General features: G+C 48.7%; 4 protein-coding genes across 8 annotated transcripts in view; 2 read left to right on the top strand and 2 right to left on the bottom strand.

The window, feature by feature from the left end:
* Window positions 1–10,186: 10,186 nt before the first annotated feature.
* On the top strand, window positions 10,187–38,519 carry RNF185 (ring finger protein 185). Of its 3 annotated transcripts, none has more exons than XM_082667644.1 (8): window positions 10,187–10,318; window positions 25,212–25,434; window positions 28,217–28,235; window positions 29,945–30,057; window positions 31,488–31,542; window positions 32,402–32,533; window positions 34,064–34,181; window positions 36,102–38,519. In XM_082667644.1, the coding sequence occupies exons 2-8, from the start codon at window positions 25,259–25,261 to the stop codon at window positions 36,197–36,199; spliced, it is 711 nt and encodes a 236-aa protein (XP_082523770.1). In that variant the 5' UTR covers window positions 10,187–10,318; window positions 25,212–25,258; the 3' UTR covers window positions 36,200–38,519. The 3 variants fall into 3 exon arrangements, with proteins under 3 accessions (XP_082523770.1, XP_082523772.1, XP_082523771.1); XM_082667645.1 differs by having other exon boundaries at window positions 10,214–10,314; XM_082667646.1 differs by lacking the exon at window positions 32,402–32,533.
* Window positions 38,520–42,436: 3,917 nt separating this feature from the next.
* LIMK2 (LIM domain kinase 2) lies at window positions 42,437–98,300 on the top strand. Its single transcript, XM_082668103.1, has 16 exons — window positions 42,437–42,560; window positions 54,990–55,089; window positions 82,352–82,487; window positions 83,028–83,137; window positions 83,700–83,888; window positions 85,072–85,177; window positions 85,483–85,679; window positions 86,676–86,862; window positions 87,695–87,781; window positions 88,423–88,554; window positions 88,799–88,855; window positions 90,974–91,039; window positions 91,975–92,149; window positions 92,886–92,941; window positions 94,007–94,164; window positions 96,337–98,300. The coding sequence occupies exons 1-16, from the start codon at window positions 42,545–42,547 to the stop codon at window positions 96,479–96,481; spliced, it is 1,917 nt and encodes a 638-aa protein (XP_082524229.1). The 5' UTR covers window positions 42,437–42,544; the 3' UTR covers window positions 96,482–98,300.
* Window positions 98,301–99,331: 1,031 nt separating this feature from the next.
* On the bottom strand, window positions 99,332–110,274 carry PIK3IP1 (phosphoinositide-3-kinase interacting protein 1). Of its 2 annotated transcripts, XM_082668232.1 has the most exons (6): window positions 109,897–110,274; window positions 108,838–108,954; window positions 108,624–108,743; window positions 107,544–107,744; window positions 107,365–107,443; window positions 99,332–100,943 (listed from the first exon to the last, which is right to left on the bottom strand). In XM_082668232.1, the coding sequence occupies exons 1-6, from the start codon at window positions 109,967–109,969 to the stop codon at window positions 100,739–100,741; spliced, it is 795 nt and encodes a 264-aa protein (XP_082524358.1). In that variant the 5' UTR covers window positions 109,970–110,274; the 3' UTR covers window positions 99,332–100,738. The 2 variants fall into 2 exon arrangements, with proteins under 2 accessions (XP_082524358.1, XP_082524359.1); XM_082668233.1 differs by lacking the exon at window positions 107,544–107,744.
* Window positions 110,275–134,138: 23,864 nt separating this feature from the next.
* The window catches only part of PATZ1 (POZ/BTB and AT hook containing zinc finger 1), an 18,321-nt gene continuing 12,154 nt past the window's right edge, over window positions 134,139–140,305 (bottom strand). The window contains exons 4-5 of one of the 2 annotated variants that reach the window (XM_082667856.1): window positions 137,027–137,164; window positions 134,139–135,598 (exon numbers count right to left, since the gene is read on the bottom strand). In XM_082667856.1, the coding sequence (XP_082523982.1) occupies window positions 135,180–135,598; window positions 137,027–137,164 (557 nt within the window). In that variant the 3' untranslated portion in view covers window positions 134,139–135,179. The remainder of the gene's footprint in view (window positions 135,599–137,026; window positions 137,165–140,305) is intronic. The other variant, XM_082667854.1, reaches the window with a different exon arrangement.

The following is a 140,305-nucleotide window of genomic DNA, read 5'->3' on the forward strand; positions in this document are numbered from 1 at the left end:
CCCAAGTGGTAGAATTGCCTAATAAATTGTAGATGCCCAGTTAAATATGAATTTTAGAAATCAGGGAATCATTTTTAGTGTAAGTATGTGCCCCAAACACTGCAGTTATATTTTTGGTTATCTGACATTCTAATTTAACTGGGTGTCTTGTGTTTTTACCTACTATACCTGGTAACCCTACCCAGCAGTGGGGTGAGGAGAAGCAGGGCAGCAACTCTTCACCCCACTTCACACTGGAGACACAGGGAGGCTCTGCTGATTACCCACCCTTCCATCCCACCCAGGGCTCTTTGGCTGAGGTTGAAACCTGGGTTGTTTGTTGGCTGTAACTCAGAGAACTTAGCTCACATCACCTCCTTCCGTTTTGGGACTGGCCTGGCCCTTGGGGCCTGGGGAGGCCCTGGGAGTCTAACTCACTCAACAGGATGAAGAGGGCAGGTCAAGAGGCCCAGAGGGAGGTCTGACAGAAGAATTTGGCCCCTGGTAGACTAAGTAATAAATCTCCATTTTTCCAGCCAAGAACCCAAGTTTTCAAGCACTGTTTTATTTATTTATTTATTTATCTAAAAATTTTGGCTGTGTTGGGTCTCTGTTGCTGTGTGCTGGCTTTATCTAGCTGCAGTGAGCGGGGGCTGCTCTTTGTTGAGGTGTGCGGGCTTCTCATTGTGGTGGCTTCTCTTGTTGCAGAGCACAGGCTCTAGGCGAACAGGCTTCGGCAGTTATGGCACGCAGGCTCAGTAGTTGTGGCTCGCGGGCTCTAGAGTGCAGGCTCAGTAGTTGTGGCGCATGGGCTCAGTTGCTTTGCAGCATGTGGGATCCTCCTGGACCAGGGCTCAAACCTGTGTGCCCTGCATTGGCAGGCGGGTTCCTAACCACAGCACCACCAGGGAAGCCCTCAAGCACTGTTTTATATGTGAATTTGCCCAAGGACAGCAGCAGAGGGGAGTTAGAGCTAGGACCAGACCTTGAGCTTCTTGACACCCAGGCTCTCCTTGTTGGTCTGGGATGTGGACGAGAGGGCCCAGGGAGGAGCCCTCTCACGCCCAGACCAGAGAGATGGAAGCAGAAAGGCCTGTGGGACAGCAGAGAGGGCCCTCCCAGAAGCCCCCGATTTTGGTCCCTCCACTGCTGTCACCTAGTGGGCATCTAAAGCCAGCGCCTCCTAGGGAAACTCCTCAACAAGGAAGGCTGTCTTTGTGCCTTTCCCGTCCCTTCTGGTACCTGCCTGGTCACACTCACTGTGTGATGCTGAAAAGCCCTTTGCCTCTCTGGCTTTCATTTTCTCTCTTAGAATAAGGATTCTCCAAATGGCAGCAGCCCTAATCTTTCTAAAACACAAGACTGGAATTCCCCAGGCGGGGGGTTGGGGGGTCTCCATTAGTTAGGACTTGGCACTTTCACTGCCCAGGCCAGGGTTCAATCCCTAGTTGGGGAACTAAGATCCCGAAAGGGCGCGACCAAAAAAAAAACCACACACAACCACACACAAGCCTGGCCAGGTCAGTCCCCTGACCCTCTCTGGCCTTCAAGTTGAAGCTTTTCATGACCTGCAGAATCTGGGCCTGGCTGACCTCACCAGATCCCCACTTCTCTGCTCCAGCCACACAGAACTACTTTCATTTCTTCAATCACCAGGCCCTCTTAGGGCCTTTGCACATGCTGTTCCCTTTACCTAAAATACTTCCCTCTTCTTCACCTGGGCTTGTTCCTACTCATCTTTCAAGTGTTGGTTTAATCACCTCCTCCAGGAAGCCCCTCCCTGACTCCCGCAACCCAGGATGGGCTCACAGCAGGGAGGGGGTATGCTGCTGGAGTCTGGGGCACCCAAACACTGCTCAACACCCCACAGCAGCACCCCCATTCAGGACAGGGGACTGGGGGGCAGGCACTGTGGAAACTACGGGCTCAGGGTTCAAATTGACCCCATTTCCTATCCCATTCTGCCATGGTTAGGCAGTGTAAACATCAGCCAATGATTCCACCTCTCCAAATCCCAATTTTATTTTGTTTTATCTTATTTATTTATTGGCCGAGCCGCACCGCACACCACTGGACAGCCAGGTAAGTCTCGAAGAGTTGTATTTTCTTTTTTGGCCATGCCATGCAGCTTGCGGAATCTTAGTTCCCCGAACAGGGATTGAACCCCGGGCTCCCTGCAGTGGAAGCATGGATTCCTAACCACTAGATCATCAGGAAATTCCCTGAGTCCCAATTTTACAGGTGAATAAGTCAGATCTGTCTACGCCAGTGCTGAACAATAAAACTCTAATGCAAGCGATGAATGTAATTTAAAATTTTCTAGCCACAGTTTAAAAAAATAAAAGAAACAGGTGAGCTTAATTTTAATGATACATTTTATGTAATCCATGTGCAAAATATTATTTCAGCATGTAATCAATACTTTTAAATTATTAACGAACTATTTTACATTCTTTGTTCATATTAAGTCTTTGAAATCAGTGTGTATTTTATATTTACAGAGCATCTAAATTTGGATTCCACATTTCAAGTGCTCAGTAGCCACATGAGGCTAGAGGGCTCTGAATTGGACAGCACGGCTCTGTCTTGATCTGTGTGGTGGTTACGCAAGTGTGTTCATACGTAAACATTCTTGCAGGGAAACACTTAAGACTTTTAACCTTTTTTGTATTCAAATTATATCTAGTCTTGAGAAAAAAAAATAATTCCCGGGTTTCTGGCCTGATCGTGGATGGACAAAGGGTGGAGCGATTTTCTGGGGTGTGGGAGCCAAGGTGACAGATGGGGTGCAGGGTGGGGGAAAATGAGAGTCTGAGGATCTTGGTCCCTTTAGGTCTTTGTTACTCCCGGGCCCTGGGAAAGTTTCCAGTCACCCAAGCAGGAGCTGTGCAAACTTCGGCTGCCCCCTGGTGGCCAGGTAGCAGGTGGCAGGCAATTGTTGACCTTGGTGCCTGGGCCTCCTTCCCACACCTGAGAGGGGGTCATGGTGTCACTCAAACTTCTCTCCTAGACCTCACAGTCCTGGCCATGGGCATCCCTTGTATCTAGGATTTCTTGATTAGCAAAAAATAAAAGTCACCATGTTAAATTTGTATTCCAGATAAATGACAAATAATTTTTTGTATAAATATGTACCATTCATTGTTTATGTAAAATTCAGATTTAACTGAGCATCCTGCATTTTATTTGGTCACCCAAGTTCTAGCTCATCCTCCAGGACTTGGAAGCACAAAATACAGTTCTACTTTGCTGTGTGACATTCGTCATATTCCTTCAGTTTCCTCCTCTGTAAAATGGCCGATAATTCTTTCCTCAATGAACTATTAAGAGGACTCACTGAGATGGGAATTTCCTGGCTGTCCAGTGGTTAGGACTCGGCGCTTTCACTGCTGGGGAGCTGGGGTTCGATCCCTGGTCGGGGAACTAAGATCCCACAAGCCATGTGGCACAGCCAAAAAAAAAAACAAAACAAACAAACAAAAAAACAGGACTCACTGATAAAAATGTAAGAGAAAAAGTCTCCTCATAATGCCTGGCACATGGTACACCCTGAGTGAATATTCCTCCCTTCCTTCCTGGGCTCCCAGAGGTGCAGGTCAGAGATGGGCTGCCAGATGAGTACCCCACCTCCCTCCCCACACTGCCCAGGGTTTGGACCATGATTTCTTGGTGCCTTCTTGATTTTCCTCTCCTTCACTAGGAAACCTTCCTTGGTTTCCTAGACTTTTGTCCAAGCCTCATCTGTGTTGGGAATATTACAGAATCCTCTGGGAAGAGCCTAACTCCCAGGAATAGGGTCCTCCTTGCCCAGTTCTCAGAAGATTCCAGAATATAGTCCTGATACCATCTAGTGGCCATGTCCCTAAACAAATAATACCATCCAGACTTGAACCTGAGAAGTCAGGCTGGTTCACTCTGCCCTCGACCCAAGTGAGACGCTGTCCTCGGCCAGCAGGGCTGCCATGTTGCAGAGCCCTAGGCCAGGCCTTGGCAGAAGGCAGAAGAAACAGACCGTGAGCTGTCGTGGGGCAGAAGGATTGATGGCAGGGGTGCAGTGGACTTCAGCCCAACCTTAGAACCCATGCACAGAGAATGAGAGGAGCCTGAGGCTCAAGGTTAGGTGACATGCCTGAAGGTACACAGCAAGGATTTGCACATTTGCTCTGGGTTGGGTAACCAATGAGGCCATGCTTCTAACAGGCCCACCTCCTCCGAGGAACGGTTGGAGTTGAGGAGGACTGGGGGTGCTTCCTCTGGCTTATTCTCCATTCTGTTTGCATACATGGTCTTTCTCTCTGAGTCTCCTGGACCCATGGCAGGAGACTAACCCGAGCCTGGGGTTTGGATGGGGATGGGCCAGGCTCAGGGAACCTTCTTTCCCATGTCAGGTGAGAAGACCAAAGGAAAAAGTGATGCCATCTCCTCACCACCTACCCAAGCTGGGCTGGTTCCTGGGATCCTGGAATCTTCTCTCCCTGCATTGAACAGAGGAAACACTGAGGCCCAGAGAAGGGCAGGGATCTGTGAGCCTTAACAGATCACATAGGTCAGAAGGTCCCCTAGAATCCTTGCCTCTCCTCACCTGGCAGTTACACACCTGTGAGGCCTCAGGTCCTTAATCACACTTTTCTCCTTCACAATAACTTGCCCTTTCCCACTATTCAACCTTCCTGGCCCCCCAAAACCCTTGACACAAGTCCCCACTCCCTCTGAGGCTCTGCAATGGCCTCCTACTTGTCTTGTGCTCCTAATCTCCACCCCTTCCCTCTGCACTCTGGAGAAGATCTGATTGCCTCTGCATGGACCCCCACTCCCCCTTGCCCCTGCCCTTTCTTTCTTTCCAGGCCCATTCCTCCCTCTGTCGCTTCATAGACCCTACTCGCTGGCCCAGGGTGGCAAGGCAGCATTTTAACAGGAGGAGGTTTGTTGTCAGATTCCAAATGAACCTGATTCTTACCAGCTGTGTGGCCTTGGATATGCTGCTTAACTTCTCTGGGCCTCTAGCTCCTCTTGTGTAATAATACTTGTTTCGAAATTTGGGGGTAAGGATTAAACTGCATAAAGCCCTTAGCACTGTGTGTGACACGTTAATAAACATTCAGTAAATATTAGCTGCCATTATTCGTATGCGTGTTACTATTAGTCGGAGGAATAACTGGAGAGGAGGTGAGGGGGCGGGGGAAGGTTAGGGCTATTAACATGAGAACCCTTGGGATGCTCAGAGCAAGCAGAGGAAGACATCAGAACATTTCTATTTATTTTATTCTTCCCAACAGGAATGAATATTTTTTATTTAGCACAGTTTGCTGTAGGCATCAAATACTATTAAATCCATGCTGGGTCCTAGCAGCATAAATGCAAACATCACCAACAGGACTTCTGGGGTCTGTAAGTACCTTAATGTGATAAGCAGAGAAGATATTACTTGATATATTTTTGAAGCTGAAGTGCTTCCAAGTTTGGTAGTTCCAATTCTGTTGTCTTGGGAACATTTTTAATAGCAAGAACATGAAGAAATAAACAGTGCTGGTTCCCTTACGTTAAAGTTTCAGGAACGTTTCCAGAAGAGACCATGAGAATGACCTCATTTCTGACAAAGGAAAAGTTGAACTCTCGCCTTTAGTCTGCCTCCTGAACCCAAGAAAAGAACAAAGGGGAATACAATCAGCACGTTGTCTTAATTGGAGCTGTTGGCTTCAATATCTTTTCATAATGATGGTGCTCTGTGACTTTTCAAAGGAGGTAGCAGCTCAAGCAGGAATTTTATTTTATTTTTATTGTAGTATAGTTGATTTACAATGTTGAGTTAATTTCTGCTGTACAGCAAAGTGATTCATTTATACATATATATTATTTTTCATATTCTTTTCCGTTATACTTTAGAACAAGGTATTGAATACAGTTCCCTGTGCTATATAGTAGGACCTTGTTGTTTATCTGTCCTATATATAATAGTTTGCATCTCAAGCAGGAATTTTTCAAAGTACACTGAGAGCTCTCAGTGCTAAGCCTGTTCCATATCCTCACAACAACCTTCTGAGGTAGGAATAAATCTTTGCATTTCAACAGGTGAGGAAATGGGGGCTTCTGTAGGTGAAACTGATGTCTGAATTCACATAGCTAGTGAGCAAGGGATCTTTGAATGCTCTCCAATCAGAGACCACCAGACGCACACCCGTGGTTGAACAAGTTGAGTTTATTATTTGTTACAGCAAAGTGGGGGATGTGAACTATGAGGAATGATAGGGCATCTCAGTAACAGAGTCTTAGGAAGGACATTTAGGATTTGGGCTTGTGTGTGATAATTTGGGGGTGGGCTTAAGGAAGCAGTGTTTCCAATTAAGAAATGGGCAGAAGACCTAAATAGACATTTCTCCAAAGAAGACATACAGATGGCCAAGTAGCACATGAAAAGATGCTCCACATCGCTAATTATTAGAGAAATGCCAATCAAAACTACAATGAGGTATCACCTCACATCAGTTAGAATGGCCATCATTAAACAGTCTACAAATAATACATGCTGGGGAGGGTGTGCAGAAAAGGGAACCCTCCTACACTGTTGGTGGGAATGTAAGTTGGTGCAGCCACTATGGAAGACAGTTTGGAGGTTCCTCAAAAACCTAAAAATAGAGTTACCATATAATCCAGAAATCCCACTCCTGGGCATATATCTGGAAAAGACAAAAACTCTAATTGAAAAGATATATGCACCTCAGTGTTCATGGCAGCACTATTCACAATAGCCAAGACATGGAAGCAACCTAAATGTCCATCAACAGATGAATGGATAAAGATGTGATATATATATATATACACAATAGAATATTACTCAGACATTAAAAAGAATGAAATATTGCCATTTGCAGAAACATGGATGGACCTAGAGATTATTATATTAAGTGAAGTAAGTCAGGCAGAGAAAGACAAATATTATATGCTATCACTTATACGTGGAATCCAAACAAATAATACAGATCAACTTAATGAAACTGAAAGACTTACAGACAAAGAAAATAAACTTATGGTTACCAAAGGGGAAAGGGGAGGGCGAGGGATAAATTAGGAGTATGGGATTAATAGATACACACCACTATATATAAAATAGATAGGGAATTCCCTGGCAGTCCAGTGGTTAGGACTCCATGCTTTCACTGCCGAGGGCCCGGGTTTGATTCCTGGTTGAGGAACTAAGATCCCACAAGCCTCGCAGTGCAGCCAAAAAAATAAATAAATTCTAAAGATTTTTAAAATAAAATAAAATAAACAAAAAGGATTTACTGTATAGCACATGGAATTATATTCAATACCTTGTAATAACCTATAATGGAAAAGAATCTAAAAATAAATTAATTAATTTTAAAAAAAAGAATCTGAAACTGTACATTTGAAACTAACACAATATGGTAAATCAACTATAGTTAAATAAATAAGGACGCCGGCTTTTATCTGGATCAGATGCTGTCTATGACGGGTACCTTGGTAAATCTTATCTAGAACGAGGGAAGACTAGACTGAGACTAAAGCTGTAATTGGTGAAGCAGCAGCAATCTCTATATGAGCTAGGTTAGGGAAATACTTGGTCATTTTTGTGCTTTGGACAATGCTCTTGCTTTGTCTGGTTCATACATGATTATGGCGAGGTCTTTATGTTGTCCTGATCCATCAGAGTCACAGAGCAGCCTTGTCTGACGTTGATGTTCTGTGTTTTGTTTTTATGCTCAACAGGAGAACACCAAAGCCTTCCTGTAAGTGCCAGGCTAGCTCCTGGGTATCAGGGGCTGCTTTTCTGTTTCTCAGAGACTGGACTCAAATCCAGGTTCATGTGACTAGAAACATCCCTGTGTCCACAGGAATTTGAAGAGAAGTCTGGCAGATGAGGAATTTCATCTATGAGTTTATTTCATCTACTACCTTCACCCCCTACTCAGACCCAACCCCTAAGACAGTCCCTGGGATAATTGCAGGTACTTAATAAATGCTTGTTGAATTCATGAAACAACGAAGATGGGTGTTAAGCACTCCAGAGAACGGGACTTCCCTGGTGGCACAGTGGTTAAGAATCTGCCTGCCAGTGCATGGGACACGGGTTCGATCCCTGGTTGGGGAAGATCTCACATGCTGCGGAGCAATCAAGCCCGTGCACCACAACTACCGAACCTGCACTCTAGAGCCCACGAGCCACAACTACTGAAGCCTGTGCACCTGGATCCCGTGCTCCGCAGCAAGAGAAGCCATTGCATTAAGAAGCCCGTGCACCACAATGAAGGGTAGCCCCCGCTCATCCCAACTAGGGAAAGCCCACGTGCAGCGACAAAGACACAGCCAAAAATAAATTAAAAAAAAAAAGAAGAACTCCAGAGAACAATGTCTGGCTGCAAATTGCAGCTCTTTCACCTATCAGTATGTCATCTGAAAACTGTTAATTAAAGGATAAAATTGCATAAACTTTTAAAAGTTTTCCTTTACCCATTTGTAAAGCAGAGGTAATGATCAAAACCATTTGCAGGGCTGCTGTGAGGATCAAATTAACCATTGTTTGGTGTGTGCTTAGGTACGCTCGGTAAATGTTAGCTATTAATATTTTCAAGCCAAGTAGCCCATTAGTTTTGTGATTGTATGTTTGATATTTCTCCTGCTAGGCATGAAAGCAAAGATCTTGTCTCGTTTCCTACTGCATCACCAGTGCTCAGCACATAAATTAATGTTTGATAGGTAAATAAGTAAATTGGCTAGAACCAAGGCACTCCCCTCATTCTGGGGGTAAATTTTAATTTTTATATCATTGTCCACTGAAATAAAAATGCACAATGTGAGAGCTGTTTCAGTTTTATTTGGGGACTTACTGATGACTATAGCCCAGGGGGAAACAGCCTCTTAGATAGCTTTGAGGAACTGCTCCAAAGAGGTGGGTGAGGTTGGTTTATATGTGATTTTGGAGAATAGGTATGAGCAATCAAGCACACATCTCAGTAGAAGGTTGCTGTGAGTCACGAGGAACACATATCTCAGTTAATGACATTAGTGTCTTTCTAGGTATGAAAATATGCAAGAAATTGGGCTCCTAAAATTTTCTCCTGAAAATATCTAACCATCTGAAGACCTGTTCTGCCAGTTTTCCCAGAACAGAGAGTGCCTCATTCCTGATCTTCGCCCCTGAACTCCTTTCATTGTGTGTTGAAGGTCAGAGACTACCATGGCTAATGACTCAATCCTTGTAGAACCGGGTGTCAAGAGACCTTCTTTAGTTGGCATCTGAAACTTAAAGAAAAGTTGCAAAAATTATGTAAGGAACTTCCATATACCTTTCACCTAGATTCACCACTTGCTTACATTTTGCCTCATTTCCTTAAATCATGCTCTCAATTTTTATACACCTGAATTTTTTTCTGAATCATTTGAAATTAAGTTGGAGACATTGTGCCCTTTTACCCCTAAATACTTCAGTGAATATTTCCTAAGAACAAGGGTGTTCTCTTAACATAACCACAATAGAAATTTTAACATTGATACCCAACCCCTAAACCACGATCCATATCTAAATTTCATCCCTTCCAGGAGGCACATAATCTTTACTTGACCTATAACTGGTGATGTTAACTCTGATCATTTTGATTCACTTGTTCTGCGAGGTTACACTTCTGTGAAATTCCTATTTTCCCTTTGCAATCAATAAGTAATTTATGGGAGACCCTTTACTGTGTAACCATCCTGTTCCTCTAGCTTTACCGTCCATTACTGATTTTCTAACTCCGTCATATCTGCTAGTTGTCATTCTACTAAAAGGAAGAATTTCCCCTTCTCCCCCATTTATTAATCACTTCTTTATTTATATCAGTAAAGAGTCATTGGGTTATAATTTTATTCAGTTATATTCTGTTACTATCATTATGTATTTTGCTCAAATTGCCCAGATTTGGCCAGTGGGATCTCCTTCAAGTTAGCTCCTGTGTCCTATGACATATTCCCATCATTCTGATTCCCATCATCCTTACACTCTGTTCCAACAAAAATGTTCCAAGCACGTCTGGGGCTTTCCATGCCCGGACTTAGGCTTTTTAAAAAGCTGCTAAACGGTCCCTGTGTTTTTCCGCTTCCTGCCAGCAGGCGGAACCTTAGAGCCCAGTATCTGGGGCTGAAGCACAGCGGCGCGGACCAACCTTTTCCGGTTGTGGCCGGAAGTCGCCGGAGAGCGGCGGCTCTGAGTCAGCTGACCAGCGTACGCGTAGGAGGAATCTGAAGTCCGGCCGGCCGGACTGACCCAGCTAAGGGGCTGGCTGGACGGCCGACGGACGGACAGGCTGGGGAGCCCTCGGCGGCGTTAGCTGAGCAGAGGCAGGTACATGAGGGGTTGGGGCGGCAGGTGGGGGCCGTCCAGGTTGAGGGACGCGGGCGGGGACCGGGTTCCGCCTTCCGCAGGCCCACGGGCTGCGACATCTGAGCCCAGCAGCACAGAGACAAGAAGTCCAGCCCTGGCCCGGGCCATTCGCCCCAGAAGGGAGGTCAGGCTTGTATTGTGGTCTTTCGTCCAGTGATTACAGTTTGGGGAAACTGAGGCCCCAAGTAGGGAAAAGGCCCCCACAAGCTCTCCTTTCCAGGCAGAGACTCACTCTAACTCTGACTTCCAGTCGAGGCCGCCTCTCTCATGCGGAGGTGCTTTTAATGAGTTTGCCCCGAGTGGAGAGGCCGAGGCCCGGAAGCGCGCTGAATAGAGTTGGGCTTGGGAGTAAGAGGCCCGACTCTGAGACTTCGTCGCCGACAGCCAGTTGTGCTTCATGGGCCAAATCCTTTCCCTGTGTCGGGCCTCAGTTTCCTCATTTGTGAAACAAGGCAGTGTATCTCTAAATATGGTTCTCACAGCCTCTGCTTTGAAATACCCTACGGTGCATACTTCACAGTGCAGGACTCAAATAAGACTCATTTAGAATCTGGGTCGGAACCAGGGAAACTATATTTTGAACATGCTCCTCGGGGGTCCTCTGCATACCGATGTTTGAAGCCCACTGATCTTAAGTGTTTTCTTGCTGTGAATTCTAGATATGCATTCTTTGCTTTGAGGCAGCTGGAACTCTTTGGGGGGCGAGGGGGGTGGCTGGCGAGAATGTTTAGCCCAGAAAAGAGAGCAATGGAAGGGAAAACAAAACAATCTCATCAAAAACAGAAAAGATTGTTATGGTGAAGAGGGCTTCCACTTCATCTTTGCGGTTGAAAGAGGCAGAAACTAGGATCAATAGGTGGATTCTACAGGAAGACAAAATTTTGATTTAATAGAAGAACTTAATGCTGGCCACAGGTGACCAGCAATGGAATGGATTGCCTCCAGAGTTAGTGAACTCCCTGTCAAAGGAGTTATTAGATGGAGGTCCTTTTCAACTTGAAAGTGTCTAATTCTGAGTAGTTACTTTGAGTCTTTCTGGTGCTGTCTTCTTTTTCTGCCCTCTTTTCTTGACATCTCCATCCCCCCAGCCTACATCTCTAGAAGTGAGGCCAGTGGGTTTGAACTTTTGTCATCTCTTCCTTGTCCTGTGTACCATCCTTCTTTTCAAGGACTTTGGAATGGCCCATCTGATAAGGGCTCCTTAAATGTTTGTTGAATGAATAACTAAGCAGGGTCCCCACCCCATCAGTTTGTAGCTTACTTTCTTAGAATAACTTGGAAATGAATCTGAAGACTTTGATGAGGAGAAGCCAGTGAACTCTTTGGACTCACAGAGCTGAAGAGTATGGGTTGGAAGGAGGCTGTTCAAGCCAGCCTCCCCCAGCTCCAGGACATGAATCCCTCTTTAATCTTCTCTCCAGCAGTTTGTTGTTATAGATGTTGTGTCTACTGAGAGAGTTTTTGCAATCTGTTGGCTAATTTCATCAACATTTAAAACCAATCCTGTGATGGACTTGACTTGCCAGTTCATCCTCACATGTAATCTGCAGATAATGCTTCTAGCATATCTTTAGTTTTCTAATTAAACATCAGAGCTCCTTACTTTGTGATTTACAAAACTCCAAGCAGATCACTTTTTAGAAACCTGTTAGAATGCTTACATTGCCCTATAGAACAGAGGTTCCATATTGACCCAATCCTGCTGGAATGCCAAAAAAAGGTTGGGTTTGAGCCAAGACTTCCTGCCTGTGTTTATCTTCCTCCCTTTTTTGTTTGTGTTTCCTAGGTTGTAAAAAAAGTTGTGAAATGCTTATTCAGATATTATCCAGGCGTTGAGTAAAATGATTGTAATTTAATGGTGTCTTTAAAACTTCTCAATCTGAAATTTTCCTCTTAAAAAAGTACCTAAATCAGCATTTTAGGAAAATCGAACCAAGTAAATAAGGTTTTATTGGAACACAGCCACACCCTTTAATTTACGTACTGTTTTTGGCAACAGAGTTGCCCCAAAGACCATATGGTCTGCAAAGTCTAAGGTATTTAATGTACAGTGCTTTTCAGAAAAAAAATTGCCAACCCCCTGACCTGCTCCATGTACTTTCTTTTTTACTTTTTATTTTGAAATAATTTTAGACTTCCAGAAATAATACACAAACTTCCTGTATACTCTTTACCCAGCTTTCCCTAATGTTAACATTTACATAACCATAATAACATTGTCTAATAAATTTAACGTAAATACAGTACTACTAACTAAGCTATAGGCTTTATTTAAGTTTTGCCATTTGTCCCACTAATGTCCTTTTTCTGTTCCAGGATCCAATCCAGTTTCCCGCATTGCATTTAGTATCAAGTCTCCTTAGTCTCTTAAATCAGACAGTTCCTCAGCCTTTTTTGTCTTTCATGACTAAACTTTTGAAGAGAACTGGCCAATTATTTTGTAGACTGTTGCTCAAATTTATTTTTTTGAGGTAGAATTCACATATCATAAAATTCACCATTTTAAAGTGTGAATGTTCACAAAGTTATGCAACCATCACCACTGTCTTAATTCCAGAACATTTTCATCTTCCGAAGAAGCCCTGTACATGTTAGCAGTTTCTCCCTAGTCTCCCCTCTTCCCATCCCCTGGCAACCACTAATCTGGAATCACATGTATGTGGCCTTTTATGTCTGGCTTCTTTCATTAAGTGTAATGTTTTTGGGGTTCATCCATGTCATAGCATGTGTCAGTACTTCAGTCCTTTGTATGGCTGAGTAATATTCCACTGTAGGGATATACTGTGTTTTGTTTATCCATTTGTCAGTTGATTGACATTTAAGTTGTTTCTGTCTTTTAGTTGTTATGACGTGCTGCTCTGAACATTCATGTACAAATTTTTGTTTGAACATATTTTCAGTTCTCTTAAATGTGTTTACGTAGGAGTGAACTTGCTGGGTCAATGGCAACTCTATTTTTAACTTTTTGCCTGCCGAACTGTTTTCCACAGCAGCTCACCATTTTACATTTTCTTTTAAAAAAAATTTATTTATTTTTGGCTGTGTTGGGTCTTTGTTGCAGAGCACTGGTTCTAGGTACGTGGGCTTCAGTAGTTGTGGCACACAGGCTTAATTGCTCCACGGCATGTGGGATCTTCCTGGACCAGGGATTGAACCCATGTCCCCTGCATTGGCAGGCGGATTCTTAACCACTGTGCCACCAGGGAAGTCCACCATTTTACATTTTCATTAGCAATAAATGAGGATTGCATTTTCTCCACACCCTCTTCAACATTTGTTATTGTCCTTTATTATTATTATTATTTTCCACCGTAGTGGGTGTGAAGTGGCATCTCATTGTAGTTTTATTTGCATTTCCCTAAGGCTAGATGGTGTTGAACAGCTTTTCACGTGCACGTTGGTCATTTCTTCTTTGGAGAAAATGTCTATTCAAATCCTTTGCCCTTTTGTAATTGAGTTACTTGTCATCATGTATAATTTTACATGTAAATATTCAGAGTTTGCAGATCCCCTGAAGCCCCTTGAAGTAATTCATTGAGAGCTGAACTGCAAAATCTGAGGCAGTGCCAGTAACTCCGTGACCTGATGGCAGTTGGATTTGGACATGTTGAAGTGCAGAGTGAGTTGTACGTCTGACCACTCAGAGGTTGGTTCAGCCCCAACCACTGCTGACCATGCAGAGCTGGGGCGGCCATGTCAAGTGAAAGGGGTAGTACAGCATCATCCCGGATGTGATAAGACCACTAGGAGATCCTGTAATTTGGGAGCTACTCTTGTGTTTGTCTGGTCACAGGCAGGGAGTCAAGGAGTCAGTGGTAGTTGGAAATGCTCAGGACTGGTGATGGCCTTGGGCAGCTGCCTGAGGTGGCAAAGCTACCAGTGCACCCACGCTTCTCTTGACCCCAGAGCATTTGGGTCTAACTAGACTATCTTGAAGACACACATAGTCAGACACACACACCCCAGTAATTCTAATTGTGAAAGTTATATGTGCTCATATTAGACATTTTGGAAAATACAGGAACTGCCCTAGAATTTTCTGCAGCAGCTGAATCATTTTACATTCCCACCAAAAGTGCACAAGGGTTCTGATTTTTCCACCTCCTCACCAACACTTGTTTTCTGTTTGTTTGTTTTTTAAATAGTAGCCATCCTAATGGGTATGAGATGGTATCTCATAGTTTTGATTTGCATTTCCCTAATAATTAGTGATGTTGAGCATCTTTTCATGTTGTTGGCCATTCGTATATGTTCTTTGGGGAAATGTGTATTCAAGTCCTTTGCCCGTTTTTGAATTGGATTGTTCATTTTTTTGTTGTTGAGTTTTAGGAGTTCTCTATGTATTCAGGATATTGATCCCTCTGATATATGATTGGCAGATATTTTCTCCCATTCTGTGGGTTGCCTTCTTACTCTGTTCATAGTGTCTTTTTTTTTTGGCTGCGAGGCTTGCAGGATCTCAGTTCCCCAATCAGGGATTGAACCCGGGTCACAGCAGTGAAAGTGCCAAATCCTAACCGCTAGACCACCAGGGAACTCCGCTGGTCTATCTTATAAATGCTCTCTTGATGGTCCTCCTTGGGACCTCCTATTGAAAGGAGAAGTGAGATCACATTGTTTTTGTCAAGTATATGCTGATGTTATTAAAACTCTTAGAAAGTTTTCTCCTTAGTTGGTTAAACCTTGTTGACCTTATTCATTTTCTTGATACTCTACCTTTAGAGTATTTCAGAGGTCTTCAGCTCAGCCGCAAATAAAATTTGAATTAATAAGATTTTATAGAATCTGAATTTAATAAGAATTTACTGACTGTGTGAAAACAAAAGCAAAACTCTCACTTTGAAAATTTCTCTGATGACAAAGGAAGGACAGACACAATTACCCCATTTGCAGGTGAGGACCCTGCCTTAGTTGAGTTGGCAGAGCTGAGCATCAGACTAGGTCCTCTGGCTCCAGTTTTGTCCTCTCACTGTATTATACTCGAAATTTACAGCCCTTAACTAGGATCTGTCCAGTCTGAAGAGCTTCCTTTAATACAGTATTTTATCCAGTTATATTGGTTTGAATTGAAATTGGCAAATTCCCATCATTTATTGACATACATTTATTGAACATGTACTCTGTGTCAGGCACTGTGCATGTGACTCCAGGAGGTGTCTAACTAGAGTGAGCAAGACAGTTCAGTGAATAATTAATCCTCTGTGTGAGTAGCATAATCTCTAATACAGGTTGGTACTAATTTGGGGAAACCTGAACTTTTTCTGGTTGCATATCCCCGATCTTTTTTTTTCATTTGTTTAAGAGTTTTGGACAATACTTAAGAAAAAAATTACTCTGAAACAGTTATGTAACATTTCCAGTTCTGAAAAACATCACTGAAGAATGTCTTGTTCTTTTAGGACACTGATTTTCTACAACTTTAGTTGGCTACATTGACTCATCTTGAGTTGTACGCTTCTAAGCACTCCTGGGCATCAGAGCCATCAGCCCATGCACATTTATGAGGTGTTCTTGAGGTGTCTAGCCCTGTGCTGAGCAAGGCACCTGGAAGCTGGGTCTGGGCTTGAGAAGATAGACACACAGACAGATCACTGAGGTACTTAAGCACATTGGCTTAGGAATTGAAAACTTTGCCTCTGACTGGCTCTGTGACCATGAGCAAGTGACCTAACTACTCTGCGCCTTAATCTAACATCCCAGGGGATGCTGAAGATGGTAAGCAGTGTTTACCTCAAAGGCAGGTTGTAACGATTAAATGAGATGATTCATGTAAAGGGCTGAGCACAGTGTTAGCTGATGTTATTTATAGTGATAATAGATACAACAAGTGCCTCCTGATTTTGACACTTTTGGGGAAAATCTGATTTTGCCCAGATCAAACTGTGTCCTGTTCTGGATTTCCTCATACACAGTTCTGATGTCTCACCTACAATGCCTTCAAGGAGCGATGCTCATTCAGAAAGGGAGGTTGTGACTCATTCATTCAGCAAGTTAACCAAATACCTGCTGATTGCATAGCTCCCTGGGGAGTATAAAGAAGCAGTTACACCTTCATTGTACTCTGTGAGACCTCACAGTGGAGGAGCAATTAACATTTCTTGAACACTTAACTATGTGCCAGGCACTGTGCTAGTCCCTTACTGTTTTACTCTTTAATCCCTACAACTATCTTGTGAGGAAGGTAATTGCCCCATTTTAACAGATGAGTAAAAAAAGTCTTGGAGAGAAAATAATGACTGAAGTCACAGAGTAAGTAGTGGAGCTGAGATTTGAACCCAGAGCCATTATATTCGTCTGTGCCATGATAATTTTTTTTAATTTAGTTAATTAATTAATTTATTTTTGGCTGCATTGGATCTTCATTGCTGCACGCGGCTCTCTCTAGTTGCGGCGAGCAGGGGCTACTCTTCATTGCGGTGCACGTGCTCATTGCAGTGACTTCTGTTGTTGCCGAGCATGGGCTCTAGGCATGCAGCCTTCAGTAGTTGTGGCACGAGGGCTCAGTAGTTGTGGCTTGCGGGCTCTAGAGCACAGACTCAGTAGTTGTGGCACACAGGCTTAGTTGCTCCGCGGCACGTGGGATCTTCCCGGGCCAGGGATCAAACCTGTGTCCCCTCCATTGACCGGGGAATTCTTAACCACTGTGCCACCAGGGAAGTCCCTGTGCCATGATAATTTTTTTTTTAATATTTATTTGTTTGCTTATTTTGGTTGCGCCAGGTCTTAGTTGCGGCAGGCGGGCTCCTTAGTTGCGGCTCCAAGATTCCTCATTTGTGGCTCCCCGGCTCCTTATTTGCGGCACATGGGCTCCTTAGTTGTGGCATGCAAACTCTTAGTTGCGGCACACATGTGGGATCTAGTTCCCTGACCAGGGATCGAACGCAGGGCCCCTGCATTGGAAGCACAGTCTTATCCACTGTGCCACCAGGGAAGTCCCTGTGCCATGATAATTTTTAAGGACAAAAGTCCATAAAAGGTTAAGGAACATTTTAAGACAGTGATACAAGGAATGACAGAAGGCAGCCTCTTGGATGACCCTTGAAAGTTTGTGCTGGGGTAATCCGAATCCTACTTCACCCTTACTTATGAAACCTGGTAAACTTTAAGAAAAATCATTGAAGCTTAAAACAAAAGAAACAAAAACACTTTTGATTTAGAAATAATGGAAAATGGGACTTCCTGGTGGTCCAGTTGTTGAGATTCCGCACTTCCACTGCAAGGGGCTCGGGTTCCATCCCTGGTGAGGAAGTAAGATCCTGTGTGCTGCGTGCTCACGCGCACACACGCACACGCACACGCGCACGCACACACACACACACACACACACACACACACACAAGAAAAAAGAAATAATGGAAGACAATGCGAAGAAGTAGGAACAGCTGAGCCTAGAATTCCCACTCAGATATGTGTTACGTTTGGAAATTGTTATCTCTAGGGCCTAGCATAGTGCATGGAACATAATGGATTTTAATAACTAATTAGCGAGTGAATTAGTGAATTTAAAATATCGTCCCAAACTGCCAAAATTACCCTATGTTTCTCATGCTACTTATGTGTTCTCTTTTGAAAACATACATATAATTGGCAAAGATGGGAGTAACAAGCACTCTTATGTATTTTTCATGGGACTAAAAATTGGCACATCCTTTTTGGAGGGTGTTTGATACAGAATTACAAATACAGATACCCTCTGACCCAGTAGTTCTACTTCTGGAATGTGTCCTAAAGATATAGTCTAGTACCATTGGTCTCCAAGGCAGGGAGCAGGATGACTAGGTTCCAGAGATGGGAGAGAGAGACTTCTCAGTCTATATCCTTTTGTACCTTTTGAATTGAGCCATGTGAATGTGTTACTTATTAAAAATATGACTCAATAAAATGTAAAAATGTGAAAATTTCTGAGAGAATTATTATACTAAGGTTCATCACACCTTAGTGTAGATTTCTTTAATCAGATTGCTTTCCTTTTTGTCCCCTACTGAGATCTGACGATCTGGGACCTTTAACATCGTCCCATATTTTTTCTGAATCTTAATAACATAGTACTTACTATGGAAAAAGTGGAAAGTACAGTTAAGTGTGAAAAAAAGCTTTAAAAATCTGCCCATGATTCCGTTATCCAAAGACCACTACAGTTAATATTTGGGCCCCTTCCAATTTTTTTCTGTATCTTTTAACCTGTTAATATCATACAGTATGTTCAATTTGGTATACAATTTTCTATCCTGCTATTTTCATTTAACATTATTTTATATAATTAAAATTCCCATATAGGCAAAATCCTTACAGAAGCATAATTTTTAGTGGCCTTGTAATCTGTCATGTGAATTTACTAGTTTACTTAGCAGGGGATGGGAACTGGATGGGGAGAGAAAGAGACATTGGAATCATGGAACCATTTGGCCGGTTAGGCGGGTCTGGGTTAGGTGGTGCAGCAGGCAATGTGAGCCCGACAGGCAGGGGCTGAAGGCATGAGGATTTCCAGGCCTTTCTTCCTGCCTCAATTGCAGCCCTTGCTGCCCTACCACCCCCACATGTTCTCTGGGCTCCAGCCACACTGAACTTGGCAAATTGAGTTATCCACTTGTCCTGTGTGATGTGTCTCTGTCCTCCCCAGCAAGCCTTGCCCTCAGGCACTCTGTACACACTACTGTCAGCACGCAGCACACTGGGCTGCCTTGTTGGTTTACTTACCTCTATCCCCCTTAGGCTGAAACCCTTTATATTTGTGTCTTGAATGCCTGGCAAATAGGGTCATTAATAAATCTTCGAAGGTAGGTGTGGGGTTAGTTGTACAGATAGAGAGATTAGAGGATACCAGAGAAAAAGACCAGTGCAGCCCTAAGGAAAAGAGGCCATTTGCTCAGCCTCTTCTGTCCTTCTGGACCTGAAAGGCTGTTCAGGTCCTTGGTCCTATACTTGAGGGCCAGGCCTCTGTGAGATACAGCCTAGGGACGGAAACTCCATTTAGACTCCAAAATTTTAGAGCCTGGGTTCTGTGTGTTCCAAGTTCCAATCAACTTACTCAGATTTCCTCCCACTCTAACCTTCTGTGAGTGTGATGTAGACATTCTCAGAATGCAAGTCCCATCTCTGCCTACTGTGATCAGTGAGCAGTGAAGACAGGCTGGGGCTCGCCACCGTTCTGGCAGAAAGCTTCTGTATGAACACGCATGTGCCCACAGGAACAAGACTTCTGCTGGGTCACCTCTCACATCATGCCAGTTATTTATCATCCAAATTTGTAATCTTCATAATTAGAATCACCATTTCCAGATGCCTCTATACACCCCGGTCCAGGAATTCTTAGAGCTGAAGGGGCAGAGAAGGCAGATTATGCATACCTGCGGTTCTCTAGAACCTGAGAACTGAACACAAGAATACTACAAAGAGATGTCCTCGTGAGATCACGTTCCCTGGTGATTCCTTGAGGAATATGCAAGTCTCATTTTCTCTCCCTTGCTCAGTTCCTGTGAGGTGGGCCAGGCTAGCTCTGGGAAGGTAATAGGAGTGTGGATGCTGGGTCAAGCAACTTCAGCTGCCAGGTTCTGTGTTCCTAAGGGCTCATTAACTATCACAAATCTGCCAATCTGCCTTCGTTCCAGCACCAAATGTGCTGCCTTGGACATCTCAACTTTTTTTTTTTTTTTGCGGTACGCGGGCCTCTCACTGTTGTGGCCTCTCCCGTTGCGGAGCACAGGCTCCGGACGCGCAGGCTCAGTGGCCATGGCTTACGGGCCCAGCCACTCCGCGGCATGTGGGATCTTCCCAGACCGGGGCACGAACCCGTGTCCCCTGCATCGGCAGGTGGACTCTCAACCGCTGCACCACCAGGGAAGCCCTGAACATCTCAACTTTAGGGATGTTTTTCAAAACAAGCTGTGAACTTGTTTTATAAATGATCAGCTTTGTCCCAGATGGACCAGGTGCTGGGTGGTCTGAGATCTCAGCAGACTTGTCCCCCACCCCCCAAGTTTATCTGACCTCTTCATAGTCCCTGTGGGCTATAGTTGGGGGTTGGGTATTCTGAAGGACAAGACCTATGGTTACCGTCCCTCCCAAACTCTGTGCTGTGCTGTATTGCTTTGTGCTTGGTAGAGTCTCCCCTTAAGAGCTGATTTTCCAAAACTCTTCATCAGAGAATCTTCTGGAGTGGAAGGTGGGACACTTATTTAAAAATATAGATTCTTAGGCTGTAGCCAGTTACAGGTCCTATTTAAAACACCGAGGTGGTCTAGGAACCAGATCTCTGGGAGGGTGCCTTGTTTAGGAAAAACAGGCAAGTTTGATGGAGCTCCTTGTTAAGGATTCTTATAATTAGCTCCTATTCTAGACTCCAGGGGTTCAATGTGGTCTTGCTCTTTTTTACCCACTTCACCCCAGTTGGTAGCACCAGGCGTCAATTGTAGTTGGTACTAGAGATCCTTTGGTTTCACGCATAAATGGATGAGTGGTGAGTTTGCTTTGCACTCACTTCAAAGAACACAGAAGTTAAGAGCATTACACTGTGAATTTGAGGGAAAACAAAGACCAGGTATTTAATTTTGTAAAGCTGCATGTTAAAGGGGTAACAGGTAAGAGTGAAAAGAGTGTTGATGTGTTGGAAAGTCTGAATTGGGCACAGAATTACATGTATGATGGCCTGGCCTTGGGTAAGTCCTCTAACATCCCTGGCCTGATGTCCTCTGTAAAATGGAGTGAGGGTCAGAAGTGGTAGTAGGTGTGAATGTGCTTTGAAAACTAGAAAGTGAATTCAGCTCAGGAGTGAAGAATGGTCAGGGTAGGGACAGGGGCACAGAACCAGCCACAAGAAGGCTACTGTGTGGTCAGGTCCAAATCTATAGGCCCTACGGGGAGCAGGAGAGCTTTTAACAGGATGGCAGCTCACATAGGCTCAGGGCCAGCTTCCTTTCTACTCTGTCCAGTTTCTGAGCCGACTAGGGCCCTGTGTTCTCTAGGGCAGTGTCCCAGTCCTACTGGGCCCATGAGGCTGTGTCCACATTTTGTTGTTCTGTAGGTGCTCAGTGGACAGTCCCCAGGGAAGGCTGCTCATTTCTGCCTTGCTGCCCTGGCGTGGTGAGGTTCCTGTGTGTGAGGGAAGGTAGGAGGTGAGGAGAGGAGGCTCCAGTGACAGGGCCCAGGATATGTAAAAGAGAGGTTATATGAGCAGCCGGCCTGGGAGTTGACCAAAACCAGTCACACATGCCTGCACCCACCCACTCAGAAAATATTTGCGTGCCTACCAGGATGAAGCTCTAGAGCTCGGGTAGGGACCACGTGGTCAGTCTGCTAAGAATTAGAATGAGAGTGATATGGTCTGCCTAGAGTTGGGACCTGCAGGCCTGTCCCAGTGCCTGGCCTGATGCATGACTGCTATTCCCTGCAAACTCTGAGTTGACCTATTACTGTCCCCTGGCCATTCCTACCCTGACACCTACCATGACCCTGATTGTCCCCTTAGGCCTGTGTGTAGGAGAATGCACTGTGCAGAGCCTTGTTGGGCCAGTGAGTGGAGAGGGCAGTGAACCAGGGTAAGTGCATGTATGTGCATCTCCCCTGCAGCAGTGGCCCCCTCCTACCTTGGTGGGTCCTCCAGGTCACTGTGTTATCGCATATAGCCACCTTAGCAGCCCTGTAGGAGGTATGACATTCTCATTTTTCAGGTGAGAAAAGATACTCAGGCCATTAAGGGATTTCCCAGAGCTACATGGCTAGTCAGTGGTGGAGCCAGGATTTCAATACAGAACCTTTCAGGATTGGGGAGAACTAGAACATCAGGGAAAAAAAGTTTTTAAATGTACTGTTATTCTTTTGTCTGATTTTAGAATTAATACAGGTAAAAATGTCAGCTTTATAAACAAGGAGGACCTCTGAGCCCCCAGAGATAGTACAGAGATAATCACTATTAATAGTTTGGTATGTTCTTCCACATTTTTTTTTTTTTTTTGTGGTACGCGGGCCTCTCACTGTTGTGGCCTCTCCCATTGCGGAGCACAGGCTCCGGACGTGCGGGCTCAGTGGCCATGGCTCACGGGCCCAGCCGCTCCACGGCATGTGGGATCTTCCTGGACCGGGGCACGAACCCGTGTCCCCTGCATTGGCAGGCGGACTCTCAACCACTGCGCCACCAGGGAAGCCCTTCCACATTTTTAAAGACATTTTCTAATATTTATATTCATTATTGTTGTAACAAATGTAATATTGTACATACATTTTACAGTTTACTTTTTCAAAAATGTTATTGTAAAAGTAATATCTATCTGCTTGTCATAAAACACTGAAACAGGATAGGAATATAAAATTCAAAGTTCCCCAGCCCTCCCAATCCCAAAAATAACTGTTGATAGTTTAGTGTGTGCCTTGTAGACATTTTCTTCGCAAAATATATACTCATTTGTGTACTTTATTCTCACCTAAATAAATTCATACACATACTGTTCTGCAACCTGACCTTTTTAAAAAGTATCTTTTATAATGGAAAATTTTCAAGCACACAAAAATAAACTGATGGAATGAACCTCCATTCATCATCCAGCTCCAACAACTATCAACTTCCTTGTTCTTGTTTCTTTTCTCTTTACTTTCACTTTTCCCCCTGGGGTATTTTAAAGCAGATCCCAAACATCTTATCATTCCTTCATAAATACTTAAGCATACATATATAACAGATGAAAAAATTTTAAATATGCCACTATCATACCCAATAAATCTAACAGTAATTCTTTAATATAAACTAATACCCAGGCTAAATCAGTTTTTGTCATTCATCTCACAAATGTCTTTTCCAGTTGGATTGTGTGAATCTGGTTCCAGTGAGATCCACATACTGCCAGTGGTTGGTATGTCTCAAGTCTCAATTTGTAACTCCACACCCCACCCATGCTGTTTATTTTTTGGAGAATTTTGATTATTTGTCCCATAGAAAGTCCCACATTCTGGATTTGCTGATTGCATCTTCCTGGAGTTGTTTAATACATGGATCTATGCCCATATTTTCTGTAACTGGATAATTTGTTTTAGAGACTTGATTAGAGCTATGTTTTAGGGTGAGGATGCTTTGTTGTTGTTGCTGTATGCTTCCAAATCATGATATCAGGGGACTGTCATTAAGATCCATCAGTGAACCTGACTTATGGTTGTCTTTCCACATCTATACACATAGTCCTTAATTTAAAAAAAAAATTATTATTTTTTAAAAGAAACGTGTCGGGTGCTTGAGCTGGAATGACAAAGAAAGGCCATAATGTGGCCCTCACAAGCAGGCTCCACCCTACGAAGACAAGACCAGATGTATATGGAGAGGATGAAGCACTGGATCATGGGGAAGGTCTTGGAACTGAGGCCAAGAAGGCACAGTGCTGCTGGCAGCCAGCTGCTCTTCTGGGACACTATGTAAAATGATGTAACTGAGTGAAAAAGTGGTGGTGAGCTGGCCTCCTCTCCCTGCTTATGTCACTGAGCTGCTGTCGTGGTGGGGGATGCTCATGAATCTAGAGTTCTGAGTCTGTTGTGTAGAGAGGCTTCTGGGTCTAAAAGGACTGTGGCTTTTTGGTCCTTATCTCCTGGTACTTTGGAAGCTGAAATCAGGGTGGTCTTCTGGTGCTCCATTGGTGAGTCCCAGACTTGTGGTGGGGCTGCCTGCTTTGGAGAGAGCAGGTGAGATGACCTGGTGCAGCCGCAGAGCTGGAAGGGGGCACCTGGAGACCATGGAGTCCAGTGCCTCAGTTTACAGATGAGAAAACTGTGGCCAGAGAGGAGAGAGGAGGTTTCCAAGACCAGCTAGCAAGCTGGAGGCTCAACTGTGACCAGCATCCAAGCCTCCGATTCTCTGACTGGTAGCCACCTAGCATTTCCCATTTGGAATCTCTGAGGTGGTGAGGGTGGCCAGATCAGGCTCTTGATAGATTCTTACTCTGCACCCAGAATTTCTGAGTATCTTTTGGTGGTGTTCTCGTGCTCGTTCTTGTTCAACTCCTGGTGGGTTCTTTGACCTGGAGGTGGTAGTGAACAGTGGTCTGTTTCAGTATTTGGTGACCAGCTTGGTCTGTGGTGGTACAATGGTGGTTTAACTACAAACTGTGTCACGAGTCCCAGCCTCAGCTCCACATTCATCAGTCAGCCGAGAGGTCTCGGGCTGCAGTTTCCTAAGGGATAAAAGCTCTTCCTTCATTATGTTTGTATTTATCTTTCACTTATGGTAGGTACTACTGGTTTTCTGTTTTCAGCAGTGATACAAGCCTCCTCTTAAATGTTGATAGATTTAGACAAAATCAGGTATGTAGTATTCTAACCTGGCAGAAGGGGAAATGCAAAAGATTGCAGTATGGAAGACGTTGGACCAGATGACCTTTCTGGTCCTTCCTAGCTTCCTGGGAAGCTTTCATGGTTACAGGGTTTTCTTTGTATTCTGGCGTGCACTGGTCACGACTTTCTGGCCTGAGCAGACTCGATCGCCAACATAGAGGCTGTCCAAAGTTAGAAGACAGCCTGTGAACTTTCATTCTGATTGAGCATGTATTTATTTATCACCTGGGCAGTTATCCTGGGAGAATGGAAAGACAGTGAGACAGGGTCCTAGTTCCTGTGGAGAGCTGTTCCGTGGAGGCTGCTCTCTATTTGTGCGGTTCGTTATTTGTGTGGTCTATTCTGGGCCATGTTCATGGGAAGTTTCTGAGTCGTTTCTCTCTGGGCAGTGCCCCACGACTGTCATCCTCTGCGGCCTCTGGGAAGTCTACTCAGGGGTTCAGTCATAGTCTGAACTTCCAGATCTGAGAGAATATGGGGGTATTGGCATGGAGACTGGGGGGAGTGGCCTGCAGAAATGGGCAGTCATGGGCTCTCTGCCTTTCAGGATTTCCCTGGGGAGAATCTTCACTCAGAGCTTGCTGACAGCCAAGGATGGCAAGCAAAGGGCCCTCGGCCTCTGCATCTCCTGAGAACTCTAGTGCAGGGGGGCCCAGCGGCAGCAGCAATGGCGCTGGTGAGAGCGGAGGGCAGGACAGCACCTTCGAGTGCAACATCTGCCTGGACACAGCCAAGGACGCCGTCATCAGCCTGTGTGGCCACCTCTTCTGGTCAGTACCCCTTCCACTGCCCCAGAGGACACATGCCATGTTTAGAAAGCTTGTGGCCCTGGACAGCTTTGGAGCAGGTTTTCCACCCATTTGGGGTCCTGATACACTCAGGTACAAAGGCAGGAGACCTGGGTTCTCATCCCAGCTCTGCTGCTGATAAGCTGAGTGAACTTGGGCAGATCCTGTCCCCACCTTGGGCTCCCTATCCCCATTTCTAAAGTGACAATACTCACCATTTAGTGAGCACTACTCCATGCCACTTGCTGCGCTGAGCCAAGAGGCAGTTACAGCACGATGGTTCTGAGCAAGGACTTGGCTCCAGACTGCCTTGCTCTGAATCCTGACTCTGCCACTTCCCCCCTGGATAACCTTGGGCAAGGTGCTTCCACACATAGTGCTTCATTTTTTAGGGTTGTTTGGGAGCATTAAATGACTCAGGATATGTAAGAGACTTAGAAGAGCACGTAGCACATAGTAAATGTTACATGAGCTATGATCCTAATATTTGTTACCATATTTTATATATATCAAAATGAAGGGGCTGAGTCAGTGTCCATTCCACCCTTGATGGTTACAGAAGCCCCTTCTGGCTCTGAAAACCTGGGTGAATGTTGAGATTTTTTTTTTTTCCCTCTTGATTTTGAGTTGGACCTTGAAGGGCAAATTGGGGTAACTAGAGGGATGAGAATGCCAGCTAGGTGAGGTGAAGAGTGTGTGCCACCCCAAGGCAGGCAATTTCTAGGGACAGGCAAATGTGCTGCTGGGTTCATCTGAGACCTGAAGCTGCTGTATCCCTCTAACAGCACTCTGGATGGGTATTATGGGCTGGGGAGTATTAGGAAACAAGATTGTTAAAGGAGGATTGGGCCAGATTATCAAACCCAGATTCAACTGAGTAGAACATGGAGCTATTGAATATTTTTGAGCAGGGAAGCGGTGTGAAGAAAGGGTCATTTAAATAATATCTCAGGGAGTTTAAATTGGCAACAGTGAAAAAGATAAATTTATTGGTGAATGAGTAGAATGGGGCAGAGGTGTTTTTTTTTTTCTGGAGGCTCTTGCCCTAATTTTGAAGTTTTGTGCAAAAACTGTTGTCATCAGGACTTCCCTGGTGGTCCAGTGGTTAAGACTCTGTGCTTCCATTGTAGGGGGCACGGGTTTGATCCCTGATCGGCGAAGTTCCACGTGCCGCGAGGTGCAGCCAAAAATAAAAATAAACAAAAACTGTTGTCATCAGCCCTCTCCTAGAAATTGGAAATACTCTAGTTTTGTGATTGAGGTATCATAAAACCAGGATTTGAAAGAATGAAGAATTCAGTCAGGGTACCATTGGAAAGAACACAGGTTCTAAAATGAAAGAGATGCTTCCAATCTGAGTGGTTTGTCCCTAAGCAAATCTACTTTCCTCTCTGAACCCCAGTTTCCTTATCTGTGAAACAGAGATAATTGCAGTTGCTCAAAGGTTAGTGTGATGACCATTATGTGACATTGACAAATGAAAAGCTATTTAGCCACAGCTCAGCACAGCACACAGTCATTGTTTAATGAATGGGAGTAACTGCCATCATTGTTATAATCCGGAACTTTTCCCAGAGGAAAAGCACCCCCACTTCTCCCCCATAGCTTTTGAGGGAAGTTGCCACTGGAGAGCTGCTGTGATTTGGAGTGACCTCTGCTCAGTTTAGAATGGAATTGCAAGGTTAATGTTGGCGGCAGGTGTCTGTTATGTCCAAGGAGATTGTGTGTCTGGATTGTGAGGCTAAACTGTGGTTCAGTAATTGGGAAAGGAATTATCCTCTGAGTCCAAATTTTACTCAGGTTGAGAAGATACATTATGTGAGCGTCAGAAGCCATGTCTACATTTTCCACTGTCCTGGCATTTGGTAGGCGTGCAGTAGATATTTGTTAGTTGAATGGATGAATGTAGAGAGAAAGAAAAAATTTAAATCTGGAGTTAGAGTAACTTTTCCTTCAATTCTGTAGATGTCATTTTTTGCACCCAGTGCTGGGTGATAGAGGGACAGTAAAATGGAAGTCAGAAGACTTCTGTTTTAGTCCTGGTGCTGCAGGCAAGTCGTTTGATGTTTCTGAGTTTTGTTTCCTCATTTGCAAAATGCGAAACTGAGCAGCAATCTCTGTAGTGTAAGTCACTAAGCTGGAGGTAGCCCTTTCTGCCAAGCAGCTTCCCCATCTTTCTATTACCTAAAGATGTTTTTACGGTAGACTTGAACTTTTAAGCTGCTTCCTGCCAGCAGAGGTCTCAGGGCTGAGGACAGCCTGAAGATTTTGTAAAACTGGATCTAGATCCACACCTTCCCCGTGAGCCTGAGGAGGCTGTGAACCCACTGAGGTTGAGTCTAAAATAGTGCGTGTGTGCATGTGCATGAGTATGCCCCTGTGAATTTATCTGCACAGAGGATCCTTAACTTTTATTGGATTCCTTGAGAGGCCATAACCCCTCAAAGGTCAAGTTGTAGAGAAGCTGGGTCTGGGATGGTCTGGGACCTGGGGGTCTTCACAAGTAGTGGGATCCTGGAGGTGGAGACTGGTGTCTTGTCTCCATTGCTTCATTTTTCCTGTGATTTTAGCTCAGTCTTTTCTAATTTCTGATAACAGTGATCCCCACAGACCCTCAGTGGGGTTGCAGTGCTCCACAGTTCAATCCTGTTTTCCCATTTTTCTCCTCCTACCTTACCCAGTGTTTCTGTTAATGAAATAATTTTTCTTCCTTTTCCCCTTTCTCTTTCTCCTTGATGACTGGTTGCCTTGGGGACTCTGGCAGTTGGCCATGTTTACATCAGGTAAGATGCATTTCATTTTACTTTGTCTTTCATCAGCTGTGGTTGCACAGGACACCCCTAGTCTCAGGAGACTACTGTCAGAAGCTGCGATCTTCCCTGCTTGTGGACTCATTTGCTTGCTTTCCCCCCAACCCTCTTTATACACCTGCCCACTGATAGGCAGTTGATGAAACAAGAGGTCAGTGTTGTACCCAGGAGGGATGCTCCTGACTCTGCTGTTGATGGCCTTTGTGGCCTTGGCAAGCTACACCTCTCTGGGTCTCACTTCCTCATTTGTAAATTGGGTTGGATGTGATCGTATGTTAGGTTTTTATTGTTGAGACTGTGCCTCTATAAAAAGCACCTCCCATCATATCAACAATCCCCCCTACCCTTATAGGTCTTGAAAATGTTAGGAAGGGGGAAACTTTTTTGGTCTCAACAGAGAGCTTTTATGAGAGGGAAAAAGTCTGTTTTTCCAGCTTTTTATTATTATGAAAACTAGTTAGTAAGTTTTCTCCAAGACCTAGGCGCCTGCTTGGTGGGACAGAGCTGAGTCTGGCACTGACAATTGGCTGTTAATAATCACTGCCAGCTGTCTCCATGGTTGTTGTCATTGGAGCCCCACACTTGTAGGTGGCTTGGAAATGTGGAGGGGAGGAGAAAAGTTCCAGGCTGCTAAAGCCTCAGAATCTTGATGGGAGAAAGAAGCAGGGAAAGTGAGAGGGGTTTCCACTACATTTCAGGGCGGTGCATTCTGACCCCAGTGGAACCTCTAGAACATGTCTGTTCTAAATCTGTAAAGAGCACATAATACTTAAGTTTTCAAGCTTTTGACAGTAAGATAAAGGAAATAGGATATAAAAATCATTAAATGCTGCCTTCTCCTTGGCCCTGAAGTCCTAGATTCACATATGATAAACTACATATCACTGGGTCTAAAGAGATAATTTATGCTCTCAGATAAATGTTGAATGTGTGTGTGTGTATAAAATATTTATTTAATGTCTACAAGGACACTAAGGTAATATGTTTTTATCATTTTAATTTTGTTTTTAAGAAAGTTAAAATGATTTTAATACAACCAGTGAAAGGGCCTGAAAAACCCAAAGCAGGACTGTTGTTTTTAATTTTGAAAGAAATAGTTGAATGCAAAAATCATTGAAAGTACATAAAAACCACTAAACAAATTTAGATAATAAGAAAAATCTATCCTTTAGCACATAGTAAATCACCAGAAAATGGTCAGCTTATTTCCAGATGGCTGATGTCTAAGACACGTAGTTGTTGAGGAAATACTGTAAAAATGAGAAACACAGAAAGAAAAATCTGACTGCCAGGGTCATACAATTGATCCGTCAGGGAAGATGGAGATTTAAAGTTTGTTCTACCTGCAGCCTGACCTGTGACTGGATCTGTCAGACCTCTTGACACAGCTGCAGGCCTGCAGTTCTTTCCTGCTGTATTGCTGGCAAGCCCCTGAGAGAACGAAGCATTAAGAAGCCTGTTTAATTTAATGACGGCATCTAAAGGCAATTTTGATTTCACCACTAGTAAATATTTATTGAGTGCCAGGAGCAAGAATCAGAGAGTTGGGTTCCTTGAGGTGTTCACTGCTGGTGCTGGTGTTTGCAGTTTGAGGGCGCTGGTCCCTGTAGTTCTCCTACTGGCTCTGACTGACCACCCTGATGGGCTTGTGCCATTCACATGGTTTTCTCTCCTGCTTGCAGTGGTTGGAGACGAGACCTAACAGACAGGTGTGTCCAGTTTGCAAAGCTGGCATCAGCCGCGACAAGGTGATTCCCCTCTATGGCAGGGGCAGCACTGGGCAGCAGGACCCCAGGTGAGGCCATGGGGCCCCTCTCACACACACTCCTCCCCTTGGACACGAATTCACTTCTATTCAGCACCTCCTCACCCCACCCTTTAGTTAGTGTTTACAGACCCTCCGTTTCAAGGCACTTGGCATCCAGATGGGAGTCAGCCAGGAGGGGAGGGCAACCAGGTTGCCATTTGCGGGACTGTGATACAGATGTGCTGTGAGCATCTGCCAATGGGCAGGCACTATGCTAGGCAGCGCACAAGACACCACCATTGCAAGTATGCAGAGTGCTGTGAAGGAGCCTGGGAAGCAGGGTGTCCAGCAGGAGAGTCTGCAGGGTGGGAGGTGGGAGGTGGGTGCTGTAGCAGTGATGTCTAAAGTCTGGGGGGAGGAAATGGGGGTCTGGGAGGCTTTGTGGAGTTTGAGATTTCTGGAAATGGAGGCATTCTGTTGAGAACCTTCATGGTGTGGTGCTAGAGTGTGCACATAACACACCCACGCACACTTTTCCCAAACTCCCAACAGTGTCTCTTACCTTCTTCCACCCCACTCCAGCATACCCTGTACCCAGACATATTGGACTTCTCTTAAAGGGACTTATTTATGCTTTCACCTTCATGAGCCTTTGTATTTGTTGTCCATTTGCCTCTTCTGCCCTCTCCAGTCCTGCTCAACCCCCTTCTCCTCCTCTAACTTCTGCCGTCTTTTATGAGCAACCCTAAAGTTACCTCCTCCTTAAAGTGGCCTTTCTTCCCCACATTAGTTGCTTTCACCCATGCCCCCACTCCATTTAGTTGACACCTCTTTTAAAGAAGTCCCTTCCACGCTGTAGTGTGATTGGTTGTAGCCCCCTTTAAACCACGAGCACCTCAAGAGTAGGATCTATCTTCAGTCTTGGTAGCATCCTGCCTAGCGCCTGATGGATAACAAGCCCTCAGTCCAGTATTTGTGGGATGAGTGATGGAAGGGGCTAGGACCCAGAGGTCCTAGAGAGAAAGAATAGTGTAAAGTACTTGCTCAAGAGTAGTGGGAGGTAAAGCTGAAGGTAATGGGGCAGAGCAGAGAGACCCTGAATCTCAGCCCTCTCTGCTGACAGGCTGTCTTCTGTTTGAATTTGGATTTGGGGTTTTTGACATCCGTGACCCAGGTCCAGGAAGGTGCCTGGCTGACAGTTGTAACCAATCTGGGTATGGCTCTCTGTGAGAAGAATAAGCTGAGTGCAGTCTGATGAGCATCTTGTAACAAATGGATTTTCTCCCTAGTTTTCTACACACTAGGGAAAAGCAATTGCATGTAGAACAGAGTTAGTATTTGGTTTAATTTGGCATAAGTTCATGTGCCGGGCATGAAAGGGGGCCATGGCCCTGACCCTGTTGGTGAAGAGCTCCCCCACTCAGGGAACAGGTCAAAGCATTTTGTAATAGACTTATTTTACACCGTTTCTGTTTCAGAGAGAAGACTCCTCCCCGTCCTCAAGGACAGAGGCCAGAACCGGAGAACAGAGGGGTGAGGAAGATTCTAGGAGAAGGCTTCTAGAACTGAGCCCATGGCTTTAGAAGTTTCCCTCTCGGCCCTACATTTTTTCTCCTTGATTATAAAAGTAAAGGAAAATTTGCAAAATACAGAAAGGAAAAGAGGGGAGAAAATAACTTATAATCACACCATCCAGAGATAACCAATGGAAACACATTGGTCTATTTTCTTTTCTATTTTTCTATGATTATCTATACACACACAAATTTTATAGATCTATTTGTGTGTGTGTGTTTTATAGATAGATGTTTGTGTATACATATATTTTTATTTTTACAATATTTGGCTCCTGTTTTGTAACTCTCTTTTAAGATTTTATTCTTTCTATATTTAGTGCCCTCTGTGTGCTGGGCCTCATTCTAAGCGCTGGTAATATATCAGTGAACATAGTTAAAGATCCCTGCCCTTATGGAGTTCACAGGCAGACCTTGGAGATGCTTCAGGTTTAGTTCCAGACCGCCACAATAAAGCGAATATCACAGTAAAGCAAGTCACACAATTTTTTTGGTTTCTGAGTGCATATAAAAATTATGTTTACGCTATAGTCTTATTAAATTAGCAATAAATAGCATTATGTCTAAAAAAAAGTGCATACTTTAATTAAAAAATACTTTATTGAGGACTTCCCTAGTGGTCCAATGGACAAGACTATGTACTTCCCAGGCTCTGGTTCCCAGTGGAGCATTAGCTCCTAACCCAGGAATCCGAGGCCCCAGAAAGCCAGAGGCCCTGACTGTGAAGACTGCACATCAGATGTACACGCCAGTGCACATCTCTGGCGTTTACAAGCACCCACAGCCACCGGTGATGTTTTTTGCCTACTCTGCCCCAGGAACATAAACCTACCAAATGTGAGGACTTGTGGGATTGTACAGGTGTTGCTGGAAGGGAGGCCGGAGGGCCAGTCCTCGGATTTGCACTGAATGAAGTGGTGGTTCCTGATGAAACAGTTGCACCTTCCTGGGTAAGGCAGCCTTGATCTCAGGAGCCCTCAGACTCAACCAGGCTAGCTCTTAGTTGGAGGCTTTTCTGCACTGAGGAGATGGAAACCAGTTTTCCTTCCCTGTAGGTCTGCCCTCTTAATAGCTGTTAGGCTTTATAGGTAGTGCTGCCCGTCAAGAAGTTTGGAGCTGGGTGCCAGGCTATGCTCAGTAGGGATAGGGAGCAGCCACTTGCATGATTTGCAAGAGACTCACAAATGAAGGCCTATCAGCTCTTCGTGGAGAGCAGTTAGCCCAATAATTTTTCTTTTCTTTAATTATTTTTTAATCAGTTGTTCTAAGGATCTACCCAGGGATGCAGAGGAGAAGAGGAATTTTTTTAAGATGTTCACAGTAATTAAGAGCATGGGTTTTCAGACCATACTGATCTAGTTCCAGATCTAAACTCTACCCCTTACCAGCTGTGTGACCTTGGTCAAGTTATTTCACCTCTCTGAGCCTTGGTTTGGTCATCTGTAAATGTGGGTGATCCTAATGTAAGAATTAAATGCGATTTGAGTGTACTAGTGCTTAGCACAGTGCCCAGCACAGAGTTGGCACTTAGAAAATAGGAGTTAACCTATTTACAATATTATGATTCCTTCCGAATCTTTTCATGTGAAAGATGATGCAGTGTAGAACATATTGGGCTGGCCAAAAAGTTCGTTTCCACCATCTTATGGGAAAATCTGAATGAACTTTTTGGCCAACCCAACATTATAGGGAAAAAAGGCTGAGGATGATACCAAACTGCTGACAGTGGTCATTGGAGGGAGGGGTTATGAGGTGGAGGGTGAACAAGGAGACCTCTGATTTTCTGTGTTATTTATTCCTGTAATGTGTTAATTTCTCATAGCAAGCATATATTACTTTTGTAATCAGGAAAGAAAGTGTTTTGAATTTTTAAAATTCTCTGTAACAATATTAAAAGAAAAATCTTAGGGAAAATACTTATCCATGTCTTTTCCACCTACATACATATTGTCACATACTTGTGACCATGGTGTTCAAACAATTTTGTCTGAAAGCTTGGTCATAAGAGTTTTTCTGTGTTGCTGCATAGTCAGCGTAATGTATCGAAATTTTGATCATGACCTCCATTGTTGGCCAATTAAAGTTCCACTTTTTTTGCTCTTATAGATAATGTGTAGCTTGTTCTATGTTCCCTTGTAATTGGGTATAAGAGTTGTTGACACTTTGGCTGTTATAAAGCATGTAGAAAGTTTTATTGGCTAGTGTGGGACTCTGGGAAGGAACCTGGAGCTCTGAGAACACTTACTTGCATCAGCAGAGAGTTTTACTTTGGGTCAGAGCCAGTCCTTTCTGGCATTCATAGCTCCTTAGCTGGGACCCCTGGATGACTAGGAGGGCGGAGGAGCCGCCAGGGTTCCTCTGCCTTGAGATCTAGATGGGAGGAAAAGCGGGTGGGGAAGAAATGCGGGTGCCACACCTAAGGTGACGTGTGACAGGTGAGGAGAAACCTGCCTGTTCTGAATTGCATTTCTTCTACACAGGGATTTCAAGGGTTTGGATTTGGAGATGGTGGCTTCCAGATGTCTTTTGGAATTGGGGCATTTCCCTTTGGCATATTTGCCACAGCATTTAACATAAACGATGGGCGGCCTCCTCCAGGTAAGACCCTATTCTCTTGGTGATTTTGCTTGAAGACTCCTAGGAATTCAGCAATATGTAGGATAATCAGCCTTTTCAAAATGTGCTAAACTCTTTTCCGATTACTGGTAGTCATGGTAATGATATTGCACACTTACCAAGTATTAGGCACAAGCAGGTTCAGAGTGCTTTCCATTATAAACCTGAGATCCCCACGATGAGTCTGTGGGATAGATGTGCAGTTAACTCCATTTTACAATTCAGAAAATGCTTAGTAATGTTTTCCAAGATATAACCCATGCCCATAAAATGAAAAAGTATATACTCTACCCAGCTGAGTAAAAGCCTAGTCCTGGGCATATACCCCTGACTTTGACCATTGCGGGTGGGGAGGGGCCAGGTGACTGCAAGGAGTCTGGGCCTCCCTATTTTCTGGCATCTCTGGCCAGCTTCCCTCAGGACACACGTAGGGCTGGTCCTAAGCCCCAGCCCTTTGGGAACCATGCCTAGGTCTGCCACCTGCTTCTACCTTTCTCCCTCCAGCCAGCTTGAGAGTGCTGGCTGCAGTTGGTGTAGGGCAGGGCAGTGAGGTAGGTGGCCTGGGCTCTATCGCAATCTGACGCCCAGGCCCAGATCCTGACCATGGAGCTGCAGAGCTGCTGAAGGCGGTTGAGCTCTGCTTGCACTCAATGGGGCCTCGTGTGCTGGGCACAGTGTGAGGTACAGAAGGGACCAGTGCGTGGCTCCTGGCCAGGAGCTTAGGCTCTAGGGACAGTAACCTCTCCTGAGCCATCCATTTGTCCCCTGCCCCCGGACCCAGGTGCTTGGCACATAGCAGACAATCGGTAAGTCTTTGTTGACTGCCGGCCTGCTTGATTCCATCAGCGCGCCTAACTGGGGCGTAATATAGCACCAAGCGATCTTGGGACTGCCCTTCCTTACCTCATCTGCCTCAAAAGTTTCTCCTCTGTTCGCATGCTGTTTTATCAGAGGAAAGAGACCCCAAAGGGCCAGGCGTGCTCTGCTCTGAAGGAGGGACAGGGCCCCGTGGAAGGAGCATGCACCTGCCTGCTAGTTTATTTCCATCCATCCTGGTCCAGGGCTCACCCGGGTTCCCCAGGTAAAGAGAGTTCACAGCCAGGCTGTGAACTCTCTTTATCCCCTTGGCACACTCAGACAGTTTTCCCTTGTTGTGTGTGTTTGGTACAGTTTGCCCATCTGGGATGTAGTTTCTCTTAACTCTCCTTGCCCCACAGTCAGGACAAGGAGCTCTATGGAGTAGCTTTTCTCAAAGCAGAGAGGAGTGGAGACCCAGATTCTCAGCCCACTTCTGCCCCTAGTTTGCTATGGATTGAGGGAGACAGGTCGTTTTTGCCTCTCTGGGCTCTAGTTCTCGTGTCTGGAAAAGGAAGGCACCTCACGCGGGGCTCCCTGAGACCCCTCTTGACTCATCAGTGCCAGAATCTAGAAACTCCATGACTCGAGAGGCAGTGTGTGGAGAGGCTGAGAGCACAACTGTGGGCTCTCCGCCAGCTCATGAACCTTGAGATCTTAGGCAGGTCACCTCATACCTGTGCTTCAGTTTCTTTTTACACAGAATGGGATAATAATGCCCAACAGGCAATAATGTGTATACACAACAGCACACACAAGATGCTTAACAAATAGTAGCTTTTATTTTTCCCTCCAAGACTTTCCTGGTTTATTTGCACCTGGAGACAAAACCCTCTTAGGACGAATTGGAGACTTTGTCCTCATTGTTAAATTTTTATAATTTGAATTTTGTTTTGCCTAATATTATTTGGGGTTTGGAAATATTTTTAGTGTGCAGGATTCTGTTGTAAAGAGATGAAGGTTGATGCTCTCAACTTCTGACTCCAGTGGGCAGGGTGTGCAGCTGCAGCATTCTCACAGCCTCCCTCCTCCCTCCTGTCCCTCCAGCTGTCCCCGGAACGCCCCAGTACGTGGACGAGCAGTTCCTGTCACGCCTGTTCCTGTTTGTGGCCCTGGTGATCATGTTCTGGCTATTGATTGCCTAATGCTGGGCTCCCGGCCTACATCCATGCAGGGCCTCTGGACTGGTGACATGCCACCCCCACTCTTGATGTTTGGCTTCCTGGCTAATCCTGACCTCTGGAATCAGTGGGGTCAGTGACACATCAAGGAGTTTTGCTTCTCCATCAGAGCTTTGGGACTCAAGACCAGTTGTTGAGGACCCTGGAGTGAGGCCACTGCTGTAAACACCTCAGGCCTTGGCATTGAGTCATCTCTTATGGGTTACACCGTGAAATCCTGTCCCAGCCAGCTCAGCAGGTCCTGACTCTGCACAGGAAAGAGGCAGGAGAAGAGGAATTGTCAGTACAATTTCACCTGAATTTAATATTAAAAAAACAAAGGGACGAACCAAATATGGAAACTTTTTTACATCTCTTTAAATACCCCTTGGTAAGTGGCCTCTGAAGTCAGTGGGACTCCTCGTATAGAGAGGTTCCCCTTCCAGATCACAGTGCTATTCTGTCCTATTTCCTCTTCAGCAGAGATGCAAGAAATTGCTGTCCTATTAAGATCATAATTGCCGCAGCTGGAGCTGGAGTCAATTCATGAATTCACCAGGGACCCAAAGATCTGTTGCCTCTGGGCTGTGCTCAATGTCTTTGGCTCCAGAGTGGCTTGAATGACCTCCTGGTTTCCTGGCGTAGATTATCCCCAGAGACATGTGGTTTCCCATCAGTTTTCCCCCAAAACTATGCACATCTGCCTCCCTGCCAGAGGGTACCCATTCTAGATTACTGTTGAAGCCAGGACGGACTGCATGTTAGGAAAGACCTGCAGTTGGGACCCAGGTGGGATTCGGAGCTCAGATGCAGGAACGACTGAACAAGCAGCCTTGTCCCTAAGGCCGCAGAAGCTCCAGGTGCATCCTTTCCCAGACCCCACAAAGGAAACTGGGAGCCTTGTTGAGTCACCCCAGCTGCATGTTGAAGACCAGACCTCAGAAGCCAAATTGTCCTTAAAGAAGAGGCAGGGAAAGGGGAGACCCAGCATGTGACTCTGATTTTGGTATGGTTTGAAGACCTCTTGTGTGTGTGCTAAAACCAGAGAAGCACGCTACTCCAGAGCAGGCAACCCCTGGTGGTTTGTAAAGCCGGGCGCAGAGCCCAGGGAGCCTCAGCACAAAGATAGGATGTGGTCTGCCTGTGGAAGTCTTCCCCTGGAAACTTTCAGGGAAGTCATTCTTCCCAAGCCCTTGATTTGTTTTTCAACTTCACAAGCTGCTTCTTCCGAATTTGACTGAGGGAGTGTGTTGCCAGCAGGAGAACAGTTCACCTGGTGGAATGGTTCTCGCTCTGCCAGTCTGGCATCTTCCTAGAAATCCAGGCTCTTCCAGGAGACCCTTAGGGTAGGGGGAGATGGACTTACTCTGAGGGCCTCTCTCTCACTTCACCAGTCCACACTGCTCCTGAGTTTACCCGCAGCAATAGCCAACAAGTGGTTGAAAGCTCCACCTAGTGTTTGTTCTAGATATGGTTCTGCATAGCGTGTGGAAACCAAGACCTTGAGGAAGATGAGGGAAGCCCTTCTCCTCTCTCCATTGCACCCCCCGCTTCCCCTCTTACCTTTCAGTGCCAGAGTTCAGTGTTTAAACAGACAAAATACAAGTATTGAATAGGTGGTTCATTTGCCGAATCCATTTGGTAGGAATAAGCCACCTGCTTTACGGTGTGCCTGATGGATTTTAAAGATTCTCTGGGCACCCACTCAAAAGTGCTCATTTTATCACCTGGAAATCCCAGGTCTGATGGGCCTTGGTTTCTCAGTGCAATGGCCCCACCTAGTGATGGGAGAGAGGACTTCAGTCAGATGGATCGAACAGAAATGGGTTTCCAGAAGAAAGGTTAAAAAAAGAAGGGTTGTAGGTAGGAAGACAAATAACTTTGACCCTTTAACGAAGAGGAGTGAGCCCAGGAGAGCTCCACCAGCAAAGGCATCCCAGGAACCTGTTAGCAAAGCCAGGTTGGCCATGTGCCCTTTGATTTTGAACCTTGCAGGTCCCCACTCATGCTCTGCCAGGAGCTGGGGCAGGAGAGCCGACTTGGGACTGCTGGCCCAGCCCCGACAGGGAGGCCCCTTCCCAATGCCCCCGCAGGCTCACCACCTCACCCCTCTGCTGAGGCATTTTTCCTTTCTTTGTGTGTGTTTTCTATGTTCTTGGCCCCCAACCCCTCCTGCCACCTTTGTGGATTAGGACCAGGTCCCAACCACAGTCAGAAAATAATACTGTGTACACCTTGACCAGTCACTAATTTTCACAGTTGTAAAAGTGATTTGATTTAGAATTAAACAAATGGTTTTACATAACTGTGAGCTGTGGACTTACTGTGTCAGGGGAGTGGGGGGGAATGGGTTGAGGACTGGTCTGGCCTCCGCGAAGATTGAGGATGAAAGTCTTCAAACACCCATGGATAATTAGAAATGAGAAGCATAGGCTGGAGGCCTGGCTTCATACACAGCCCCACGCAAGGTGTGACCTGTCTGACAGGCAGACCCAGTCCTTATAAGTGTATGGAATTCTGAAGGTTGTGGGCTGCCACCCTGGAGCTTAGCTTGTGGCCAAAAAGAGCCTTGAGGAGAAGCAGGTTGTTCCGTGTCAGCATCTCTCCCCACGTTCTTTGACAAGGCAAGCTGGCCTCCAGCCAAGCCCTCTACCTGTAATGGGGCGTGCTGCTCCATAAGGTTCCGTGAGGTTCTCAGCAGAATGTGAGATGGAAGATGGTGATATTACAAACCTGGCCCAGCCTTGGGCTCCCCAGCACATCAGAGCTACAGGTCATCCGTCTGAAAGGAGTTCTTTTCTCCCTCTTAAACTTTGACCTAACAGTTATCAAATTGAATAGTGCCAAGACATAGTAGGAAATGCAAAGGTAAGGGAACTCCAGGAATTCATAAGCCCAGTAAGAAAAGGAAACAAGACACAGAAGTAGAACAGGACAATAAGGCCTCCATGTACCAGTTGTTCAACCCCAATAGCCATCAACTCAGGTCCAGTCTTGTTTCATCCCCACCCTGACACTGTTCCTTTCCCGTACCTGCACTGTTTTGAAGCAAATTCTAGTCATATCTCACCTATGAAGTATTTCAATATGCATCTCAAGGATTTTTAAAAATATAACCAAGATACTCTTTTATGTACCTTTAAAAATTGATGGTAATTTCTTAATATCATGTATCCAATCATTGTTCAAATTTTCCTAGTTGTCTCATAACTCTTGTACAGTTTGAGTTGAGATCCAGATTAGATCCATACGTTGCTATTGGATGTCTCTTAAGTCTGTTACATCTGTAGGATCCTCTTCTGTCTCTTTTCTTTCCCTTGCAGTTAGTTTGTCCTGTTCAGTTTCCTACAACTTCACTTTTGCTATTTGCATCACTGTGGTATTAACAAACTCTTCTCACTCTTATATTTCCTGTAAATTGGTTGTTAAATCTACAGGCTTGGCCAGATTCAGGCTTGATTTTTTTTTTTTTTTTTTTTTTTTTTTTTGGTAAGACTATGTCATGAGTGGTAGTGTATACTTCTTGTTGCATCATATCAGGAGACACAATGTCTGGTAGTCCCTCTTTGTGATGTTAGCAGCCCTTACTGATCATTGTTGAGAACAGCACTGTCCAATAGAATTTTCTGCAGTAGTGGAGATGTTCTCTGGCTGCACTGTGCAACACAGTAACCACTAGCCACATGGGGCTATCAGGCACCTGAAATGTGGCTAGAGTACTGAAGAACTGAATTTTTTATTTTATCTCATTTTAATTTAAATAACCACGTATGGCTAGTGGCTACCATATTGGACTGTGCAGATTTAGGTTAGTTCACAGGGGTTGCAAAATGATATAATTGAAAATAACAATGTGTTAAGCGTTTAGAAACAAGACTGCACTTCTAGCAGAATGGGACAACAAAATTACAGAGAACATGGGGAGCAGTGGGGTTGTGGGGGACAGCTGGTGGTTGTAGGAATGGCAGAATGTTACAAGGGCAGAAGGTATTCAGGAAAAAGCAGAGTCCTGGAGCGAAGGGAGTAGGGAGAGAAGGCTGTAGGGTGAGATGTGGTTAGTTCTTGAGGGCCAGGTTTGGCTGTTATTTTGTAGGCAATAGGGAGCTATTCGTTTTTGAGCACAGAGGTGACAGAAACATAATTTTGGAAGATTAATCAGTCCATTTTAGGTAGGATGATTCAGGGAGAGGAGAAATTAGAGGTCCAAGACTGGCTTGGTCTGAGGCACATGGAAGTGACACTGGGAGTATCTGGCCGTGGACCAGTAGACCAGTTCCCTCAGGATGGCAGAGCCAGACCTTAAGGTATTTGTCAGGGCCCAGGTCCTCATTTCTGTAGGCCCAGAGAGTTGATTGTGAGTCAGTCAGCAGGATTTGGCCTCAAGGACTGACCGAGCCATGGTCAGGTAATCAAACTGCAGACAGGTGACCTGGTACTAGAAACCCAGGAGGCTTTCTCCCTGCGCAGGCCTTTTCTGCCCTCCAGAACTCCCTTTGAGTTCACAAGCGATTTTGGAATGTTCTTTGTATCCATGTTGAAAAGGTATCTCTGGGTTTTATCATTTCTATAGACTGCTGTTCTCTTCCTTTACATTTCAACTTTTCATTTCTCAAAGTTACCTGAACTTCCCTGGGAGCAACTTGGGGGGAGTTGTTTATCCTCCCACTCCCTGCTGGTGAAGACCATGAGGCTGGAGGTGGGAAAGAAGTGTAGTGAGAGTGAGGAGGGAGAAGAGACAGACCTGGGTGCCTTGCTGTGGGGCAGAGGGAGAGGGAAGACTCCCAGGGGCCTTGGTTCCAAGGCTGCCAGTGTCTGGGAAAATACAGTGTAACCTCTTTCCATGTGCAGGGCAAATAAAAGCCTCACCCCTTTTTGCTAGCCACTCTCCTTGTCAGGAGAGTCCCCTGGATCACCATCACTTTAATTCAATACACAGTTTTGTCTTTACTATAATCAGAGCAGAGATAGCCTCAGAAAGTAAAGCCGACTGCTGAAGAGGGTTCCCAGGAATGAACAGAAGTGAGGCACATCGCCCACACTGCCCCTCAGCACTTTCTTCACACTCAGGACTTCAGGGGCCACCTGCCACACCCAGAGGAGAAAAATCTGACCTGCATCTGGTTTGGAGTACACGGTCAGAGCAGGAAGGAAGAGGATTGTGCTCACCTTTGTGTACTTGAGTGCTGGGTTGAACTTCGTCCTTGGTGGGAGTGTTGTGATCCATTTCCTTGGGCCCCATCCCTGTCCCTTCCTGGTCATTTGTACACTTTTCTCATGACCTATATCTGATCTAAGGAAATAACAGTTGCCAAAGACCCAGCACAAGAGAATCAGATGGGAGGGACCTCAGGGACCGGCTGATGTGGCCGAACCTTAGTCACACAGAAGACCCAAAGCCCCTCCCAAACCAAGTGAGGGGAAGTGGTTCTCTCAAGGCCCCTCAGCCACCTAGCGGCTGCGAGAAACCAGTCTGCTGTCCTAAATCCTGGTCCAGGGCTCTTCTCTACAAAGAAGAGTCCGAAGGGCAAATCCAGACCACTGGTACATTTCCTTTGACCTACATGGCATTTTTAGAATTTGAATGTTACCAACATTTTTAAAAGAGGGAAATTTCACCTAAATACCTGGATTTTTGGCTTATCTTGAAAAATTGGAAGATCTGGTGTTCGGGGTTCATTTATATACCTACTTGGCCTGCTAAGGATCTGCCACTGAGTGTCAGCTTGCTTATAGTGGCACAGACAAGTGGCTTCTCTGAGCTGGAAGCTTCTAAGAAAAGCCCACCCTCAACCCCCCCGCCCAAAGCTATTTGTGGGTAAACCTGGTTTCTCCATATTCATATTCTTGATTCCAGACACTACTGGAAAGAGCTTTCGACTGGGGATTAAGAGCCAGCGTTCCCATCCCAGCTCATCTCCTAATAAGCTGAGCCATTTTGAGGTTCGAACTTGTCCCCTCTGGTCCTCAGCTGTCCCCATCGGTAAAATGGGCAGAGGGTCCCCTGTGTTGAGATCTCCAGCCTGCGCAGAATCACCCTCACCAGTTCGGGCACCCACAGAGGGCGCAGAGTCTAGCGGGCACCAGGGCCGCCGCAGAGCCCGAACCAGGGGGCGGGGCTAGGCCCAGGGGCGGGGCCTGGCGTCGGCTGGGCGGGGCGTAGGCGGGCGGGCCCCCGTGCCAGGTGCGGTTTGGTCCTCCCCGGGCGCCGTAGGCGGCGCATCTCGCTCGCGCCCCGGGCAGAGGTCCTCGCGCGTCTGAGGCGGCGGCAGGAGCTGAGCGGAGACGGCGCTGTAGCGGCCTCCTCTTCCCCATTTCCGCGCTTCTGGGACCATGGCCGAGCAGGCGGGTAAGGAAGGGCTGCGCCGTCCTGTCCCGGCCCCGGGGCGCCTGAGGGGAGCTGGCGGCCTCTCGGGGGTTTCGGGCTGAGTGGACCCTCGTGGGTACCGGCTCCTTAGAGAGAGAATTTGGGGAGTGAGCACAGCGCTCCCCGAAGACTCGGAGGTTGTGGGGAGCGGGGATAGAGGGCTCGCGGGGAGGTGGGGCAGGCGGGGTTGGCGGCTTCCCGCGAGTCGAGGTCCTTGGGAGGAAGGGATGTTGGGGGGGCACCTTTTTTTGTGGACCTGGAGACTGCAGGTCCTCAAATTAAAACTCTAAGGAAGCTGAGGGGACCGGTTTCCGTTGGAGTCACAGTTTGGGGGAATATGGGGAGTACGGCATCCTCAGAGTTTGGGTAGGTTCTGAGGGTATGGAGAGTTACCCCGTGTTCTGGATTTTCTGTGGAAAATTGAGGAGAGTATGAGTTTCCCACGGGATCCAAGCCTTCTGGAGGGTATCTTGGTGCCTGCGGTCTCCTGGGTCTTGGGGTTCTTTGCAGGAAGTAGGGCATTGTGGACTCCCTTGGGGTTTAGGACACGACTGGGGGTAGGGAGAGATTGGAGCTTCTTCCTGAGGCAGGTAGGGCCCCTGGGGCTCTGGGCCCTCCCATGGCCCCTCTGAGACCAGAAAGGAATGTGGCCAAACACCTCCTGGAAGGAAGAGTGTCTAAGGGTGAAGGGTAGCTTCAGGGTTAGGTTGGCTGGGCCTGTGGTCCCCTCCCTCCCAGTCATTTCACACCACCCTGCAGCTTCCTGCCCTCCTTGCCTGTCCCCCAGTACCAGGAACTTTCTGTTTCCCAGAAAGTTGTGGGAAACACCCACCTGTGTGGGTGGCCCAGCCTCTGGGTCGACCAGGGTCAGCGTCCAGAAGCTTTCTAGAGCTGGCAGGAGGGAATAGTGGAGGGGGGAGGCTGTCCTGGATATCTGCCCCCGCTTCCTGGCTTTCAGCCTGTGGACAGTCACTTCCTCCATCCTGAATAAAAGAACCAGGCCACCAGTGGGTCACTTCCTCACCATGGGAGCATGGGATTTTCTCCTCATTCTTAATAATAGGCTTTTAGAGAAAAAGGGCTAGGGGTAGACATTCTCCGTCCCTTCCTATTTTATTTTTTTTTAGTTTCCAGAATTCTTTGTCTCAAATGATTTCTAATGATTTTTTCTAACCTTTGAGTAACGTAGGTTCCCTGTCTTGAACCTTGATTCTCAGAAACTTGCGAAAGATCTTAGAGTGCAATAGTGTTTATTAGATCTTTCTCTGAGTGAACCAAAAAGCTGTCTAGAGGCATCAGTGCCTCTAGATGCATTCGTTTGTACATTCTTCCATAAGAATATTTGTTGGATACTTCTGGGCCACACGCTAAGCCAAGCGCTGAGGAGTATAATGATGAGCAAAACGACACAGTTCTTGGCCTTTGTGGTGCTTACAGCCCTAGCGATGTACAGTAAATAATTGAGGTGACAATTGAGATAAATGCCATAATAACTGAGATAAGCAGTTGAGATATGTGCCATAAGATTGCACCAGGGGCAAGGGAAGTGGATAGGGAACACATTCCTTTATGAAGCAAGTTTATGCTGAGCCCTGAGGATAAGTAGAAGCTAGTCCAGCTAAGAAAGGGTGAAGAACTTTTCAGGCAGAGGGAACATAAAAAAGCCCTGAGGCAGAAAGGCATGTGGTGCCTTTGAAGACTGAGAGAAGGCCAGTACAGCTTTTTTATGGATGAGGAGACTAAGGTTCAGAAATTACTTGTTCAAGGTTCCATAGCCAAAAAAATAGCAGTGGTCAGAGTTCATATTTTCTAGCTTCAAATTTGGTGCATCATCCTCTCTGAATCACAAACACTAGAATGAGGTTGCCCGTGGAGTCAGAGAAGGAAGCGGGACTTAAACTTTTACTTGTTCTTGAACACAGTCAGAGCTGTGTTCCGAGACAACTCAGATTCCTGTGTAACAGAAGAATCAACAGAGAAATCAAATATTTGCTGAGTACCGGTGATGTCTAAGGCACTGGGCTGGGCCAAGTGTTACCTGTTATAAATTTTAACAGATGCTAGAGATAATGTAACTCTCCTCGTTTTACATGTTAAGAAACTGAGGACTAGGGAGAAAAATGGATTTGTCTAGGGTTACTCAACTAGCGGTAGAGCCAGGTCTAACCTAGAACTTGTTCAGTGCTCTTTCCAATATTTCAGGGTCCTTGAGGCATACAGGGTCTGGCACACAGTATTTGTGGAAATGAATAATATGTGGTTTGTGCCTTTGAGAAATTCACTATTTAGAGTAATTGAGGAAAAAATGAACAAATCAAGGCAAGCTATTATAAGGCCTATAGGTGATAACATAAGGGAATTTCAAAGATGAGGGAGAACTTTATTCATACATTTATCCCACAAGTATATATTGAGTTCCTGCTGTGTGCCAAGCACTTCTAGGCCCTGGGGGATACAACAGGGAGCAAAATAGATCAAATCCCTTCCCTCGTGGAGTGTATGTTCTGGTGGCGAGAGACAGACAATAAGTAAATACATGAATATCATATGTCAGGGATAAATGCTCTGAAGAGAGATGAAGTATGATAAGGGCATAGGTGCAGTGGGAGGTCAGGGGAACCTCTCTTCGATGACATCTGAGCAGAGAAATGAAGCAAGGGAGTGAGCCATTTGCATATCTGGGGGTAGAACATTCTGGACAAGGAATAAAAGAGAATGAGCAAAGACCCTGAGCCAGGAATGTGCTTGGCATGTTTGAAGAACAGCAGGGTGTCCAGGGTGGCTACCAGATTTGGTCAGGGAATGCTTGACAGAGGTAAGATTTGAGAGATCTCAGGTAGGTTAAAAAAAAGGGCAGGGGGGTTTAAGGGGTAAGGAATAAAACTGTAGGAGTAGGATTGCAAAGGCAGGTGAGTTTCAGGATCTTCACAAGGGGTGGTGAATTAATATGTGTGGTGGAGGCAAAGATTGGGAGGTGTGGGAAGTGGAAGATAAGGCTGAGAGGGTGAGTGAAGCCAGACTGCAGAGGGTTTAATGCCAGGCTTGTAGACTTTTCTGATCTGCAGCAGAGACCATACGTTTAGAGGCAGGGAGAGTCATGATGTGGGCATTTTGTGTTTATGCTATCAATCTGGCTTTGGTGGGCAGGATGAATTGGACAAGGGTAAGGAAGAGCACCAGTCTGGAGGTGGGTACATACAATGGACCCTGAGCTGAGGTTGTTACTGATAGGAATGGAGAAGGAGGCACTGACCAGAGGAAAATGCCTCATGTCATGGGCAGGGTTGGGTGACTTGAATGGCTCTGGATATGGGATGGAGGGAGCAAGGTAGGGTCCAAGAAGACCACAAGGTTTTAGAGCTGAATAGAAACGCATCATGTTCAAGAGGCAGTATTAGGCTTTCCACATTCCTGGTGGGTTGTCTGCCTCTTCTGGAGACTATGCTGATTTCCAGCCCAGGGCTGGCCTCTGATCAGTGCAACCTGGGGTTGGGGGCTTGGGCTCAGGCCTACTAGGGAGGGGTGGAGCCCACCCCCAGGTATCATTTCGGCATTTCAGTGAGAGGGTGTGGAGCTGTAGCAGTCTCTTACAAGTCTATATTCTTTCCCACTCTTGACGTTTCCTTATACAGTAGCAAGAATTAGATTCTTACCTATTAATTCACATCCAACAGTAGCTAAAACACGAAACCATTGCTTGGTTCTATCAAAGTACACCTTGAGCGTCCATCCTGGGATTCTATTTTGTCAGATCTCTCTACTTGTAATTTATTTTTCCAGTAAAGAAAGTCTAAAATGTAGTTGAAGACAGACTTTGGAGTAAGCAGACCTGTGGTCTAATCCCAGCTCTAACACTTGTTAGTTGAGCAGTTCAGTTTCCTTTTCATTAAAATGGGAACAATAATAGTCCTTCGATACTAGTCCTTATTTCATGGAATCTTTATATTCAATTAGTTCATGCTTGCCTAGTGCTTAGGACACTGCCTGGCATATAATAAGGACTCAAAGAATTTTTTTCCCTGCCATTGACAATGGGTTGAGAACTGCCATCTGAGAATGTATGAATTGGTTAACCAGTTCTCTGATAAAGAGATTCTTTGTAGGCCTTCCCCTAGATAAGAAAATGCCTACTCATTCACAGCTAAGTAAACTTATGGTTGGAAGTGAGAACCTGAGTGCCTGAAAGCCGAAAGTGGCAAGAACCATCTGTCTTGTTTGTTTCTCTACCAAGTGTCTTATTACTCCACCAAGCTTGCCTTGCCCCCAGTACCTGGTTTGTCCCTCTCTGACATGTGTTATTTTTTTACATATCCTTGCCCCTCATACCCATGAGCACTCGCTAAGGGCCCCATAAGTTTGTGGCCTAGTCTCTGTCTTGCACATGGACACATAGAAGACATTTGCTGAATTTGTTTTGAAAACATTCCCATCAGATTTTAGAGGCTAATGTATTTAATAGCTCAGCGTTTTCCCCAGCCAGTCCCCTAGATATACATGAAAGAAAGAAGAAAAGGTACTCACAATTCAGTTGCCAACTAAGTGCCAGGCACTGTGGGAGGTATTTTCAGGTAATATTATGTTATTTCTCTTAATCCTCTTGGTAATGCTGTAAGGTGAGTGATATTCTCTTTTTAAAGATTAAGAGACAAGGGGGTGAAATAGGTAAAGGGGATTAAGAGGTACAAACCTCCAGTTATAAATAAGCCACAGGGATATAATATACAGCATAAGGAATAAGGTCAATAATATTGTAATAACTTTGTATGGGGACAGGTGGTTACTAGACTTTTTGTGGTGATCATTTTATAATGTATGCAAACATCAAATCACTATGCAGTACACCTGAAACTAACATAATGTATGTCAACTATATTTCAGTTATTAAAAATTACTGATAGGAGCTGGGGGAGAAAGTTATTTGTTTACTTTCTTAAAAAAAATAAAGATTAATAGTCAGGCTCAGGGCTTCCCTGGTGGCGCAGTGGTTGACAGTCTGCCTGCTGATGCAAAAAAAAAAAAAAAGTCAGGCTCAGAGAGGTTAAATAATTTGCACAAGGACACAGAGCCAGGTTTCAAACCCAGATCTAACTCCGGTTCTTCTGCTTGACCCTTACAAATTTTTCCTAATAAACTAAGGAGAGGCAGAAGAGAATAACAGCAAGAATAAAACCTCTGAGATGTCTGTGTCTGTGCCTTGACCTGAAAAATGAGAGGCCCCTGTTTTAGTGTCACAGACTCTCAGAGTTAGGAGTAATTTGATCCCTCCTTTTTTTTTTTTTTTTTTTTTTTTTTGCGGTACGTAGGCCTCTCACTGTTGTGGCCTCTCCCATTGCGGAGCACAGGCTCCAGACGCGCAGGCTCAGTGGCCATGGCTCACGGGCCCAGGCGCTCTGCGGCATGTGGGATCTTCCCAGACCGGGGAACGAACCCGTGTCCCCTGCATCATCAGGCGGACTCTCAACCACTGCGCCACCAGGGAAGCCCATGATCCCTCCTTTTATGAAGGAAGAATCTAAGGTCCAGAGAAGTCCAGGAGCGCCTTTAAAAATCATCTAATCTTTCTTCCTTAGACACTCCTTTGGTAATATTTGATAAGCTAGTGAGGAGGAAAACTCTTTGGGTTACAGGGGAGAATATCTAGAGGAATGTTAATCATTACTGTTAATCTTGTTGGTAGTCACTTCATTCAAATGTGATCTCTTCTCTCTTGGTTGTTCCATACCAGTTGCTGCCCTGCCCCTCTGCTTCCTGCTTTATCCTGGAACAAGTTGGATTTATATACCTGACCTGCCAGCTCCCAGGGGGCACAACAGTTACCGTACTTGTTTTGTGCTGCACTGAATTGGCTGGGTTTTGTTCCAGGTTCTCATAGTCTAGTGGAACATGAGAAGCACCAACGATTTTTTTTCTCAAGTGAAAGGATAGGATCTGTGCATGTTGGTTCAGGCCAGGCTTTATGGTCTCACAAGCTCTCAGTGCTTGGGGATTTCTCACCACTTTGAAGTTGAAAAGGACTAGTTTGCAGAAACCAAGTTCTTAGACCAAGATTAAGGTGAATGTTAGTGTCTTGTGGGAAACTCACTGGCCCTGAGCTGGGGTACCAGGCTGAGCCCTTCCATGGAATAACTGAGCCCTTCCAAGTCTCAACTTGTCTGAGGCTGCTTAGGATCATAAAAATGCAACAGGTCTGGTAGTCTCAGAACTTGGGTTTGAGCCCCTTCTGGACCAGCTTTCTGATGGTTAGACAACTCAATTCTTCTCCAAGCCCATTTTTCTTTCAGAAAAATGAAAGGCTTAGGTTTGAGTAGATGATTTTTAAAGGCCCTTCCAGCCTTACCATCCTGCTACCCTAGTGCCTACCCCAGTAGTCACAGATTGTTTGAGGCTCATGTCACCAATTATTAAGTTGGGAGAGAGAAGGGTATAGAAGCTGAGTATATTTTATACCAGCATTCAAAAGATCCTGAAGGTGAGAAATGTTGTAATGGCCATTGGTTACAATTCTCACCTTGTTTGCATCGCACACTTAGCACTTCCTAAAAGCAACAAATCCCAGTAATAACCATGAAGGCATGGTTTTCTGATTATTAAACACCTGACAAGGGCTCCGTATTGTTTGAAGCTGCTGGGGACATTTACTTAGTCAAGCTCCCTTTCTGGACTCTGACAATCAGTAGCCACTGTTGATAAGTCTGCAAATAGGAGAGGTAAACACAGTCGAGGGAGAGGTGAACAGCCTGGTACAATGAGGTATTTTCCTAGAGGAAGACATTCCCAGCCGGACTGGACCCTAGATTGGTCTTCCACTAGGCCTCACAGAATCTCCAAGACTTTGTATTATTACATTTCTCTTACATTTCCTAGAATGAAGGTTGTAAGAGAGTTAGGATCATTGACTTTTAGGGCTGTGTAAGGGAGCTGAAGAGGCCAAGAGTATTTTTGAAGAAAGTCTGGGTTTGGGAGGCTGAAGGCTCTGCGTGAATAGCGTCCCTCGGGTACAGTGTGACAGACTGAGGCATGTACGTCTACATGTGACTTTTCCTGGAGGTAGTCACGGGGGAGCCAGGACACATTCCAGGTGAATCATTGCTGCTGACCATTGGAGCTTATCTTTGGAAATTACCTTTATAGCTGAGAGTTGGGTCCAGTTTTTCAGTTGGATTTGCCACACAAAGGAGTGTCAGTTCTGCACCACACTTCATGCTAGGCCCTGGAGATTTGAAGATGATCAAGATGCAGTCTTTGCCCCTTAGAGCTGGGGGCGGTGGTGCAGAGAGGAAGGGACTAAAGGAGACAGAAACATAATGAACTGTAGTTATAGAACAAATGATATAAAACAGGTAATACACCAAGTGAAACAAACACTTCCTGCCTTTGGGGGACCATCAAGGAAGGATGGAAGTCTGATTAAGGGAGGAAAAGGTGGGTAAATAAAGTATCCTAAACACACAGAGTAGCTATAGGTGTGAATGTTAGGATACAAGACCATGCATTTGTGTGGCAGGAATAAAAGATAAATCAAGATGTGACTAGAGCATTCGTTTGTACAAGAGGTTGAAAGATAAAGGTTCTTTGGGGCCACCTTGTGGAGGGCCATCCCTTCTTTCTTTTTTTTTTTTTTGCGGTACGCGGGCCTCTCACTGCTGTGGCCTCTCCCGTTGCGGAGCGCAGGCTCCGGACGCGCAGGCTCAGCGGCCATGGCTCACGGGCCCAGCCGCTCCGCGGCATGTGGGATCTTCCCGGACCGGGGAACGAACCCATGTCCCCTGCATCGGCAGGCGGACTCTCAACCACTGCGCCACCAGGGAAGCCCCTATCCCTTCTTTCAATAAATGTTTCTTGAGGGACTGTAGTAGGCCAGGGACTGGTCTTAGTTCCCTAGTCCTTAGGAGCTAACAAGAGCCAGCTTTAGTGATGAGTGAGGAGTTTGTGTTCCTGCCTCAGGACCTTTACACAGATCTCCCCGCCATCCCAGTCTCCAGTGTTACCCTTTCCTCCTCCTTTTGCCTGGTTAATTTCTATTCATCCTTTAGAGCTCAGCTTGGAAATTACTTCCTTAAGGAATATGTTCTTGTTTGCCCTACCCAGCCCCATTTGCTTAGTTATGAACTTGATATCTTCTTCCTACCACTTGCCCCAATTATAATGAAAATAATTATGTTATTGTTTAATATCTGCTGTATGTTTAATCTCTCTCTTGTTTGCTGCTCTTTCCCGAGCATGGTGTTAGACACATAGTTGGCATGCAGTAAATACTTGCTAAAAGAATGACTGAAGCGTGTCCATTGAATTTAGCAATAAGCGGTCACTGTTGACCTTGGTGAGACAGTTTCAGAGAAATGGTGGGGGTGGAAGTCAAACTGCAGTGGATTGGGCAGTAAATAGGAAGTGAAGAAATGAAGGCAGTGATGTGTAGACAACTTTTTTTTTTTTAATTGAAGTATAGTTGATATACAATGTATCAGTTTCTGGTATACAACAAAGTGATTCAGTTATATATGTATATATTCTTCATATTCTTTTCCATTGTGTTTTATTACAGGATATTGAATATAGTTCCCCACGCTGTACAGTAGCTCCTGTTGTTTATCTGTTTTATATATAGTAGTGTGTATCTGTTAATCCCAAACTCCTAATTTATCCCTCCCTGCCTTTTCTCCTTTGGTAGCCATAAGTTTGTTTTTTATTAGACAACTTTTTTTTTTTTTTTTTTTTGCTGCGCCGCATGTCTTGCAGGGTCTTAGTCCCCTGACCAGGGATTGAACCCGCGCCCTTGCAGTAAAAGTGCAGAGTCCTTACCACTGGACCGCCAGGGAATTCCCTGTTAGACAACTTTTTAATATGTGTGGCTGTGACATGGGGAAGCAAGGGTGGTAGCTAGAGGAGAAAGTGAGGTCCAGGTTTTTTTTTTTTTTTAATGGGAAAGACTTGAATTTATTTAAATGACAGTTGGAAGGAGCCAGTGGAGAAGGGAGTGGTGGTGGAGACTGTCTTCTGAGAGGTGGGATGGGGTGGAGTCAACAGTTGAGTTCTGTAGACATTGGGGAGTCTGGGTGAGCCAGCTAAGACTGTGCAGCACACCAGGAAAAGAAGCCAAACACCTGAACTCGGGCAGTGCTGAAGGACAGAGAAGGATTGGAGGGACATTTCAAAGGCGGAACCAGGTGGCTATGAGAGGAGGGAGTAGAGGGTCTTGATTTTTGTGCCCCTAGTGCCTAGCACAGAGCACATGTTACGTAAGTGTTGAATGGTGTTGAGTTTCTCAAGACCGGAGGGGGACTTCTCTGGTGGCGCAGTGGTTAAGAATCCACCTGCCAATGCAGGGGACATGGGTTTGAGCCCTGGTCTGGGAAGATCCCACATGCTGCGGAGCAGCTAAGCCCGTGTGCCACAACTACTGAGCCTGTGCTCTAGGGCCCGCAGGCCACAACTACTGAGCCCACGTGCCACAGCTACTGGCACACAGGCACCCAGAGCCTGCGCTCTGCAACAAGAGAAGCCACTCCAATGAGAAGCCCACACACCGCAACGAAGAGTAGCCCCTCACTCGCCGCAACTAGCGAAAGCCTTTGCGCATCAACAGAGACCCAACGCAGCCAAAAATAAATAAATAAAATAAATAAATTTATATTAAAAAAAAAAAGACTGGAGGGCAGGGCAGGCTCTGGAGGGTGTGGCCATAACAAGTTATCTCGAATATCTTCACAGTGGAAAGTCCTGATTCTTTTTGAATTTTGGAAACAACCAGAGGTCACTCAGAGCCAAGATGTTGAATTGTTGAGTAAGTGGGTGGTCGGGTCAGAGACTATTCCTTGCTGGTTAAAAAGTAAAAGCAAGAAACAAGGTGTGGCTTAAAATAATGAGATTTGCTGGTGGCAGCCTGAAAGCCCTTTCATGTAAGAGTTCCCAAACTCTGGTACTTCCAGAATTTGGAAGATTCATTTGGATATCTGTGTTCATTAAAAACCCTCTCACTAAAGGGAACCCTCTTGCACTGTTGGTGGGAATGTAAATTGATACAGCCACTATGGAAAACAGTATGGAGTTTCCTTTAAAAAACTAAAAACAGAACTACCATATGACCCAGCAATCCTACTACTGGGCATATACCCTGAGAAAACCATAATTCAGAAAGAGACACGTGCCACCACAGTGTTGACTGCAGTACTATTTACAACAGCCAGGACATGAAAGCAACCTAAGTGTCCATCGACAGGTGAATGGATAAAGAAGATGTGGCACATATATACAGTGGAATATTAGCCATAAAAAGAAACGAAATTGAGTTATTTGTAGTGAGGGAGATGGACCTAGAGTCTGTCATACATAGTGAAGTAAGTCAGAAAGAGAAAAACAAATACCGCACACTAACACACATATATGGAATCTAAAAAAATGGTTCTGATGAACCTAGGGGCAGGACAGGAATAAAGATGCAGACATAGAGAATGGACTTGAGGACACGGGGAGGGTAAGCTGGGATGAAGTGAGAGAGTAACATTCACATATATACACTACCAAATGTAAAATAGATAGCTAGTGAGAAGTAGCTGCATAGCACAGGGAGATCAGCTCGGTGCTTTGTGACCACCTAGAGGGGTGGGATAGGGAGAGTGGGAGGGAGGCGCAAGAGGGAGGGGATATGGGGATATATGTATATGTGTAGCTGATTCACTTTGTTATACAGCAGAAACTAACACAACATTGTAAAGCAATTATACTCCAATAAATATGTAAAAATAATAATAATATTAAAAAAAAACCTCACTAATTCAGTGTCTCACCCATAAACCAGTTTGAATGAGTGTCTCAGACTTTTCTGCCTTGGAGTTTGTGAGGTTGATGGTGCACTGTCCAACCACTACCACCCAAAACCACAAAGGCCCCTCCCTCTTGAGAGTCTAGGAAGTTTAGATCCAGGAGGTGATACATGTATGGGAGAGGAGCAGGTGGGTCGGGCTTTAAAGCCTTCTGCCAGCTCATTTAACTCTCCTCTGGGCTATGAGGACAGCTGTCTGTGCCCTGGCTGCCCCAGAATGCCGCCAAGCAATCCTGAAGTGCCCGAAGCCGTGCATTGTCTATTCATGGCCCCTGTGCCTGTAAAACAGGGTCCGGTGACTGTCACTGTGCCTGTGGCAGTCTGGAGTTACCCAGAGAGAACAAAGCCACACACACGGGGCGCACAAGGGAGTCTTGTAACAACCTTGTCCCGCTTTCTAGGGCTGAGTCAGGTACCACAACTTGATCTCAGCTGCCCTTTTATTTCAACAAGTTAACATCTGAGCCACACCAGGAGTATTGTGCTCTGTCCCTTTTGGAGGGATGTGGACTGACTCTGTGCTACTGCCCATGCTAATCTCTCAGCCTACACAGCTCTTCCCCATACTTTTTCAGCCTGTAGTAAATCTTGCCCATCTTTCAAGGCTCAGCTTCCCCTGCAAAGACTATCCTGGCTCCCCTGAGTGGAATGGGCAGGAACTAGAAAGAGCACAGGCTTTAGAATGGGGCAGACCTGAGTTGGGATGCTAACTCTGCCGCTTGGCCTTTCACCCCCGGCCCCAAGCTTCAGTTCTCTTATCCGTTAAATGAATATAATAATACCTGTCTCACAGGATTGTTTTGAGAATTAAATGAGATTGGGTCTGTGAAAGCATCTAGCACAGTTCTTGGCATATAGGAGGGATTAAATGTTTGTTCTTTCCCTTCTACCCTTGTAATTTCTTTCTCTGAACTAAGATAGCACTTTGCTTCTACCCCTGAAATAACATCTTAATGAAAGAGTACAATATGGAAGAATGTTTCTTTTCCAGTGGATTTCCTCTTTGAGGAGCAGGGGTAATTTATCCAACAGTCTCCAATGTAGAGCTTGGACCCATGGGTCCAACAAGAGGACCCATGATGTTGGTTGAATGAATGATGGAACCATTGGGGTGACGGAAAATCTGCACAACCAGGGCTGTTGAAGAGTAGGGAAAGGCAGCAACACGTGTAACCTAGAGAGGAGAAATTTCTGGGTGCTTGCTGGGGACCATTGTAGGAAAGGCTGACCCGAAAATAAAGAGACTTTGTTCATTTCATCTACTCAGAACTATAAGCATGGGCTGAAGGAAAGGAGAAGGCAGGTTTTGTTTCAGTAGAAAAAGGAACAACCAGAACCGTTTTTTTAAAAGTCTCATTTTTAAAAATGAGGCTACTTTTGAGGCCAGGAATTCCCTGTGGTGGGGAGATGAACAACTGGATGAGCGCTCCCCAGGGATCTTGTGGAGGAGGGAACTGTGCATCCAGCAGAGCATCGCCCAGCCCTTTCAGGACTCATGAGAGTCCGTTAACTTGGTCGTCTTCTACATGGTAGGAATCCCATCCCTGCACCCCTGCTTCTTTGGCCTCTGAGCCCCTTGGTTTTGTGTGCAGGTGAAGATGCCTGGAGGTGTCGGGGCTGTGGAGACCATGTCGCTCTGAACCAGAGGCTGTACAGGACTGTCAGCGAAGCCTGGCACAGCTCCTGCTTCCGGTAAGTGGGTCCACACCCCTGTCTTTGCCAGTGCGCTGCAGGCCAGGCACTATTTCATCTTCTGGAAAATACAAAACAAGCTTCCTACTAGAGAGTTTCCATTTTGGGGGAGCTCAGGGAGCAAAGGGATATGCCCAGGAAGGGCATGTGAGCAAACACCAGGTGAAAGTGGAAGAGCCACACATGGGCCGGGTGCAGCTAGAGGTGGGGGGTTTGGGATGGGAGGAGACCTTTCCGGGGTGTCCCAGCACCCTCACTTTATAGGTGAGGAGACCAAGCCCGAGAAAGAGCGACTTTCCCACGCCTGCTCTGCTGATTACACGGTTGCCTCAAGGGTTGTTTGTAGTGCAGCTGGCAGAGCCAGCTCTTCTTAACCACGGGATGCCTCCCTAGTTTCCTGCTTTTTGTTATTAACTTTATTATAGCTCTTAGATTATTGTTCGGAGGCAGCTCGGTTTCTTGAAAATAACAGACTTTAATGTCAGATTTGTTCCTCTTCTCTGAGACTCTGTTTCCTCATCAGGAAAATAAAGGTGTTAATCATCTCTGTCACAGACTTGTTGAAATTGAATGAAGTCATATATGCCAAGGGTCCAGCTCATGGTAGGCACCCACTGAATGGTTGGAATCCTTGAGAGTGGGAGCTTGTCTTTGTATTCTCCAGAGCATAACACAGCGCCTGACCTGCGGTCATTCCTCGTTGGAGGCTGGGTGGGCATTTGTGGTCCCCCGTGGTCTGAAGTGGCAGGGCTGTGCTGAGATCTGAGAATGAGACAGACCATAGCCGGGCACCATGTGCTGTAAACTCCAGCTCCCGAACACAGCTCATGTTGCAAAGCATCCCCTGTGCTGATATCAAGAAATTTAATTGACCTTTAAGCACTTGTCTCCACCCAGGGAATTACGTGGGGGGTTGGCCTGGAGAGCTCTGGCCTCTGGAAGAGTTGGAACATTTTTCTGCCCTTTCAGCTCTAACTCAGAGCTCTCCAGTCTTCTCTGTGGATCTGATTGCTTTGGTTACTCCTCCTTGGTTACCCTCAGGGAATTTGATTCCACTTTTACTTTGCCTTTTAGTAAGATAGGAGCAGAGTATCATAGCTCCAGGGGCCTCTGGCTAGTCTTTTCATTTTACAACTGAGGCAAACGAGCATCATCAGAACCCAAAGAGTTCCCAGACTGAGACTCTCCTTGGCCTCCAACCCATACGGTCTTATTTGTTCCTGCCGTTTTCCTATTTGTATGAATATCTTCTAACCAAAATAAGCAGGAATGGGTAGAACAAGCTAATCTTTGGGATTTCTGGATTCTCCTATAACTAGAAGAACCACCTACTATATGATATAACTCCTTCATATTACAGATGCAAGGCCTGAAACCAAAAAGTCAAAAAGTTAGGCCATGGATGAAAAGAGCTGGCCCTAGAACTGAAGATGCTAGCTTGTTAGAGTGCACTGTGTGTGTGTGTGTGTGTGTGTATAAAAGAGACAGACACACAAATACATGCTCATAAAGAAGTAAGACACGTTATCCTGGTGGGAAAGAGTTCAGGCTATGGAAGAGACTGGTTTCAAATCCTGGCTTTGCAGTTTATTAACTGACCGTAGGTGACTTCCCTGAACTTCAGGTACCTCATCTGTAAAATCGGGATAAGAATAGTACTCATCCCACAAGGTTGTTCAGGAGGATTAAATGTGATAACCTATGTAAAGTCCCTAGCATAGCATCTGACACATAGAAAACCTTTAATAATCAGCAGTTGTCACTTTGTTATATTGTGAATGTGTGTCTATATATACCTGCATGCATATGTGTATTTCTCTTAACACACTCATTGGTCATCTGATGTGGAGCCTTGGGGATTAAGGTTAACTTTGAACCACCCTGGCACAGTTAAGTCAAAGATCATGCCTGTGGGGGAAGCAGAGCATCTCGGTTCAGTCTCTTATTTGCAGCTTTGCCTCAAGGATGGAGTCTTTCTGATCCAGCTCTACTGAAAGGATGCATCTCCTGACTCCTGAGCTTTCCCACGAAAACTGGATGGCATGGAGCCCTCAGATGGAGCCTGGTGATTTGCCCTGGGGAGGTTGGCTGCTTTGGAGCCAATTCGATTTTTTCCCAAATTGGAGGAATATCTTCAGGGCTGGGAAGTATTGTACTTGTCTGGCCACAGAAGCGACCTGGGTTATGAGGAGCCTGAGGCATTAGCCTGAATAGTCTTTTAAGGTCTCTTCTACCTCAGCTTATCTGTGATTCTCTGATGAATTCACAGTGTCTGGGTGCAGGCCTGCTAGAAGCAAGGACCCTCCTTCCGTGCTACCCAAAGTAATTCATTCTTCCTGACTCCATTCCAGCCTCACTCTTACCCAGCTGGGCTCCAGTTACAATAAAGGAAATGACTTTTCTTCTACCCTTCCCCCATACCTTTGTTTTCCTAGTCACAGGGTGGGGCTGGATATTGAATGGAGAAATTGCTGGGGTTTGGTTCAAACTCCTCCCCTCGGGGCTTCCCTGGTGGCGCGGTGGTTACGAGTCCGCCTGCTGATGCAGGGGACATGGGTTCGTGCCCCGGTCTGGGAAGATCCCACATGCCGCGGAGTGACTGGGCCCGTGAGCCATGGCCGCTGAGCCTGCGCGTCCGGAGCCTGTGCTCCACAATGGGAGAGGCCACAACAGTGAGAGGCCCGCGTACCACAAAAAAACAAAACAAAACAAAAAAAACTCCTCCCCTTGCCTTCTCCTTACACTAGCCCATCCCCTGTCTGCAGCCACATACATAATCTTGCCTCTTGCCTCCGCCAGATTCTCAGGTGCCCAGACAATAGGAAACCACTTACGGCTGGGACCTGGGGCTGTACTTTGGAGGCCAGTTAACGTACTTCCTGGAAGTCCGTAATTGTGCTGCTGCAGTTGGGGCGCCCAGCCAGGATCTCTCTGATCTCTGGATGCTTGGCTGACCAGCCCTCCCGTTTCCTCTCCTCAGCCTTCGCAGCGGGCCTGTTTGGACTCCGTACCTCTGACCTTCCTTCTTGAGCAGTGCCATTGGTTCTAGAGCTGGGGACATTCTCTCTGAAGCTCTCAGGAACTGGCTCCCTCTCTCTGGGGGAGGCCAGGAAAGCAGCCGGACTGCACATTGTTTGTAGTTGAGGTTAAAATGAGAAGCTATGAATGGTGACCTGGTCTCTTGGCATGTTGGCAAACCAGGGAAACTTGAGTTTTCTGACGATTGTCCTTGATTGTCCTTTCCCCCTAGTCAGAGGTGTTTGGCCAAGGAGGAGAGATTGTGGGAGGAGGGAAAAACTGCCTCTTTATGGCCCCTACCTGGAACTCTGTTGTTTGACCCGATTCCTGACAGCATTATCACAGGGGAAACTCCACCATTCTTAAGGCTCCTGGGAACTTTCAGGGTCTCCTTTCTCAGGATCGCGAACAGCTTTCTCTTTGGAGAAGTGTTGCCTAATGGCGATGCTCTGGAAAAGAGATGATGCAGATAGAAAGCTGTTGTCACTTCATCAAGCTACAGACCATTTCCTCTAAATTTGTGACTCCAGGAAAGACCGGTGAAGAAATCACACACGTAGCGACCGAGACTGTGGTATAATGGGCTGGCTGACGACAGTGTTTTCTGCAGTGCTGAAAGCTGTGCTCATTTTCTCACCCACACCCCCATCCAAACAAGCGCAGTAGAATGATAGTTACAGTAACAGGTACCATTTATTGAGTGCTTACTCTGCACCAGACACTGTCCTAAGTGTATGTCACGTACATTATCTCATTTAATTCCTACAACAACCTAATGTGGTACTGGTCTTACTTATTTTACAAATATAGGGAAATGGAGGTTACTTGCTACAGTCACAGAGCTAGTAACTGGCATAGTTGGGATTTGAACCCAGGCATCCTGACTCCTTGCTTACCAGAGTCTTTGCATTCCTGACTAGGGCAGTCATTTACCCTCCCTGAGGCTCAGTTTCCTCTTCTGTGCCTTCAGGGTGAAAAGAAATCACCCTCCACACACTGGTGGTGTCAGATAGCACTGAAGGACATTGGTTCAAAGGCTTCATGAACTCTAGTGTCAGTAAAAGTGCTGTTAAATTTCTCCTGGGTCTCTGGCTCCTGGCGTGGGAGTCAGTGGGGCAACCCTGCCCTCTGCTGTTGTACTGTTGGTGTTGCTGTCCTGTTTATTGACCCAAAAGCCTTTGATTCTAGTTTGTCTAGTTTATCTCTAAGGAAACAGCCAGCCAGCAGGTCATTAAGGCTGGCTGCTGGATAGATGCCTGGGGCCTGGGGCTTGCCCCGCAGGGAAGGGGAAGGACAAACACCTGGGCCTTCTTCTGCCCCAACAAGGGACTCCAGCATGAACAGAGTGGGACTTCTAATATGTAGCAGCAGCTTGTGACCTTCAATGTGCCTTAATCCTGCTCTGTTCTTTGGAAAAACAAAAATAAGACCCCGTGGAAGCCCCACATTGGCTGTCCAGGGCAGAGACGGAGGGGGTGGGGGTGGGGCCAGGGATGGACGACTGATAATTTACTAAGCATTGTATTGGGAGTTTCACTTAGATTATCTGATTCAACCCTCATGGTAACCCTACAACTCCATTTTATACAGGAAGGCCCAGAAAGGTAGAGTAACTTGCCCAGGGTCACACAGAGCTGACACTCGAAGTTAGGTCTCTCTGGCTCCAAAGAAGGGTCTTCTTTCCACTGTGACTCCCACGAAAGAATATTAGACCTGGAGTCAGAAGACCTGGATTTGAGCCTTAGCTGAGCCAGGCCAGCTGTGTAACTGTGGGCAAGTTCCTTAGCTGTGATGAGTCTCAGTTTCCTATCTCTAAGATGTGGTGAAAGTAACCCACCTCATGAAGTCGTTGTGAGGATCACGGAGGTAACACATCAGAGAGCACCCGGAAAACATTAGGATGGGGTGATGTAAAGGGTCAGCAGCAGCACGTAGCAACACTGTGCTCCTGAGCCGTTCTCATTTCATTTTGAGCATCATCTACTGTATTAAAGCACCCAGTTAGCTGCTGTCAGGGACACAGATTGGACCTACTGGTCATATCTCCCAGTTGGTTCCCTCAGACAGCTGAAAAACAGGCCAAAACTTGGAGCGTTCCTAATAATGGGCTGTAGTCTGGCTTCCATTCTGTCTCTCCCTTGGAACATTCCCTTGGGGGTGTCCCAGAGGATAGACTCAGCGGTCCGTCCACTGGCCACTCTTCAGTCCTCATCTTGTATGGCCTCCCGAGCTGCCCTGGAGGTAGTCACGTGAATCAGAGTTTGCAGTCAGGCTGCTTGAGTTTCCATCCCAGCTCCTCATGAGTCACCGCCTTAACCTTTCTTTGCCACAGTTTCCTCATCTATAAAAGAGTGAAATGGTTCCCACCTCAAAAGGTTGTTGTGCAGACTAAATTTGAACATGTATTCAAAGCCCTCAGCAGAGTGCCTGGCTGTAATTAAGACTTAATATATGTTAGCGTTTATTATTAGTGTCTCGGTCACTCTTGAAACGTTTCCTTCCCTTGGTTTCCCTGACATTCCATGCCCCCTTTGTTTCCTTCCACTTCTCTGGTCATTCCAGTTTGCTTACCCCCCTCTATCCAGCTCTGAAACATTGCCGTTCCTCCAGGTGGGCTCACTGTTCCCTCCCTGGGCAGTCTTACCCACCCCCATGGCTCCTGTCCTCCACATGCTGATGACCACATACTCCACATACTGATGGAATCGGTGTGCAGTCCAGACCTCTCCACTGAGTTCTAGACTAGTATCCTGCTGTTAACTTCACATGTCCATTCGGAGGTCTTGCAGGCATCGCAGACCCAGATGGGCCTTCAGTCTTCCCCCCAGAACTGGCTCCTTTTCCATCGTAACCTGTCCTGTTGAATGGCACCACCATCCACCCACTGCCCAAGCCAGAACCCAGGTGTCCTTCATGATACCTCTTCTTTCTCATCCTTATATCCAAGCCTGTCAGTTTTATCTCCAGATTATACTTTGAATGCGTTCACGTCTTTCCATTTCTCCTATCACCACCGTGTTCCAGTTTACCATCATCCCTCACCTGATGACCACAGTAGCCTTCTAACTGTCCATGGTCACTCTGGACCCCCAATACATTCTCCACAGAGCCACCAGAGTGAGTGATCTTTAAAAAGAAAAAAAATCTGGGCTTCCCTGGTGGCGCAGTGGTTGAGAGTCTGCCTGCCGATGCAGGGGACACGGGTTCGTGCCCCGGTCCGGGAAGATCCCACATGCCACGGAGCGGCTGGGCCCGTGAGCCATGGCCACTGAACCTGCGCGTCCGGAGCCTGTGCTCTGCAATGGGAGAGGCCACAACAGTGAGAGGCCCACGTGCCGCAAAAAAAAAGAAAAAGAAAAAATCTGACCACGTCACACTCTGTCATCTCTCTGTCCTCATACACTTCAACGACTCTCCAGCATTCTTGGATAAAGGCCAAAGTCCTTTCTGTGGCCTGTAGAGTTCCCCATGGTCTGGCCTCACCCCATAGCCTCCCGTTTCCTCTACTTCAGCCTTGCTGCTCTTCACAGGTCCAAAACTCGCCCTTCTTCCTTTTGACAAGGCCTTTGATCCTGCTGCCTCTGCCTGGAATGCTCTCTCACCCTCTTTTCGCCTAGTTAACACCTGCTCATCCTTCAGGTCTTTACCTGGATGAGGAACGGATGTCTCAGGGAAACAGTTACAGAATAGGTTGTGGCCCCTGTTTTATGCTTTCATAGACCTTCCCTTGAAGCTTTTTTTGTGGGTTTAATCTCACATTTATTCATTTGCTCATCTCCTTAGTGACATCCTGAGGTCTCTAATATGCTAGCATAACTTGGTCAGGGACCACAGGGTTTTTTGCCCTTTATGTGTCACCACTGAGCACATGTTGGCATGTTAGGGATATTTGTTGAATGAACTGCCTGGGGTGGCCAAGTGATGTGATGAAAGTGAGGCCTTTCCCTGCCCTTCCCCTTCCCCACATACTTCCCTTAGCAGCCACCGTGGCTGCAGTTACTGTAAATGGCAGGGAGGAACTGGTTCCAGACATTGGGTTATTTGGGACAATTGCCTACAAGTGTCGAGTGAAAAGTGAATGATTTGTCTTCTGCCCCCAAAGGAGCCAAAGAGGCTGACCCAGGAGTCCTCCTGTCCAGCAGCAGGTCTTGAGCTGTACTCTGTAGGTACAGTCCAGACAAGAGCAAGCCCTGGAGAGAGAAAGAGAAATGTTCAACTATGGCCCAAACTAGTTATGAACTGTCCTGAAATCTGACAAATCCCAATTCTAATCGCAAGTTTTTTAATGTATTTGTTTTTCAAATTTTTAGAAATCTTTGAAGGATGGCATTAGCTAAAGATGCCCATTGAGTATAAAGTGGGGAAAAAAAGTATCTTTTACTTGTGGGTGATTTATGGCAGGGAGGGGGTGGATGGTTTGGCGATTCCCCAAGAACTTGGAAATGAAGTTTGTCCTCTGGGAGTTAAACTAGTTGGATCTGTGTGTAACAAGAGCAGTATTGTGTGGTAGTTAAGAAAGACTCTAGAACCAGATTGCTTGGGTTAGAATCCTGGTCCTGCCATTTATTAGCTGTGCACCTTTGGCAAGTTACTTACCCTTTCTGTGCTTTGCTTCCTCATCTATGAAATGGAGAAAGTAGCCTAGTGCCTGCCTCATCATGTTATTGTGAGGGGTGAGTGAGTGAAGCCATGCGTGGCCCTGGTGGGACCAGGGCTTGCAGAGTGAGTGCCCATGACTGGTAGCCATTTGTTAGTAGCTCCCAGGGAGCCCAGTGTCTGCCAGGGCTGAATAGTACGTGAATTGGTGATTGTTACATATCTAAAGAAGTAATGATTTTTTTTCAATTAAAAATTAGTTTAAAAACCAGTAGAATAATGAGTGGCCAACAGTGAAACAGTAAGTGAAAAGTCCGGCAAAACTAGAAGTATGCAAAACTAGAAGTATGTCCACATAGAGATACTGAATCTGGGTTTAGTCACCAGAGGGTGTTCTTTGTTGTAGGCGGGGCTGGTTTGGCTAGCTCATGGCTGCCAGAACGAAATTTCTCTCCATGGCTCCTCATTTCCCTGTATTTTAAGTCCATGCTCACAGTGCAGCCTTCTGATGCCTAACTCGGCTTCCTGGGATTCTTGATGACAGGAAGGATCAGGGAGCAGCACCTGTACAGGGGATGTGGTGTTCTGATTTCAAGGGCCAATTCATAAATGGACAGAGGTCAATAAATGGTTAGGATAGACACATCCTAGAATGTCTGCACCTCTCTGGATACTATGAAGTCCTGTTCCTGGACCTAAAAGGTCAAAAATGAGGCCTGAATTAGGGTCCTGGATTCACCAAGGTGACCCTAGCCTTGAAGAGGTCTCTGGGTGTTCAGCCAGTCAGCGTTTCTCCAACCACAGCCCTTCAGCATTGACCTACTGGTGTAGAATGTTTTGCTCACCTAACTCCTTCCTCTTACAGAGGAAGAAATGGAAGCCCAGAGATGTTTAATGGCTTGCCTTAGATCACACAGCAAGTTTGTTGTCAGCCAGGTTAGATTTTCAGGTCTTCTCTGCCAGACATTTCCCGGAGATTTGTCAAGGTATCCAAAGCACTCTTTCCCTGTGCAGTCAGGGGAAGAATGTGTAAACACAGCATTTGACACTGAATGTTAAACATTCAGTTTTCTAATATTAGTGTTACAGAGCAACAGTGGATAATTATCTACAAAGGGGTTGTGACCCTGTTCTTTTACAGCTCATGCAGGCAAATCTCAGGTGTTAAAAGGACCACCTCAGTGGAGACGTGGCCTGAGGATGAAGCCGTGGTCTGCTGTTAGAGAACACTGGTTGGCCAGCAGGCTTCAGTGGATGTACACACAGCCAGCTGTGGACTTGAGACAAATGCCTGTTCAGGGAGAGGAACTGGCAGCTAAGGACCAGCGCTCTCTTTGGTGTTTCAGGCTTTGTGTTTTCTTCATTGGGAGCCTCTGCTTGCTTAAATACCTCTGATAACTCCTCACCACCTGTGGGTGACCTGACTCTTGGTGGTCTGCCGTGCCCTCTTCCCCCATCCCAGCCTCCCCTCTGCTCGCTCTTCACATGCGCCCTGTGCTGCGGCGGATGGACCTTCCCCTGTTCCGCCTCAGTGCTTTTGCACATGTTGTTCCTTCAGGTGGAATGCCTCTTGTCTGCCTGGCGATCAGCCTGTTAGACTCAGCCGATGCAGCCAGTCCTCTGTGGAGGAGCCTCCCCGAATGCACCCACACTCCTCCCCACCAATCAGAGGAGCCCTTTTCTCTGTCTTTGTTACTCTCCTTGTATAACCTCAGTCGTGGCCCTGTCAGTATCTGTTTACACGTCTAACATCAGTCTCGGAGTATGAAATTCTCTGAGTCCGGAGCCACATCCAGTTCATCTTTGTTTCCCAGAGCTCGGCAGAGTGCCAAGAACGCAGCGGGCACTCAGTGCTTGTTGGGCGAATCATGTTTTTATCGAACAACCATCTTTCTCTTTTGACACTTGGATAAAGCCCTTCCAGTGCACGTCATCCCCATATCTTTGTTCTGCAGTATTCTCCCAGGCAAGAGCTCTTCTTCTGAAATGGGGGCATAGAATAAGATCTCTGTCTATAAATGTCATTCTGGAGCTAAAACCAGCAATGCTGCAGCCTTGAAGGATGGCATGCCTTCTGCACTGCCCAGCCCACTGTGCTAATTTGCCTTGTAGTTTTCGCGCAAGGGCTAGAATCCCTCCTCACTTGGGCAGTGCTGGAAGAGTGCTAACAAGCTCTCTGTCTCCACACTCCTCCCTATTACCAGGAAAAACCTCCCAGTACCTCAAGCCAGGTTTCAGGTTTGAATTAGGGTGGTTTTCTCTTACGTGTCAGTCACCTTCTGGTCCTGCCTCGCTGAGGCGGCCCAGTGGTGATCCTGGTTAGAACAGGGGGTGCCCCACTCCACTCCCATCAGTAGCACTGACTCTTGCAGCAGCACCGGCTGTTTTTGTTTTTGTCAGCCCTTGCGTTTTGTTTTGTTAACTTGTTTCAGTTCCAAAGGCTGCCTTTTCATGAGAAGACCCTATATTCTGGAGTCACCTTTTCCCACTGTACCTTGAGCAACACTGCGGTGTCAGTGAGGAAAAGACAGAGGCATGGGCTTCCCTGGTGGCGCAGTGGTTGAGAGTCCACCTGCTGATGCAAGGGGACACAGGTTCGTGCCCCGGTCCGGGAAGATCCCACATGCCGCGGAGCGGCTAGGCCCGTGAGCCATGGCCACTGAGCCTGCATGTCCAGAGCCTGTGCTCTGCAACGGGAGAGGCCACAGCAGTGAGAGGCCCGCGTACCGCAAAAAAAAAAAAAAAAGACAGAGGCAGCTACTGTGTGTTACACATGAGTAAGAACAGCGCCAGGAGGGTGGAAGTCCCCAGCAAGCCAAGGCTGTACAGAATGTCAACCACCAAACATTTCTGTACTTAAGCTGCATCCAGAACAAGAAGATGAACAAGCTGCCTTGCAGTCATTTCCTCATTTGTAACAAGGGGTTGCTAGTGATTTGTGCTGCCTGCTTCTCGGGGTTCGTGTGAGAGTAGAGTGGAATCAAGTGGAAGAGCACACAGGAAAGAGGAAAGCGGTGGTTTCAGCTTTCAGTCTGCATCAGAAACACCGGGACTTCTATAAAATGCAATACTTGGGCTCGCTCTCAGCAATTATTATTATATCAGCCTGGGTTAGGTCCAGGAAACATCACTTTCAACAAGCTGCCCAGGGGTGTCCGATGCTGCAGTTCTTTCGACCAAACTTAAAAACACCACTGTAAATCAAATAGCAAGTATAAAATAGTTATTTGAGGCAACTTTAGTGTCTTGGACCTGGAATCCAAAGTCTTGGGTTAAATCCCAACTCTGCCAATTCCTAGACCTGTAACCTTGAATGACCTTCTATTAGGACTTCAGTTCTTCATACATAACAAGGAGATGACATCCCAACCTCACAGGGTTATGAGAATTAAATGAAAGTGTATGAGAACAAGCCCACCCCAGTGTGGGGCTCATGGAGCTCGGTCAGTGTTTTACAGAAAGGGAGCCAAGTGTCCACGACTTCTGGAACGTGGTGTCGTGTTAACAAACACAGGGCAAAAGACAGTCCTTGGCATCCAGCTTAATCAGGTATCCTGGAAATCTGGAGAGAACCTTAGAGATATAGTCCAGTCCCTTGAAACTCGGAAGGGAGTATAGAAAGCCCAAGGTGTATGAGGGTACCCAGCCACATGAAATGTGTTTAGATTTTCAGACTGGAAAAATTATTTCCTAATATTTTGAAGGAAGAAAAAGCGGGGATACCTTATTGGCACAGCAACAGTTAGTTACTTTTGAAAAACCGTGGAGATCGGGTAGTACCCCAAGTATAGTTTGTTCCATACCTGCCGTGTACCAGGCGTTGGGGATCTAATAGTGAAATAAGAATGGAGGTCGCTAACTGGCCCAGTTTTCAAAAAGGAGGAAAAAAGGAGATCCTGGAAAAAGTGAACTTAGAATTCTTCTGACTTGACTCCTTCACAGAATTCTGAATGGGATTTTGTGGACAAATTCTGGTGGAATTCTGTGGAATTTTGCAGATGATGGAATAGGTAGACAGTGAGCATTTAGGAAGGGGGCTGATCACGAGGATTCAGCAGTGGTGGATCAGTCATGACTTGTTAGACCTGACTTCATGTTTTCACTGGGTTGTTGGTCACAAGACCCTCTTGATTCCCACAAGGCAGTTGCTTTCATGATATCCTGACAATAAGAATGTGGGCAGAAAATCTAGAGAAATCAGATGGAGGAGTTCAGCATACCCAGCACTTCGGGGCCCTGGGTAGGTGTTGGAGAGGCTGGATTCCTGAATGCCTCATTAGGGTTCCTGTTGAGGAAGGGGCATGGGATTGGAGGTCAGCAAACCAGGCTTTTAATCTCAGTCCTGCACTTCCCCGCAGTAACCTTGGATGGATTACCTAACATCCCTCGGCTTCCCTTGCCCTGTCTGTGCTGTATGTACTCCTTTTGAGGTTATTGCAGGGACTAACCTGGATGATGAGCATAAAAGCCCTTTGTAAATTGAAAACGCATTGTAAACCTTAGTTATCACCACTCTAGAAGTTGCTCGTAATGGGGGTCCTGAATCATTTACTAGGCATCTGCAAATGTCAGGGGTGGGCCTCATGTATTCGATCTGGAGGTAAACAGGTACGGGCTCCGAGCCCCTCCTGTATGTGACATGCTTGGGGATGTGTCAAGGAAACCCTTTCCAGAGGACACTGAGTGCTCTTTTGGAGGTGGGCCTGGAAAAAGGAGGAGACAGAGACTTCCCTGGTGGCGCAGTGGTTAAGAATCGCCTGCCAATACAGGGACACGAGTTTGAGCCCTGGTCCGGGAAGATCCCACATGCCGCGGGGCAACTAAGCCTATGTGCCACAACTACTGAGCCTGTGCTCTAGAGCCCGCGAGCCATAACTGCTGAGCCCATGCTCTGCAACAAGAGAAGCTACCGCAATGAGAAGCCCGCACACCACAACAAAGAGTAGCCCCCACTCACCGCAACTAGAGAAAGCCTGCGTTCAGCAACGAAGACCCAACGCAGCCAAAAATAAATTAATTAATTTTTAAAAAAAGGAGGAGACAGTCACCAGCTGGAGGTGGAAGAGGCTACAGGAGCTAAGGGAGCAAAGGCTTGAGACTGCCCAGGGAGAGCCTACGTGGCCAGGTCAGGAAGTAGAGTGGGGCAGGAGGTGGCCAGAGTGGTGACCCCAGGAGGGAAGCTGGAGAGACAGCCCTGGGGGTCCTGAGTGCAGGGCACCCAAGCAGCCTTTGCCTCTGGACAGGAGCACTAGGAAAAACACGTGAGAAGGTGTTTACTCTAAACCATGGGACTTTTGTGTTTTTTGGCTGCGCTGGGTCTTTGTTGTGGCACGTGGGTTTCTTTTCATTGCGGTGAGCTGGCTTCTCTAGTTGCGGTTCACGGGCTTCTGTAGGTGTGGCGCACGGGCTCCAGAGTTCACGGGCTCAGTAGTTGCGGTGCACAGGCTTAGTTGCCCCACAGCATGTGGGATCTTAGTTCCCTGACCAGGGATCGAACCCGTATCCCCTGCATTGGAAGGTGGATTCTTTTTGTTTGCTTTTTTTTTTCCCCTCTTCGTTGCTGTGCGCGGGCTTTCTCTAGTTGCGGTGAGCAGGGACTACTCTTCGTTGCGATGCACGGGCTTCTTATTGTTGTGGCTTCTCTTGTTGCAGAGCACAGGCTCTAGGCATGCAGGCTTCGTAGTTATGGCAAGTGGGCTCAGTAGTTGTGGCTTGCGGGCTCTAGAGCTCAGGCTCAGTAGTTGTGGCGCATGGGCTTAGTTGCTCCGCGGCATGTAGAATCTTCCTGGGCCAGGGCTCGAACGTGTGTCCCTTGCATTGGCAGGCAGGTTCTTAACCACTGCACCAGAGAAGCCCGGAAGGTGGATTCTTAATCACTGGACCACCAGGGAGGTCCCAGGACTTCTGTTTGTTTTTGTCCTTTATCGTTTTAAAAAGCAGCACTTAAGTGTAAGAAAAAATGTAAGCAGTATTAAAAGGTAGAAAATGAATGCTGTTTCCTCCGTGCTGCTTGTCTCACTACCCTGAAGAGAAACCAACAGCCACATGGTAGAGTCCGCCAGGTGGTCTCTAAGGATTACGCGCATAGACTTTTGAAATGGTGGGATCATACTGCACACTCTCTCTGATGCCTGGATTTTTCACGTAACCCTTTACCCAGGACAGTTTCTGTTTCAGGACCCTAGGATCTACCTCATTATTATTATTTTTTAAAATATTAATTAATTTATTTTTTGGCTGCATTGGGTCTTTGTTGCTGAATGAGGGCTTTCTCTAGTTGTGGTGAGCGGGGGCTACTCGTTGTTGCAGTGTGCGGGCTTCTCATTGCAGTGACTTCTGTTGTTGCGGAGCACAGGCTCTAGGAGTGGGCTTCAGTAGTTGTGGCACATGGGCTCGGTAGTTGTGGCTCATGAGCTCTAGAGCGCAGGCTCAGTAGTTGTGACACATGGGCTTAGTTGCTCCACAGCCTGTGGGGTCTTCCCAGACCAAGGCTTGAACCCGTATCCCCTGCATTGGCAGGCGGATTCTTAACCACTGCACCATGAGGGAGGCCCCTACCTCATTATTCTTAACATCTGCTTAGTATTCTGTCACGTGGAAGTGAGATTGCATGTAGCCCATCCCTGCTGATGGGCACATGGATTATTCCTCATCTTTCAGCATGAAACCATGCTGGACACAGGTCTTGGCACGTTTGTAGGAATATTTCTCTGGGCAAAATTTCTAGCAGTAGACTTGCTGGGACCCTCATCTGACTGCTGCTTTAGTATGGAAAGTGAACTGGAATTGAGGGGGAGCAGAGGCAAGAAAAACAGCAGATGAGGATGACGCCGCTCCCCTTCCAAGGTCTCCGAGCTCCCATCCCTGGATGGAGTCCTCCCGGCCAGTAGAGGGCCCCACACGGACACAGTTCCTTGGGCTTCAGGTTATCTGACCAGAGCTGCCTTCTGAGAAGAGGTTGGGGTGATTCATTCATTCACCACTGCTCCCTAGAGCACTCACTTGCGGCCACTGGCCCTGAAGGCTGTCCTTGCCAGCTTCGCAGCCGCCTTGAAGCCCAGTGTCTCAGCTGGTTCCGAGGAGTCAGTTTGCTGGGCTCTCCTCCAGGTTTCCAACTTGTGAAATGTGCAGGAGATTAGTACCTCCCCTGCCATCTTATCCCGTCCGTCACTGCCAGTCCAAGGATCCCTGCAGTTGCCTCTGGCAGCCGCAGCCTCTGAATCCTGTGCCAGCTGCTCTGGTACCTAGAAGAGCAGCTTTCCACCCAGAACCAGTATCCAGGGGAAGGGGGTGGAAGTACAGCCTCCATTGTGACCTCCCGCCTCCCAGTTCTGGGGGGGTTGGAGGCCTTTGAAGTTGGCCCTGAGAAGCCACATGCTTGGGTCTCATCAGCCAGCGGCTTCTCACGTCTGGTGGTTTCGCGTCCTTCATTGTTCCTCCTGCAGTCTGGATTTATAGGGGTCTAGTGGACTCCACCTTGGAGGGGCCTCCGCTTCAGGTCAGCACTGGGGGAGGCAGCCACACCTCTTCCAGGGGGAGGCAGTTTTATGGCATTGAGAGGTCCTTACACTAGTTCCCCACACACCCACCCACCCACTGAGTCCTTTGTGAGGGGAGTAGGGGGGATGGAGAGCGCCTGCAGCCTCCTGCTCGCATTCCTAGACACCGACTCACTGCACCCGCCGCCGCTGGAACAGCAGAGCTGTGTGAAATGTCAAGAGGAGTTATGCTCATGGGCTCCCTGGCCCCGTCTCTTTGTGGCTTGCATTTTCTTCCATCCGCACTCTGTTCATCAGATGGAAATCAGAGGGTGCAATTAGAAGATAATTTGCTAGTTCCAGACTTAATTTGGGGCCCCCTTCTTGCCTGATCGAATTACAGGGGAACATAATAGATTTTTGGTGAGAAATAGTTGGCTCTGTCACTGGAAGAAAGAGAGCTCCCAGCTCTCATCTGGGCCGGCCTTTCGGTATACTGTGTGTTGTTCCCCCCACCCTTCCACTCTGCCCCACCTCCTCTGTGGCTCTTGTGTGGCCCCCAGGCAAGGATCCTGATCCCCTCAGGGCCAGCTCAAGAGGCTTAAACTCAACTTGAGACCCAAGGAAAACAAGGAGCCCTCTGCAACCTCATAGGGCTGAAAAACATTGAAGCTGGCAGCTATTTAGAGACCTCACCAAGGCTGAGACAGGGGCAGCAACTTGCTGAAGCCCACATAGCTAGCCCATAGTGGTAGTAACAATAGTCTTAATGATATTAGCAGCTAACATTTATCAACCCTTAATGTGTTCCAGACTCTGTGCCAAGGGCTTATGTGCAGTGCCTTGTCGTACTCAAACCCAGACAGTCTGGCTGCGGGCCCAGGCTGGGCTCCAATATAGCAATGGTAGAGCTCAAGTTCGACAGCCTGGGTTCAAATCCTGGCTTCACCTCTCACGTGTACAACTGGGTGCCCTCAGGCAAGGGATTTAAACTCTCTGTACCTCTGTTCCTTCCTCTGTAAAAAGGGGGCGATCACAGGACTGCCAGCTGGTGTGGGTTAAAATTCACTTATGCTTGTAAGTGCTGCATGTAGGGCTTGGGACAGGGTAAGTGAGGGTGAGACCTCGTCCAGTGCTCACTGCCTGCTGGCTGCCTCTGGGGCTGGAGTGTGGGGTCTGTGTGGCAGGAGATGGACGTGGCTGAGTTCTGCAATAATGCCAAAGGCTGGTCTTCATGATTAGAGGCTGGAAACGGTGTGGTTGAGTGTGCTGCCTGTGGAGCAGTGGTCAGCAGACTAGCCCACCGCCTGTTTTTGTATGGCCTGTGATTTTTACATTTTTAAGTGGTTGAGGGGGGAAAGCAAAAGAATACTTTGTGGCACATGAAAGTAACATGAAATTCAAATTTCAGTGTCCATAAATAAAGTTTTATTGGAACAGAGCCACATCCGTTTGTTTACATTTTATATATGGCCACTTTCGTGCTGCAGTGACAGAGTCTGTATTCATGTAGGCCTGCAAAGCCTAAAATGTTTGCTGTCTGGCCCTTTACAGAAAAAGTGTCCCAACCCCGGCTCTTACTGGATTTGAAACCCAGCTCCCCCACTTACCAGCTGTTTGTCTTCAGGCTAGTGACACAACCATTCAAAACCTCAGTTCCATCATCTGTTAAGTGGGGGTGATAACATCTACCCTGTAGATTGGCCATTTAAGTATGATAGATAACAGATGCAGAGCACTTAACACAGGGCCTGGAACGTCCTAAGTGCTCGATAAATGCCAGCTTATAACAGGGTGCAAACACCCTCTCTTATCACACTCGTTATCCCTGTGCCCAGTCAGTAGAGGAATGGGAAAAGCCTCCCTTGACACACAGCCACCACCTTCGCCACAGGCTTTCCTGTCATAGTGACAGGGTGACTTCAGTGGAGAGGAGTGTGTGCCTGGTGGGAAGGAGCTGGTGTCGCTCCCTCAAGTCCAGCAATGAGTTCTGGACGTGCCTACGTCTTCTGCGGGCTCTCCCAGTGGTGGGCCCTCGTTTGGTCAGTCCTGCAGCTGGGGCTCTTCAGGCAGGCCCCACTCCAGATACCTGGCCAATCATCCCCACAGACACCATGGGCCTTGTCCTCCATCGTGCCCTGTTTTTCAGTTTGAGAAGCCTGGTTACCATGGTCACCGTGGAAGAAGCACCACTGCCTGCTGAGGCCGATGGCTGGCATTCTAGGAATGAATGAATGAAAGAAAGAAAGAAAGAGAGAGGGGACAGGTGACCTGGGATACAGGCTCTGTGCTCCTCTTACTTGGAGGAGGGCTTTGAAAGAGATCTTTCCCCTTGAAGAGGCAGAATGAAGCTCAGGGCTGAGACCTTCAGCTCTAGAGTCACATGAGTCTGCATTTAAATCCCAGCCCTGCCACTGACTAGTTTTTTGGCCTCGGGTAAGTTACCTAATCTCTCTGTACCTCACTTTCTTTGTGTATACCATGGAGATAACTCCCATGTCAGAGAAATAAGACAGTGTCATACAGGTGCTTGCCACACGGAGAAACAGCAGGCGTCAGTTAACACCCTGGGCCTTGTTTCCTCATCCACAGTGCAGCTCTGCCCAGAAGTGGAGTGGCAGTCTCCAGGCCAGGCAGAGGGAAGGAATGAATGGGGACCCTAGTGCCAGCACCAAGTAGATGCCAGCCCAGAGCAGACAGCCCAGAGGGCAGCTCTCTGGACCTGGGTCTCTGGACCAACCTCTCCTGCCAGAGGGCCCCCCCCCCCCCCCGCTTTAGGGGGTGGGTGTGGCTTGGCCTGGAGCTGGTCTTCTGTGTTTTTCTTCACCTCCGAGCAGAGTTACCGTCCTTTGGGCGGCTCTTCAGGTTGGGGACACTTGGGGCAGATGTGCTCACCCCCTCTCCTGCCCTGCCCTTCCCCGAGCTCAGGGACGGACACCCAGCCATTCCTGGTTATTGTCTGCGGCGCCAGCCTGCAGCCTCCCTCCCGCTCAGCTCCACCCCTTGCCTGCAAGGTCTGTTTCCTAATAGCTGCTCCAACCACACACCTCGTTCCGCGCGGAGCCCCTCCCCTTCCTCCCTCCTTCCCCCGGCAGGGGTGGGGCTGGAGAAGAAGGCTAACTTGACAGCAGCGCCTCTTTCCTGGCTAGTCACCGGCCCCTGCCCAAGAATCCTTGTGTGCGTGTAGCCTCCGCAGAGAGGTGCTTCTCCCGAGTCCTGAGGGGCCATCCAGCCTCCAAGAACTGGGGGGCAGCATCCCAGCCATGAGCCCCTGCGGGTCTCTGCTGGGGGGCAAGGGGCCCAGAGCGCTCACACCTCTCCAGCCCCTCCAGAGGGAGAGGTGAGCCGGGCAGCCAGCCCACAGCCAGCGGTGCCGGAGCCCCGGGCCTGTCATGGTGGCCGTCTGCCGGCTAGAGGCCCTCCCAGACGGGTTTGCAGCTGAGCTTGTGTATCTGATGTGGGAAGAAGATGGGGAGTTACTTGTCCGTCCAGGCTTACTTCACCTCCAGAGACCCCTTCCGGTGAGTTGGGCTCCGAGTCCTCTTCCCATCTCCTCTTTGGGCCCCTTGTCCTGAGGGGAGGGCAGATGCCTCCCTGAATCTGCTTCTCAGATTTCACTTGTCCTTTGACCGTGTGTCAGGCAGAAGCCAGTGGAAGCTGCTTCCAAGCAGAACCAGGCTGGCGAAGGCTTCCCCCATGTGCTGGGAATGGGAGGTGAGGGATGGGCCCAGAAGGCAGCTCCTGGGGAGCTCAGCCTCTCCTTCCTTCCCAGACACACCTGGAAGAGCCTCTGAAAGGTGCCGCCGACCCGGCCTGCTCTTGGTGTTACTGCTTCCAGGGGAAGAGCACAGCTAGGGTGCTGTTCTTCCAGCTCTCACACGTCTCACCTGCCTGCAGGCTGTGCCGCCTGCCCAGGAATTTGTCCCAACAAGCAGGATGGGCAGGTTTTGCCAAACAGCATGGAAGCTGGCGAGGCCTGGGTGTGGGCAGCCCGGTCCACGGTAGGCACTCTCATTATACACGTTTGTTCTCTTAATGGCAGGCACCTTTGCCTCTGGCCTTTAAGGGCTCCTGTGCTCCCTATGAGTACAGTTGCTGGGGAAAGGCCTGGGCAAGTGAGACTGGGGCAGCTGGCTTTGGAGTATCCTGAGCTGTGGGGCTGGCCCTCGTGCCTGCCAGGTCCCCAGGCCTGAGCTTCTGTGGGGCTTTTCAAAGGGAGATGTGGAAACTTCCTCTCTACCTCTGACCTGCCTTTCTCTGCTCTCTGCCCCACCCCCCCTCCAACAGAAACTCCCCAGGGGGGTTCTGGCCCTCTGGGTCCCTCCTGAATGGAGCCATTCCTGGCTGGGGTGGGGCTTGTTTTCATTCTTTGGGAGCAGCCTGTTGTTCCAAGGTCTGCCTCCCCCTCACCCATGGTCCTGGTCGTCTGGCTTCCCCAACCCAGCCCCTTGCCCCTAACTCGCTGCTGGGATACATAGTCAGGTGGCTGTGCCCTGGGCAGAAAAGCAGAACACCATGCGGTTTCTGGGAATTACTAGACCCTGGTAGAGTGGTGGGAAACCCCTGGATTTGAGGGAGGGAGGAGGGAACTGGTCCTCAGGGCTAACTCTTCCAGGCATCCTGCTATGTACTTTATCCTTTGATCTCTCAACAGCCTCAAGACGTTTTGTATCCCCATTTTACAGATGTGGCAACTGGTTTCAACATAGTTAACTTGTGGGGTCTCTCTGGCCCGCCTCATCTGTCTTCCTGAGTTTCTTCTCTCATCCTCAGGAGGCTGCACCTCCCCCTGCATGTATCCCCCACAGGATCGTTCTCAGGTTTGCTTTCCTCTTGAAGCAGAGAGATTCGAGCAGAAAAAGGGTACCCATAGTGTGCCTGGCATATGAAGGGATGGCAGAGATTCTCCTCTGCAGAGCCAGTGGGAATTGATCTTGAGTTGTACCATGTGGAATCAAGATGCCAAGTGTTTGAAGTAGCCACTGGGTTAAGCCAGGGCCTCATTAATCCCTCTTACTCTTAATCCTGGATAGGCAGCTTGGGGGAGGGGTCGTTCCCTTAGAAGCAGGAACATGTGCCCCTTTTAATCTCCAGGGACAAGACACAACTTCTGAGGAGCTAGAGCAGATAATGAACTCTCATCCTGGACCTCTGAGGGCCAGGCCACTGAAACCACCCAGGTCTGCCTGTCCTTTATCTTTTTCTGCCCCAGCCCCTCTGGGCAACCTGACAGCCCTCCCCCCAACTCTGTTTGGCCAGCTGGAGGGGGGCGGGAATGACTGACTGACTGGCCATAGACCCTCTCCGCTGCCCCCTCCCCCAAATGGGAGGCCACATTCCTGAAGCCACTTCTGAAGAGCTAGCCACACATGGGGCTGTGTGCCCCACAGGAGGGACCACCCAGACCCTCCACTCTCCCAGGTAGCAGTCTCATCAGTCACCACTGTCCCTGCCTGGTCAGAAAGATGCTTCTGCCATCAGCCCTCTCCTTTACTACAGGATGTCCTCATGGCAGCCCTCTGACGCTTCCCTGGGCCTCAGTTTCCTCCTCTGCAGAGCATAGGGACTGGACTTCCTGGGCTCCTGAACATGACCCTTACGAGATTCATGGAACAAATTAAGTCCTTGACCCTAGGCCTTGAACACACAGGAGTTCTGGGGCTCTGGTTGCAAGGAGAGTGACGCAACCAAATTCCACGGGGACATGATCTGGCGTGACAGTGCGTAGGGGAGGGAAGAGGGAGCTGGGGATGAAAGATGTGATTTCTGTACCCCCGGCACCCTTGCCTGGCAGGTCGCACTCAGCAGAGGGCACTGTCTTCCGCTGCCGGTGCCACCAGCTTGGGGGGTGAGATGCAGTTACAAGTGTCCTCCCAAGTAAGAAAACACCTCAAATTGGAATTTACAAAAGAGGTAAATTAGGGAGTGACTTTTGTCTGACATCTTTAAAGGATTTTTCTTTTTATAGCTTTTCTGTTTAATGCCCAACATTGATCTAATGGGTTTGGTTTACACATTGTCTCTTAAAGAAAACAAGTTCATCTTTGTATTCTAAAGCAACCCATGTTTAAAGGGAGAAACTGTTCTTAACCCAGCCCAGCTTAGCAGTAACATTTGGCAACCACCTTGGGACTCTTTTTCTCCTCATCTGAAAAATGAAGGACTTGATGAGGTGAATAGTTCCCAACTCCGCAACCTATGTACCTCCTCAGAGACACACAAGCTCTTTTCCATTTTTTCCAAATACCGGAGGCTCTACTCTTAACTGCAGCATGACGGCACAAATTGCTTGAAACTATTACAGCCTTCCTGGCTTTTGGTTGGAACTGAATCAGTGCACTCTGGCAGCACTTATTTCTTGCTGATCAGAGGCTCATTATGTGTTTGGTTAATTTTTTCAAACAGGATATCAACATATCCATAATAATTACAGCTTAATTGACAGCCTGTTTCAGTCTACAGGGTCTGCAGGAAGGAGGAGTAATAAAGGGGTCTGTGGTGGTAGAACACTGGGCTCTGATGGACTGGAGTCTATAGGCCCCTGTTCTCTCTGCAGCCCGTGGGCCTGGGGGAGGCGTAGCATCCCCAGTGGTGACTCTCAGGCAGGGGCAGAGACCTGCCCGCTCTCCCGTCCACCCCGGTCACAGCTCAGAGGTAGGGGCTGGAAGAAGCTTCTTCCCAACAGTTTCCTGCTCATTCAGAGGCTAAGGATGAGCATCCAACCAGGCCCTCAACCAGGACATGGGAGGGCTTGTTCTTTAACCTATGTAAATCCACTGTAATTGTGGCTGTGTTCTGCTTTTACCACATAAGGTTGAAATTTTACCTGTAAACATTTGGTCTGGAGAATTTGCATGTGACTGAGGGCCAGGCCTCTGTCTTATCGCACTTGGCTTCTCCCAGCATCTTGCCTATTTGGTCTTGCACACCCTAGATGCACAGTAACTATTTCCTAATTGGTAGGAATTGATTATAATCAATTGATTTCTAATGGGCTAGATGAATAATTCATTTGGGAACCGTCTCTATTTCCAGAAATCTATTTGGTTCTGGGCCAAGAAACAGGTCCGTATTGCTTGGGCATGGCAGGGCAAGGGGTCTGTCTCCTTTTGCCCTTGGTGTTCTCAAATTAAAGACGGAGGTGGGGAAGTGAACGCTTCATGGGCACCAGCTGTGGGCCAGGCTCGTGCTAGGCATTTGTACGTGATTTAATTCTCATCATCACCGGTGTGCAAATGAGGACACTGAGGCTCAAGAGTCATGAAGTAACTGGCTTTATGTGACACAGATAGTAAATGGCAAAGAAGGAATATGGACCCAGATCTTGAAAAAAGTTATTTGTGAGACTCTAAGTATTATTTTTTTTAACTGGTGTGTTCCCTGCTGACTCAAAAGGCCTCAGCTTGGATCTGAGCTGCCCACTGAACTGACCATCAGGGTTTGGTCCACTTTGTACCCACCCAGGCTCTCCGTAGTGCTCGGGAAAAGTTCTGGAGGTCAAGGCGTGTGGGCGGGAGGGTTTCAGCTCCGCTCACTGACCGGGAGAGTGTGGTGGCTGATGCCTCCACCCCAGGTCTGGACTCCACCATCAACCCCACCACCTCTGAGATGGATGCCCTCTGGCCTGCAGCCAGGACAGATGTTAACTTTCACTTGAAACTTTAAAAAATTGAAAGCTGGGAAAAAGCCTTGGCTTTGGGGAGAGCATATTGTGGCCATAGGCCCTGAGAACCTGAGGTGGGATTCTTTTGAGTAGGACCTTACTTTCCCAGAGTGTGTTTTGGATTCTTTTCTTAAAAGGCAGAGTCTCCTGGGGACCAGCCTGCTGTGGACTCAGCGGAGGAGGAGAGTCGCTGTGCCATTTAACTGTTGGGTCCTTGGGCTTAAGGAGGAGTGTCAGCAAGTGTTAACACTAGAAGGAACGCGAGCTCTCAGGGCTTCAGCCTCTGTGTTTTCAAAGATGCAAACCCCGACGCCCAGCTTAGTGGACGTGCTGCATCGTCAGGTGCAAGTGCACATTGGTTCAGATCCCAGCTCCGTCATGTGTGTACTGGGCAACTTCGCAGAAGTGACTTGACCCTGCTTTTCAGTTTCCTAGTCTGTGAAACAGGGATAATCCTATCACCTTGCAGGGTGTGGTCAGGGTTAGAGATCATGTAAGGCACCTCATAATAGCACCCAGAGTATGGTTAGCATTCCTGTAACAGGTCACCATAGCTGCTGTTAATGTCTAAGCTAGGACTCTAAGTCTACCCTGGCAACTTCTCCGGTGGCCTGGAACCACTTGTGTTGTGTGACAAAGCAGCTTGGGGACCCACAACCAGTCCTCCTATCAGCTGTTCACCTTCCTGTTCTTCAGAGACACCTGTGGTGACTGACTTTGGCCATGCAGCTGGCTGTGCCCGTCAAAGGCATTCCTTGACACAGATGTATGCATCGGTGGTGTTGCTCTCTGGCCAGGTGTTCTTCCCAGGAGGCTGGCGTGGCTGTCTCCTGCGTGCCTGCACTCGCTTCTCTCCCTGCCTCCTCTCCTGGGCCTGGCCAGGGCTACTTGCAGCAAACAAAAGCAGGATATTGGCAATGGAGAGAAGGACGTGTCTGGTGCTCCTGTGCCCCGCGGCACACATACCATTGCGAGGGTGTGACAGGGCCCAGGCCTGCAGTTGGGTGCAAATTTGTCTGCACCAGCTTTTCTCCCCTGCAGACAGGAGAGGGGTAGGGCCTGGTGACCGTGAGCCCTGGAACTCTTGTGCTCCCACCTGGACTGCGGGTTCTTGCCACTCCCACCGTTTTCACTTTGGAAACATTTGCTAAGGGCTTACTCTGCCAGCCCTTTGCAAGGTGCTGAGTCTACCAGGAGTAAGTGGGACACTGTTCCTATCCAGTGAAGGAGGAAAGCAGATACCCAGAAACTTTACATCAGCAGGTGGCAGCAGGAAGGAAGCCCCTGCTTCTGGTGCTGGCCCTGTGCTAGGCACCTCACAGCCGTCCAGAACCTAGTTTAATCCTCACTGTTACCCCGAAAGTAGGTGGTGATGTTGCCATTTCACAAATGAGTTAAAGCAGCTGGCCCTAGGCCACTTAGGGGGAAAGTGGTGCTGAGACTTGAACCTTCAATCATCTAGGGAAAAGTCTAATCCCCTCATTTTACAGGTGGGGAAACTGAGCCCAGAGAGGGAAAGGGGCTTTTCCAAGGGCATGTAGTCTCTCCTCCCAATTCAGAGCTCATCCAATGTGCCCTTTTTTTTTTTTTTTGGCTGTGTTGGGTCTCCGTTGCTGCGCGTCAGCTTTCTCTAGTTGTGGCGAGTGGGGGGCTACTTGTCGATGCAGTGCGCAGGCTTCAGTAGTTGCGGCATGCAGGCTCTAGAGCGCAGGCTCAGTAGTTGTGGCGCACGGGCTTAGTTGCTCCGTGGCATGTGGGATCTTTCCAGGCCAGGGATCAAACCCATGTCCCCGGCATTGGCAGGCGGATTCTTAACCACTCCGCCACCAGGGAAGTCCCCCAGCATGCCTTTTACATTGAGAGGAGTTGGAGCTGCAAGCCCAGAACAGGGTCTTCTCCTCTACCTCCTGTAATTTGTGGTCCTCACTGAGCCATTCTGGGCACTTCATATCCTTACTATTCACACCAGACCCAGCTCTCAGGACCCTGAAGTTCAGCATCCAAAGGACAAGTAGGAAATGCTGAAGGTGGGAATGGCTGGTGGCAGAAGCCCCCATCGTGGCCTCTCACCCTGCACTGTTAATCAAGTTTTGATTAGAATTTCTCTTCCCCAACTCATTATAAAGCTCTTGGAAAGCGGAGTAGGAAACCTTGTATATCTATCTTTTCTATCTACAGTGCTTGCCAATTTACTCCCAAGTTACTGTAATACACTTGCCTTGCCCTTCATAGTTTGCAAAAGGCTTTCCTCTTGCGTTAACTTATTTAGTCTTCATAGTGGGTCTTTGTAATAGATGCTGTGAGTCACATTTTGTCAATGAGGAAAAGCTACTGAGAGAAGTTGTCCAAAAGCCACCCAGCTGATGGCAGTAAGGGGCTGATAACGTGAGCTTCCATTATCATCACCATCTTTAACAGCAGTGAACACTTACTGAGTTCCTACTGCACTAGACCTTTTATAGAAACTGTGTATACTTTATTTTTTTTATTTTTTAATTTTATTTTTGGCCCTACCATGCAGCTTGCGGGATCCTAGTTCCCCACCGGGGATTGAACCCGTGCCCCCTGCAGTGGAAGCATGGAACCCCAACCACTGAACTGCCAGGGAAGTCCCAAACTGTCTACACTTTAATACAGATTATTTTATTTTCGCAGCAGTCTATTTTACAGATAAGGAAGCTGGGTCAGAGAAGTGAAGTCACTTGCCCAAGATGACATAACTAGTAAGCAGCAGGGTTAGGATTCAAACCAAGAGGCAGCTCCACCCTGCCTCTCAGAAAGCAAGGAAAGCCAGTGTGGGTGGTGTGAGGCCTCCATGACAAGAACAGAGAGTCTGTTAACTAGGGAGAAAGAGGTGGGGTGGGCTTGTCAGGCCGAGGGGCTCTTAGCACTGGGCGCCAGGATCAGACGTGAGGACGAGCATGTCTGTACAGACATGGCCCGAGAACACCCCCCCGGCCTGACCAAAGGTGGAACGTCACGGTGACTGGAGCAGAAAGGAGGCCTGGGGCTAACATGCATGTATTACACAGCGCCGATGGGGTTTTGGTTTTATCCCCCCAATATTTTATTTTGAAAATTTTCAAATATATAGAAAAGTTGAAAGAATAGTTCAAAGAACACTCATGTGTCCATCACCTAGACTCATCATTTGCTAACTTTTTTTTTTTTTTTTTTTTTTTTGCGGTACACGGGCCTCTCACTGTAGTGGCCTCTCCCGTTGCGGAGCATAGGCTCCGGACGCGCAGGCTCAGCGGCCATGGCTCACGGGCCCAGCTGCTCCGCGGCATGTGGGATCCTCCCGGACCGGGGCACGAACCCGTGTCCCCTGCATCGGCAGGCGGACTCTCAACCACTGCGCCACCAGGGAAGCCCCATCATTTGCTAACTTTAAGCCACTTTATTTGTCTGTACACACACACAATGTTTTATTTATTTATTTTTTACTTAACTATTTAAAAGTCAGTTGAAGTTTCCCCTTAATTATTACTTTACTATTTTTTCTTCTACAGATTTTTCTATATAGCCAAAGTATCATCACATCTACGAAAATTGACAGTAATTTTACAATATAATCTAATGTATAGTCCAAATTCAGATTTCCTCAGTTGTTCCAAAAATGTCACTCTCGTCTGTTTTCTTTTTCAGTCCAGATTCAAATACAAGGTTTAGGTATTGCATTTGGTTTCTGTGTCTCTAGGCTTTTTTAATCCCTGGGCCTTAACTTTTTGGAAGAGTAAAGAGCAGTTGTCTTATAGAATGACCTCCCCTTTCTGGATTTGCCTGACTGTTTCTTTATGCTTAACATAATTTTCTCAAGCATGCTACACCATAAAGTGTTATATATAGGATGGATAAACAACAGGTTCCTACTGCATAGCACAGGGAACTATATTCAATATCCTGTGACAAACCATCATGGAAAAGAATATTTTTTTAAAAAATGTCTATATGTGTATAACTGAGTCACTTTGCTATACTGCAGAGATTGGCACAACATTGTAAATCAATTATACGTCAATTTAAAAAAATTTTTTAATTAAAAAAAGAATGCTACATCAGTGATGCTGTTGGTAATGGGTGGGTTTTTGGGCTTCTTTGATTTGTCGAGATAGCTGTCTAGACCAGAGGTTCTTAACAGGGTCCGTGAGTAGGCTTCAACCCTTGATACACATGTACCCCATACCTAAATTCTATGCACATTTTCCTCCTATGCGCATTTTGCCAGGAGAGGCTTCTTGGCTCTATCAGATTCTCCAAGGGCTTCAAGACCCAGAAAGATTGAGGTCCCCCAGCGGAGGCAGGTCATACAGAGCTGGTTTCTGGGGTCCTGTTCACTCAGACTGGCTTCCGTTGGGAAGATAGCAGCAAACTGTAACATTCCCTTGTCCTGGCTCTGGATCAAAGAGGTCCCTCCATTTTGTTCTTACACCTGGGAGCCAGGGGCGGCCCGTGTAGCCTAGTTCCAAGGATCCGGGAGAGTTTCTGTTCTCATCTTACCTTTCAGATGTTCTGAATGCCAGGATTCCCTCACCAACTGGTACTACGAGAAGGATGGGAAGCTATACTGCCACAAGGACTACTGGGGGAAGTTTGGGGAGTTCTGCCATGGATGCTCTCTGCTGATGACGGGACCTGTCATGGTGCGTGAATCCCTCCATCTCTGCCCCTCTTGGTCATCAGAGTCCATTGTCAGTACCTCCAGTTCCCCGTGGCCATTCATCTTCTGGTCTTCCCATCAGCCAAGGCCTCTCCCTTTATTTATTCACTCATTTAACAGATTTTTTTTTAGTACCCATTAAGTGCCAGGTAAGGTCCTTCCCTCAAAGACTTAACAGTCCAGTGTTGGGGTGGGTGGGTAGGCAGGCAGGGAGGAGACACAGTATGATGGGATGAGGGCCTTAAAGGAGAATATGAGCCTTTCTAGTGGGGATGATTACTTCTGGGAACCTGTTCTCATGGCTGAGACCGGAAGAGTTTTTTGCAGTCTCCGAAATGACAGGGAGGCACCCATCTGACCCTTTCTCTGGAAGCGCGAGGGAGGGGAGTGCCAAGGTAGATTATGACTGGGGTCTGTAGATCCTTGATGGGAGGTCCCTCGCCCATCCCTACCTTCACTCCAGCAGCAGTGACAACTCACTTCCTCCCCATGTCTGTCTACCCTTTTCCCCACCTGCTAACAGGTGGCCGGGGAGTTCAAGTACCACCCAGAGTGCTTTGCCTGTATGAGCTGCAAGGTGATCATTGAGGATGGGGATGCGTACGCCCTGGTGCAGCACGCCACCCTCTACTGGTAAGATGATGGCCCCGTGTCCATCCTTCCCTACAAGAGTGGCCAAGAGAGAGGGACAAGTGGCACTGTGAGTTAGGCAGAAAGTTTACAGGGGTATCAGCATGCTGGATTCCTATCACAGCAATGCTCTTAACCAGGTCTGAAAGCTGTGAGCAAGATGATTAACGTCTCTGCCCTCTGTCCTTACCTACTGGGAGAATAACCACACTGCCCTGCAAGCCTCCCAGAGGAAGAGAGTGCCTGGGAGGGCGCTCTCGGAGAAGGATCCCAGAACATTAAAGGCAAAGACCCCTTAGAACTCACTCAGTCCAACTGCCTCTGTCGATAAAAGAAGTCAGGCTGAGGCCCAGTGCTTAATTTGAGTCAGAGGCAGAGTGAAGAGAACCCAGGCCGTCTCTCCCCCAGTCCCAGCCCACCCCAGAGAACCCAGGCTGCTTATTCTTGTCAGCTGGAATCGGGCAAGGGCAGTGAACATGGGGCTATGGATATTGTTACTTGAAGCCACGTGGGGGCTTCCAGGTGGGGCTGCGGGTTCTCAGCCCCCTTTCTGCTCCTCCCGCAGTGGGAAGTGCCACAACGAGGTGGTGCTGGCACCCATGTTTGAGAGGCTCTCCACAGAGTCTGTCCAGGACCAGCTGCCCTATTCCGTCACACACATCTCCATGCCGGCCACCACCGAGGGCAGGCGGGGCTTCTCCGTGTCCGTGGAGAGTGCCTGCTCCAGCTACGCCACCACCGTGCAAGTAAAAGAGTGAGTGTCTGGGGCAGGGGTTCTTGAGCAGAGCCCACAGATGGGCCTTGAGGGGATCGGAACCCCAGAGTCATAGCAGAGCTCCCTACATCTTCATCTCGTCTCTTCCTCCTGGGCTCACTGTACTGTCACCGTGCCTGGGCCTTGGCACATACTGTTCTCCCTGCCTAGGTTCCTCCCCACCAGATACTTAACGGCAGAATTGCTCACCTTTCACGTGTCAAGTTTCAGATCATGTTTGCTCTTTGAAATTATCTGCCTTGGTTATGTTTGTTTATCATGTGTCCTCCTCACGAGTTCCTTCTGGAACTTAGTCTTGTTCAACGCTGCATGTCCAGGGCCTGGAACAGTGCCTGGCACATAGTGGGTGTGCATGGATTATTGTTTCGTTGGTTGAGTGAGTGAATGGAGGAAGGAGGAGAAAGAGGTTAAGACTCCATCCTAGGTCCAGGCCAGCGACCAGATGGGGGAAGAGTCTGTCTGCCTAATAACAGTAATGAGGCACTGTGTCTGCCAACCCTGCAGATGGTGACTGTGCACTTACTGTGTGCTGGGCACTGGGTGCTCACAGCAGAGGGGGGAGGTCCTGGGGTTGGGGGAGTGAGGTGAAGTCTGCTCTAAGCCTAGAACTGTGTTCAGGGCTGAGGTGGGAGTCTGTGGCTGTGTCTGGTGTAGATTGAGTGGTTGGGACTAGCCAGAGGGGGTCTGTTAAGTCATGGAGGGCCTGGATTATGGAGACTCAGCAGGTCTATTGAGGGATTTAAGCAACTAGGTGACACAACCAGGTGAGCATTTTAGAAGGATGGCTGCCGTGGAAGTGGGACGGGAGAGGAGCAGGCCTAGAGGTGCAGAGACCAGTTAGGAGGCTGGTGCAAGATCCAGGCAGGGGATGTTGGTCACTATGGTGATGGAGGATTCTTCAGGATGGTGAGGGTTGGAGGGCAGTGAGGGAACCCCACATGGGGAGGGTGCCATCCAAGTTTCTGGCTTAGGCCTCTGGGTGAGTGGGGGTGCTCTTTACTGAGACGGGGCACCCTGTGAAAGGTGTGGCCTTTCGCTGTGAGTGGCCTGGGCCTTGGGGGCCAGTAGGGGCCTGGGGCCTGGTGAGCCATCCCTGCACAAGAGAAATTGGTCAGACACTTTAAAGATGCCTTCACCCCATCTCAACTCTTGTCTGGCCCAGGGTCAACCGGATGCACATCAGTCCCAACAACCGCAATGCCATCCACCCTGGGGACCGCATCCTGGAGATCAATGGGACCCCCGTCCGCACACTCCGAGTGGAAGAGGTACAGTGTGTCCTGTGGGAGTGGGACACGGAACAGACCCTCCGGGAGACCAGGCCATGGCCTTTACCTTTTCCTACCCCCAGTCTATCTCTTTGTCTTGCCAGTGAGCCTGTGACCACTAGTGACCTCCTGTGTCAGCCTGGCATGTTACCAGGGCAGCAGGGATGGCCTGCCAGACTGTCAGAGGGCACTGTGTGGCTAGTGGCAGCTGGAGGCCACACTGGGCTTGGGTCATCTGGGCTGACAGTGGGTGGCCTGCAGTGGGACAGCCTGTGGAGCCAGCCTTACACTGCTCTTGGCCACAGGTAGAAGATGCAATTAGCCAGACGAGCCAGACGCTTCAGCTCTTGATTGAACATGACCCCGTCTCCCAGCGCCTGGACCAGCTGCGGCTGGATGCACGGCTCTCTCCCCACATGCAGAATGCGAGGCACTCGGACACCCTCATCCCCCTGGACACCAAGGAGAATCTGGAAGGGACACTGAGGAGACGCTCCCTGAGGTGCCACTTCCCGCCCCGGCTCTGCGCTGTCCCATGCCGGCCCTCAGACGAGGTGGAGCCGGCTCTCAGAGGCCAGCAGAGTTAGGAAGGGAACCAGCTGGCCAGGGACGGGCTATGAGGATTGTGCTGACCCAGTTCCCCCGCCTCAGGGATCACAGTTCATAGCCGGGACCCAGCTGTCTGCCAGGTTTCCCTAGAAACCAGAGGGTCAGGCTCTGTCCACTGAACTGAGCTGGACAGGAGGCAGCAGTGCTGGACCCCAAAGGATAGCATGGCCTGTGGGGGAAGCGTGGGGCTCAGAGGCTGGAGAAGGGGCACAGATAGGGTTAATAAGTGTAAAGACGTTGAAAACTAGAAAGCAAAAGGTGAATTAAAGTTGTTTTAGGTTTTCAAGAAGGGACAGGGAACCCTGGCGGTCCAGTGATTAGGACTCCGAGCTTTCACTGCTGAGGGCCCGGGTTCAATCCCTGGTTGGTGAACTAAGATCCCACAAGCTGCGAGGCGTGGCCAAAAAAAAAATGTCATAAACATAGTGGCTTTATTGCTCTAAAAATCATACACACTTATTATTTTAAAATTCGGGAAATGCAAACGGGTACTACAAAGATGTGCAAAATATCCGAAATCCCGTTTGCTTGTTTGGGGTGGTACTAGGCTGTCGCTCTAAGCCAGTCAGGGCTTAAATCAGGCAGGCATGGAAGGCGGTGGACTTCCATCAACAGTGCTGTCAGCTAGTAGAGTCTAATCCATCATTCCAGGTGAGAGATACTTAGGATTCCCACTTTGAATGTGATTTTACCATGCTTAAATGGGCTGCAGATGTCTGCAGCCCCTAGATGACACATCTGTCTGATGTTAGAGTCCCCTCCCGCATCACAGCACCCTAACTACAGACATTGGAACGGACAGGACGGACCTGAGGTTCCTGCCTCTAGGCTTTCCTGGCGGGTCTCTGAGGACTGCCCTGTCCCTACCCTCATCCTTCCTCATCCTCAGGCGCAGTAACAGCATCTCCAAGTCCCCTGGCCCCAGCTCCCCAAAGGAGCCCCTCTTGCTCAGCCGTGACATCAGCCGCTCAGAATCCCTCCGCTGTTCCAGCAGCTACTCGCAGCAGATCTTCCGGCCATGTGACCTGATCCACGGGGAGGTCCTGGGAAAGGGCTTCTTTGGGCAGGCCATCAAGGTGAGCACTGGTGGCAGCTGTGCCACCTCTCTGCCCCCTAGCCCTCTCACCTTCTTTTGGGGATTTCTTATCACATGGCCTCCCTGATGCCCTGCAGGATACCAGACCTCACTCCTGGCTGGAGGTGATGGTGTGAGGGCCGCACCCCTTCCCTCCCAGGCCACCGAAGGGCAGCATTGCTGCTGAAGTGAGCTTGGTGGACCTGGAGCCCCGGGTGGGGACGAGCTCTCCCGTGGCCCTCCTGCCTCCAGTCAGTGGGTGTCTTTATGTGCCCAGAGGCCTCGGTGCTGGGAGTGGCTCCTGCCTCCCTGCTGAACAGTCTCGGGGACTAACCTCTCTTTCTCTCCTCCTCCTCTGCTGAGAGCTGGGAGGGGGGGGTCAGGTAAGCCATGTGTCTCAGCCTTCGGGGCATTGGGGCTGGAGAGCTCACTCCCAACCCACCCAGCTCCCTGGTGCATGTCTGTGGCACTGACCCTCCTGCCCCTAGACTCCTTTTCCCCCAGGGGACATGCTTCTGTGTCAGGTGACCAGAGACCCTGCTTGGCTTGGCAGCAGCCCCACCCCCCCCCCACCCCGCCGCCTCCTCCCACATGTCCCTTTTCTGGATTCTTGCTTCTCCTTTGTGCATGCCCAGCTCTCCAGGGAGGAGGGTGTGCTCCCCTCTTAGTCCCCCGGGGCCCATGCTGTGTGTTCTACACATGAGCTCTGTCAGTTTTATCCGGTTACTTCAGTGTGTCCTCCAGGGGATGGGATGGCCAGTTACATCGATTTTCACACAGTTCCCCAGAACCACCTCTGGTCTCTGCACCAGTAACAGTCACCCTCCTTTTAGGTGACACACAAAGCCACTGGCAAAGTGATGGTCATGAAGGAGTTGATTCGGTGTGACGAGGAGACACAGAAGACTTTTCTGACTGAGGTAAGAAGGGGAGTGTGGGGGTTAGGAGTTTGATGTCAGTGTTGGAAGACGGAAGTTGTTACTAAATAATGATTTCAATCCCGGCTTTTGGCACCAAAAAAAAAAAAAAGATTTCAAGAGGAAACTTAGTTTGGAATCACTTTCTTAAGGCAGAAAAAATCATTTAGAGGAACGTCCCTGCCCCCTCTAAATTACAGCATAATTATTTGTGCAACAAACACTAAAGACAGCATGAGCTGGGTACCACGAGATGTGGTTCAGAGGAGCTCGTGGAGTGTGGGGTGATGGACATGAACACAGACCAGTTCACTGCAGCTCGATGCTGTGACCCCACCTGAACGCCGTGCCCGGGGAGCCTGGCACCTTGAATGTTGACACGGTTCTCCCACCTCTCTCCATTGCTCCACTGGGTGCTGCCCTCCAGGCCTTGGGTCCTCCTACTCCAGTTCCCCCGATGCAGCTCCTAGAAAGGCAGGCTCCCAGGGGTGAGGCCTGGGAGACCATCCCCATCCACCTGGGGCCTTCTTCCACAGCACATGAGATAGGAGGTGGGAGATGCAGGTCACATTTGTCAAGCTGACTCCCTGGAGGGAAGGGGTGAGAAAGAAACCACCCGCCCTCCTTGGCCTCCCCTCCTTCAGGTGAAGGTGATGCGCAGCCTGGACCATCCCAACGTGCTCAAGTTCATCGGCGTGCTGTACAAGGACAAGAAGCTGAACCTGCTGACAGAGTACATCGAGGGGGGCACGCTGAAGGACTTTCTGCGCAGCGTGGTGAGCGTGCCACCCCCAAAGTTCCCAAGAGCCTTGGTGGGTTGTCTGTGGGACACCTCTGTCACCACTACTCTGGAACCATGATGGCCAGAGAGGCCCACTGCTTTGCCTACAAAGGGCCGTGCTGGGCGGGACTGGGCACAGGCAGGGAGGGTTTGCTGGCAGATCATGTTGACCCACGGGGCCCGGACCACAAGTGGGACAGGGCCCAGAAGCCTCTGATGGGCATTCCTCCATCCTGTAGGACCCGTTCCCCTGGCAGCAGAAGGTCAGCTTTGCCAAAGGCATCGCCTCTGGAATGGTGAGTCCTGCCAACAGCCCTGCCAGCGGAGCAGGGGTATTGGGAGTGGGGGGTCAGGAGAGGTGCAGGGATGGCGGGCAGGCACTGAAAGGCAGAGACCCTGTCCTGGGCAGCCTGCATGGACTGGGTCCTTCAGCACCTGTTTATCAAGCTTCTCTCTGTGCCAGTGAAAATTGCCCACCGCTGGCTGTTCTCAACTTACAACTCTACTCTCAAAGAATTCCCAGTCTTCAAGAGCAAACAGGGTATGGGCAAGGCGAACTGGAGAAGCAAACTAGCACGAGGCAGCCTGGCCCTGCTGTCACAGGGGCATCCAGGTGCTGAGGGCCCTTAGAGAGAGCAGAGAACCTCACTGCCTAGGAAATCAGAGAATTGGGAATTGTGTTCTAGTTGAGCCCTGAAGGATGGGTCAGAATTGCATGAAAGTTCCTCTTGGCAGAGAGGCCCCAAGGTTGGGGTGATAAGAGCAGCAAAGAGCTGGGAGGAGAGAGGAGGAAATAGTCTGTTTCACTGGGAAAGAATGGTGCCAGTCACAGCGACAGGGACAGTGACAACTGCCGAGTGCTTTCTCCAAGCCGGGCACTGAGCTGAGGGACTAGCACCTCTCATGACAGCCCTGGTTCCAGATGAGAAGCTGAGCTACACAGGGACGGAGCTAGGAGCTTGGGTCAGTTGGTCTGACCCCCAAGCCCGAGATTTTAATGCCTGCTGTTCTATGTGGGGTCCATGAAGACAGTATTAGACAGGGGGGACATTAAAATCCCTGCGTTTAAGCTAAGGAGTCCAGACTTTATTTAGGAAGCCAAAAAGACACACATATAAGATTTTTAAGCAAGAACATTTCGTGACCAGAGCTGTGCTGTTTTGAAGGTGACTCTGGTGTGGTCAGTAGGTTGGCGGGGAGTTGGGAGAACTCAGGGCAGGGAGACCTGGGTTGGGAGTCATGAAACCTTTCAGGTTTCTGAATTACAGTGGGGCTGTGGGACCAGGAGACTGGGAGGCAGGGTGGAGTCAGAATGGAGACTGGTTGGTAGTGAGGGAGCAGGGGTGGGGGGAGGTGGGCCCGGGGTGCCTTGAGGTGCCTAGAAGAACAGTGGTGTCATCTACCAGACTGCCGGGGGCGGGGGGTGGGGGGGAGTGATGGTCGGGAAACGGGTTTGGGAAGAGCTAGGATAGGATAGGCATCTGCTGAGGCTGATGTGCTGGTGGTTCGTGGGGGTCAGCAGTGAAGAGAAGGTGGCTTTGAGAGGCGCTGACATTGAGGAGGCCGGAAGGAAAAGGCAGGCGTCTCGAGGGCAGGTGTCTCGGGAGAGGCATGGGCAGCCTCGGAGGAGGGGTGGCAGGCAGGTCAGGAAGAGCTCCCTGGGCATGTGAGCAGCTCCAGGAGCCCAGCGGCCGGAAGCAGTGCTGTGGGGGCTGCAGGGGGCTGGGGGGTGGCTCCTTCCCCTCTTGCTGGGGAAGGGAAGGGAAAGGAAGTGGCTCCAGGATGACAAGAGCCAGAGGCGGAGGCCTGGAGGGGGGAAATAGCAAGTAGAGACCAGTTTGGAAACATTTGGGTAGGAAGAGGGAGAGGTCAAAGTGAGAGCACCGAATCCTCACCACTAGACCACAGGGAGTGGGGAGGGTGCTGAGTCTCAGGGGAGGGGGATGTTGGGAGCACAGAGCCAGCTGGACCAGGAGGAGGCCACTTGCCCTTTCACAGCAGGAAGGATCCAGAGTGGCTGAAGCCAGAGACTGGGGTGAGGGTGAGGGTGTGAAGGGGCAGGAGCAATGTACCCAGGTGGGGCATCTAAGTAAAGTGGGTAGAGGGGATGGAGGCTTGCAAGGGCCAGGGCCCAGTGGAGTCGGAGACTTGAGGAGACAGCATCCACTGGGTTGGGTCAGTGAACAGAGGATGGGCAGGAAATGGCGTCAGGAAGAGGGGAAGCCCCGGCGGCCTTTGGCTTTCTGTTGTCGGTGGGACAAGGGAGTGACAGCAGGAGGGCTCTGGAGTCCGGGTTGGTTCCGAAGCTGGGTGGGGATGACCTGGGAGAAGAGCAGGTTCTGTGGCCCCCAGTTTCAGAGTCACCATCTGGTTGATTAACTGCCCATTGGCCTCAGCTCATACTTCTGTTCCAGGCCTATTTGCATTCGATGTGTATCATCCACCGGGATCTGAACTCGCACAACTGCCTCATCAAGCTGGTATGTCCCACCACTCTGGGCCTCCCCAGGGCGGTCCTCCTGGCCTCCTTGTCACCAGGGAGACTGTCCCCTATTGCTTTAGACCAGAGGTATCACCTAGGGCTCCTGTCTTGCCCTTCCTGCTGCCTCCAGTGCCCTCCTCTGTCTTCCAGGGGCTTCCTAACACATGCCGACGAATCCCACCTCCTCCCAGTAGCAGCTTTGAAATCCTTTGGTTAAAAGGGACTTGAGAAGTTCCTTAACTGTACATAGAGCCCTGTCGCTTTTCCTGGTTTTGCCCTGTGATGGTGAAAGCAACTCACTGAGGACCCAGTTTTACAGCCTTGGCACCTGAAGCCTCAGCCCGAGGCCACAGAGCTAGTAAATTCACAGTGACTGGTTTGGGGCCAGCCTCCGTCCTCGTTGCTGGTCAGCTTTGGCTGTTACAATGTTACTACTCCTGTTGACTTCCAGTGTGGCTTCCTGGGTGTCCACTTACTGGCCCTGGCTGTGCCCTCTGGACTTACACCAAACAGTCTTAATCCCTTTTCCACATGACTGCCTTGTAGCTGTTTGAAGAGCTTATCTCCCCTACGTCCCCCCACTGAATGCCTCCACCTTGTCTTTTTCTGTCTTATCCTGGTTCTAGCCACGGCCTTAAATCTTTCTGGGAACAAGGCAGGATGAGAAAAACACAAAACAAAAGAAATCCTCTGTCCTGCCTCTGAGTTCCACTCTCCGGGTCCCAGAGCCTTACCCCTCCAGGCTCCAGCGCCTCTGCTGAGAACACCCCCAGGCCTGGGGAACCTGCTCTGTGCAGAGAGCAGACAGTGAAAAAACAAACGCCGAGCCCCATTCGCTAAGACAGCCCTTTGCTACACTCCTTTTCTCCCCTTCCCAGTGGCTGCTTTTGGAAATGTCCCCACCAGGTGCTAACCTGGCCCTTGTCCTCCCAGGACAAGACCGTGGTGGTGGCAGACTTTGGGCTGTCACGGCTCATAGTCGAGGAGAGGAAGAAGCCCCCAGTGGAGAAGGCCACCACCAAGAAGCGTACCTTGCGCAAGAGTGACCGCAAGAAACGCTACACGGTGGTGGGAAACCCCTACTGGATGGCCCCTGAGATGCTGAATGGTGAGTCCTGACGCCCCAGAGGGGAGGTGGGGCCGCATCTCTCAGCAGAGCCCTGGGGGCTTCAGGGGAGGCCTGTGAAGTGTAAGGCCAGGTACCCAGAGCTGAGGGCTAGATGGTTTTTATCCCCTGCCAGGCTGGACCTCATAAACCCCTCCCTCCCTGAGCTCAGTCCTGCGAGCTGGCCAGTGCCCCATTCTGGGCCCACGCTGCGGTCTGACTGTGGCTTTTGAGCACCAAGGGTAGCTGAGAGCTCAGGCTGTTCATTGCCTTTTCTTCTCTCTCCGTGCTGAGAACTGAAGTGTGGCGCCCCCTTGTGGATAATGCTCTAACCAGCCAGAGATGCTCATTGGATTCTTGAACCACACAGGGCTGTGAGGCCTCAGAAATGGTCCGATACACCCTTTCTGGAGTCTGCAGCCCAGAGAGGTTTAGGAATCTTCCCAGGAACGCACAGCAGGCAGTGTCAGGGTCCATATGAACCCTGGTCCAATTCTCTTTCACTATCCCATGCAGTTTCATCCTGGGCAGTGTTGTTTCACAAGATTTCTCCAAGACAGCCCACCCAGGACTGAGGAAAGGTGATTTTCAGATGGTGTCTATCCAGGGCAACCTTTGGGGCATCCCCACAGAACCTATTCTAACCCTGTTTCTTGGCTGTGGCCTGACCTGGCTCTAGACTCAGTGCAGAGCAGAGAAGGGACTAAACCTAATAGCCTGCTCTCCTGTGTTCCCCAAGGAAAGAGCTACGATGAGACCGTGGATGTCTTCTCTTTTGGGATTGTCCTCTGTGAGGTGAGCTCCTGCATGGAGGCTGGGACTGAGGCAGCAGGCCCAGCAGCTCGGCCCCCTAGTCAGAACTGGGGCTCCTCCTCCTCCTAAGATGAGTAGCTTGCCATAAAATCAACACCAGTGGAGGGTTGTGTAGTTTATCACAGATCTGTTGACACCTTCGAGTCTCATTGGTGCCATGAGAAGGATTGGGCCGGGCTTATTCAGGTGAGGAAGCTGAGGCTCAGAAAGGGGCAGTGGCTTGCTCTTGGTCACATGGCCAGTAAGGGGGTGGGCGGGACACGAAACTTCACCAGGAAGGGCAGGAGGTTGTCCTTCTAGCTCTTGGGCCAGATGTAGCCTTTCCCTCTGTGCCACCTTCCCCAGGCACTCGTGCTGCCCCCACCCTCAGCCCAACAAGGAGCAGCAGACACTCCAGGAAGCGCTGGCCCGTGTGGCACAGCGCTAGGCTCTGTGGGGTACAGAGTGAGTCACGGAAAGAGTCCTGCCCTCAGGAGCTTAGCTCAGTCTGTCTTGAAGCACTGAGTCGAGTACATACATTCAAAGGCTTCTGTGCTTCCCACGGAGTGAGATGTGGTAGAGGAGACAAGAGGGATGGTTGGAATAATGAAGGAAGGTTTTTAAAAATATTGTTCTCTAACAGAGATCACTTGAGCACCTACTGCGTACAAAGCACTGGTCTGGCGCCAAAGGGTTTCAGACTTGAATCAGACCCAGCGCCAACCTTCTCAGGGCCTAAACTCTGTCAGGGGACACAGACAGAAGGGTACAGAGCAGGGCAGGGTCGGGTGGGTGGAAGCTGCCCCTCCAGAGGCCAGTTGGGAATATTGTGCTTCTGCTGCAGTGAGGCCTCTTCCAAACCCTCCTCAGTAACCACGCTCTCAGTCGAGAGACAAGTCTGGATTAGCAAGATTTGGAGAAACGGGGGAGGTGGAGCCCTCCAAGCACGGGTTTTACCTCCCTCTTCTGACCATCCTTCCTGTCCTGTCCACACACCAGCATGGCCCACCCCTGCCATGCAACTGCACATCAGCAGCCCATTCCTGACCACTGTCTTCCCACCTGCAGATTATTGGGCAGGTGTATGCAGATCCTGATTGCCTGCCCCGAACACTGGACTTCGGCCTCAATGTGAAGCTCTTCTGGGAGAAGTTTGTCCCCACGGACTGCCCCCCAGCCTTCTTCCCCCTGGCCGCCATCTGCTGTAGACTGGAGCCCGAGAGCAGGTTGGTATCCGCTCCTGTCTGCCAACCCGCATGGTCCTGGGATGCTCGCCCCTGCCTTCAGCCATCCCCAAGCCCTTCCCAGGAACTGGGGTGGCAAAAGCCTTGAGTTCGAGGATGGCTGTCAACCACCAAAGCCACCTGACAACCCTGACATGCCAGTCGAGGGGACGGGAGACGAGGGTATCGTAGTAAGTGACCTGGATGTAACCCAGAGACAGCTGTTAAAAGAAACTTTAACAGCAGGAAATTCACCCAAAGCTACACCATGCTAACAGCATAAGTGTCTCCACGTTTCCATATTCCCAACGTCCATGTCCAAATACATATGTTTTGTACATTTATAATGTCAAATAGAGAAAAGCTTTACATTTTGCTCTGCATTTTGTCACTACCCAGTATTCCAGATTATCATTTTTGTTGACTATGGAATTCACTAGGAGACTGTATGAACACATAATATACATAATGTAGATGTTCAGGTTTTTCCAGTTTCTCCTTACAATAGGTGTTACTACTGTGAGCATCTTTATGCGTTTAGCCATTTTCTTCCTTTAAAGAAATCTTTTAAAATTACCTTTATTCTTCTCAGGTTATAGCTTTCATTATTACCAAAGTTATTGAGTCTTTTTAAGTTTGTGCATTAGAAAACTAGAACCTTTGTGCTTCTGCTATCAAAAATTATGTTTCTTTTAAAAAACAAATTCAAACATTACCAAAATATATAGGACAGGAAGTATACGTTTTCTATAATCTCCTGAGCAGTGTGCCCCTCAGCACTCCCCACTCCCCAGCTCCATCCCCCCCAAGATAACCAGTTGGCACATAACCTTTATTTTTATTTTTTTATTTTTTTAAATAGTTACATTGATTTTGTTTTTTTATTTTTATTATTATTTTTTAATGTTGAGCCTTCTTTTAATTTATTTATTTTTATTTTTGACTGTGTTGGGTCTTCGTTTCTGTGCAAGGGCTTTCTCTAGTTGTGGCAAGCGGGGGCCACTCTTCATCGCAGTGCACGGGCCTCTCACTGTCGTGGCCTCTCTTGTTGTGGAGCACAGGCTCCAGACGCGCAGGCTCAGTAGTTGTGGCTTACGGGCCCAGTTGCTCTGTGGCATGTGGGATCTTCCCAGATCAGGGCTCGAACCCATGTCCCCTGCATCGGCAGGCGGACTCTCAACTGCTGTGCCACCAGGGAGGCCCCCAACCTTTATTTTTAAATGATTTCCGAAGATCCACTTTAGACTTGGGATTTGCTGGTGGGAGGCTCTGAATCTTGTTCCTTCATGGACCAAAGGACCAAAATCCTTCAGTCACACCAGAACAAGAGCATGAGGAGAAAATGTTAAGCCACACAATATTCGTTTGCTAATATCCCTTCTCAGTCATTGTAAATGTCTGTTTAATTCAGACAATATTACTGAGTGCCAGACGCTGCGTTCGTAAGCTCTGGGATGCTGCAGTGAACAAAACCAAGGGGCCTGCCCTCCGGGGACTCACATTCTAACAAGGGGAAGTGATAAACAATAGATATGACAAACTGTGTTGCATATGAGGAAGTGACAGATGCTATGGAAAAAGGGGTCAAGCCGAGGAAAGGATTGTTTAGGGTGCAAGTTATACAGAGTAGGCCTTGCCAAGAAGGTGACAAGATATCTAAGCAGAATCAAGGAGGAGGTGGGAGAGTAAGCCTGAGGTGTCCGGTTCCAGGGCAGCTGAGCTGTCTCCAGGGCACTAGGAGCCAGGCGTTTGCTTTACTCCTTGGGAAGGGCTACCAGAGTCTATGAAATGCCCCTCCCGGGGCAGATCCATTGATGTGGAAACAGTCTGAGAACTGGAAAGGATCTTTAAAAGGGTACTTAGTCCAGTCCCACCTGTGATGGTTGCATTTTCTCCAAGACATGGGATGGGCTTTTTTTTCTCCTGGACTTGCTTTTTTTGAGCTGCCAGACCAGCCTTCTCCCAGTGTTATTATCTCTCATCTTTACAGCAACATCCTACACAGTTACATGACCACTGTTTCCCACAGAGGTACACCAAGGTTAAGGGGCTTGCCCAAGGTCAGACACCCAGGAAGCAGTGGAGCCGCAGGCCTGGGTGCCTTCTGTGCCACCCTTTCTCTCCCCCCGCCACCACCCCCGTATCTCACCTGTCTCCAACTCCTTTTCTTTCTAGACCAGCATTCTCCAAATTGGAGGACTCCTTTGAGGCCCTCTCCCTGTACCTTGGGGACCTGGGCATCCCACTGCCTGCAGAGCTGGAGGAGCTGGACCACACAGTGACCGTGCAATATGGCCTGACCCGGGACTCGCCCCCCTAGCCCCGGCCCAGCCCCCTGCGGGGGGGCGTTCCACAGCCAGCACTGCCCCCTCTGCGCCCCATCCCTGCTGTGGGCAGGGCCTTCCGCGCTTCCTGTGGATTGGCAGCTTGTTTAGAAGCAGAACCAGCCATCCCTACTACCTCCCCAGGAGGCGAGCGGGTGCAGCACCAGGGAAGCCACCTCCACAGGTTCTGGGGCCTGGTTACTGTCTGTAAATCCAACACTCGCCTGAAAGCTGTGAAGAAGAAAACAAACTAACAAACAAAAAAAAAGCCTGGTCCCCGTGCCAGGAGGAATCTGTTACTCATGACCACTCGGGAACTCCCTGGCAGTGGATTCCGGGAGGCTCTTGCTTACACTAATCATTGTGACCTGGACCTGCTGGGCAGGATCCCAGGTGCACCTGCCTGTGGGCTCTGAAGCCTCTGATCCAGCTGGTGCAGAAGGACTTCTCATGAGAGCGTGGCGGAGTGAGCGGCCATCCAAGGATGTGAAGTGACAGTGGTGCTACCCCCTTCCACGCCACATCCTGCCCTCCCTTGGGCAGGGTCAAGGGAGTAGGTTTTGAAGGGTCCCTTAGTCGGTTTGTAGTGTGTCCGGCCAGGAGTCAGGGGAAGGGCTGGTTTCTGTTCATCTCCCGGGCCCAGGGGCCACATCAGCTCGAGGGGGAGCTTCCCCCCGTGTTCTCAAACTGAGCGGCTGGAGACTGGCTGGGAACTTCCTTTCTGCCTCCCACAAGCAGTCAGCCGCAAGTGCAGGAAGAGGCTGGGGCTGGAAGGAAAGAGGCCCTGCCTGCTAGAAAGCTCTAGTATCCTGGCTGCTGTCACTCACACCCTGGTAGGCACCTCAGGAGCCTGGGATTTTGCTAGGTGGGTTCTGGAGGACAGTGTGGCTGGTCGCAGGCCCAGTGTATGGGGCGGGGTGCTGGGAATCTCAGCAGTCTCCCAGCCTTGTCCTCGTGGCAGCCGATGCTCACCCCTCACTGTGCCTGATCCAGGCAGCAGCTTGGGTGGCAAGATGTGGTGGCAGAGTCCCAGAGCGGAGGTGCTGCGGGGGACATCTCCCCGAGCCGGGCTTTCTGGCTTCTACCTCCCATGTTGGCTGGCCCAGCTCATGAGCTCCTGGCCCCAGTCTCCTGAGCCACAGCTCACAGCTGTGGGTGCTGAAAAGCCCAGGGGACACCCTCTACCCTGGCTTCCAGAGCTGGGGTGGGGGTCTTGAATACAAGTAGATTTGCCTCCCCATAAGTGGGACCTTGCACCATATTTAACAGATTAGGAGTGGGTTTGGGATCTTACTGCAATGGTGGTTATATTGGGGGGGGAGGAGGTGGGTGGGAGTGATGCAGGAGAACGGTTGCTGTTCAGACTATCTTGTTATATCTGTGGGGTGTTATGTGAAACGCTGTACATAGACCTGATGAGTTGTGGGACTAGATGTCACCTCTGGCCAGAGTTTCCTTGCTGTCTAGACCATACTTAAGTGTGGAGTGTGCAGGTTTGCTGTAGGGTTGAGCCCTGGGCTCCCGGCAGCGGGAAGGCCAGCATTGTGTGGCTGGTGGTGCCTCAGTGGTCCCCACAAGTGTGGGGGAGTGGGCCCAAGCGGGGCCATTGAGCAGACCAAATAAATTAAGCAGTTAACATAACCGACCATGCTGAGAGTGAGAGAGTGACTTGCAGCCTGGTTCAGGGAGATGCACGTGGAGGGTGTGCTGGCCACTTTGACCCCTCGGCAGGGACTTCTCGTGCCCCCCACCTCTGATTCCCCTCCTTACACAGACACCAGCCTGCTCCAGAGAACATGCACGACCCACCTAAGGCAGCCCCGGCCTTGTAGCAGGTCTGACTCCCACCTCCTGCCTGAGTCATCCCTTCAGGGCCATACGCTGCCGCCCTCTGACATGCGTGCGCTCCCATAGCCAGGCTATCCTGGAGTCCTCTGCAGGGCTGGGTGCCACCTTCATTAAAGGAAGAAATGCATGCAAGTCACCCCCACCCCTGGTGTTTCCCTGCAAGTATTCAGGGGGAGACCTGTTTCTTGCTTCTGCACATGGGGTCTGTCGTGGAGGGTGACGGCTGGGCAAGATGTTGCGATCTGGCTTTGTAGGATCCCGGGCACACTAGGCATCCACATACCCAAAGGTGATTTCTCCAAAAGCTGGAGTCCAACTGAAGGGCAGGATCTGCTTCCTGGAAAAACTGATGCTCTAGGGTGCCCCTTGCTTCTAGAAGTATAGAGCAGTGTCTGAGTATGGGTAGAGGTCACCCTAAGTGTTCCTAGAGGCTGAGAACCTACTGCTAAGTCCCTGCTAAAAAACCCAACGAACTCCCATTGGTAGCTTCTTCTGGAGCCCTAGGAGCCACCCCCGCAGGGACCTTCCACAGCCCAGAGCTGCTCCTGGGAGCCTGGAGACTCTTCCCCCATCTGCACACCTATCCCTCCTTCGGCTGCTACAGCACCACCACCCACCACCCCGTCTCCAGCCCCTGCCAGGGGCTGCCTGGATGTTCGTTTTAACTATCTCCACCTCGGAAAGAATGCTGACGGGAAGAGGATTTGCAGTGACCAGCCTCCTTTGGGATGCCACATACCATCTTCCCTGCAACTTCGACCTGAAAAGCTCCTGATTGCGACGCCCAAACACGGAGGCTGCAGTTCCCAACCATCCAGCTGCTGCTGCCTCCTAGGTGCAGGGCCTGAGTGAAGGACAGAGAGCCAGAGCTTGCCATGCAGGTGTTGACAAGGTAACCAAAAACTTCCCAACTTTTGGGAGGAGGGTCCTGATACCCCACAAAAACTTGGCAATATGGAGTCGTCCTTTTTTTTTAATTTATATAAGTCGAATGCAGAGCAATTTCCTGCACTTTATAGGCAGGTGTCAGAATGAGGTATATAAAACATGTACACAGAGAAATGCTTTTATAGAAAAGTAGAAACCAGTAATGTTCTCTTCTGCATCTCTACCAACAAGGGACCCCCTGAGGCCTAGGTCCCCTCAGCAAATCACTTCCAGAACAGCCTGCCGGAGAGACGGGGCCCCACTAACCCCTCTCCATGTGAGGCAGTGGCAGGGCTTTGGGAAGGAAGCTCTGTGGACGGAAAGCAGTGCTAAGGCCTCCGAGCGTGATATCAGGGCCTCAGGGCTGGCCGTGCTGGTAGCTTCTTCTGTGACCCTGAATGTCAGTTTCCACTTCTGGCCCCTCTGTCCAAAAGGCTTCGGGCACCCTAAGGTCCCTCAATGGTTCTATGATTATTTTACAAGTTAGGGGTCGTGGCCCTTGCCCTATTGACCCCACAGGAAGGCGCTGGCCTGGAGGCTACAGAGCCACCTGCAGATTTGGGCCGAGGCAGGTGCCAAGTCCTGAAGCCCCCTCCATCACCCTGCCTCCGAGTGGGTTTCCAGGTTAACCTCTCAGAAGCAGTTCACAAGGCCTCACCCACAGTGTCATTCCCGTAGGTTAGCTGGCTGCTGTCTCACCCCTGAAGAATGAAAGGTCACTATCTACCCCGAAGAGAGACCGTCTGGGACACCCCAGGTCCACTCGGGTCCTGTGGCCTGAGGCAGCTGCAGATACTTCTTTACCCTCTTCCTAAGTGGAATGTTCAGTGCGCTTCTTCCCTTCCTTTACTTTCAAAACAGGAAGAGTCCCTGGGCCCAGCCCACGGTTGTCAAGGCACATCACTGCCAGCAGCCCCCCCGCCTAGATCCCGTTCTCAACCCACAGTTCTGACTTTCGTACAGACTTATTTCCATTTCTCAGAGGTCTGCAGGGAATTGCATCCCAAATATTTAAAAAACTAAATATCTTTTTTAAATACTGCCTCTCAACCTACATGACCTGAACTGTGAATAACAGTGTGCACCACTCAAGCCCAAGGAGAACACATGGGGAGGCAGAGGCTGAGGCCATCTTGGACAATAAAGCACAGAGGAGCTGGGGGAGCTCCTTGTCCATCCCTGGTTCAGTTCCGGGGCACTGGAAGGCCCTGTTGGCAGCACTGCTGTGGGGACTGCCGCTGCCTCCATCCACGGGCAAAATCCTGCTCCATGGGATGGAGAAACAGCATTGGTAGGACCCCACCCAGCCTCACCCTCAGCCCACAGTACCACCTGCTTGTCTTAGGATTCACCAAAAACAAACCAAAAAAATAAGTGGGGGTTTTTAGCCACAACAAAAAGTGTAGATCCTCCCAGCTGTAGGTGGGTAGGCGGTCCTGCACCACTGTCTGCATGGGCTCCTGCCCATCATGGGGGGCTCAGGCGCCTGGAGTGCCCGCCTGGCCCATGAGGGGGGCACTGCCCTCCTGAAGGTCAACTGGAGTCTGGCTGGCGTGGACCACAATGGTCTTCTCATCCACGATCTCACAGTTGGGGTTGGTGAAGGCAGACAAGGGCAGGGTGATTCGTTGCATCTCCCTCTCACACACCTTCCGCTCATGCTGCTCTTTCAGGTCCTTGCCCCTGGCAGGAGAAGAGGGAAGCGTTCAGGCTCTGCCTCCTGCATGGCTCTGCTCCTAAGGTGGCATCTTGAGGCCCAGCAGGGGCAGGGGCTGGCCATGGTCACAGCCAGTCAGTGGCTCATGGCCTAGATTTCTGTTCTGCCAGACTGCCTTAACTCAGCAAGGAGCCCCTAAACCTCATCTGCATGAACCTCACACAGCTGCAGTGGGGCTCAATGAAGATACTGTGTAGGAAAGAGACTCTTACAGCAAGGTGGAGTTTTGCTTTTTCAGCCCAAGGTGCCACAAGACCCAGAGAATTTTCAGCCCTCACCTATAAAATTGTCCAGAAAACTGACCTGACCATCCTGTTCTGAGACATCTTATCCAAAATTTCCAGAAGCTGTGAGCCCTGGCTAGAAACAGGGACCATGCAGGGGCCAAAAAGGACTCTGAGGGCTGCTCAGGTCAATGGGAGACAATGACCATGGGACCCTGAGTTTTCACACGCCTTCCAATTCTCATGGTGCTCAATGACCCAATCAGGCCCTGATATTGCCCCATTTCACGCACATGAAGTGCCCGCTCCATGCTAAGAGCTTTATGAGCGTTATCTCACTTCATTCGGAACCCTAACAATTGGGTCTTATCATTCATTTTATAGATGAGGAAATAAGTCCAGAGAAACTGAACTCTCCAAATGACATGGTGGGCTCAAACCCAAGTCTGTCAGACTCAGGCTGATGCTCAACAGAAGTTCTGACCCGATCAGGGTCACCCCCAAAGAAACAGTGAGGCAGAGACTCACACACCCAGTCTTCCAGCTGCACATGTTCTGCCCACCCCACGGGACCAGGCCACCCCCACTGCAAGCCAAAGGGCTTGGTGTGTGCCTAGCGCACTGCACACCAGAACCAGCCCCCAGCACGCAGGTCAGCATCGTCTGACACAGCAACTAGATACGTGGGCTCAGCTGTCAGAGGAAATCTTTCCGGAAGGAGCCCACCCCAAAGAGGCCTTGAAACAAGTAGCCAATGGATGGCAGCAACACAGGCCTGCTTCAGACTCCCTGGGGAGACGGCCAAGATCAGATGGATTACACAGCCATCACCATGTGAGGTGCGATGACAAAAGTGTCCAGAGACTGGAGAGTAACACTGAGAAAACAGCAGGGGCTGGACGGGGAAAAGCTGGCACAGGTACCTCACAACTGTCTTTAAATAAACCAGTTGTCTGTACTTGGAGCAGCCCAGCCTTGGCTGTGTGACACTTGGCCTCGGGGAGCCTTGGTTTCTTCATCTGTGAAATGGGGATAATATCTGCCTCCAAATAAGATAATGGATGGGAAAGCATTTCAAAAACAGTGGAACTGCTGTAAAACTCATAGGAGGCTGTTATGATTTGCCCTGAAAACGACTTGACTCACCAAGCAACGTTATCTTAATCTGGGTTCCCAAGGGAACTCTCCTACTGACCAGCCAAGGTGAGTATTATTTGTGTGACCTCAGCCACTCCCCTTCTCTTGGGGCCTTCATTTCATCGTCTGTAAAACAGGGAGTTGGACTTGTTAACCTACACGGACCCTAACATTCTGTGAGATCCCACACATGACATGTGCCCTGACTCCCTATTTCTCACTGTAAGGTCACAGAAGGCAAACCTGTTAGCTCATCTCCCTGACTCACCCTGGGTGGCCAAGTTTCTGAATGTGTAAGCCTGCAGCTCCTACCCATCCTCATCAGGCTCTGTACTGGACACCACCAACCCCCGCAGCAGAGGACCTCCCAGAGCACCCAGAGGGGCCATGGAGGGCCATGAGGACAGGGCTGTCTGGACCAAGTGCATTCCCACTCACAGCCTGAGATTCACTTTGCCCCTGGGCACTGCCCATTGGTTACAGCTGCTGCCGCATCGAAGAGAACACCTACCTCTGTAATAAAACAAAATGCTAGATTCTTCAAGTCCGCCCATGTAGGGAGAAACTTGGAAGGTCTCGGTTTAATTTTATTAAGGGAGCCCCCAAGCCAGCAGAAGACCAAAAGGCCATTTACAAAAGAAGGAGAGTATCTGCCAAGAGTCTTAGGCCAGGCCTGAATTTCAAAATCTAAGGGGCTGGAGGAAGAGGGAAAGCAGGAACTCATGCTTCCTGAGGACCCACTAAGGTGCCAGGAAATGGCCTTCCCATCATCCAGCATGAGAAGAGCTACCTATGCACCTACTGGATGCCACACACTTTATACATGTACCATCTTTGTTCACCTTCCACCCAACTTTGCAAGACTGCAAATATCACCCACATTTTATAGAAGAAAGTGAGGCTTTGGAGTCTGACTCCAAAGCCCTGCTTTCCTCAGCTACCTCCTTTATCAAGCATCCAGCTGTGGTCAGCCAAGCCGTTGATAATGGTCAGGCTGCATCATACACAAGTCTTTAGGGCAGGGGTGAGGTCCCCAACCCCCAGGCCGTGGACTGGTATCGGTCTGTGGCCTGTTAGGAACTGGGCCACGCAGCAGGAGGTGAGCGGCGGGCAAATGAGCCGAAGCTTCATCTGCCGCTCCCCATCGCTCGCATTACCGCCTGAACCATGGCCCCCCCCTCCACCCCCGTCCGTGGAAAAACTGTCTTCCATGAAACCGGTCCCTGGTGCCAAAAAGGTTGGGTACTGCTGCTTTAGGGGGGAAAAATCAATTTGGATTAATGGGGCAGAGCCGGGCTGGAAGAGCAGCCAAGGGTAATGAAGGAAGCAGGTGCTGGGACTCATCTGGATGACAGTCTCTTCCATTTAGAAGCCTCAAGACACACCCAACCCCACGTGCCTCCTGTTAATGGTGCCTGTGAGTCCTGGAGGTGCGGTGGCTGCCCCCAGCCCCTTCTGAGGTCTGAGGGAGGCCAGCAGGACTGCTGCACTGACCACCAGGCGGCTCAGCCCCTTCTCACCACCTTTTAGGGGTAGGGGGGGCAGCCAGGCTGTTGTCTGGCAGCCAAGAAAGAACAAAAGACTTATTCACTGACTCAGCTCCTCTCTTAAGCAGGCAGAGTGGTGTTGACTTACAGTTTTTCCCTTGCCTTTGTATCAGAAAATAAATACTCCCTCCAGAGCCAGAGCACAGACGCTGCAGGGGCAGTGGCAGGGGCAGGGAGCTGCAGACTGGCCACCTGAACCTCGTGGCCCAGACAACCAGGACAAAGACCCGCCAGGCTGAGCCCTCACGGCCCCCACTTGCTGCCCTGCCTCCCTTGAGAGGAAGCCTGGTACTGCCTGCTCCTCCCGGCCAGGGGAAAGCTCTCTCCCTGGCCTTTGTGGGGAGGGGGATAGGGGGGCTCATGGCTTGCAGTAATTCTATCCTGACTGCTCTGGGGCCAGGACCGGGAGCTGGGCTGGCCAGAGAGAGCATGTGTGGACGGAGCTGCTGCCTGTGTCTGACATCCTCTTTGGGGGGTTGATTGGAGGCACCCGAGACCTCCTTCAGGTAACACGGGTTCCTTCAAATTATTATGTAACTCTGAGCCACTGCTCCCTTCTCAGTCAGAAGCAGTGCTGTGCCACACTGCTGCTCAGGACAAGTTTCTCAAGGCAGCTAAGGTTAGGAACACCAACTGTCTGCCCAAACTACACTAATTTCATCCTCACAACAAACCTATGTGGCATCTATTAGGATCTCTGTTTCAGAGATGGGAAGGCAGATGCACAGAGGTTTAATCATTTATTCAAGCAAATGGTGGATTTGGGATTTGAACTCAGTACTGCCTGCAGCCACCACCAGGTAATATCGTCTTTTTTTAGGCAACGTTAGAGCTGGGAGTATCATCACTAATCTCCTGCCCCTATTTTACATATGAGGAGATCAGAGAAGGTAAATGACTTGTCCACTGTCACACCCAGAACTGGGTGTTCCAGAACTAGATCCTGGTTCTTTTAACTTTTAAACCCAGCTATTTTATTTTGAAAGTTCCAATTTTTCCTACTGTCCTATGCAATCCAATGCAAACTGGCATGAAGTTCCTGGGCCTCGCTGGACTTTTGGGAGATACTGGCAATCCTTAGACACACCTTATTGGCTGTGTAGCTTGGACACAGCACTTAACTTCCCTGGCTCTCAGCTTCTCACTGTAAAACGGTGTAAAAGTGGTCCTTCTAGTGTGGTCCTGAGGCTTGGGCGTGATCATCAGGGAAGGGCATTCAGTGGGGCCTCGCTTATTAAGAAAGCATGCAATAAATGCTGGCAGCTAGTGGTTATTTAACCTGATTGGTGTTCTACTGTTTACACGTAATACTTAATGGTAATCTGGGGTGGGTATGTGTGTGTGGAGTGGGGATACAGCCCCACTGAACAGACAAGAAACAAGAAACGGAGGTGCAGGGAAGCAGCAGGACCTGCGCTCAACAGCGCTTTCCAGAACACTGTTTTCTGACTCTGGGGAGAGATAGGGGCTGAGAGCTTGCCTCCAGCCCACATGCGGTTTCCTGTTGTACAGTCTGTGCTCAGAGCACTTTTGACGAGGGAAGGGGTGGTCCGATGGTTAGTGACAGGGAGTCTGATGACTTGGTGCCTCGCCCTGAGTTTACAGGAAAATAAACACAAGGCCTTGGGGCAATCCTGTGACAGCCTGAAGGAACAAATCTAGAAGAAAAAGGCTTGGCTTCCTCATTGGGCCTAAGAACTGAGCTTGCAATTAAGGACGTTTAGCAGTCAGTTCACGCACCTGGAGGCCTGGACACTGTCACAGGATTGGAGGAGAGCCAACTGCTATCCAGTGGCTGAAGAAGGAGGAAATATTTCAACAGCTAGACTCAGCCAACACAGTTTGGGTCTGACTACGAACTATAACCAGGGTCTCCCCATCATTTCCTCTGACTCTGTGAAATGACAAGCAGGTGCCTCTGGACCTGCCACGTCAACCATCCCACTGAGGGCAGCAACCTTGCACTAGGAGTCAGGAGACACTCTCAGGTCAATACTTCCCCTCTCTGAACTGTGCTTCCTGAATCACAGACGATCAGAGAAGCATTGGGGCCCAGAGAGTGCTAGTGCAGTACCCACATTTTACAGAAAAGAAAAATAGCTATGGTTTACTGACCACTTACTATGTGCCAGGCAGTCGCATCCTCAGCTACAGCAGTGCCCTGGAGTAGCAAACAGAAGCAACTTGCCCAAAGTCACACAGATCGCTAGTTAGTGGCAGGGCTAAGACTTAACTCCACCAAATGCTAGGTGTGTGACCTCAAGCAAGGTACATATCCTCTCTTGTCTCAGTTTCCTAATCTGTAAACTGGGGATAATAACAGCATTTACCTCATAAGGGGTGATTGCGAAGATTGAGTTAAAGTGTGCGTATCATTTGAAGCAGTGCCTGGCCTCTGGTAAATGTTCGCTACTGCTGCTATTGTTGTTATTATTCTTACCCAACACTTCCCCTTTTCCATCTGTAAAATGAGGAGGCTGACTACATTGCCCTAAGGACACCTCAGTTTATTTAATGCTGGGTGACCCACTGGGGCTGTGGGCTCAGACATGGTCTTCACCCCTGGAAAATGCAGGCCACCACATCACTTCCCTTATAGGAAGGCTTCCCAGACCATAGAAAAGAAACATCACACATACTCTGGACTAGAAGTCAAATCCCCTGATTTTGCCCAAGATTTTGCAAATAATTTTCCCAGAGTTAGCTAGTGCTGTAAAAACGGGCATAACTCTGGCTTATCATCATGCATCTGTCACTGGCTTTGAGACCCTTTTCCACATGGCATCTCAGAGGACCTCTCAAAATAAGCATTCCTCCTTCTGCCGTCCCAACCACAGGTCATGTCCCTGAGTTTCCCAGGTAGCCTCTCTGGCTTTCTCATATGTGGTGTAGAGTAGCTAACAGACTCCCTATCCTCTTACTCACTTCCTTCCTCCTGTCCTAAAGGAGATCCCACTGCTTATGGCTCAGGACATTCAAGCCCCAACTGCAAAAGCAGTGGCTGGGAACTTTTTCTAGTACCAGAATTTTATAACTCACAGAAAGAATTCAATCTCAGGGTCCCTGCAATGAAATCCCAGCCTGATTTCTGCAGGGCCACTCACTTCCACACGAGGCATGCTGGATTAGACATCAGGGAATGTGGTGTCAAAAGAGCTGGGTTTGAATCCAGCCACTCCCAGGCAGTATAACCTTGAGCAAGCTTACTTCACCTTTCTGATGAAGGCTTCCTCACTTGTAAAATGGGGAACAAGAACCCCTACCTCAGGAGGCTTTGGGGTGAGGAGTAAAGGCACCAAAGGAAAGGGTTTGTCCAAGGTCACCTGGTAAAGACTAGAACCAAGTCTCTACATCTTGAGCTGGTTTTCCTCTTCCAACACCTCACTTCCTTTATGGGTAAGAATGCCACAAAGGAGTCTGCTTTGACTTTGTGGACCTTCCTCTCCTCTCTCAGAGAGCCCAGAAGAGAAGCTACTGACCTCTTGTAGGTGTAACCGAGGACGATGCCAGCTCCAATGCCAATGATGATCACCATCATGGTAACGCCCAGCACGTAGCCTGCCAAGGACAGGACACAAGGTATACCATTATCTCCACCCCAGATAATCAGCAAACATTTCTCAATAAATCCCACAAGGACAGGGGTGGGCAGTCATACCCAGGGTTCCCAGGTCCTTTTTCTCCTTGGAGTTCACCCGCACCCGCTGGCTGATCCCAATCACTGGCTGCACGGCAGCGGCCTCGCTCTGGGCAGGCAGGGTGTTGGCAGGAGCAAACACCTGCACCTCATCTCCTCCTGGCACTTCAGACACCTCCTCGGTTTCTGTTGTAGAGGTTGGCAGGCCCTGGAAAGTGGTCTCTGGAGGTGAAGTGGGAAACAGCTCTCATCAGAAAGTGCCTTGAGTCTGGGGGGAGACGAGGGGGCCCACCTTAGAACGCACTTATTTCAAGACCTAGGGGCAAGACCAGGCCTAAGGGCTGCACCATAGCTGGGACGAGGCCAAGGTGAGGGGAAGGCTATGAGAAAGGGCCTCTCCTGCCTCCCACGTCTTCATATGCTCAAATCCTTGCCATCTTCCAAGGTCCAGCTCAGCTGCCACCTCCTCCAGGGGTCCCCCCCTATGCCAGGAAACAATCGATGACTCCTCTGAGCAGCTCAGGTTTGTTGAGCCCAAGCTTTATGCCAATCCCTATGTTATATGTTTACATATCCCATTTAATCCTAGAGAATCGTCTTGCTGCGCCGGGAGCCACAAGTATGCACTATGGAGTCTAAGAAACTTGGATTCAAACCTGGACCCTGTCACTGCCTTTGGTAAATCGCTGAACTTCTCTTTGAGGCTCAGATCCCCCAAACTGGTTCTTGGGGATGGCGGGGGTGCTGTGAGCTGAGTGCCTAGCACACAGCAGACGCTCCACAAGAGGTCCGTAAACGCCCAAGGTCTCACTAAGGGCGTGGACCCGGGACGCGCGACTCTGCGGCTCCCCAGGCGAAGCATGGGGCAGGGAGCTCGGCCGAGGGGCCGGGCCTCGCGGCCCACGGTTGTTTACTAGGCGCTCGCGGAGGATGAGCTCATTCCAGGCGGCGGCGCTGGCCAATGGGCTTCGGGCCCCGCGGCCTGGAGACAGCCCTGGCCAATCGGACGGCGCGGGGCGGGGCGGGGCCGGCCGGCGTCGCGCGGCCGCACGTGCGCTGACGGCTCTCTGGCCCCTTGGGCGCGGGGTCCCGAGCGGGTACCTGGGCAGCGCAGGTCCTTGCAAGGCCGCTTCTCGGGAGACCCGGTCTCGCCGCTGACGTAGCACCAGGGCCCACGTGGGTCCTGGTCCGGGTTCCGGCAGTAGCTATGGTTGCCGGCGCCTGGGAGGGGAAAGAAGGCGCCATGGGCCGGGGCCGGGACGCAGCCGCCGCCCGCCCGCCCGCCCGAGGCCCGCCTCGCGGGACAGGCACTCACCCGACTCGGGGGCAGATACCGGGCCGCTCTGCGCGTCCAGCCAGTTGAGACAGAGGAGGCCCGGTGCGGGAGACGGCTGGTCAGCCCGGTACAGGTGGCCGTTGTCCCAGAAGCAGCCTGTGAGGAAGAGGAGTCCCCCGGACAGGACACTGAGTGGCGGGCAGGGGAGCCCGGGCCCACCCCAGCTGGGAGACGCTGCCCTCACGTGGAAAACCCCGTCTGCCTCGCAGGGTTGTGAGGCCGGAAAGAGAAGGGAGGGAGAGCGCGTGAAGAGCCCCCAGCCGGTGCCCGGTGCCCGGCCCCCAACGCTTAGTATTAGCTTTTTTTCTTTTCTTTCTCTTTCGTAAGCCGCAAAGCACCGCACAACCCAAGGGGTTGTCGCTCTGGAACTTGTGGCCAGTTTGCAGGAGGGTGCTGGGGAGCCCTGGGTTCAGGTCTCTCTCTGGAGACGATGGGAGTTTTCGGTCGGTGGGCAGCCGGACCCGAAATCCATCCCTGTGTTGTCATTCCATGTTACATAAACTCTTGTGTTCCCTTCTCTGCGGATGTGGCCACACTTCCACAGGCAACACTCCCTCCCAAGAGAATTCTACAAAAGCCTTGATTCAGTCACGGAAAAGAGAGCCTCAGACAGAGGGAACCAGCCTCATCGCTGCCTGGATGTGACTCCAAACTCCCACTCGCCTCAGCAGGAGAGCCGCAGGAAGGGGCTGAGGGAGGAGGGCCTGCGCTCTGGTGACACTGTGCAAAGCCCCTGAAAAGAACAGTACTTAGGAGTAGGGGAGATGAACCCCCAAGTTCCATCCACTCATGAGCCACAGGCAAGGAAAAGGAAAGAGAAAGTGGCTACTTGCCTTTGTTCTTAATGGCAAAGATGGAGCTGCAAGCTCCTGGCAGGGAAAGGAGAAAGGGGAAAAAAAAAAAAAAAGGCTTTCATGGGACAACAGGAACCTGCTAAAAGCTTCGTTTCCTGTCATCTTCCTTCCTGCTTGGGAAATAGGGAGCTCTACCCTTTCTGCTTCATTAAGTTACTGCAGAAAGGAAAGACAGTAATCTCACCTCCAGATCCATAGGCTTTTGCCAGGAGCATGTTGCTGACGACGAGGATTGTTTGCAGCCAGGCCAACAGCATCCTCACCTCCTTCGTCCTGCAGGTGACTGACCAACCAGGGTCCAACCGGGGTCCCCTTGGCGGCGGCTCTGCCTCCCGTTCCCAGCCTTGCAGTCAGACCTGCCCTTGTTATGCTCTTCTGGTAAACAGCCTCTCTTTAGAACTGGGAGCTTCCCAGCCAGCTTGCTGCAGCGAGGTGGTTTTTGTTTTTTTTTTTTTTTTCCTCTCGGCTGAAAGGCGCCCCCTGGGTCCTAAGCCTCCTATGCCAGGCTCATCACTCTACCCTGAGTCAGGAGAGGAACTCAGCCAAGCGAAGAGAGGCAGAAAAGTTCAGGTTGTGCTTAGCAGTGGTTCAGCTTGAGACCTGCACTGTCTGCATCCCCGGGGCCTTTCATCTCTTCTGTTTCCATTTGTGTGAGTACAGAAAGAATAATTTTGTCAAGAGGCATCACTGGGGGTGGGGGTGGGGGCAGGGAGTTTAGAATCACAGTGACTAAGGCAGAACCACTTAGGGAGAACATGCTAGCTACACAACCAGGAGGAACTTGAGACCGTGGATGGGGCACAAATCAGAGCATCCAGGTGGAAGCAGCTCTTTATACCCATTCTTGAAAAAGGGCCTTTGTAGTTTATACGTGTTTATAAACACTGACTCTTTTTTTTTTTAAACAGTGTAACTTTGCCAGGGTCAGATCAGTCACATACCTTTGCTTATATTTGGGGTTTGGGGTGTCATATATAGTAGGAATAAGTAGGAATACAGAAGGGGTCTCTTTAGTTGGAAACACATGTCTTGCAGACACATTGAGATATCTGCTCAGCTATATTTAATAGTCTGGCCTTTCTACCAGCCCTGAGTTCCTATAGAGGAAGTAAAATGTTTGCCTTCCCCCCCCCCCCGCCACCCCCACCCTGTGGGAATTCCATCTGCAGCCGTTTATATCCATCATTAAACCTCACCACATCCATAGGACTGAGACCTTCTGGAGTTAGGCAACACAGCTCTCTTCCTGTTTGGCTGACAGCTCCAGTTCCCAGGCAGCCTCAGTAAACTAAGAGATAGAGCGGAGTGATTTGCCAAGATTACCTTGTGACTCAGGCAAATCTCAAAATAGAAATGGGATACTGTTTGGATCTGAGGGCTTGCATCTTGCAGGCAGTAATTTAGGGAGGAGGGAAAAGAAGAAAACTTTACTACATAAATGTCAAAAGTTTTCTCAAGGAAGAAAGCTAATGTCAAACCAACTAATCTGAAGTGAATTTGGATTCACTACACTCAGATTTCAGACATGGAAAGGACAGAAAGATACATTTAGTTTACTCTTTGGAGACGTTTGCTGACAATGTTTGATTCCTTCCATCCATTAAATAAGACATGTTGCTTTGTTTTTGCAATCACTCTCCTAACTCCCCACACAAGCTTGTGATCCTCTGACTCCTGACTTGGTGTCCACTGGGAATCACACCATATGGAGTCTGTAAATTTACTCTCACACCCACACATATATACACAGATATGCCAAAATTTTATAACTTAATAATTCTAACATAATATTCAGGTGTCTTTTTAATGCTTTTATTAATTTTACAAAAATTTTAAGAACCTCCTACAACTACATGCTAGATATAGTTCTTTTTTTTTCTTTTAATTTATTTTATTTATTTATTTTTGGCTGCATTGGGTCTTCGTTGCTGCGTGTGGGCTTTCTCTAGTTGTGGCGAGTGGGGGCTACTCTGTTGTGGTATGCGGCCTTCTCATTGTGGTGGCTTCTCGTTGCGGAGCACGGGCCCTAGGCGCACGGGCTTCAGTAGTTGTAGCATTCAGTCTTAGTAGTTGTGGCTCGCAGGCTCTAGAGCGCAGGCTCAGTAGTTGTGGCGCATGGGCTTAGTTGCTCCGCAGCATGTGGGATCTTCCCGGACCAGGACTCGAACCCATGTCCCCTGCACTGGCAAGCGGATTCTTAACCACTGCACCACCAGGGAAGCCCTAGATATAGTTCTGGATACTGAGATACTGAGAATATATCTGCGAACAAAATATTTTGAAATCTCTGCCTTCATGAAGCTTACATTCTAGTTGAGAAAGACAGATGACAAATCTATAAAATGTCAAGCGGTCTTAAGTGTTATGAAAAAAAGTGAAACAGGGTAAGAGGGAGAGAATAACAGGGTGGTATTTCACTTGCTAAAGAAAGCTTACACTATTTTCAGGGAACCAGTAGGATATTTCTACAAGGAAAAGACTGAAGGGGAAGGTTCTTTGCACAGTTTTCCTTGCAGGTCCTGAATACTCTTACACCACTGCAAGAGATCTATGATACATATTTTGTTTCATTACATAAAATACATTGGCTTGAGAAAATGAGAATACAGTTCTAATTTCAGAGAAGCAGGGGGTTCTTTTGGATCCCTCAGCACCTAATCTGTTGCCTTTGTATGCAGTGAGTGCTCAATTATTGTCTGATGAAATGCTCCTCTTTAGACTTTGAACGGCTACTTCTGCTGGATTGTAATACTCTTCCTTCTGATTACAATAGAGACAGGCTGTACTCAGACCAGCACTTGTACCGTTTTCAGTTTATCTACTGTGCCTATGTAGGGGTGCCAGGACTTCCTCCTCAGAAGCCCAAAGCTTCTTTACCTGTTGCTGTTATCATCTAATTTTTCTGTTTAAAAAACTGCTATCTTCCCTAACTTACACACTTTGATATAACAGCAAAACCATATTTTGTGCCGTGTGTCTTTTGAGGAACAGCACTGCCTGGAAGAGATATAAGACAGGCCAGAGGAGATTTTTATCAGCCTAGTCATCTCTGCTTTTTCTCCCTTATAACTAAGACATTTATCAGGATGATTTGATTTTTTTCGAGAATGACGGACTTGTTGCTCAATCCTTCAAAGGCATATTCTGTTATAACCGGTTCAGTACCTTCCTTCCTCAAGGAAATCAGATCAAGTTCAGAGATGTGCCTGTCATCATCATTGGTGATGTTTTGGTCTTTTCCTTAGAATACAAATTTGAACTTTGCTTCATGTGTTAGTGCAATATGTCCATATTTTTTGGCCTATAGTTATTCTAAACTTCCGATTTCTTCTGAAAATATTACTACAATAATAATGTGATACAGCACTACCCAAATAGTCACTTTGGATTGTTTATATCCTGAAGACAACGTTGTGAAATATAATCATATTTTACTATTTCAGAGATGTTTAACTGTTGGTTTCATATTAAATCAGTGCTTAATCCAGAGAGACAAAGCTGTACAGTTAATTCAGGAAAGAGCCTCCAGAGCATTTCCCAAGAAAGCTGGACAGTTCATTTTGAACGTAGAAGAGCTCTAAGGAAGCCATAACGCTGTCAAAAGGCTTAAGAATCCTTTTGTCAGCAAAAGGGCCAAGGTGTTGGTAAAAAATTCTTCGTGGTAAGGTCTAATGAGTTGACTCCCGATATTCTCTCCATATTATGTGCTGTGGAAGTGGCCACTGAGATTTTGCTGAGAGATATTTGGGTGTACAATTGCAAACTGAGCAGGAGATGGTTTTATGAAGTTTGTTAAGGAAATCATAGTCCAGTCAAAAGATCTAAACTTCAAGGCCGTTTCTAAAGTATGGCCTTCAGTGAGTTAGATTATGTCCATATTAGTACATAGTTAAGTGTTAATAAATGTTTGCAATAAAGGGAAAAAGCAGAGTATGTGAGGAAAACAGTCTAAGCTGACAGAGAATAGTAATTTTTTAAGGGTAAACAATAAAACAGCCAAGAAGGCTTGTGGATCACAGGCTACTTTCAGAAACAAGACATTCCATGTTGGGGAGATGAGGGGCCACGAGAGCAGGGAACTTGGGAACATCAATCACATCACTGGTTTTGGGAAATAAAGGGAAGAGTAAATTCCTGAATGAGAGCTGATTTTGAGTTAGAGGCCAGTCTTAGAAAACAAGGCTTTCATATTGAGGAAAACAGCCTTCAGCGTTGAAGGGAGAGAAGTAGAGACCATAAACTTAATTGGCTGGTAAGACTAGGCTGGCGATGTTTAAGGTAAATTAACTCGGTAAGCTACAATTATGCTTCTTTTGGAAGGGAATTTAATATTCTCCAATCTCAGTAAACTGGATCTGCAGCTTTCAAAATTTATCAACACCCAGTATGAGCTTTAGCACGATTATTTAAGCAAAAGAAGCAGTGTAATTAAGAGTGCAGGCTTTGGGAAGACCTGGGTCCCAGTCCCAGCACTACAGTATGACCTTGGGTAAATTACTTAACATCGGTAATTCCAAGTTTCCTCAGCCTCTGATTATAGGGGTTGAGAATACAGGCACAAATGTCAGGATTCAAATCCCAGCTCTGTCGCTTACTAGCTGTGTCATCTTAGGGAAGCTGCTAAACTCCCTGACTCAGTTTCCTCATATGGAGGGTGAGAGAGAGAGAAAAATAGTACCTACATCTTTGGATTGTTGACATTCATTGAGCCCTGAATAATTGTTAGTTTTTAATAATGTGTCAGTTTTTGTGTCAGTAACCTCTGACTTAGAAGTACTGGGCACATTTGCTATCTTCCAGAAACTTGCAATCTGGTTATAAAGATCAGGCTAACACATATGAAAATAAAAGCAATATAGGGCATTTATAAGTAGGTATTAAAGAGTATGACACAAACAATAAAGGTTTATTGATTCACTGATTATTTATTAAATGCTGTACACAGGCAGGCACTAAGCCGAGTACTGAGGATACAACAGTGACCCTAACCAGGTCCTTGTTCTTGAGAAGTTCACAGTCTTGTGATAGAGCAGGTACCAGTGGACAGGAAAAACAACGCAGAGAAATCAATGCTACAGTAGGGATTACCATTGGGGGCTACAGGGGCTCGCAGGAGGGGCATATGGCCTAGTTTCAGGAGGTCAGAAAAGAATTATCAGAAAAAGTAAAATCTGAAGGGCAAAGAGTTAAGTGTCCTTTTTTTTTTTTTTTTTTGGCTGCGTTGGGTCTTCGTTGCTGCACTCAGGCTTTTTCTAGTTGTGGCGAGCAGGGGCTACTCTTTGTTGCGGTGCGCGGGCTTCTCATTGCAGTGGCTTTTATTGTTGCAGAGCACGGGCTCTAGGTACACGGGCTTCAGTAGTTGCAGCACGTGGGCTTTAGAGCACTGGCTCAGTAGTTGTGGTGCACGGGCTTAGTTGCTCCGCATCATGTGGGATCTTCCCGGACCAGGGATCAAACCCGTGTTCCCTGCCTTGGCAGGTGGATTCTTAACCACTGCACCGCCACGGAAGTCCGGAGTTAGTGTTCTTGGCAGATCAGACGATGTGCAGAAGCTTGGCAGTGGAGGCTGTCACCGTGGCTAGTGGAGCTTTCAGGGTGGTGATTAAAGTGAGGCCAAGAAACAAACGCATGAAGCCAAAGAGGGAAACACTTGCTGACCAGGTTATGGAGGTCCCTGAATGTGGACTTATTCTGAAGGCCATGCAGAGCTAGTAAAGAGTCAGACTGTTGTCTTAGTGAGTTGAGTCAGGCCACAGTGTGGAGGATTAGAGGAAGCCAAGTCAGAGCCAGAAGACCGCAAGGAGACAGCTGCAGTGATCTAGGTGAGAAAACAGTGGGCCTGGATCCAGAATTAGGTCAGGTCACCTGGGTTTGAATCCTGCTCTGCCACTTAGTAGCTGTGTGACCTCATGCAAGTTACTTAACCACCCTGTGTCTCTGTTTCCTAATCTGAAATTGGAGATGATAATAAAATTTACCTTAGAGGCTTGTTGTGAGGATTAAAACACCTAGAACACACCTGTCCAGCTCATAGTCTGTGCTCCGTAAATGTAGGCAGTGAGGCTGAGGAGAGGCAACGCATTGATGAAGAAGAATGAGCAGGACTCTGTGACCGAGGGGGTGTCGGGAACAAGCAGGAAGACCTAAGGAGGCTGGCTTTGGTGTGGGAGCTCGTCAGGTGGTGGTGCCACTCGCTGAGATCAGGAGCCGGAAGAAAAGCAGGCTGGGGGAAGGCTGAGAAAATGTGGCCAAAGGTGCGTAACTGGCAACCAGGAGAGTGTGGGTTCGTGAAGCTGTTTCAGGAAGGAGGGAGGGGCCCACATCGCTAAACGCTGCCAGAAGGGTCAAGTAAGAGAAGAGCTAAAAAGAATACATTGGGGACTTCCCTGGTGGTCCTGTGTCATGGGCCTGGCCTCTGTGGTTTTGAATTTGACATGGGGGCAAGGGGTGCGTGTGGAAGTGCCCAGCAAGCAGTTTGATATGGGACCCGTGTTGGCCAACTAGACAGGAAAACCTTAGTAGGACCCAGGTGAGGGGGGATGAGCTAGGAAGCTACTAGAACAAAGGCAGGCTGGCAAGAAGGCACAAAGGAGCTTTGGGTGCAGCCTTAGAATTCATGAGCATGGTGAGGGTTTGTGAACTCCATGAGGCCAGGTGCTGGAGGTAAGGAAAGGCCTTAAATCCAGACTTCAGAGCTTATCAAGAGCATTCGCTGTAAACAGGGGAGGTCAGAGGTGGAGCCCAGAAGCTGTAAGCTGTCAGGGAGAGGGAGCAGGAAAGGAAAGGCCTGGGTTTGGAGCTGGAGCCATTGACCTTGGCCAGTTGCTAGGCATAGTCTAGGCAGTCATATGGAGTGATGGGCTCTGTGGGCTGACTTTAGGGAGGCAGCGCTTTTGCCGTAATCTTTGCTGTGTCTTCAAAATGTAATAACATTCATCTGTGTATTTCAGGTGTGCCAAGCCCTGATCGTGGTGTTTGCCATGAATTACTTTTAATTTATATGTGATTGTAGTTAGCATTACAATATGTAAATCAGGTGTTTATCTGTTAAGTCTATCCTGGATGTGGGAATAACAAGGTAGCTGGGAAAATATCAAAATTCAAAAGGTGGGGCACTTCCCTGGTGGTCCAGTGGCTAAGACTCCACGCTCCCGATGCAGAGGGCCCAGGTTTGCTTTCTGGTCAGGGAACTAGATCCCGCATGCTGCAACTAAAGATCACGCATGCCGCAGTTAAGCCCCGGTGCAGCCAAATAAATAAATTTTTTTTTGTTTTACATCTTTATTGGAGTATAATTGCCTTACAATGGTGTGCTAGTTTCTGCTTTATAACAAAGTGAATCAGTTATACATATACATATGTTCCCATATCTCTTCCCTCTTGCGCCTCCCTCCCTCCCACCCTCCCTATCCCACCCCTCTAGGTGGTCACAAAGCACCAAGCTGATCTCCCTGTGCTATGTGGCTGCTTCCCACCAGCTATCTATTTTACGTTTGGTAGTGTATATATGTCCATGCCACTCTCTCTCTTTGTCACAGCTTACCCTTCCCCCTCCCCATATCCTCAAGTCCATTCTCTAGTAGGTCTGTGTCTTTATTCCTGTCTTATCCCTAGGTTCTTCATGACATTTTTTTTTCTTAAATTCCATATATATGTGTTAGCATACGGTATTTGTCTTTCTCTTTTTGACTTACTTCACTCTGTATGACAGACTCTAGGTCCATCCACCTCATTACAAATAGCTCAATTTCGTTTCTTTTTATGTCTGAGTAATATTCCATTGTATATATGTGCCACATCTTCTTTATCCATTCATCCGATGATGGACACTTAGGTTGTTTCCATCTCCTGGCTATTGTAAATAGAGCTGCAATGAACATTTTGGTACATGACTCTTTCTGAATTATGGTTTTCTCAGGGTATATGCCCAGTAGTGGGATTGCTGGGTCATATGGTAGTTCTATTTGTAGTTTTTTAAGGAACCTCCATACTGTTCTCCATAGTGGCTGTACCAATTTACATTCCCACCAGCAGTGCAAGAGTGTTCCCTTTTCTCCACACCCTCTCCAGGATTTATTGTTTCTAGATTTTTTGATGATGGCCATTCTGACTGGTGTGAGATGATATCTCATTGTAGTTTTGATTTGCATTTCTCTAATGATTAATGATGTTGAGCATTCTTTCATGTGTTTGTTGGCAATCTGTGTATCTTCTATGGAGAAATGTCTGTTTAGATCTCCTGCCCATTTTTGGATTGGGTTGTTTGTTCTTGTGTTATCGAGCTGCATGAGCTGGTTGTAAATTTTGGAGATTAATCCTTTGTCAGTTGCTTCATTTGCAAATATTTTCTCCCATTCTGACGGTTGTCTTTTGGTCTTGTTTATGGTTTCCTTTGCTGTGCAGAAGCTTTGAAGTTTCATTAGGTCCCATTTGTTTATTTTTGTTTTTATCTCCATTTCTCTAGAAGGTGGGTCAAAAAGGATCTTGCTGTGATTTATGTCATAGAGTGTTCTGCTTATGTTTTCCTCTAAGAGTTTGATAGTTTCTGGCCTTACATTTAGATCTTTAATCCATTTTGAGCTTATTTTTGTGTATGGTGTTAGGGAGTGATCTAATAAGCTCCAGTGCAGCCAAATAAATAAATAAATATTTTTTTTAAAAAACAAAATGAAGATACTACATTTAAAAAAAACTTCAGGGCTTCCCTGGTGGCGCAGTGGTTGAGAGTCCGCCTGCCGATGCAGGGGACACGGGTTCGTGCCCCGGTCCGGGAAGATCCCACATGCCACAGAGTGGCTGGGCCCGTGAGCCATGGCCGCTGAGCCTGTGTGTCCAGAGCCTGTGCTCCGCAACCAGAGGCCACAGCGGTGAGAGGCCCGTGTACCGCAAAAAAAAAAAAAAAAAAAATTCAAGAGGTGGAACAATTTGAATCCTGGTATTTCACTCCACTGTTGCTGTTCATTCTCTCAGTCAGCAAACAGTTGTTGAGCAGCTTCTGTGTCAGGGGCCGCTCTTCCCTTTACCCTCAGTTCCCTCCTTTCCCTCTCCCATTCTACACAATCATACGCACTGTTCTCTTCACCCACCTTTTCCCACAGGTAACTCTATCCCATCTCCTCTTAAGAAATATCCTTTAAAGAATTTTTATGTCCGGAAATATTAAAAAAAAAAAGTTGTGATATATAATCTTCAGACTCTTACAGTAAAATGAACCAAGAAGAAGAAAAAATCCCAAACACGATCATAGAGTGACTGTGGCTGGAAGGAAACACAAGGATGAGGGGAATGAACATCTTACTACTGTGAAGCCCGGATAACAGAAACGTGCATGTTAGGGGGGAGTCGTAAGTGGACTCGGTTTGGCCCCATCATGGCAAGACCCTGACTTCAACGATAGGAGGTTAAGTACCAGCTTCAAACACTCAATGTGTTCTGTGAGTTTCCAGTGATATTTCTACCTGGCACTTTCTTCTACATTTACCTTAATGGCTCAGCTGGAACTCAGCCATCACCGCTTAATGTTCTTGAGTTTTATGCAGTATTGGCAGCAGCTTCCTTATTGTCCTGATATTAGAAGTAGAAATTCCACCCAGTTGCAGCCAGGCTGTTGCTGCCCAGGCAGTGGAGGGGCATTTCCACTTTCTAGGAGCTTGTCCCTTTCAACACTGAGAGGCCTTTTGTCACCTTCACAGGTCATCAGATTTATGAGAAATCTTCCCATTCCCAGAGTGGTTCTGCCATCAGCCATTTTACTCTGCTTTTTACTCTTTCTTCTCTCTTGGCTATAGTAGGAAAATCTACTCCAATAAACATGACGTTGTTAATATATGTAAAGCATTTAGAAGAATGCTTCATATGTATTAAGAGCTATTATCATTAATATTATTGTTGTTACTGCCACCATCTTGGATTAGAAGCTGAAGCCCAGCCGAGCCTCTGATTTTTCTCTGGTTATGCTGGGTGGCTTAAGAAAATCCAAATTATCTAGGAATGGGGTAGAAAATACTTGGTTTCCTCTCCATTTTTTGGCCATGGTCAACCCAAAGAGCCTTAAAAAGATCAAAGTATTATCACTGTAGTATATTTACTTGTTGGAGCTTTAACATCCCCTCTCTGGATTCCTGACTTGGCAGTGGGACGGATAACCCAGAAATCTCTACATAGAATGATGCACAGCCATCCAGTGTTTACCAAACAGTAGGTCGATGTGGGACAGTAATAAACATCATAACTCACATTACTGAGCACTTTAGTGTGTGCCAAATAGTGTTCTAAGTGCTTTTATATATACTACTTCATCTATTCTTCATAAAAATCCTGTGTGTAGGACTATTATCCTCGTTTTATAAATGAAGAAACAATCATAAAGAGGTTAGGTAACTTGCCTAAAGCCACAAAGATAAGTGGAAGAGCCAGGCTATGTACCCAGGCAGTCTGATCCCATAGCCTTTGCTAATAACCACCTCACTGTGCTGATAGGGAGAACCCTGGATCTGAGACGGCCCAGTTCTGATCTCAGCTCCTCAACTCCATCCTTTAACAAGTCTAATGATCTTGGGGAAATTACTCAACCTTTCTGAACCTGTCTACTCATCTGTAAGATAGGGATGGTACACTACACTGGTGCTCAAGATGGAAGAGGAAATTTGTGCCTCCTTGGGGTCCTAGTCTGGGGTGGAGAAGAGGACTAACATGGGACCAAACCATTACAATATAATACAAGAAATGCCACTGTAGAGGAATGTACAGAGAAAGGAACATCTTCCAAGCTGGGGCAGGGCGAAGTCAGAGGAGCTTCAAGATGCCAGTAATGTTTGTGTTTGGTATTGAAAGACAAGATGGGAGAGTTCCCTGGCAGTCCAGTGGTTAGGACTTGGCACTGTCACTGCCAGGGGCTCAGGTTCTATCCCTGGTCAGGGAACTAGGATCCCGCAAGCTGCTCAGTGCGGCCAAAAAAAAAAAATTTTTTTTTCTTTTAAAAAAAAAGAAAGACAAGATGGGATTGAATGAGGTGGACAGAGGGAACAAGTTTCCAGGCAGAAGGAATAGCATGAGTACAGGTGCTGGAGCCTGGAAGAGCTTGGCAGTCTGTGTTCAGGTAACGGCTAGAGGATCGGTTTGCAGCTGGAGATTGAGGATGAGGTAGGAACTGATGGTGGCGAATACATTGCAGAGCGGGGCACACAAGCCTTCAGATGTCAGTATGTCCTGCGCCATCAAGACAGACACATTTTTTTTTTTTTTTTTTTTTTGCGGTACGTGGGCCTCTCACTGTTGTGGCCTCTCCCGTTGCAGAGCACAGGCTCCGGACGCGCAGGCTCAGCGGCCATGGCTTACGGGCGCAGCCGCTCCGCAGCATGTGGGATCTTCCCGGACCGGGGCACGAACCCTTGTCCCCTGCATCGGCAGGCGGACTCTCAACCACTGCGCCACCTGGGAAGCCCCAAGACAGACACATTTAAAAACAAAACTTAATAATGAAATTAAGTAAATTTAACAATAAAAAAATGCTCTACTTTTTTAATTGAACTCTAATTCAGGTACCATAAAATTCACCATTTTACAGTGTACAATTCGGCAGTTTTTAGTGTGTTCACAAGGTTGTACACCTCTCTCTAATTCCAGAACATCTTCATCACTCCAAAAAGAAGCCTACTACCTGCTAGCAGTCACCCACCCCACCCCCCATCCTCCCTGGTCCTCATCCTCCGGCAACCCCTGCTCTACTTTCTGTCTCTGTGGATTTGCCTATTCTGGGCATTTCATATCAATCACACTAAGTTTGACCTTTTGTTTCCGGCTTCTTTTACTAGGCATAATGTTTTCGAGATTCATCTATGTTGTAGAGTGTACCAGTATTTCATTGCTTTTTACGGCTGAATAACCTCATTTTGCATGGTTATACCACATTCTGTTTATCCATTCATCAGTTGGTGGACATTGGGTCGTTTCCACCTTTTGGCTGTTATGGATAATGCTGCTATGAACATTCATGTGCAGGTTTTTGTTTGATATCTGTTTTAAGTTCTTTGGGAGTGTATACCTGGGAGTGGAATTGTGGTTAACTCTGAGTTTAACCATTTGAGGAACCTATCAGACTGTTTCCACAGTGGCTGCACCTCTGCATCCCACCAGCAACACGAGTTCCAACTTCTCCACATCCTTGCTAACACTTGTTATCCCCCCTCCCCTTTTTAAAATTATTGCCATTCTAGTGGGGGAAAGTGATATCTCATTGTGGTTTTGATTTGCATTTTCCTAATGACTAATGAAAAAATGTTGAACATCTTTTCATGTGCTTTTTGGCTATTTGTTTACCTTCTTTGGAGAAACGTTTATTGCAGTCCTTTGCCCATTTTTTAATTGGTTTGTTTGTATTGTAATAGTTCTTTATATATTCTGGATAATAGACTTTTATCAGATATATGAGATATTTTCTTCCCATCTGTGAGTTGTGTTTTCACATTCCTGATAGTCCTTTGATGCACGAAAGTTTTTGATTTTGATGAAGTCTAGTTAATCTGTTTTTTCTTTGGTTGCTTGTGCTTTTGGTGTTATATTTTGTGGGGTTTTTTTTTTTTTTGGTGTTATATTTTGCATATGTATATCTAGCTGTCCCAGCACCATTTGTTGAAAGAGTATCCTTTCCCCACTGAATGGTCTTGGTACCCCTGTCAAAAATCAAATGACCATAGATGTATGAATTTATTTCTGGACTCTCAATTCTGTTCCAGTGATGTATATGTTTATCATTATGCCAGCACCATATTATTTTTATTAATATAACTTTGTGATTGCTCTACTTTTATTACCCTAGATGTGCTTCTGATATGTAGTACATTTGTGTATTGTGATTAGTATTTTGTATTTTCTTTTTTTTTTTTTTTGGAGCATGTACTTCTGTGTGGATCATTTATATAATTAGTACCCTTGTCATTTAAAATAATTATGAAGTGTTTGTTTTATTGCCTTACTGTGCTGTGCTTGCTTTTGTCAAACTCTTATGTCATGCTGTTTTCTGAGTTGGTTTTTACTCTTTTAGATAGCCTTGTTTGCACTGTTTTTTCTGGACCCAGACTCATTAGCTATCAAGCCTCACCCGCTGGATGTCAGGGAATGCTGGCTGAGTTTTTTAATTCATGCTCCCAGAAACTTGGAGGACCACTCCCACCTGCCTCAGCCCAGACCCAGTACTTCCTGCCAGTTGTGAATTGAATTTCTGACCTCTTTCTTGAACCAGAGCTCTCCAGAGGTCAGGAGTGGCACCAGCCTTAGGATCTACTGTATACTTTTTTGTAAATTACTATCCCTGAGTTGTCATACTGCTGAGGAGACACATGGGAAAAAACTATCTTTTGAACTTCTCTCGTGCTGCCAAAACAAGCACCTACAAGTGCTGTTTCCATATGCAATATGTCCCTGTCTTTAGAAAGGAGGAGCTCCCAGAGAGAATGGGACTTGTTCAGGTTGCCCAGTGACCACACAGTGCTACTAGGAACAGAATTCATCCCTCACTCCCATGGATTCTCGTCTTGTCATCCTAACCAAACACTCCTTTCCTATTGGGCAACAGAAGATAGAATTTACATTTCAGTAGTTTCCCCAGGGGAGGTCTTGAGTTTCTTCTTCCCTGCTCTTGTGAATAACCAGGTAAGGAGACCCAGTGAAATGACTTGCACGCATTGTGCTGCTCCTTAACAGATCAACATCATTGGCTCTGGCAGCAGACCTGTGAGAGGAGGGGCAGGAGAGAAAGTTCACAGCTTCAGGGTGTCCTGAGCTCTTTAGGGATTTTGGATGAGCAGAGATGCCCAGTTTTCTCCCATAACAAACAGGGTATCTTCTGTGAAACTTGGCTCTAGTGGTTATTGACCAACTTGTTGGTATATATAAACTTTTCCTATGGGAATTTTCAAACAGATGCAAAAGTCGAGAGGATAATGTAATGAATTACCAGGTACCTGTCACCCAGCTTGTGGAATTATCAATATACGGCCAATCGTGTTTCATCTCTACCCCCTTTCGCTCTCTCTCCCCACTGGATTATTTTGAACCAAAATTAGTATATTGATCAAGTTTTCAGTTTCTACTTACTCTTGAAGTGGTTTCCCTCAGATGTTAGGATGTGAGCTCTCATTTAGATTGGTTTTAGCAGCTTCATTGGGCCGGTCGTTCTCTCTCTGGCAGTGTTGTTGTACTGGCAGAATCACAGGAATTTTTTGGCCTCAAACTCTGTTCTTTTGTGCCTCCCACTCCCGGTGTCCTGGGAACCTGTCATGCCTCTTCCCTGTGTTCCCAGTGCCTGGACCTCCTCTCATCAGCTCTCCCAGGTCATCAACCCTTACGTTGGAGGCTAAGAATTTCTCTATATGAGGGTCTAGGCTGGCAGGTAGAAGGTGCTTAATAACGAGTTGTTGATGACTGACTGGATGTATTCTGTTTGGCTTTCCACTCACCTGAACCTCACACTCAGCTGTTTTAACAGTGCACTTGGTTCTGTGTATCTTAAATGAGGAGGAACTTACCTGAGCCTCGCCACTGCTTCTGTCCAGCTGCAGAGTCTGGATTGGATTTTCCTGGCTCCCCCTGCTGGCCACTCCTGGGCAGCTGCATACAGGTGCCTCTGGTGGCGTAAGACTGGAGCCAGAGCCAAGTTCTGCCAAGGGAAAATAGAACATTGTTGTGAAGTGCCCGGGCTAGTCCAGGCAGGTCTCAGTAGGAGAAGAGCAGCTTGAGAACCGTTCTGGGAAGGGCAGCTTTCTGGGTAAGGGACAGGGAAGGTGGGCCACTGCCCACAAAGTCAGGAGGGCAGGGTTGAGGCCTCAGCACTGGAAGACCACATGGGCCCGTAAATGAGCTGGTCGTTGTGTGGGGATTGGGGCCTATACTGACAATAGAGATGGGCTCCTTCTCCCCTTAAGACAAAGCAGCCTGGGGTCAGACATGGTCACCAGGCAAGCAGAGGGGCTACAGAGTTTTATCTCAGCCTCCATGAAAATTGAGGCCAGGAGGGTGGTGAACGTAGGTGGGAGCATCCCCAGAGTTCATGGTCCCACGTGGGATACATGACCCCACCTCCTAGCTCTAAAGACAAGTAATGACTCTGTGGAACTCTGGGTGCATGTTTCTGTGGGGGCTCCTCCCTCCACTGTCTGTAAATATAATAAATTCCCCACATCTGTCAACCCCTTCCATCACATTTCTTGGTTATTTACATGTATTTGTCTTTTCCACGGCACAACTTCCCAGAAAGTGGGCTGTGGCAGAATGCATCTCGCCTGACTCCAGCCAGCTGCAGGTGTCTGGAAGAGGGTTGAAGATGGTCAGATGCTAAAAGGGCAGAGCCCTTCTTCTTCTCTCCACCCCCAAGCCGCAAGTGCCAGGGTAATTGCACGCTGAGCTGAACATGGAAAATAGGCTTTTGTTCCCTTTCAGGGTATAGCGTTTCCCCAATACACAAGGAAGGGAACCCAATCCAGAAGAACCCCAGGGCATGAAAATTGCCATTGGACTTGGGCAGGTATAACTATGAAGCAGTCCTTATAATGAACTGTTTGGAAGGAATTAATTTCTGTGCAGGGTGGTGGGGATGGAGCGGTGGACAGTGTACTGCATTCTAATGGGGGAAGGCAGACCATACACTTATATAAGTATACAGTATGTCAGGGGTGCTAGGTACTAAGAAGGAAAAAGAATCAGGGGAAAGGGATAAGGTAGGAGTACGTCGTTTTAAATTTGGTGGTCAGGGAGAACAGCCCTGCTGAAGTGAGGCAGCAAGCCCTGTGAGGCAGGGGACAGCAAGTGCAGAGGCCCCGAGGCAGGCACGTGCTTGCTTGTGAGAGGAACAGTGAGGAGACCATTGTGTCTGGAGCTGGGCGAGGGAGGGAGGGTCAGAGAGAGAACCAGGGGCCAGGTCATGAGGGGCCTTGTACACTTCGGTGAGGGATTTGGATTCGCTCTGAGTGAGATGGAAAACCGTCAGAGAGAAAGCCGTCAGATGGAGCCCAGAGTAACATGAACCAACTGATGTCTAAAAAGACTCACTCTGGCTGCTGAGACTGATCACGGGGAGGCAAAGGTGGGGAAGGGTGACCAACTGGAGGACAGAGAGAGGTGAGGTGGCCTGGATGGGGTAGTAGCAGAAGTGAAGGAGCGCTTGACTTGCAGATACGGTTGAATGGACAGCCAGCAGGGCCTGCAGGTGGAGTGAATGTTGGGTGTGAGAGGAGGAGAGAGCCCGGGCTGCCTGCAGAGACCTGGCCTGCATCCCCAGGAGTACGTGCTACCCTTTACTGAGGTGAGGGGGCTGGAGAACAGTAGGTCTGAGAGAAAATTCATCAGTTCTGTTTTTACGTTCTGCGAGTAAAGGTATCCACTTCAAATAACAGTAGATGTTTCAAAGAATAGGCTCCTCAGAGGAATAATAATAGCTAATGACATTTACATTGTGCTTTACAGTTGACAGTGTTCCCAGTCATGTTATCTTACTCTGTTTTCACGTCACCCACATAAGGGAGTGCATTTTCTTTCCATTTTGCAGGTAAGAAAGCTGAGATTCAGAAGGGTTCTGCACAAGAGAGCCAATTTTTGGATGCTGCCACACAGAGAGAGACGACAGCCAGTCAGTCTTGAAGAGCAGCAGCCAACCAACAGAGAGATGGCCACTTCCCCATGGCCTCCCGGCCCCTGTCCACAGCCCCGCCGCAGACAGGAGCAGGGGGGATGTGACAAGGGACAGACCGCCTTCCGCCACCCTCCACTCAGGCCACCAGGGCCATGGCCACATCTAGCTTCCCTGGGAGTGGAGGCCGAGAGCTTTGAAGGAGAGCTTGACCTGGACATTTTTAAGTGAGTATTTTTATTTGTATAAACATTTTAAATGAATCTGAAAAACCAGAAGGAGACTATTCTAATTTCTGAAAGTAGTTGAGAATCTATGGTGTCCGTCATTAAGCTACCCAGTGAGAAAAAGGGCTTAGACATGGTGTTACTAAGGGCAGCTATTGAAAGATATAAAAAAGGATTCACATTTATACAGGATGAGATACCCCAATAAACCAGTTGCAAGTGCATTTTCTTCCACTCTTTTTCCATGCATCTTTTTAACATTTTTCAGATGTTACCACGTAGGCAATTTTATTTTCTCATAACCTGCTGTTTTCTCATAACCACTTTTAATATAAACATTTCCCTCTATGATATTGAACATTGTTGTAATCATTTTTAAGTGGCTGTATATTAACCAGCTATTTAGGCTGCTTTCACATTTTATGTACATCTTTGTGTCGTAAGCTCTTTAGTATCACTTTGTTAGATAGCTTCCTACAAGTAGAATTACTGGTTTAAAGGATATGAACATTTTTAGACTCTTGATAAATTCTAACAAATTATTTTCCAAAAAAGTTCTTCTATCAGTACAGGAAAGTAAGAGTGAGCCCTGGAGCCAAGATCTGCTGACTCTAAATCTCAGGCTTTTTATTCTGGGCTAGATATATGAACCTCAATTTTCTTATCTGTGAAATGAGGACGACTGCCCAGTCACAGTCACGAGAATCAGAAAAACCGTGTGCTGAATAAATGGGGGGGAGTTACTATTTTAATGAGAGAAGATTTGTTATTTAAAGCTGGCTGCAGGAACTTCCCTGGTGGCGCGGTGGTTAAGAATCCACCTGCCAATGCAGGGGGACATGGGTTCGAGTCCTGGTCCAGGAAGATCCCACATGCCACGGAGCAACTAAGCCCATGCACCACAACTACTGAGCCTGTGCTCTAGAGCCCGCAAGCCACAGCTACTGAAGCCCATGTGCCTAGAGCCCATGCACCGCAATGAAGAGTAGCGCCTGCTCGCCACAACTAGAGAAAGCCCGCACGCAGCTACGAAGACCCAGCGCAGCCAAAAATAAAATTAATTAATTAATTTAAAAAAAAAAGCTGGCTGCATAGTCCTCTTAGGAAAATGTCTTTGTTCAGATATTGGAGCATGGTCTGCCCCAACCAGCTCTTCTTCACTGTCTGATTGCTGGCTGACTTTTTCTAGCAGCTCCTACACAGTCTGAAATGGCCCTTTTCTCCCTTGATGACATGAAGGCATTTGTCACTTTGTCAGCTGGTATTTGGACTTCAAGAGCAAGCTTGCCCACCTCTTCCCTTCTCTGAGCACCCCCCCCCCAGTTTCCCCCACACCCATCCCTACATCTCCGAGTCCTAAGCATGCTCCAGGGTCCTGCTCTAATGCCACCACCTTCTCAGACCTTCTCCAAACCATCATAGCATTTACTTTCCCTCCCCTCTCATATCTCGTTCTCTCTTGTGGTTCAGACATTTGTTTATGTGTATGTCCCATGTCCTGTCCTGCTTTGTGTGTTTAAGCTCCTTGAGAGCAGGAATTCAGTCCTTCCTGGCACAGTCGCCCACTCAGAACATCTGTCAAATCAGCAGCTGCTAAGTGCCAAGCATTATTCTAGGTTTTGGGAATACAGAGACGAATTATCTTTGCACGAACCGCATTTGCCGCAAAACCTGGCCTCATATGGGGAGATAGATCCATAAAGCGTGATGTAAAAGTAATATGTGCAGAACAGGGAGCTGGCACAGAGGAGATGGCACACAGTGATGGGGCCCTGGGACCCACAGTCAGACAGTTCAGGATTCGGGTCTTAATTCTGCCACTGCACAGCTGTGTGACATGGGCAATTACTTGGCCTCTCTAGGCCTCAGTGAGATTAAACAGTACCTACTCCACAGAGTTCTTGATGTATGTGAGGCCCCGGCACAGTTTGTGGTACAAAGCAATGATGTGAGGATGAAAGTTGCCTCCTCCTGGAGGGAGCGGGGAAAACTTTGTAGACAAGGGGCCACTTGAGCTGAATAAGATGAATAAGAGTTCTTCAGGGAAACAGGAGTTAAGGACTTTACAGGTGGAGGAAAGGACATGAAAAAGCAAATAGTTTATCATCATCCAGAGAAAAGCGTAAAAAAAAATAAACACAGGCCCTGCCATGTGTGGAGTTTGTGTTTCTCAGTGTGGACACCAGGACATCCAGCAGGCTCAGGGCACAAATTCTGATTCGGAAGAGGAGAGAATCAGAAGAGAACGAATGCCCTTTAAGAAGGGAGAGGTGAGGACAGTCTTGCAGGTCCGTCCTCAGAGCCACAGGCCTCGGCCTCTGCCCAGTGTGGACTGGCCCCGGGTGGGGCACCAGGCTGAGTGCAGGCCACAGGCTTTCCCTGAAGCAAAAGTCAGTGATTTTCCTGTTGTGGCATCCACAGCGATACAAAGAGCTTTATTCAGAGGTGCCTACCTCCGCACTGCCTTGTCTTCAAAAGAGTCTTGTTTTCTTAGGACAGATTCATCTCTTAGATGAATGTTTGGCGTTTCCTTTCACACGGTTTAGCGAGAGATGCAGGTCCAGATAGACATTCTGCCCACCTCGCTCTCCCCAGTGAGCCTCAGGGTCCAACAGTCACCTCGGGGGATCCCAGAAGGGTCAGGCCGATGGCCACAAAGAGAAGGGCAGAGGTGGGGTGTGTGAAGACTGGAGTCCTGGAGGCCTGCTGCCAGGTGCTGGGCAGCTGGCATGGTTACGGGAACTGGTGGGAACTGGTGGGGCTCTGAGGATAACTTTAGGGCAAGTCTGGCCTCACCACTCAACATAAGAGAGGGCACGCCTGTGGAATTTCCTCCTGCGAGGCCCTCAAGAGAACTGAAATTCTGAGCTCACTGCCAAAACTGGCAGCTCTCACTTCACCCCTGGTGCCTCTGAGCACAAACCTTCGGGGAAAGCCGGGAAGAACGAGAGCAGACAAGAACAGGACTCAGTCACTGACCTCATTCCCCACTTCTCCCACTCCCACATCTGCCAGCTCGCCACCTACCCTCTTCCCTCTGTCCTGCCTCCTCTGCCCCTGAACCCAAGACACATGAATGAAAACAAAATGACTAGAAAACTGGGCAGGCAGTTCTTGTTCTGGGCGCACTAGGCTCTCCTTTGTGTGGGCTCTGTAGTTCCTTAGAACGACCTTGTTTGGGGGACGTGGCATTGCACTCCGCAGGGATCAATGGATTGATCGACAGACCAAGAAATCACAAGCTCTGGGTGTCGGATCCATTTTACTCACATAAACCGTGAGCTTATGTCCCATAGGCTGGGACCCGAATCTGGGGGAAATCTGAGCTCTGAAGCCAGGAGAGAGAGGCCCGCCCGGAGGAGCAGAAAGAGAAGCTGGTCTTGAGTGGTGGTTGGCAGACTCGGGCTGTACAGGAGCCAGCCTGCACCTGGTTTTGTACAGCCGATGAGCTTTATATTTTTAAATGGTTGGGAAAAAACTCGAAGAATATTTTGTAACACGTAAAAAGTATATGACATTCAAATTTCAGTGTCCGTCAATGAAGGTTTGTTGGAACCGAGCTGTGTCTGTGCCTGGCTACTCCTGTACAGCAGAGTGGAACAGCTGTGACAGTGGCCACACGGCTCACAAAGCTGATGATGTTCACCCTCTAACTCTTTACAGAAGTTTGCCTGTCCCTGCTATTGTGCATTTTTGTGCGGGTGTAGTCTGGTGGAGGAGATAATAATGCGGGCAAACTAAAAGGGAGCTTTCTGAGTGTTTCCTAATTTGCTTTACAGGTACCAGCCCGTGTAATCCTCACAGCAGCTGCGAGAATAAGAGCTGCACCTGCCAGAGCACACCCGGTTAGAAAGAGGTGGTGCTGGGATCTGCACCCGCTGGCCATCTCTGGAGACCACCATGAGACAGGGCCCCTCGACCGCCCGGGGAAGGGGCAGGTGCAGCGCCGTGGAAGGTCGGAGGAGGGCAGAGGCAAACAAGGCCATGGAAACGGTAAGACTCAGATGCACAGGGCTGTGAAGGAAGAGCCTTCCAGGTGGAGGGTGTTCCAGGGTAAAGGCTCGGGGCTGGGGGCCAGTGGGACTTGCTGAGAAGGGGAGGGTCTGAGTGTGGAGCCGAGAGGCAAGGACATGCCCCAGTGCAGGGTCGCAATGAAGATGCAGCTCTGGGCCTGGGTTCAGATCCTTACCGTACCACTCAAAGCCATGTGTTTGGGGCAAGTTGCTTAATTGTAATAACAGCACGTACCTCTTTGGGAGATTGGAGGGTAAACAGATTTATAGGTGTAAAGTGTTTAGAAGGGTGCCTGGCGCTTAGTACCATTGTTATTTTGCTTATTGTTGTTAAGCACAGGATGTGACTGCAGGTTGGCCCAAATAAAGGCCTGATATTTGAAAAACAAGAGCACAAGTGGGGGCTTGTGCTTGGGGCATCCCTAGTAGAAAGTGTGGGATTGGAGCAGGGAAATCCAGAGGAGGCAAGCTGCTGTGGAGAGTTTGTTTTGGGGACCCCCACAAGGCTCTGGAGAGAGAAAGGCAGAGACTAGAAACAGGGGGCCAGGGAAGGGGCCGGGGTTCTCTCACGTCCAGAGGATGCACCGGATGTGTGTGATTCAGCCTTGTTACAACCTTGCAAGTCTGTGTGGTCGTCCCCACTTCACAGAGGGGAGGCCAAGGCTTGGAGAGTTGCCACAGCTGTAAAAGTATCTCAGAAGCACCTCTTGAGACTGGCCACAGGCTCACAGGCCCCACCCACTCCCGGCTGTCAGTGGTCATGTTTCTTTGTAACCATATGTGCCGGGGTCCCTTGCTGCCACGGGGCCTCCCTGTGGGTAATCACTGCCCTGGGGAGGTGAGGCCAGTGCTCCTGCCTTGGCCCAGGCCATGGGGCAGTGGCTGGACAGGCTTCCTGGTGTGACAGGTCTGCCCAGAGCAAGTCGACCAGGCTGCTGGTGGTGCCAGGAACACCTTCATTCAGTGGGGGCCTAGGGTGGCTCTGGAGCCCAGAGGGTCAGTCTCAGGATGAAGAGTGTGTTCACTCACTCAGCTCTCTGGGCACTCCCTCTGGCACTGACCCTGACTTCCTCTGTGGCTTTTTTCTGCTGCCCTGTGCTGGCCCCTGTCCTGGGGGACTAGGAGAGTAGAGAGCCTGCTCTGTGCCAGCCACAGTAGTGGGCATTTTCTTGTGTATAGAGACACTGTTACTGGAGCTTGGGAACAGAGGTTCTGGAGTCAGAGGACAGACCTGAGTTTGAATCCTGGCTCTACCCGTTCCTATGTGATGGGGGTGGGAGCCGGGTGGGGTAGCGCTGGGGTAGGGTGAGGGTGGGGGCAGGGCGGGGATGCTTCCACCTCTCAGCCTGTTTGCTCATCTGCAGGAGGGGGAGTAATGGAACCCACCTCACAGGCTGTGCTGAGAATTAGGCACAGAGCTTAGCTCAGGCCTCCTTAGTCTTCACAGGCTGTTTTCCTGGTGAGGAAACCAAGGCTCAGAAATTTGCCCCGGGGTTGGGGGTGGGCAGATGGTGGGGCTAGACAGCCAGAACTTAGGGCCTTCACCTTTGACCAGGACAAGAGGAGCCGCCCCGCCATTATGCACCACGTTCTGCACAGCTTTTCTCGCCACAGCCCGAGGAGCCCGAGGAGACGCCAGGCAAGGGGCCAGAGGCCTCTGCTTGCTGCCCAGGCCTCAGTGAGTAGTGCTTGCTCTGTCGTCCCACTCCTGCCAGGTGACAGATACTGTGGATAGGTGCCTGCCTGTCCACAGACGTGACCGGTGCTTTTGTGGGGGCAGGACCGAGAAGTCTCCAATGAAGACCTTGGTTCAAGGCCTGGTTCTCTGCTTTAATGCCCGCTGGGTGTCCCCAGCTGGCAGATTCTGTGGTGGTCACAAGGCTGCCCGTCCACGGGGCCTCAGCATTCTGGGCCTGCCCTTTCCTCTGACACTCACCCCAAAGGGCCCAAAGCCTCCATCCCGCACACTCCACAGAGCCCAGCAACTTACTCAAGATTTCATGTAGATGCTTAGGGTTTAAAAGAAAAAAAAATCCAGCTGGGGGAAGTGTGGAAGGCGGGGGCAAAATAGCTGAAGGGGATTAAGAGGTAGAAACCTCCAGTTATAAAACAAGCCACAGGGATGTAATATACAGCTCAAGAAATATGGTCAGTAATGTGATAACTTTTTATGGGGACAGGTGGTTATTAGACTTATGCTAGTGATAGTTTTTTTTTTTAAGATTTTTAAAAATTTTATTTATTTATTTTTGGCTGTGTTGGGTCTTCATTGCTACATGAGGATTTCTCTAGTTGCAGTGAGTGGGGGCTGCTCTTCGTTGCGGTGCACGGGCTTCTTATTGTGGTGGCTTCTCTTGTTGCGGAGCACGGGGCTGTAGGCGCATGGGCTTCAGTAGTTGCGGTGCGTGGGCTCAGCAGTTGTGGCTTGCAGGTTCTAGAGCGCAGGCTCAGTAGTTGTGGTGCATGGGCTTAGTTGCTCCGCGGCATATGGGATCTCCCTGGACCAGGGCTTGAACCCACATCCCCTGCATTGGCAGGCGGATTCTTAACCACTGTACCACCAGGGAAGCCCTGGTGATGGTTTCTTAATGTAGGCAAAGCTCAAATTATGCAGTACACCTGAAACTGACATAATGTATGTCAACTATATTTCAATTAAAAAAAAGACATCCAGCTCAGTCTTTGCCTTTAAGCCAGAACAATGTTATTACTAGTATTAATGTGGGTCTAAATCATTTTGTGCTTTGTTTGCTCCTCCCGGTCTGTTTATTTTTCTCCCCTTTGTCACTCTTCTTTTCTACCTGTTTGGAGCTTAAATGCTATCTGTTAGTTCGGGATTTCCCTCGACACCCAGGCTGCCAACAGTCTGCCTGTGCCCTCGTGCTCTGACTCTTGCTCCCATTAGTTCTCCATTGTGCTCACTTCTTGTCTGTTTGCTGTTCTCTTTCCCCTTCTCCTCATACATTCACACTAAGGGTACAGCAGCCTTTTACTTAACCTCTGGGTAGCACAGGGTTAGGGGGGACTCAAGTTGCTGAGCTTCTTAGAGCCGCCCTGAGAGTTTTCTCCCTGCCCACATCCCCCCTTAGGTCCTAGCTTCTTTGGTCCTCTCTGGCTCCAGGTCTCCCTCCAGAGTCCCACCCCCACCTCTCACCAGCCTGGACCACCTACCTGCTCTCCCGCCATCACTATCCCTCCCTTGCCCGTTTCTCTCCTTGGATGTCTCCCTATCTGAACTCTGTGGTTAAATCTGCTTACTGGTTCCCTCTCTCCCTTTAAGCTCCACAAGGGTGTCCCATGCACCACTGTACCCCAGGGTCTGGGGCACAGAGCAGTGAAGACCAGGAGAGAGCGGGTGGGTGGATGGTGGCAGCTGAGTCTGCAGGGGAAGCACCCACCTGTCAATCCCAGTGGGACTGGTGCAGTGAAGAGGAAGAGAGGTCTCCTGGGATCCCACCCCACCCAGGTGCAGGGGCACAGACTGCCCACCCTCTGGGTCCCAGAGAAAAAAACAGACTCAGGGGAGCAAGCAGAGTAACGTACTAACATTTTTAATACAGTCTGATCAGATCAACTCACATCATAGGGTCAACCTTGGCTTGCTCACGTGTGATACAACTGAGGTGTATGATGTCCCCACCTGCCAGCTCTCCTGCCTTCCAACAGCACTGAAACCCCCTCCCTCCCTGACCAGACTGGCATTTTTAAAATTTTGCATAAAACTATTTCTTCCATAGACTCCAAACAATCAACTAGCCAAGTTAATTATGGTACATCTAAACAAAGTTTAATCCTAAACCCTAACGTGTGACTGCGGTTTACAAAGAGCTCTGTATCACCTGGGATAGCTTTCAGTAGCAATTCACTACAACTGGTCCTAAAAAATAATAACAATAATAATAATAATTAGAGAATTAAAACCCAACAGCAAGTTGAATGGTTAAAATCACCTAAGAACTGAAATTTGGGGTAGGAGTGTCCTCGATTGCTAAGCTTGTCCTAGTGGCAAAATGCTAGCCTTCAAGCAGGGCTCAGAAAGGTCTGGGGCCCTCCGGGTCAAAGGTCAAGCTCAGGGGGCTCTCAGAGGACACTCACCCCATGGTCCACGGGATGCTGTAGGCTTCCAGCTTCCTTAAAAACAGTTGGGCATCAGCATTGTGTAAGTGGGCGGAGACCCTACTGTGGTATCTTTTGAGGGAGATGAGAAGGGGGAATGAGGGATTAGAGAAGGGGCAGGGGACCAAAATCACCGAGGTCCCAGAATGCTGTCAGGTGCAGGTGTGGAATTGGGGTCACTAAGCCTGAGCACCAGGAGCTCCAGCTTCCGCCTGTTAGAGAAACCAGCCCTGGTGTTGCCTTGGAGGCCTGTGTAGTGTTTTCTGCCCTCATCCCATACCGGGTCTCACAGATATTTCTGCCGAGTATCAGATGAGAATCTATTTCTAAAGACCATTGGGGGTTAGGGGTGGGTGACAGGGCTGGAGGGGGAGTTAAAAACAAATAAAAATCTCTCAGCTACAGAACCCAAAGACACCACTTCCCTCCGCATTCACAGCATTTCTCAGCAGTCCCCGGTGGCCGTTTCTGCGGGGACGCAGCATCTGCCTCACTTGCCCTCAGGCCCCATGGGCTGCTGGTCGACCTCAGGATCTACCAGAGATGATGCAAACGCCGACTGAACAATCTGAAACCCAAAGGACTCAAGGAGAGACATGTTCTGCTGGGGAGAGAAAGGCGAGCCAAGGGCAGGGCCCAGGTCCCCCAGAGGGCCCCCGAGGGCCCGGACATGCACCTTCTGGATGTGTTTGTTCAAGTAGGACTTGGAGCGGAAGAAGCTCCCGCACTCGGGGCAGGGGTACTTCTTCTCCCCGTCAGACTCCATTTTGTTTTTGGGGACCGCCATGTCACAGGAGAAGGATCCATTGGTGCTCTGTTTCTCGGGCGTCTTCAGGTCGCTGGCATCCGAGAGGTCACCGTAAGAGTCGGAGCTCTCAATCGGATCCTGATGTGAGCATTTCTGGCCTTCTAGGAGGAAACAGAACACAGAGGAGCGGTGAGGCCAGGCTATGGGGATGCCCCCTCGGAGGGGTCGCCAGGGGCCAGCTCACAGGCTCGTGGAGGGCAGCCGATGGCCAGCCACCGCCCAGCAGAACCCACAGAAGTTCAGCTGGTCAGTCAGGGAGCCTGGCGTGCCTACAGGGGTGAGACAGCAGGGCCTGGGGCTGCCAGCCTCCCTCGCCGCGGACTCTTCATGCAGGCGCACGTGTACTGCTCACCACCATCTCGGCCTGCTTCAAGGAAGGGTATGGAGAGGGGACGGCCTCTGTCTCCACCCAGGACAACCCAAGACCCCCAGCTCCTAGGTGCTCTCTTGGGTGCCTCTGAGGGTAAAACAGCTGTTGTGATGATGCTGAGCAGGTACGCCAGTGGCCTCACCTCTGCACCAGACTGGCTGCACCCTAGCAAGCCAGAACCAGAGCCGCGGGCTCCTCAACCCAGGCAGACCCTATCGACGGCTGAGTCAGAGCCAGTCCTTTTCCCAACGCTGCAAACACAAGCCCTGCCCTCACTGCCTCTGCCTGCCAGAAGCCTTCCAGGCCAAGTTGCCAAAGCACACAGCTTAGAAGGAACTAAACAACTCAATCGGCCAGCTGTCCCTACGCAGGGCCCAGAACAAGGTGGTCCTCGAGACAGCCCTCACTGATCTGCCTTGCCCGGCCCACACGTGAAGCCTCCACAATGAGCTCCTTCCTGCCTGGGTTCAGAGCGCCATGCCGGGAAGGGAAGTCTGTGATGGGAGCGTGGAGCATGCCATCTTTGCCATCTGCCAAGCCCCTGGCGTCATCCCCAAGGCAACAACGACTTGAAAAACCACAGAACAACCCGAATCAACAAGTGGAGGTGGGGCCTAGGGAGCTCTACGCAAACCAACTCGGAGTCGGCACCATGCATCTCACAAACGCGGCCAGAGGCTCTCCGGAAAGGGCTGGTCACAGCAACCAACCACCCCTACCGAGGGGGAAGCCAGACCTTGGCTCCCTCTGCCCACAGGGTCAAAGGAGAAGAAAGCATTCAGCCACAGCTCCACGCCATCCTTAAAGGGCCACAGGCAATGGACAGGCCCAGAGGCTCATCATGCAGGGCTCCTCTTCCTGCCCTGGGCCCGGGGCGTCCCTGCAGGGCTCTGGACGTGGGGGCTGGCCAGGAGCGAGGAGGGTGCTGGGGAAGAGGAGGCGGGGGCTGGATCTCGGCAGGGCCCTAAAGCCTCACTCACCGCCCTGGAGTGAGATTCCCCACTGTGACTTTTGTCCTGGAGGCCACTGCCACTCAGATCTCAAGCCTCCTTGAGGCGGCCAGCAAGCCGGCAGCCTTCACGCCTCCCCACGCCCGGCCCAGCGCCCCCACAACACAGCCTGCGCAGAGAAGCAAAGTGCAGAGCAAGGGGTCGCTTGCCTTTGTTGCCATAGGTCCTGGCGCAGTGGAACGCTGCTCCCCCATTCGGGATGGGCTCCTGGTGCCTGGAGACCTGGGGAAGGGGAACACCGTGGTGGGTTTTAACATGGACCTTTAAGTAGGAGGCAGAGGAGAAACCTAAACAAGACAAAAGGAGATGAGATCCCGCAGCCGGCACACAGACACCTCTCTGCTTCCCCCACGCCTCTCCTCTGGCCGCACTGGCTAGCACTCCTAGAAGGGGCCCCTCCTTGGCTCAAAGGCGCTGCAACCACAGGAGCCACCTGGCTCAGGAGGGAGGGTGGCACTGTCCTTGAGTCGGCTTCTCTGCAGAGCCCGCTCTGCAAGGCTGTGGAGGCTGCCTGGAGGGATGGCCTGAGATCCCACTCTGGCCAGGGCCAGAGGCCAACTACCTCGGCTCGCTTGGCACCTCAGTAACAAGTGGTCTGAACGGATGGTCCACAGTCCCAGACCAGCTACAGGGACCACGGCTAGAAATGCTGTCGGGAAAGTACATGGGGCTCCAGGGCAGCCACGGGACTCCAGCCGGCAGAACACGGCTGAACACGTGTGAAGGCAAACCATCTGCGCAAGAAGCCAGACGGAGGCAAGATGAAATCCCAAAGAAATGCCTCCAGGAGTCCCCCTTCTTCTACCTGTTAAGACATGCTCTATTTTGCAAACTTTCTCACCTTCAGAATAACTGGGTTTAGTAACTGTTTAGACCTTTTGAAGAACAATGAAAATAGGAAGTTATGTTAAAGGGGGTGTGCAGTCATCTCTTATTCACAGTGGTCTTCTTGGTTCGGTTTTGGAGGATCCAACAGGTTCACTTAAGGAAGAAGAAATAGGCACAATCCTTGTCTTTATTTGGGGGGAGGGGCAATCCAACCTTCTGGGATCTGCTCCAGACCCACCCAGATGCTCCAGTCAGTTTGAGCCTCGAGATGCCTCGGGCTGGGAAGAGTGATCTCGGGCCAATTTCCACAGCAGCCACGAGTCTGAGGAGATGGAACCAGGTGGGCCAGTCAAAGGATTTCCACTTGGGTTTCCGCAGGAAGGAGCTGGGACATCAAATCCTCCCACAGTCAAGGATCCAAAAGTGCCTTCGGCAGGAACCAAAACTTTTCGGCAAAAGGCCCACTTGGGGCGCTATGCCTAGATGGTGTCCCTTTAGTCCACTCCAGATGCAGCTGACACATCCTCGGGTCCTTTCTTTTTTTTTTTTTTTTTTTCTTTCTTTTTTTTTTCTCGGGTCCTTTCATTCCCTCGTTAAATTACAGTCACGGGGTAGCAGTGGGATCCACTACTAATGGGCCAGAGGCTGGAGAGTACTGTGTAATGTCTGCACAAGACTTGTTCGAAGAAAGTCTGAATTGGCCTGGGCTTTCAAATGCTACTGGAACTACAATAAAGGTCACCTTCAGGGAGTGACAGAGGTGTGCAGGCCCAGCGCACCGCATGCATCGCTCTGTGCTTTGCAGCTAAATGGCAGAGCCTGGACTCTAACCCCAGGACCACGTGCCACCACGTGGTCCTTCACCACTGGGCAGACTCTCTAATAGTCTCTGTGTCTTGGTCCCGGCCCTAGAAACATCCCTTCAACTTTTGCAGTAGGCTCCATTATCACCATTTACATTCCTGTATTTCTCTGCCATGTTGGTGGATTAGAATGAAAGCTGCGGGTAGACAGGCTGCCATGTGGGAATCTTATTCAACAAACATCCCCCCGATGGTAGCAGCTGGTGGTTCTGGAGGGAAATGGGGGGCTGGGTGAATCTTCCTTCCTTTCCTGACAAAGAAGACCCTCCTGGACCAGATGCTGCTGTCCTGCCCTGCCTAGTAGAGCACGATGTCCTGCGCTGTGACCAAGTGGTCTGCCTGGGGCCAAGCAGGGGACAGACTGACTTACGAGGGTCCCATATAAACACTCCTCGGAGGGAGGCTGTGGTCAGGAAGGAGCAGATGAGACTCACAGGACAGAGGATCTCAGCCCTGCCCCATGGATGGCGCTGCAGCCCTGGCAACCAACAGAAATATCAGGACTTTCCAACTGATGCGATGATACCACTTTAGAAGGGAATTTTTTTCTTTGTTTTTTAATCCCTTGCGGGGCCCTCTGAACTGGTTTGAAGCTCTCTCCACAGGGCAGGGCCACTGCAATCAAGAGGGACGGTAAAGGAGGGAAGGAGCACCAGGAACTATTATGTTTACTCCTTGTGGGAAGAGCTGTGCTGGGGAACACAGCAGATGCTCAATGAAAACTCACTGTTTTCTCCCGAAAAATGGTCTGGGGACCACGTGGCAGGGTCCCCTTGACGCTGCCCCAGCTGCAGACTACTTACTATCTATAGCAAAACCACATGGCGGGTGGTAGGCGTGGATCCACAGTTGCCACCTAAAGCCCAGAATTTAAACACAGAGCAGCTCAGCAGCCAAGTTTTGGGGTAAAACAGAAGCCGAGTTTCTGTGAACGTATCTCTGAAGCCAGACACATTTGGCCAGAATTCTAAACTCACCTGCCTGTTCACCACTGATTAACCAAGAACCAAAGAGGAAGCTTTCTACAAGCATCAGAGTGATGGGGACACTGAGCACACACGTGACTCCACCACCACCGACGGGCCACCCTCTCTCACGCTCCAGATACGGAGAATATGCTACCACGAGGCTACTGCTTCTCCACTGCATTTTCTTGCCTGGTGTGCTGTAATTCGCACTCTGGAAGCAAACCCTCCTTGGCAGCTTCCACATCTGTGCAGGGGTCAGGGACGGCCTTCTTCTTGTCCACACCTTGGTGGGGCTGTGCCCAACTGAGCCGTGCTGGAGGGGGGGCACCAAGTAGGCTTGGGTCAGTTCAGTCCAGGGGACGGCAGGCTGTCTGCGTCTACCACTGGCGCTTGCCTCTGGCTGGAGAGAAGGCTTTCTCTACCTTTTAAGCAGATATTTGAGTGCAAGTGTTGTCTCGGTCAAAGACCGATTTCCAATACGCTTTCCCGCTTCCTCCCTCACACCAGTACATACACATCTACATAAAGACCCTGCTACAGAAACTTAAAAAGAAGGGAAATCGTGGCAATCTACCAAGTCCTTCCCACTGTTCAACTCAACTGATTTCCTCAACTTGAACGTCGGAAACAGGCTTTTGTAACCATCATACTCCTCCCACTGCAAGTTATCTTCTCTGCAGATAGGATGGTCTACGTCCTGATATGTCTCCAGGACAAAGACAAGGTCATCTGTCTCCAGTGTGGGGCTGGACCACCGGCTGCATCTCCT

The sequence above is a fragment of the Grampus griseus genome, assembly GCF_964374135.1.
Source record: "Grampus griseus genome assembly, chromosome: 12".
NCBI classification, from domain to species: Eukaryota; Metazoa; Chordata; class Mammalia; order Artiodactyla; family Delphinidae; genus Grampus; species Grampus griseus.

Coding starts and splice junctions, on each gene's coding strand:
- RNF185 (XM_082667644.1), top strand. CDS start 25,259: ATGGCAAGCAAAGGGCCCTCGGCCTCTGCATCTCCTGAGAACTCTAGT. Junction 30,058..31,487: donor ACTGGGCAGCAGGACCCCAG/GTGAGGCCATGG, acceptor TTTCTGTTTCAG/AGAGAAGACTCCTCCCCGTC. Junction 34,182..36,101: donor CGATGGGCGGCCTCCTCCAG/GTAAGACCCTAT, acceptor CTGTCCCTCCAG/CTGTCCCCGGAACGCCCCAG.
- LIMK2 (XM_082668103.1), top strand. Junction 83,889..85,071: donor ACCACCGTGCAAGTAAAAGA/GTGAGTGTCTGG, acceptor TGTCTGGCCCAG/GGTCAACCGGATGCACATCA. Junction 86,863..87,694: donor TCTTTGGGCAGGCCATCAAG/GTGAGCACTGGT, acceptor CCCTCCTTTTAG/GTGACACACAAAGCCACTGG.
- PIK3IP1 (XM_082668232.1), bottom strand. CDS start 109,969: ATGCTGTTGGCCTGGCTGCAAACAATCCTCGTCGTCAGCAACATGCTC. Junction 108,955..109,896: donor AAAAGCCTATGGATCTGGAG/GTGAGATTACTG, acceptor TCTTCCTCACAG/GCTGCTTCTGGGACAACGGC. Junction 108,744..108,837: donor GGTATCTGCCCCCGAGTCGG/GTGAGTGCCTGT, acceptor TTCCCCTCCCAG/GCGCCGGCAACCATAGCTAC.